Here is a 135863-nt window from a genome sequence, read left to right as displayed (position 1 = left end):
TTCGAAAATCTACAACTTTTTGAAAGACAGCGACCATCTTCGACGCATATAACATAACCAGTCGGCCGATAGCCCATGATGCTAGTGCTGCGTATTTTCTTAAGTTTGTATAATAATTGTATTATTATGTAAGCTTTTATAAAATAAAATAAAATAAAAAAAAAAAAATAAGACTTCACAACCCAATTTCCATAATATTTCTATAAATTAACAATTTTAAACTAAATATTAAATGTTATTTTGAAAATGTCCTTTATTTTTATAATATAACACAACCGTCTTAACTCGCTCTTCTAATTTTCATATTACCGAAATTAAAATGCCGTCGGCATATGTGGAAATGGAATATGTTGCCTCTTCGAAATTTTCATATAAATGAAAACTGCGCTGTTAAACTGCTGAAGATACAGCTTCTAGCTTACGATATATGGCAAACTATGTAGTATTCTATATCTAGTAAACAATGAGCAATGTGGAGTCTGCACAGGCAGAGATGCCCCGTTATTATTGTTCAAAATTGAACATGTTCGTTGCTGCCAAAGGACGGGCAACAACATTATATTTAAAAACGTTTATATATTATTAAATCTTACTATTGATACAGTTCACTATTATTAGATATCTATGTTCAAATATATTGAACATACATGCACATAAACATAAACACATACTAAAAATGCATTGTCATGCAAAACAATAGCATTCAACAGACAATAACACAAACATTACAAATAATAAGATGTTTACATATGATAACCCATGGGTTCTTAGAATACATTGTAGCAACTGTCTGTAAATGTACTCACATTAAAACAAATCCAAGGTCACACAACATGTGCACTTGAAAACAATACCATACCATGTAGCATAAACAATATGCTACATATAGTACATATGAACATACACATATACACATATATTAAGATAGTTCTTAAAATTGTATATAAATAAGTGAAAATTCTAAATAAAATCAGAATGAAATATTTCTCAGCTCAGTGAAGGTCTTTTCATTTCCCCCCACCAGTGGTAAGGTTTGATAAAATCTTCATTGAGTTTTTAAAGTTTGATCTTACAAATCAAACAGTTTGATTTTATAATTCAAACATTTGGTCCTTCGAGCCGGATAAGTAGCTCGAGCCAAAATTGTAAGACCTGTATGAATAAAATACAGGCAATATATGTAAAAGTCCTATTATATATGTATGTATAGGCAATATAAAAGCCCTGTTATTTACACAGGCAAATAAATAAAGAAATTGTAAGACGGGTCCATATTCCCGCGTATTTATAAAATCACATAAGCCGTTTTAGTACGAAACTAAACGCTGTGTATAAACTGTTATTTAAAATAATATTCTGCGGCTGTGAATCGAGGCACAGCAAGGTCAACCAGGCGACCAAAACAATTACCTCCAACGATTTTTTTAAAGAATAAAAACAGTTCATTAAAAAAATAGTTGAAATGTCGAACACTGCGGACATGTTACAAAGGAAAGGCGTTCTACGCGTAGAAGGTATCACTTTTGAGAAGCTGCGCGTAGAAGATATTAGATTTGAGAAAATAAATCTAGATTATATATGGAGGAGAGCTGAAGATAATAGGAAGCAAATCCAGGAGCTCGAAAAGGAAATAATTTCCAAAGAGATGGCCATAAAGGCTGGAAGAAATAGCCCAACTGATAAAATGATAGACCTCATAGAGCAGGCAATTGAAAAAAGATCGGAAAGAATTCGATCTACAATTGCAGAGGCAAAAATAAATATAAATGCTGGAGACGAAACTGAAATCGAATTTTACGAAGACCGTCTCAAGAATTTATGGAGCTACATGGAGAAAAATATCGACGAATTGACGATGAAGTGCAACAAGCCATGTAATATTTTAGAATTAGAAGATCTTTCCTTTGAAGTCACCGATACTTTGCGGGTATTAAAAAAACAAAAGGAAATGAACTTGGAAATCAACTTAAAAAAATGGATCTGGAACCGCCTGATGAAAGGCAAAATGTAGAAATGGCAATTAAAGACGCTGACGATAGAAGTATGACAGTGGAAGATGCAGTACTAAATCCAAAGGCCAAGAAGAAGAAACCGATGGCATGTTTACCAATCAAACACATAGAACAATTACCGAAAGAGAAATGCAGTGAAGAGGAGAATACCAAGGTACAAAAAAAGGAGCGACACACAAAGGTAAATCGTCGTCCACTGGAAAGCTGACAACATCTTCACGTAATCTTTGGGTATCCGGGTTATCTTCATTAACGAGAGCCAGTGATCTGAAAGGTATATTTTCTAAATATGGAAAAGTTATCGGAACCAAGGTGGTCACCAACACCCGAACTCCGGGTACACGTTGTTATAGCTACGTAACAATGTCATCATCATCGGATGCCAGTCGAAGTGTCGCCAAAAGACGTGTGGATACAACAAAAAATATGAAGACAAGAAGATACGATACACAACTTCTAAGACGAGAGACGACAAATCTAAAACTATTGATACAAAAGACGATGCATCAAAGAAACCTGAAGTGGAGAAGGATAAGCAACGCGATAAAGAAAAGTCAGCAGGATACTGTTGTAACGAAGTTGCAGAAATAGTGATGAGCAAATTAATTCAACATAGAAAGGAGCATAGTCATCGTGAACGTCACTTAGTTGGCGAACATGACACGATCACAAACTGAAAGTTACTTTTGCCGCCCGGGAGAATGTTCAAAATTGAACATGTTCGTTGCTGCCAAAGGACGGACAACAACATTATATTTAAAAACGTTTATATATTATTAAATCTTACTATTGATACAGTCTACTATTATTAGATATCTATGTTCAAATATATTAAACATACATGCACATAAACATAAACACATACTAAAAATGCATTGTCATGCAAAACAATAGCATTCAACAGACAATAACACAAACATTACAAAGGATAATATGTTTACATATGATAACCCATGGGTTCTTAGAATACATTTTAGCAACTGTCTGTAAATGTACTCACATTAAAACAAATCCAAGGTCACACAACATGTGCACTTGAAAACAATACCATACCATGTAGCATAAACAATATGCTACATATAGTACATATGAACATACACATATACACATATATTAAGATAGTTCTTAAAATTGTATATAAATAAGTGAAAATTCTAAATAAAATCAGAATGAAAGATTTCTCACTCAACAAAACATTGTTTTGAATTCCCCCCACCAGAGGTAAGGTTTACAAAAAGGCTTTGTTGAGATTTAAATATTATAACAAAAGTATTTTTGAGAGTTGGTAACACTGTAAGGTTGGCACCATCAAACATGTCAACACATTAATTATATTTATATATTTTGAAATTGAAATTTAAATACACGATGTTATGAGCAAAGTTGATATTATGTTGTCGATTCAAAAGTCTTGTTTTAATGCGTTCTTCAATTCGAGTGGAACTGAGAGTACAAATACCGTCAAATGTTTGACAGCAAGTAAGTGGTCAACTTTTATATGGGAAAATGGAATTGTCGTTTTACTCTATCTTACTAGTAATTTTTCCTTAGTTGCTCACCGTTTAGACCTACCCTGGACTACGACAAACATTTTAAAACCAAAGTCAGCTCAATCGGCCCAGCCGTTCTCGAGTTTTAATCAGACTAACGAACAACAAGGATGGAGGATGGAGTCATGTGTAGGGAGGATGAAGTCATGTGTAGAGGTTCACGCAAGTGAGGAAAGTTCTCTGATCGCCATTCACTTGGGAGTGGCCAGAAACGATTCTTTTACACATGGCTCAAGCAGCTCACTACTTCCGGTCTTTGACCAAGTATCCTCTGGGTAGCTCTCCGTGTGAAGGAGAGCTAAAGAGAGAAGGCGAAAAATCCCCTACATAGGGTTGTGCGGTGGGTTTGGGATTCGCCACGACAAAAAACACCCCCAATGAAAACTAACAATCAGCCTCGGATGAGAGACCCCCCTCTTGATGACGACCATGGCAAACGAAATAAGGACTACGAATTGAGGGCATGCACCTGGAATGTCTGATCCCGCTGCCCAGCTGGTTGATGTCCTCGTGAAAATAAAGGCTGTCCTCACCGCCGTCCAAGAAATGCGATGAACGGGAGAAGGACTGAAACGATTAGGTCCTTTTGGCATTTACTACGGTGGCCATATAAAGGAGCGCAAATTTGGTGTGGGATTCGTGGAGGGAGAGGGACACCGTAGCCGAGTACTATCATTCACTCCGGTGGATGAACGTCTAGCCACAATCCGCATCAAAGCGAGGTTCTTCAACATATCGTTGATTTGCGCCCACGCCCCGACGGAAGAGAAGGACGATGTGACCAAAGACGCCTTCTATGAGCACTTGGAGCGCATCTATGAAGGCTGCCCCCGCCACGATATCAAAATCGTGCTTGGCGACTTTAACACCAGAGTGGGCAAAGAACGTATCTTTGGCAATACGGTCGGTAAATTCAGCCTCCACGACGAAACATTCTCACATGGGTTGAGGCTGATCGACTTCGCCGGGGCCCGAAATATGGTTATCTGTAGTACTAGATTCCAGCACAAGAAAATACATCAAGCTCCCTGGCTGTCTCTGGATCGAAAAGCCACCAACCAGATCGATCATGTTGTGACAGACGGAAGACACGTCTCTAGTGTTCTAGACGTGCGTACGCTCCGAGGTCCTAACATCGACTCGGACCACTATCCTGTTGCAGCCAAGACTCGCACCCGCCTCTGTGGAGCAGAAAACTCACGTCAACAATCACAAGGAAGGTTCGACGTCGAGAAGCTGCAATCGCAACAGACAGCCAAACGGTTTCAAAAAGATTCGGCGACTAACAGAAGGTTCCAGAAACGGAGCATACTCTTGTAGAACCCCCAAAGGTGATGCAGAGCATACTAAAATTATGGATGGAACACTTCTCCAGCCTGCTGAATGGCAACGAAAGTACAACACCAGGAGAAGGCGAACCCGATTCTCCAATCGAAGGCGATGGAGCAGTCGTTCCATTGCCCGAACATGAAGAAGTTCGAATAGCAATTACCCGTCTGGAAAACAACAAAGCGATATTCACATTGCGCCAAGTCCTGGAAAAGACCCGTGAAAGAAGAATCGACACACACCACCTCTTCGACGATTTCAAAGCTGTCTTCGACAGCACGAAAAGGAGCTACCTATATGCCGCGATGTCTGAATTTGGTATTCCCGCAAACGAATACGGTTGTGTAAACTGACGTTGAGCAATACCAAAAGCTCCTTCAGGATCGGGATGGATCTCTCTCTAAGCCGTTCGATACCAAACGAGGTTTCAGACAAGCCGTCTCCCTATCGTGGGACTTCTTCAATCTGCTGCTGGAGAAAATAATTCGAGCTGCAGAACTTAATAGAGAAGGTACCATCTTTTATAAGAGTGTACAGCTGCTGGAGTATGCCGATGATATTGATATCATCGGCCTTAATACCCGCGCCGTTAGTTCTGCCTTCTCCAGACTGGACAAGGAAGCAAAGCAAATGGGTCTGGCAGTGAACGAGGGCAAGACGAAATCTCTCCTGTCATCAAACAAACAGTCGTCGCACTCGCGACCTGGCTGTCACGCCACTGTTGACAGTCATAACTTTGAAGTTGTAGATAATCTCGTCTCTTTAGAAACCAGTAAAAACACCACCAACAATGTCAGCCTGGAAATCCAACGCAGGATTACTCTTGCCAACAGGTTCTACTTCGGACTGAGTAGGCAATTGAGAAGTAAAGTCCTCTCTCGGCGAACAAAAATCAAACTCTATAAATTACTCATAATTAAGGTCCTGCTATATGATGCAGAGGCTTGGACGATGACAACATGATGAGTTGACGTTGCGAGTTTTCGAGAGAAATATTTATGGTTCTTTACGAGTAGGCCACGGCGAATATCGCGTTCGATGGAACGATGAGCTGTATGAGATATATGACGACATTGACATAGTTCAGCAAATTAAAAGACAGCGGCTACGCTGGCTACGTCATGTTGTCCGAATGGACGAAAACACTCCAGCTCTGAAAGTATTCGACGCAGTACACGCCGGGGGAAGCAGAGGAAGACCTCCACTCCTTTGGAAGGACCAGGTGGAGAAGGACTTGGCTTCGCTTGGAATATCCAATTGGCGCACGTAGCGAAAAGAAGAAATGACTGGCGTTAACTCGGCTATAATCGCGTAAGCGGTGTCTACGCCAGTAAAGGAGAAGAAGAAGAATAAACAAGTATTATTTCTTTTTATCATACAAAATGCATAATTTAACTCTTTTTTACAAAATTGGACTGAATAGAATTTATTTACGCATTTTATTATTTCATATTCCATTAGTAATTTACCATCCTTTTGTGAAACGGGTATTGCTTTAAATAACTTACAAATATTTTGTATTTTTGGATATTTAATATATGCTATTACTAGCTGACCCCGCAGCCTTGTCCTGCGCGAAATTATGTGTTTTGAATTGAAAAGACAAAAATTCATATTGCGTTGATTATCATTTATTTGAGATTTTTCTATATTTTCACAATCATATTGCGAAACATAATAACGACAGATCCAACTTTGAGACGCAAATGATGCGGTGGCATACCAAGCCTCTCCAAAGAATTTATTTAGCAATTTCACTGGATAATTCACGGTGTTGTCTTCATTGTCAAGACGATCGATCGATTTGTATGACCGCAAGTCTCCCGGAATTTGACATTGAATCTTCCAGTTTAAGTCAACAACATCGGTATTTTTGCCAGCTAACATTGCGCATGCATTTAAGGAATCGTACTAACGATAATTTATCCAATGTTCGTATAAACATTCCTGATGAGTCCATCTTTCGTGAATTGATAAATGGCATATGGAATTGATATCAAACCACCGGAAGTATCAACCGGTATTTACCCATTTCCAATTCTTAGCGTATACGATGTAAAATGTCTTCGGCAATGTAATTTTTGGTCGTATCCCATAACTGACGCGAATTTGAAGGCTGATCATCGCCAAAAGTGTGCGAACTTCATTCCAGTGATTATCATGTTCCAGCAGTTGTAATTGTATGTATAATATCAAGGTATTTCCGAATAGAGCAAGTTCTCGCAAACGGTTCACTGACGAAAGTTGAGAAAAAACTCGTAAATGTTAATTTTGTTGCTGGAGGTGTTTCCCCTGTCTGAACTGTATTCTCTGGGTTGAAATACACTCTTTGGCCATTCTCCAAAAGAACTGCGAAACGCACAACAGTCGGAAAACGTTCATGAATTACAAAAACAAATATCCTACAAAGCGCTTTATTGCAGTTCACGTATCGACCGTATCGTTCAAGACCAGTAACCGCCATGTTGCTTCCTTTGGTGACGTATTTACAAACATATTTTATCGATTACACCAAACTGCAATACGCAACATTGACATGACTTTTGAATGTGAATTAGACAACAGTGGCGAATATGGTACGATCCATATGTTGTCGACTTCGATGTGTTGTTAACTTCTATATTCACGCCTCTAAATTGGTGAGCGACGCTCATACATTGGATATCCATCATTTCTAGTTTGTGTTTCCGAAAGAAAAGCACGTGGATAGTGTTTCGTGCATGGATTGTGGTGTCCGCAAGTTCCATGTACCATATTGGTTTTCATCACTTCTTATAATACTGAATCTTTCTCTGCGTCAAGAATTTCAGCAGAAATGATTTCTTCAATTTGATCTGGTGCAACCACCATCCGCCATCCAATGACGAATGTGTACGCGCGACAAACCTCTCTGTTGTCACTCAACATAGTACATCTAGCATCTAACAGCACCACATATACCTACATTACTCCAAGATAAAGTCCATGAAACATCGTAACTGTTGTTTGAAAAGTCGTGCTGTGATATCGTGACGATCGCTTGCTGAATAACCGCGATCCATAATTCCGCACGTATGTCATCGCATTTTGGGAGTACTTCTTGTCTTGCCTTTCTTGGGCTGCCATACGTAGATTGCAAAAAGAACGCCGACCGATATTACGGCGACCTCTTCGTGGCTTCGTATCAAATTTCAATCTGCAATCGACCTCTTTGTGAGAAATACACGTAAAGTTTTCACTGAATAATTTTCAATAATTTTTCTTTTGAATAGCCGGAATTTAAAAGTAAGCGACCGAAATTGAACAATTCAAATAATTTACAAATAAAAATATTGAAAAACAAAACAAACAAAAATTAAAAAAAAATTCGTATGGAAAAAAGTATATATCAGAAGATTAAGTATTCATTACACATATCGAGTTTTCATTGTTTTTAATATGCATTCTGCTATTCGGGGCGGAGACAAATCCGACGAATCAATAACCATGAAAATTGGTTCAGCAGATCTCGAGTTATAAGTTGTCGAACAAACCCGTCTTTGTTTTATATACATACATATGTACATACATATATAGATTATCAAAGATAAGAAAAATTTAAAAAGTAGCTTTTACTTGGACATTAACTACAAATATTACCATGAAAATAGCATAATTTAATAATAATGTTATCAATTTTGCATGAATTCACAAAAATTCGCAAAATGATATTCATATGAATTGATATGATAGCATGTAACGTATAAAAATATAAGCCAAAAGGCCAACTTGCGTCTGCAAAAGCAATGTATATTTCTGAGCATAATTTTCATTGAATTCTCAGCTCTGTTCACTCATTTCTGTTAAAATTTCTCCTGCCGAGAAATCCACTAATAGAAAATTCATGGCTCTTGACAGTTTACACGCTTGTCCGTAGTTGAACCTTCTCTATATTATACGTTCTCTGGTAAAAGGCATTTGACAGGACTGCCAATCTTGCGGCAAAACATTATTTCACGAGAATTTGTATAGGCGGGATGTATTATTATTTTTTTTTTTTTTTTGCAAAACGTGCAATGATACACACACTAAATTTCTTATGTGCACCCTCCAAACAGACCCCAATCACCACTGAAAATTTCATTTAAATCGGGCAAGCCGTTTAGGAGGAGTATGCGAACAGGAAGTTTTGCCACTTAATTTTATATATATACTAGATTAGATTATTTTTTTGTGCAATTTTAAATTCCGAAACATCAATAAGACCTGATATTGTTACGTTAAATCTTTCCGCGCTTATTATTTCTTTGATTTCTGCCATATCTAAAATTAAGGTATTCAAAATTCTCAGTTTAGATAATGTAATAGTCTGTATTGTATTTTCAAGTTCAGTAATTATTAGTTTGTTTCTTTGTCTTAAAATAGTCTTTTCGTTCGAGCAGCCTTGTAATTGTTTTATTATTTGTGTTAATTCTGTGATTGTTTTAAATATTTGTGAGTTAGTTGTAAATTGTTTATTATTATATTATTTTCTATTAAATCATTTACTTTGTTTGTAATTTCGTTAAAATCATTATGGTAGGTGTACCGGAAATCCATTTCCATACCGTACTTAATTCATTAACGCCTCTTTTTTGTCTGTTGTTGTCGATTTTTAATTGTCTTAATAATATTTTTATTATTTGTATTTCAAAGTCTATACTTGAACAGTCAGTTAGTATTATTTATTCGTTGGTTTTATATTTTTCTATTATATTTTCAAATAATGATAAATTTTTTAATTGGTATATTGTTCCGTAATTTTCAAAAAGTGCTGCATCTTCTTCCTCTACAAGTATGTAATTTTCTCTTGTGTAGTCAATTATGTCTGATATGTTGTTGTTGCTACTGCTGCTGTTGTTACTGTTGCTGTTGCTATTGTTGCTGTTAGTTCTTGCCTTTACTGCTACTGCTATTGCCCTTGTTGCCTTTGCTGCTGCTGTTGTTTTGGAAACCAGTTGCCTTTTTCCTTTATGCTTGGTCGCTGCTTTATTGCTTTTAATGCGGAGTTTTCACTGGCACACTGTTTATTTTGTTGTTTTTAAGGAACTCAGAATTCTAAATCTTTTGCTTCGTTGCTTCTGTCAGGATCGCCAATTATTTTTTGCGCGAACGCGGGGGCGATGTGTCAATAACATATTTGACAGATTCGTTTAATAATGAATTTATATGAATATTGTTTACTTTAAGAAAAAGTGCCCTTAGCTATTGGTGGAGTTAACTTTATTGTTTATTTTAGGCACAAGTGCCGCTAGCTATTGGAGGCGTTAACTTACATGTGTATGTATTTATTTTTGCGTATTATATTGGGCTGCGCAGTTCAATTTCAAACAATACACACTTATTTTCACATACTTACTTAACAATTTATATTTGCTGCTTTTGATGATTTTGCTGCTGCTGATATTTCCAATTCAGTTCTGATTTCCAAAGAATTCTTAAAAAAAATCACATACAATTCACTCACTTACCTTCTTGTTGTACGAGCACGAATGACATGCATCTTTCAATCGTTTTTTATTACCCTTTTTGGGATTTTCTTTTAGCATTATTGATAATTATGTTTTCTCATTCGCACTCATTCAAATAAATCAAGAATGAAATAAACTTTTTTTCATCGAATCTAGGTAAATAAAAAAATAACCCGAACATGTGCTTTGATGTTAGTGCATAGAGAAAAAATGTGTAATTGTATTGAAATATTTGGGAAAAGTGGTTGGCCGTGGCTGGCAGAGAATATGTAGCATTTCGCCTGTATAGGACGGTATTACTTTTGCAATTTTGGGAAAGTAGTAGTTACAAAGTCTCTGTTTGACGTTTTCTTGAGCAGCTCTGTGGGCGCGATTATGTTCGGCAATAAATACATATTTCTCTTTGCTCATTTCTGTATACAATATATGGCAACATATTTTTACAGGCCAGCACCTAATCGATGGAAAACATCTGACTAGTTCGTGTTGAAGGCTGGCTAACACTGGTAATTCGCAATATATTTCATCTACTACATTCGAGTTCATAGTAAGTTTTATCTCGTCAATAAGAGCTTATGAGTTTTTTAGCCCAAAAATATAAACATTCGTTTTCGTGAGCATTGAGCCTCCTCTAAAGCGATTTGATTCCGAAAGCAATTGAGTAGTTTTTCGCTTGCTTCGATTGTATAAGTTAATGACGCTTCCCTGTCAAAGCCATAAATATTTTGGCGTGACAAAGCGTCAGCAACGTATTTTTTTGCCGGAATTTTAAAATATTTTGGCTTTTCAGCGCTTTATTTTGACATATGAATTTTTATCTGAAGCCACAAACGTTAATGTAAATGCGACTTTTCGATTTTTCACACAATAGAACTAATTTCTTAGACTTTTTAGAGCCCAAACTATGGCCAACAATTTTCGTTCATTAGTTGCGAAATCAATTTGCCTGTTCTTTAAAGATCTGGAAATCATAAAAATTTTTTTTCTACCTTGAGAGAGGACTGTTCCTAGACCCAATGAAGAAGCATTCGTCGTAAGATCGAACGGCTTCATGAAGTAAGGATGACGCACTGGCGATGTTTTCGATATCAGGACTTCTGTCAATTTATTAAAATCGTTTAATTGTTTCTCATTGAATTGTATTGTTATCTTTTTTGATTTAAAAAGGCTAACCTTACCGTTATCGACCTTCAAAATGTCGCTATTGGAGCAAAGTCTTTAATATGGAGGTGGTGTCAATTGCATCTGAAGAAATCGAGGTGCAGACTTCATTGAATTTGAGTTAATGTTGGTCATATTTACTTAATTTCATCATATATACCGACTCAATCGGACTTATCTGTATATATGCTGCTTTTCTCTATGGCTAATAATACTGATTGCATGATTGTTTTGGGAGATTTCAATTTACCGTGTGTTACATGGAAATCTCTCTTTTACCGAGTTCTTAGATGAAATGTCGGAGTTGGGTCTTAACAAAATTAATTTAATTTTAAACAAGTTTTTAGATCTGGTGTACGTTGATAACGCTTCAATATTCTCTGTTGTCCGATGTGATTCTTTGGTTTTGCCAGAGAACTAGAAATCAATACCGAAATCATTGCCATCTTACTTCATATTAATAAACAAGATCTTTGTTCTCGGTTAATTTTAAGAATATTAATTGCGAATTTTCTAAAGGCCAGATTACATTCTCCCATTTTAATTTTTTTTATTGTTTTATTTGCAATCTATTAAAAAAAAATAATAAGCAAATGAGATAACAAAATCATAATCCCATTTTAATGAAACTATTTTTACTTTATTTGAAATATATGTTCCGAAATGTGTTGTTGATAACTCAAAGAATAAGTTCTAATTTGTTGTTTACGATAGAGGTATTTAAAAATATAAAATATTGTGCTTTTAAACTTAAAAAAAAACTGGTTGAGTTGTTGACTAAAAGTCAAAATATTAGATGAAATATAAGTCTACTTTGTCCAGTGACAATCACACAATTTCTAATATGTTTGCTGAAACCTTTAGGTCCAAGTACTCCTCAAACTCTCCTAAAAATGTTCCGTATCAGCACAAGTTATATCCGATTTTTGTAATTAATGTACCTTCCATTTACGATGTAGACGTCTTATTTCAGTTTAATATATTAAAACAATCATTTAATTATATACCAAACATATTTACCAACTCTTAACAAAAATATTTAATACGGATGGTGAATATCTGGTCGGTTGTTGATTTGCCAGGCCTAAAGCCACACTGCTAAAGTCCAATCAGTTTGTTGACGGTGGGCTTTAATCTTTCACACAAACCTCGATAGAACCTTATATGCGATGTTTGTGGGTTGGGCAGAGCACACTTAAATTCGTTAGGCATGCTTTCGTCCGACAATATTTTACAAAGAAGCTGATGCATGCTCCTTATCAGTTCTTCGCCGTCGTGTTTGAATAGCTCGGTCGGCAATCCATCGGCCCCCGCCGATTTGTTTTACTTTAGGCGGGTAATTGACCGTCCACTCCATCATCATCGATTGGGGAATCGGGTTCATCTTCTCCTCGTGTTATGCTTTCACTGCCATTCAGCAGGTTGGAGAAATATTACCTCCATAATTTTAGTAAGTCACCTTGTAAGTCGCCGCATATTTGCGTAGCAATTTTTCGACATTACCCCTGTCAGCCAGCTTGTCAAGCTCTTCGCAATCATGCATTTCTGCCTCGACCGGGGGAAAGTTAAGAATTAATAAAACCGTATAGTTTTCATAAGGAAAAGTCGGAAAATTGGACAATCCTAAAAAGTACCTAACTATTTTCATATTTTTTTTGTTTTGTTTTTAAAAAAAGTTATTCAGTGAAAACTTTATGTGTGTTTCACACAAAGTGATCAATTACAAATTGAAATTTGTTACGAAGCCACGAAGAGGTCGCGCTAATATCGGTCGGTGTTCTTTTTGCCATCAACGTATGACAGCCCAAGACACATGAACGATGATGCGATGAAATACGTGTGGAATTATGGTTCGCGATCAATCAGCAAGCGATCGTCACGATGTCACAGCACAACTTTCCAAGCAACAGCTACGATATTTGATGGATTTTATCTTTGCTTTAGGTTTGCCGCACGCACCCATTCCTCTTTGGATGGTGGATGGTGGTTACACCAGATCAAATTGATAAAGTCATTTCTGCGGAAATTCCTGATGCAGAGGAAGATCCAGTATTGTAAGAAGTGATGAAAATCAATATGGTTCATAGAGCTTGCGAACACCGCAATCGTACTTCGGTTGGTATGTCTGACAATAAATGCACGAAACACTATCCACGTGCTTTTCTTTCAGAAACGCAAACTGGAAATGATGGATATCCACTCTATCGGCGTAGCTCACCAGACGACAATAGCAGAACATTTAGCATTCAACTTAGAGGAGTGAATACTGAAGTCAACGCATGGATCGTACCATATTCGCCATTATTGTTTAATTCACATTCAAAACTTAAGTCAATGTTGAATATTGCAGTTTGGTGAAATCAATCAAATGTTTGCAAACACGTTATCAAAGCAACATGACGGTTTTTGGCCTTGAACGAGATGAGATCAGCAAGTATCAAATGGGTCGATACGTGAACTGCAATAAGGGGTAATTTATAGGATATTTACTTTTGCAATTCATAAACGTTTCCGACTGTTGTGCGTTTCGCAGTTCATTTGGAGAATGGCTAAATAGAGTATTTCAACCCAGGGCCATTACAGCCAGTGAAAACACCGCCAGCAACAAAATTGATGTTGTTCTCAACTAATGCCTTAGGACGAATTTACACAATCCACTCGAAAAATAGCGATACCTTTGGTTGCTATCGATAAATATACGTGGTTCAATTTCATTTGAGTCATTGCGCACTTTGACTAGTACGGTGTGTACAACTTTTGGAGAAGCATGCTAACAATTACAATTGCTGGAACATGATAATCAATAGAGCGATGGACGACTCGATAGTTACTTCAAATTATCTTAAGGGGGGAGCCTGCTTTAGAAGCTTTAATCTCTTTAAAAATTATCTAAGAATATGTCCCCAAAGTTATAGATGGGAATTGAGAAATATTGTCGAAGCTAGAAGGGAAATAGTGACCGAGCAACCGAGCGTCTAGCAGATATATGAGCGCTTGGGCAAAAAGTGAAAACTTTGAAGCGCGATTTCTCGGTTTTTAATTTTTACGATTTTTCTTAATTGGCGGGCAGGACAGAAAAAAAACTAACCGTCGTATGGAATTGGGGCAAAGTTTATTATCTTTGGCATTAAATTATCTTCTATTTAAACTAAAAAAAGTCAAATTTGAACATGTTTTTAAACAACATAAAGTAAAATTTTTTTGGTTATAAACCACTTTTTTTAAATTTTTAAAAAATTTGTAAAATTTTAACATTTTCTTTATAATTAGTTAGTCTTAGTTTAAATAGAAGAAAAATTATTAAACAATTTTTTGTTTCCGATAGGATGGAGTCATGTGTAGAAGTTCACGCAAGTGAGGAAAGTTCTCTGATCGCCATTTTACACATATCTCAAACAGCTCACAACTTCCGCTCTTTGACCAAGTATCCTCTGGGTAGCCTAAGAACATCCGTTCGAAGGCGAGCTAAAGTGAGAAGGCGAAACAACCCCTACATAGGGTTGCACGCTGGGTTTGGGACCTGCCACGTAAAAAAACACCCCCAATGAAAAGGAACAACAAGCCTCGGATGAGAGACCCTCCTTTTGATGACGACCATGGCAAACGAAATAAGGACTACGAATTCACTGCGCAAGTTTACGAAATGAGGGCATGCACCTGGAATTTCCGGACCCTTAACCCTATTCGTACCACGTGCTTGTGCGGACGAAGAGTACCACGTAGTGACTTAGAGTCACTCGTATAAATAAAGCGGCTTAAGTATTATTCAATTGGTTTTATTTCAATGGTTAAAGTAATTCATTACAACAAATATAAAATGCAAAGATATTTAGGCCAATTTCACTCTCTCTAATGGAGCATTAAGTTGTAATGGAGAGTGAATAAATTGGCCCTTACATATATAAAAGAAACGAATTCATAATTAATATTAAACTACTAATTATTTTGCACACAACTCACGCATATTATAGCCTTTTGCGAGTGTTCATTGCAAACATTTTTGGTGCAAATTTGGCAACATTGCATAGAAACCCTGCATTTTTTGTAGGGGCATAAGTGACATCGGCGGCGAACTGTTTTGGATGGAGGCGGTAAACACTTATTGGGGGATAATGATGTTGATATAGTGTCAGTGATAACTGCTTTATTAGCATTTGGCAATCGGCTTAAACTTCTTCTTTCGATGTTTGGCATAATTAATTCCCGGGACAAATCTTTGAAAAATAATTTGCGGCGAGTGCCTTTTTTTGAATCATTCCATTTTGGATATAAGGACAACCAAATTACTTTGGTTGCTATACAAGCGGCGTCTATCAAATTGTAAAAATGAGCTACAGGCCATCTGCGAGTTTTTCTTTTGCTTGTAAAAGCATGGCACATTTGATCAAACGTATCTACGCCGCCTTTTGTGGCATTTTAATATAAATTTATTTCCGATTTTTTGTCTCTGCGTCAATATCGGCAGTGTGGTCATCGACGAGAACAAGAGAACAGCTTTATTTGTTTTTTTTGGGACAAATATTACTAGAGTCATGGTCTTTCGAAAGCCAAAAAGGTTGCTTCCTGCTTCTCGTTGCCGGGAAGGCAGAAAATTTAAAGGAATACATGTTTTGTTCTTTCGAAGAGTTCCAACACATGTAAGACGCTTTGATAAAAGATCGAGCAATAAATTAAAACTGGTAAAGAAATTTTCAAAAGTAATGTTTCGATTTGTACCCTCATAGAATTCACAAAGCTGTTTGACAACATTCTGCGCCAAATTTGTCTGTCTATTAGCGCCTTCCTTACCCAAATAAGGTATTCCATGCAATAGATAACTCGTCTCACTGTCGCATATCCACCAAATTTTCATTCCATACTTGTCTGGCTTTGCAGGCATATATTGTCGAAATGAAACACGACCTCGAAAGGGAACGAGCTGTTCATCGATTGTCAAATTAAAACCAGGCATATAATATTTTCTGAAGGTTTTATTATGATGTCCCAAATATCTCGTATAGCAGCAAATTTATCTCCCGCTCTACGAGAATTTCTTGTTGCTTTTTCATCAAATCGTAAGTAGCGCGATAAGTCAGAGATCCCAAAACTCTTTGTAGTCACTTATTCCATTTTTTCGGATTCCTGCATCAGTCAGTAAGTGTAGGCGCGCATCTCAATTTCATCAGTTTGCTTCCATTTTTGTTGCAGCTGTTCAGTAGCATTTATATTTGTGCAAACAACAATAATTTTCAGAACGTCATTGTTAAAAAATAAGGAAAATCCATCCGATGGAGACTGAATGTGTTTGCCTGGCGGCAACATTACTTTGTTTACGCTTCCTGTCACTATGTTGTGAGAAGATGTCTTCCCGGTAATATTTGGAAGTTCACTCCACTCAGTCCCGTCTTTACCAACAAAAACATTTACAAGAGATTCCACTTCTTGAGTATCTGATACACACACTTCATCATCCACTTCAGAAACAGTTTCACAGCAGTCCTCTTCGCTATCAGAAGACACTACATCTTCCAAATCATCAACAATTACTGCACATTCTGTCTTATTATCACTATTCTCATCCTCACTATTTGATATAGCTACGCGAATTTCCATTTCTGCCAATCCTCTCCTCTTTGCCATTTTTCTAAATATTTCAATAATTTTATAGTTAAACTACAGACTATAAGTTTGCAACACACACCTTTAGTAATTAAAAATTTCAAGTATGTAACATATAACTATACCAAATTTTCTTTACATAAACATAAACTGCGCTAAATAATACAACCTGCTGCTACAAAAGACTGATTTTTTCTCTGTTGTGAAAGATACAAGAAGAAATGAAATAAATATGTAGTAAAAACACCAGCTTTGCAAATTATGAAGAACTCAACTTTTGCACATGTTGATCCGATATCTATATCAAAACAATGTTTTCATACAGTGACTGTAAATCACTACGTGGTACTGTGCGCAGCTATAAACATAAATTTATTTTAACAAATATCTAAAAAAACAATTTTATTATGAATTATAAATTTTTTCAAAGGTGAATTATGATTGAACGAATACATTAAATCTTGCCCAAGATTAAAAAATATTACAAAAAGTACATCAGTTTAAATTTAAAAAGTGACTCAAAGTCTCTACGTGGTACGAATAGGGTTAATTGGGAAGGTGCCGCAGCCCAGCTGGTTGATGTCCTCACGAAAATAAAGGCTGACATCACCGCCGTCCAAGAAATGCGATGGACGGGACAAGGACTGAAACAATTAGGTCCTTGTGGCATTTAAGACGGTGGCCATATAAAGGAGCGCAAGTTTGGTGTTGGATTCGTGGTGGGAGAGAGACTCCGTCGCCGAGTACTATCATTCACTCCGGTGAATGCATGTCTAGCCACAATCCGCATCAAAGCGAGTGTTGCGCCAAGCGACATCCTTTGTAAATCTAAATCTAAATTAGAAAAATGAAATATAAAATTATTATTAGAACTTATGAAATTGAACTTATAAATAATGAATTGTACAAAATAGCATACTTACCTTAATAATACATTTATATTACCTTCTTTTATTACTTATCTTAATTCTATTCCAATATTTAACGAAAGATAATTACTTACCCCTTGTATTTACATTACCACTAGCTTAAGCCGTTAGTTTTTAAGATTTAGGCTAACCAATTCCAAGAACGGAATAAATGAAGCATTGTAATTAAACCGTGAAATCGAACGGACGTGTCTTTTTCATTTGTCGGAATCTTTTTCTCGTGACAGGCAATTAGGCTTTTAATTATTCGCGCATTCCCAGTTATATTTTTTCGCATCTCAAAAACGCTTGAGATTTTTCATGGCGCCCGAGCAGGGACTAAGTGCGTGAGCTTAGCATATATTTCATAACTTTCGTTTTCGTTTCTTAACTAATTGCCTGTCAATTCGTTTCGTTTTCGGTCCTTCGTGAAAGTGAAGTGGACATAAATTAAACATAAAAAAAAAACAACACCTAAAACAAATATACAAGTACGAGTATCATATAAAGAAATAAAAAAGATACCAAAAGAAAAATACACATACATATAATTGGTACATATACTAAAAGTGGTTAAGTGCAGTGATACCTGAAACACAAAAGAGGAAAAATAATTATAAAACATAAAACACATAACTAAAGTGATACCAAAAAGAAAAAGAGGCGTGAAAAGTATTAAATACTTATATACATACATACACCAAAAAAGGCTAAGTGACAAGCATAATATACATACATACATCTATACGTAAAGTGGAGTGTGAAAAAATTAGAAAAAATCGGTACTCTACTTACATACATACATATATACGCGTATACGTGACGTGAAGAAGGTGCGGTACAGTGTGTTTCACGTTAATAACACCAAGTGGTTCGAAATAGTCTCGGCTAAAAGTAAAAAAAAAATTATAAAATTAATTATATACATACATTGTGTAAAAGTGCCGTCTGAAAAAAAAAAAAAAAAAAAAAAAAAATTAAATTACAAGTTAACCGTGAAGTGCCGTTAAACACTACCGCAACAAAATACCGCTTTTTAAGCCGTAAGAGTGAAGGACCGCTATTAAATACTTACCGCTTCCAGTGCCGCTACCAAACCTCGTAAATATATAGTGTCGCCAAGTGTCCAATTTTGCTACGTCAACTCCATCACATCGCTGCCATCAATCGCTGCTGCCATCACATCACATCGCTGCCATCAGTCGCTGCTGCCATCAGTCGCTGCTATCATCACTCGCCGCTGCCATTATTCGCTGCTGCCATCAAGCCGCTGCTGCCATCAAGCCGCTGCTGCCATCAATCCGCTGCTGCCGCTGCCGTCGTGGGAATGAGCTGCCGCTGCATCCTGTGCCAAAGGGACGTAAGCGCCGGCAAACAGCCGACGCACCAGGTAACGAGTGCGAATTACTGAAAGCAGTGCAAAAACAAAAAAAAAAAGCAAACTACAACAAAACAAGTGCACTTTCAGTTGTTGGCTCTCCCTTTTCACTTTACATACATACAGAGATTATATTGATTTTATTGTATTGCTTTGTATTTAATATACAACCATACATATATACATACATATATTAATACATGCTCCGACATATACACATATTCAAGTGAATAAGGGATTTTGGGATTTTGCGGTAGCCCTTTATTTTGAAATAAAGGTGAAAAAATTATTAATTGCAAAATTAAATTTTCTCGTTTTTCGCAATTTTTCCGATCCGCGTTTGCAATTATCGGTCGTTTTTTCGCAATTTTTGTCGATTTTCGTTCGGACATTTTCCGATCAAATTACTTTATTGTGCTATTGCTCATTTTGCGCATTTATTGGTTTGGCTTTCGTATACTTGGGAATCGATATTGTTTTTTTTCGTTTTCGTAACCGATTTCAAATATATTTGTTGCCAACTTTTATTGCATATTAGTTTGGCTTTCGTATATTTGAGAATCGATATACATACATATATATATTTTTTCGTTTTCGTTGTCGATTCTTAATATATTTGTTGCCAAACTTTATAGCCTTTTTTTCGGAAATTTATTTTAAACAAGCAAAATGAGCAAGCCAAAGCCAACTCTCGCAAACCTGTCTCCAAGTAAGGAGTTGACGGACTTAAAATCGTTAAGACGCCAAAGAACGGTTGCGAAAAGTAGTATTTTGCGCATTAAAACGGGCCTTCTCGAAAAGACTATGTCTTTAGATCCAATCGAATTGGAATGTCGTCTCGATATATTAAATTCACATAGTGAAAAATTAATGAAGTGCCAATCAAAGATTGAAGAAATTGATGAAGACGACATGGCCCGGGGGGAGTTAGAGGACATCATCGTTGAAACGAAGTCCATAATAAAGTCAATTTTAGCAAAAAATAAAAATTCACTTGCCGAAACATCTTTCGTAGCTTCTCACAGCTCAAGGCTCCCTAAAATGAATTTGCCGAAATTCAAGGGAGAATATTCAGAGTTCAAAAATTTTATGAGTTTGTTCGAGAGCTTGGTTCATAACGATCCAAATATCCCAGATATTGAAAAATTTAACCATTTGGTTAATTGTCTGTCTGGAGAGGCTTTGGGAACAGTTAAAGCGTTTCAGATGTCGGATGAAAATTATCCGAAGGCGTTGGCAAGTCTCAAAAAAGTTTACGATAACAAATGTCTGATATTTTTCAATACAGTATCTAAACTTTTTGAGCTGCCAACAATCCCAAAGCCTTCTGCGCCTTCCCTGCGTTCATTGATAGACGAAGTGTCAGCGGTATATGATTCATTGCTATCGCTGGGCGATGAAAAACAAATAACGAACGCAATAATCATACACATTGTAATGACAAAGGTTGACCCTGCCACCCGATCCAAATGGGAAGAAGCGCTGGACTACGACAAACTGCCACTGTGGAGGGACTGTGAAGCTACCCCAAAAACTACCAGCAACTATCAGCGGAAGGAGCACCACACTCAGGGACGAAGCCCATACCAACAGGCAGTACGAGTCATGGGAAGCAACAACAATGGATAAGACCAAATCGGCGCTAGTTGCAGCAAATACGAGGCAGCCTCTTTGCCAACAATGCAAATCGAGGGATCACCATCTAACTGCCTGCCCTACTTTTAAGGCTCTTCCTGTGCAGCAGAGGTTCGAGTTCGTCAAATCGGTACCCTTATGCATAAATTGCTTGCGTAAGGGACATACCGTTTCCAAATGCAGAGCGGATCGTTGCCGCATATGCAATCGATCCCATCACTCGCTGTTGCACCAGTATCCAGTGTCCTTCCCCGCTGCACCTCATCCGCAACCATCAACCACACATGCCATGCATACAGCCAGTATGCCGGATCGGGTCATGTTGGCAACAGCAGTAATTCTAGTGAGGACCAGCTGTGGAGATTACCTGCCTGCGAGAGCCTTGCTGGACTCAGGCTCCCAGGTCAACTTTATGACGGAGGACTTGGCACAGAAGTTGCGTATTCGACGTCAGCACAAAACATTAAGCGTGATAGGAATTGGCAATTCCAATACAAAAGTGGGGTCAAAACTAACCGCATTTGTCAAGTCGCGGTTAAATAATTTTGAATTTTCGGCGGAATTCTGGGTAATGCGATGCATTTCGGCAAATCATCCAGACCATAACATCAATGTTAGTGGCTGGAAAATTCCGCACAATATTGAATTGGCGGACCCAGAATTCCACAAATCTAAAAAAGTGGATATCCTATTGGGTGCTGAAACATTTTTCGAGCTTTTAGCTGTTGGCCAAATTAAAAATGGTCCCAACCAACCAACTCTTCAGAAAACCCTTTTAGGATGGATTGTATCTGGCAAATACGCCAGTAATATAAGTTCTCCTCCCAGATTACATAGCACATTATGCCAAGCTGAAGAAGACTTCACGTCAATAGATTCAGTAGTCCAAAAATTTTGGGCTCTAGAAGAATTACCTTCAGAATCAAATGGCATTAAATTCACACCAGAGCAACAAGAGTGTGAAAATTTTTTCGTAAATACAACTCAAGTATTGCCTTCAGGACGGCTTCAAGTAAGAATGCCTTTTAAAGCTGACCGTAAGTTACTCGGTCACTCCTATGAAACCGCAGTTCGGCGGTTTCAGGCCCTGGAGAGAAGGACATTAAAAGATCCAGAACTTCGTAAAATGTATCTGGACTTTATGAATGAATATAGAGCATTGGGTCACATGAGCCCAACGAACAATAAGATCCCGAGTGAGCCACACTACTTCATTCCGCATCAATGCGTCTTAAGGCCCGAGAGCACAACAACCAAATTACGTGTTGTATTTGATGCCTCGAGTCGATCTTCAACTCAAATAGCGTTGAATGAACTTTTGATGGTAGGTCCAACCATCCAAGAATAGTTATACTCAACTCTTCTTCGTTTCGCTTACATAAGTATGCACTAACAGCGGACATTACTAAAATGTACCGTCAAATAATTATGCATGAAGAAGACAGAAATTGTCAACTTATTGTGTGGAGAGAGCATCCTTCTGAGCAAATTCAAATTTTTCGTCTTAACACCGTAACATACGGCACTGCGCCTGCTCCATTTCTCGCAACACGGTGTTTGCAAATGCTCAGTGATGCCAATACAATGAAATATCCACTCGGTTCATTGGCCATCAAAAGAGACTTTTATGTTGATGATTTATTAACAGGGTCCGAAAATTTTGAGTCTCTAGATCTTTTGAGAAGTGAGGTAAATAAAATATTAAACTCGGCAGGATTCACCTTAACGAAGTGGTTTTCGAACCACCCTAAATTTTTCGACAGTGATTGCACTGAAAAGTCATTAAGCTTCAATGACAAAAGTTCCACTAAAACGTTAGGAATCCATTGGTTGCCGAAAGAGGATTTGTTTCGCTTTGTTTTAGATGACAATTTTAATGATCTGCGAGCTACTAAAAGAAATATATTGTCAGTTTCTGCTCGCCTTTTTGATCCTCTTGGATTACTAGCCCCACTAGTTACCAAAGCGAAAATCTTATTGCAAGAGCTTTGGATCCAAAAACTAGATTGGGATGAGTCGATTCCATTGCGCCTTGACACTAGCTGGCAGAACTTTAAAGCCAACCTAATGCAGCTCTCATCGATAAGCATTCCTCGTTACGTAAACGTTGAGTCGAGTGCCATCTGCCAAATACATGGCTTCTCCGACGCCTCAATAAGGGCGTACGGATGCTGCATATACATACGAAGCCAATCTGCTAGTGGTATTAAATGCATGCTGCTTACTGCAAAGTCTAGAGTGGCTCCGCTGAAGACCAAATCTCTTCCGCGTCTTGAGCTCTCGGCAGCACATCTTCTTTCGAAATTATGGTCAAGAGTAGCGCCTATGTTGAGTCGACATTTCGAAAATATTACATTTTGGACAGACTCTGAAATCGTTTTACATTGGATTAAAACACATCCATCTTCATTACAAACCTTCGTCGCAAACAGAGTGTCCGAAATTCAAGAGTTGACTGACAAAGTACATTGGCGACATGTGCCAACGAAACAAAATCCTGCGGATCAAGTGTCTCGGGGTTGTAACGTGGACGAATTGAATAATTCGATATGGTTTGGCGGTCCACAGTTCCTCCTAGAAGACCCTGCATTATGGCCAATTAATAACCACTTCCAGCTCTCACCAGAAGACGAAGCATTAGAGAAGAAGAAAAATACGTTTACACTAATTTCAACTACTGAGAAAAATTCAATATTGGACCTTATTGAAAAATTTTCTTCTCATAAAAATTGCTTCGTGTGGTCGCATACATATTACGATGGATAAGACGACCACCAAAATCCTCCATGGGACAGGATCTGACTTCAGAAGAGCTAAACTTGAGTTTTCTAAAAATTGCACAGGTGGTCCAACGTTCAGAATTTTCGGATGTTATTCAAAAATTGCATAAAGGTACCACCCTACCCGCAAACTTGCAAAAACTCAACCCGTTTTTGCATGAGTACTCGGATGCGTCGCTGTCATTCGAATTAATCCGAGTAGGAGGTCGCCTATTAAATGCACCTCTCCCATACGATGCCAAATTTCCGCTTTTATTAAATAAAAGTTCGCACTTCGTTATAACGTATTTACGGTTCCTGCATATTCGAAATCACCACGCTGGGGCTAAAGCGTTGGTTGCGCTTCTTCGAGAACGCATATGGCTAATTAATGCCCGAGAAGCTTGCAGTAGAACCGTAAGAAACTGTATACATTGTTTTCATTACAAGCCGAAGTTGCAAAACCAAATAATGGGAAATTTGCCAGTCGAAAGACTTCGAGCACTACGGCCCTTTCTTATATGTGGCGTAGATTTTTGTGGTCCGATATACACAACTTTAAAAATACGCGGTCGACCACCCGTAAAAACATATATTGCAGTTTTCGTTTGCTTTACTTCCAAAGCAGTTCATTTAGAATTAGTTTCAGACCTGTCAACTAATTCATTTATTTTCGCCCTAAAAAGGTTCATTGGTCGCCGAGGAATGCCCCAGAAGATGTTCAGCGACAACGCAACCAACTTCGTCGGCGCCGATCGCAAGCTGCGCGAGCTGAAAGAGGCGTTTCTGGCCCAGGCAACGGAATTGAAGGAATTCGCCGCAGACGAAGGGTTCAGCTTCACCTTTATACCACCGCGGGCGCCGCACTTCGGCGGATTATGGGAGGCCGCGGTGAAGTCCGCCAAACATCTAATCGTTCGCGCAATCGGCAACGTGCTCCTCACGGTAGAGGAGCTATCAACATTGCTGGCCGAAGTGGAAGCAATCCTCAATTCTCGGCCCCTAACACCTCTGAACCAGGACCCCAACGACGGCGAAGCGTTAACTCCGGCGCATCTCTTAATAGGGTGCTCCCTGCGATCACTCCCACCAGCACAGGTAGCAATGGACCCAATTCATTGCTGCGAGAGATGGCAACTTGTTTGCTGTCTCAAGCAACAGTTTGGCGACAGTGGTCCAAAACATACCTGACGGGTCTTCAGGAGCGCACCAAATGGTTACACCCGAAACGGAATCTGCAGCCCGGCGACCTCGTCCTCGTACACGAAGACAACACACCACCGCAGCAGTGGGTACTAGGGCGCGTCGTCGCAACCGCCGAAGGGCAAGACGGCAAGGTGCGAGTCGCAGACGTGGCGACTAAGGCGGGCACAATTAAGCGTCCTATCCACAAGCTGGCCTTGCTTCCACTGGAAATTGAAGGAATCTGATCCTGTCAAGGTGGCCGGTGTTGCGCCAAGCGACATCCTTTGTAAATCTAAATCTAAATTAGAAAAATGAAATATAAAATTATTATTAGAACTTATGAAATTGAACTTATAAATAATGAATTGTACAAAATAGCATACTTACCTTAATAATACATTTATATTACCTTCTTTTATTACTTACCTTAATTCTATTACAATATTTAACGAAAGATAATTACTTACCCCTTGTATTTACATTACCACTAGCTTAAGCCGTTAGTTTTTAAGATTTAGGCTAACCAATTCCAAGAACGGAATAAATGAAGCATTGTAATTAAACCGTGAAATCGAACGGACGTGTCTTTTTCATTTGTCGGAATCTTTTTCTCGTGACAGGCAATTAGGCTTTTAATTATTCGCGCATTCCCAGTTATATTTTTTCGCATCTCAAAAACGCTTGAGATTTTTCAGCGAGGTTCTTCAACATAGCGCTGATTTGCGCCCACGCCCCGACGGAAGAGAAGGACGATGTGACCAAAGATGCCTTCTATGAGCGCTTGGACCACGCGTATGAGAGCTGCCCCCGCCACGATGTCAAAATCGTGCTTGGCGACTTTAACGCCGGGGTGGGCAAAGAAGGTATCTACGGTCGGTAAATTCAGCCTCCACGACGAAACATTCTCACATGGGTTGAGGCTGACCGCCTCCCTGGGGACCGAAATATGGTTATCTGTAGTACTAGATTCCAGCACAAGAAGATACATCAAGCTACCTGCTCGGCTCGCACATCTGCTCTCTGAGAGTACTCGTCAATAACTCGGTATAAGGGAACTGTGGGACGGCATTTCAAACTCCTTACGTACAGCTGCTACCGAAACCATTGGTTTTCGGAAAGTGCAAAAGAACAGCTGGTACGACGAGGAGTGCCGTGTCGCAGCGGAGAGAAAACAGGCTGCCTACCTCGCAACGTTACGATCGACCACTACACGTGCGGAATGGGATAGATACCGAGAGTTGATAAGAGAAGCGAGACGCATTTGCAGACAGAAAAAGAAAGAGGCCAAAATGCGTGAGTATGAAGAGCTTGATAAGCTGGCTGACAGGGGTAATGCTCGAAAATTCTACGAAAAAATGCGGCGGCTTACAGAAGGTTTCAAGACCCGAGCATACTTTTGTATAACCCCCAAAGGTGATCTAGTCACCGATGCCCAGAGCATACTTAAATTATGGAGGGAAGACTTCTCCAGCCTGCTGAATGGCAATGAACGCACAACGCCAGGAGAAGGCGAACCCGATTCCCCAATCGATGACGATGGAGCAGACGTTCCATTGCCCGACCATGAAGAAGTTCGAACAGCAATTGCCCGCCTGAAGAACAACAAAGTGGCGGGGGCCGATGGATTGCCGGCTGAGCTACTCAAACGCTACGGCGGCGAAGAGCTGATAAGGAGCATGTATCAGCTTCTTTGTAAAATATGGTCGGACGAAAGCATGCCCAACGATTGGAATTTAAGTGTGCTTTGCCCAATCCATGAAAAAGGAGACCCCACAATCTGCGCCAACTACCGTGGGATAACCCTCCTCAACATCGCATGTAAGGTTCTATCGAGCGTATTGTGTGAAAGATTAAAGCCCCCCGTCAACAAACAGATTGGACCTTATCAGTGTGGCTTTAGACCTGGAAAATCAACAACCGACCAGATATTCACCATGCGCCATATCTTGGAAAAGACCCGTGAAATGAGAATCGACACACATCACCTCTTCGTCGATTTCAGAGCTGCTTTCGACAGCACGAAAAGGAGCTGTCTTTATGCCGCGATGTCTGAATTTGGTATCCCCGCAAAACTAATACGGCTGAGTAAACTGACGTTGAGCAACACGAAAAGCTTTGTCAGGATCGGGAAGGACCTCTCCGAGCCGTTCGATACCAAACGAGGTTTCAGACAATGAGACTCCCTATCGTACGACTTCTTCAATCTGCTGCTGGAGAAAATAGTTCGAGCTGTAGAACTTAATCGAGCAGGTACAATCTTTTATAAGAGTGTACAGCTGCTGGCGTATGCCGATGATATTGATATCATCGGCCTCAACACCCGCGCCGTTAGTTCTTCTTTCTCCAGACTGAATGAGGTAGCGAAGCAAATGGGTCTGTTAGTGAACGAGGGTAAGACGAAATATCTCCTGTCATCAAACAAACAGTCGTCGCTCTCTCGCGTCAATGTTGACAGTCATAACTTTGAAGTTGTAGATAGTTTCGTATATTTGGGAACCAGCATAAACACCACCAATAATGTCAGCCTGGAAATTCAACGCAGGATAACTCTTGCCAACAGGTGCTACTTCGGACTGAGTAGGCAATTGAAAAGTAAAGTCCTCTCTCGACGAACAAAAACCAAACTCTATAAGTCGCTCATAATTCCCGTCCTGCTATATGGTGCAGAGGCTTGAACGATGACAACAACTGATGAGTCGACGTTGCGAGTTTTCGAGAGATAAGTTCTGCGAAAGATTTATGGTCCTTTTCGCGTTGGCCACGGCGAATATCGCATTCGATGGAACGATGAGCTGTATGAGATATATGACGACATTGACATAGTTCAGCGAATTAAAAGACAGCGGCTACACTGGCTAGGTCATGTTGTCCGGATGGATGAAAACACTCCAGTTCTGAAAGTATTCGACGCAGTACCCGTCGGGAGAGGAAGACTTCCACTCCGTTGGAAGGGACAAGTGGAGAAGGACCTGGCTTCGCTTGGAATATCCAATTGGCGCCACGTAGCGAAAAAAAAAACGACTGGCGCGCTGTTGTTAACTCGGCTATAATCGCTACCTGCATCCTGCCCGCTATCCGAAAAATGCACATGCGAGATGCATCGGGCAATTGCTTCCCAAAGGCAGAATATCACAGATTTCGTATCCAAAAAATTTGTTAAAGATATTTAAATATATAACTATAAACCCTACAAATTTCGCTTGAATCAATTATTTCTTTCCCTCCCAAAAAAATCGATTTTTTGAAGCCTCTAAAGCAGGATCCCTCTTCACTAAGATTGCTTACTGACTTAAACTGGAAGATTCAAAGTCAAATTCCGGGAGGCTTGCGCTCATACAAATCGATCGATTGTCTTGACAGTGAAAACGAAATCGTGAATTATCCAGTGAAATTTCTAAATTCGTTGGAGAGGCTTGGTATGCCGCAGCGTTATTTGCGTCTCAAAGTGCGGTCTGTCATTATTATGTTTTGCTATCTTCATGCGCCGAAACTGTGTAATGGAACCCGACTGATTGTGCCGCAGCTATCAAATACAAGGGGCAGAATGATTGATTCTACGAATTGAGTTCTAACGATTTGCCATTTCAGTTAGAACGATAGGCGTTAGAATATGGTGGCGGATGATTGTTTACGCAACTATGTACCTTTGTTGGTGGTTATTAGTGTGCCAGTCAATGGTTGTTGTTGCGTTGTCTAAGCAACATCAAACTGTGTTAATTTGTACATAAAACTTATTAGGAGGCGGAAAAACGCTATCTTTTTAATAGCATTTTCAAACTGCAGATACTCCTCCATACTTCGATAAAGTCTACTAAATTACATTTTGTTATCGAAAATTGTTAGTTTTAACCGTTTATACTATGTTCGGACCGACATTGAAAACATTTTGAAAACACATTTGTATGTTGTGGAGTCTAAGTCGTTCGGACCGACAATGTGTGTTTTCGATGAGTTTTCACGGACAACTATCAATAGCGGCATTCTCTTGCTCTTGCAAGATTGCACGATGACACAAAATGCAAAAATCCTATACCGAAATATGTAAGGCCAAGAGTGCACCCATTGCAGAATCTAGTGATATATGACGGCACGAAAATAAACGTGGGTTTTGGTCTGACATATTTATAGCCATTGCAAATAATTTTCTGCGTTGTTGTGCCGTTGCACCAAGAGGAAAATTCTGCAATTTCTGCACCGTGCGAGGTTTTGCAAGAGCAAGAGAATTCCCCTAATATGAGAATATCAAGCGACAGCTGTTTTTGTTTATGGAAAGTAAACAAATATCAAGTGACAATTTAGGGCCGGCAAAATATGTCTTCCAAAAACATCGATTAAACTAGAGCAGGCACCGATTATAATGAGTGGAATGTAAGTTTTCAAGTAGTTTTCAGCGAAAACTCTTTTCGTTTGACAGATTTTACATGGACGAAAACACAAGTTTTCGTGCGAAAACCAGTTTTTCCCACGAAAACATGTTTTCGTTGTCGGTCCGAACATAGTATTATAGTAATATATATGCATATATATATAGCTTAACCCCACTGTGGTAATTTATATATACATACATATGTTTAAAATTACCGTTAGGTGAACAAAATTATTATTCTCTGCTACAATATGCTTTATTATTAGACAAAAATAAGGTTTCTGGACAACTCTTTATCAATCACTCTTTTAATGAACCTTTGATTAGGTTAGAGTCGGTCATAGCGGTGATCATAGCTTTAATAGACCCTTAACGATGGCTAGATTTATTCTACTTAACGAAATTCTCCCCAACAACTTTTCAGTGACATTCCACTTAAGTTTTTGATCTATTGATCAAAACAGGAATAGAGTCAATTAACGGTCCCTTAAAGTGGAGGTTAAATTATATTTATGTAAATTCTGCTACTTTAAATATTTCTTAAGACAAACATTTTAATTTTCTCTCTTATTCACCATTCCTCACCACACCCATTTCGCACTTCACACTATACGATATACGATGTGGGTTTGTCATTGTCATATATATTACACTTTGTAACATGTTTTTCTTAAACTTAAATACAATATATTTATTTATTTTTTGAAAACTTGAGTAACTGAAATTAATTTTTATATCTCAGGTTCACAAATAATTCATTTTTTACTACAATCGCACCAGCGCAGCTCCAACAGGCTGTCATCCAATTATGTGAGCTGCATAAGACTCTGATATATTCCTAGGGCCTGGCCGGTGGGGTACAATAAAGCCATACGCAATAAAGCCATAAGGCAATAAAGCCATAAGGCAATAAAGCCATATTTTTGGTAATAAAGCAAAAGGCTTTATTTCCAATGGGAAAGAGAAATAAAGCCAAAAAAAAATTTACAAATGAGAAATAAAGCCATATCTTGTAATAATATGTTGTACTAAAAGAACATGTCTGGCAATGCTGCTTGTATATTCGCAGTAGATTTTGTCAATGAAATTCAAACATCCGATGATGACAGTGATGATGATGATGATGAGGGGAAGGAGTAAAGCTGCGAAAACGAAAATAGTGAACAAAGCAATTCCTTATGTGTTTTATGCTGCGACAAAGAACGTGAAGTTTTGTTTTTGCCATGCAAGCATTGCAAAGTTTGTGGTGACTGCTTCGGCTGAATGAATGAACAGTCTCAAAAGTATGGAGTTAAACCATTGTGTCCAATTTGCCGAGCAATTATCAATGATTCCATGTAAAGTTACATTCATATTTTTGTTTTTATTTTATATTGTTCATTCTGTGAAAGGGAGAATTTTTGTTAATAATGAAATACAAATGTGTTCTTACGTTAACAAGGCGAATTTATTTTCGAGAATATAATTTTCATTTAATTTATGGCTTAAATACATATATATGATATATAAGTGATATATTAGGAACATAATTTTGAAAATGCGTAATGCCGCTGCGGGCCGCGTTCTCGCGCTAGCACGCGTCGCGCGGCGCGCCGTCGCGGGCCACGTTCTCGCATCATCGACTCCGCGCGGCGCCGCGCCCCGCTGGCCTCATCATCGCGCTAATGCAGATATATTTATTTCCTGTATACTTACGTGTGCATTAATTGCCTAATATTAATTATTAGGAGTTGTTTGTATCCACATTGCGGAAAAATACTGAAAGTAGCGTCCATCAAATAGGGCTGGTAATTTTCGTCTCACCAGCAACGCTAAACTTTAACTGAAACCCCTAAGCTAAGAAAGAAACAAATTTGAAAGCGAAATAAAGCCATATGGCTTAATTACCAATTGCAATTGGAGACAAAGCCATATAGGATTTATGGCTTTATTACCAATATGGCTTTATTGCGTATGGCCTTATTGCACCCCACCGCTTCAACACCTCATTTCTAGTCTTCTCTGCGACAGAGTGATTTTACGGAGTTCTAGTGATGCATATGCTCGGCGAAATATGGTTATGGGCACCATATAAGTTGGATTTCTCCCTCCTTTTTTATAGAAAAGGTCTTCAATGAAAAAATTAATGTTCATGGCTGCTGGGTGAACCCGGACTGTTACGTCAAGCCGCATCCCTAAAATATAAATACTAACTTAATTTAAATGAATTTAATTATTAGAAATTTTAAATAAAATTATAAAGTTAGTTAACATAAGATACTTACCCTAATAATACTATTTAAAATACTTACCTTAATCTTTTATTATAATTTAACGAAATGAATTCTACAAGGTGCGTTCCAAAGAAAAAGGGACTTGAACAAAAAATAGAAAAAATGTTTTTTCGACAAAATCAATTTATTTTATTCAAAATAGTCTCTTTCTGCTTCAATACAGCTTTTTGCACGGTCCAAAAGCATGTCGAACGAGTGTTTTAGCTCACTGGCCGGTATGTCCACCAATATGCCGGTGCAAGCCTTTGAATGGCCTCTACGTCTGCATAACGCTTTCCTTTCATGGGCAAATGCATTTTTCCGAAAAGGAAAAAGTCGCACGGTGCCATATCAGGTGAATACGGGGAGTGGTTAATGGTGCACACACCTTTAACACCGTAAGCCCAAATGTTCGGTCAAAATGCAATAAATCAATGTTTTGGAGATGTTCAATTCCATTTCCATGAATTCACGCACAATTTCGATGGAATTTCCAGTGATCACGGATTTTGATTGGCCCACATGTTGATCGTCATTTATGTCCTCACGACCACTATCAAAACGTTGAAACCCCTCGTGCACTCTGCTACGGGATAGGCAATCATCGCCATAAACCTGTTTCATCAATTGAAACGTTTCGGTAAAAGATTTACCAATTTTAAAACAAAATGTAATGTTGGTTCTTTGTTCGAAGCTCATTTTCGCACCGATAACGCAAACATACTGAGACCTAAAACGCAATAACTTGACTTCCAATCAATGAAATGTCATGAAATTCTCACTGGACAATCGATAAAGATAGCAGATTCTAACGCACCAGTCGACATATAGATAGTGCTATCAGGGACGCACCTTGTACTTGTTATAGATCGTTAGATATTTGTTTTTTTTTTCACGTGAAGTCGCGCATACCACTAACTTGAATTTAAAAGCCGTCATCGAACCTAACCTAACCCTATAACCGCACCATTAATATTAAAAACAATAGTCCTTAACCTATGAATTTTATAAGCAGAATAAAAAAAAATAACAATCAAAGAAATATACATATTTACGATTATAAAATACTTAATTTTGAAGTTCAGATTTTCGAGGACACTTTAAGCGCGTATGACCCTCCTGACGACACAAGCCGCATTTGCGTTTTTGAGCAAAATCTATAATTAGACGTTTTACTTATAGGTAATTATTAAAAAGAAAAAAAAAATAAAATTACCTTTCGTAGTTCTGTAACCTGAGCACTGAACACCTTGACTGCTTTCGTCCATAGCGCCTAAGGTATTTTTAAATTAAAAATAAAAGATGATCAATTGATAGTATAGTTTAATTGTTTTTTTCATAGTAAGTGTTTAATACCAATAAGCCAATTATATAACAGTAATTTATCAACATTTCAATTTTACTTTTCAAAAAATGTGTAAGTATGAATATCTTAGTGACAGTACAGTAATGTAAATAAAACAACAGCACACTTATGGAGGATGGAGTCATGTGTAGAAGTTCACACAAGTGAGGAAAGTTCTCTGAGCGCCATTTGCTTTGTTCTTTTACAAATGGCTCAAGCAACTCACGACTTCCGGTCTTTTACCAAGTATCCTCTGGGTAGCCTAAGAACATCCGTAGCTAAACTGAGAAGGCGGAAAATCCCCTACATAGGGTTGTGCGGTGGGTTTGGGACCCGCCACATAAAAAAAAAAAAACAACCCTATGAAAAGTAACAACCAGCCTCAGATGAGAGACCCCCCTTTTGATGACGACCATGGCAAACGAAATAAGGACTACGAATTGAGGGCATGCACCTTAATTGGGAAGGTGCCGCTGCCCCGCTGGTTGATGTCCTCATGAAAATAAACGCTGACATCACCGCCGTCCTAGAAATGCGATGGACGGGACAAGGACAGAGACGAGTAGGTCCTTGTAGCATTTACTACAGTGGCCATATAAAAGAGCGCAAGTTTGGTGTGGGATTCGTGGTGGGAGATAGATTCCGTCGCCGCATACCATCATTCACTCCGGTGAATGAACGTCTAACCACAATCCGCATCAAAGCGAGGTTCTTCAACATATCGCCGATGTGATCGTTTGGTTTGGCCAGAGGACTCGTATCATCCTGCTTTGGAAATTAGCATCGAAATCATAGCCAACTCTGCTCAAAATAATACACGAGACCTTTGTTTTCGGTTCAACTTTGCGAAAGCTAATTTTAAGAAGATTAATCACGAACTTTCTAAAGTAACTTGGCCAGATTCTTCTTCTTCTTACGCGATTATAGCCGAGTTAACAACAGCGCGCCAGTCGTTTCTTCTTTTCGCTAAGTGGCGGCAATTGGATATTCCAAGCGAAGCCAGGTCCTTCTCCACTTGGTCCTTCCAACGGAGTGGAGGTCTTCCTCTTCCTCTGCTTCCCCCGGCGGGTACTGCGTCAAATACTTTCAGAGCTGGAGTGTTTTCGTTCCTTCGGACAACATGACCTAGCCAGCGTAGCCGCTGTCTTTTAATTCGCTGAACTATGTCAATGTCGTCGTATATCTCGTACAGCTCATCGTTCCATCGAATGCGATATTCGGCGTGGCCAAAACGCAAAGGACCATAAATCTTTCGCAGAATTTTTCTCTCGAAAACTCGTAACGTCGACTCATCGGTTGTTGTCATCGCCCAAGCCTCTGCACCATATAGCAGGACGGGAATTATGAGCGACTTATCGAGTTTGGTTTTTGTTCGTCGAGAGAGGACTTTGCTTCTCAATTCCCTACTCAGTCCGAAGTAGCACCTGTTGGCAAGAGTTATCCTGCGTTGGATTTCTAGGCTGACATTGTTGGTGGTGTTTACGCTGGTTCTAAGATAGACGAAATTATCTACGACTTCAAAGTTATGACTGTCAACAGTGACGTGAGAGCCTAGTCGCGAGTGCGACGACTGTTTGTTTGATGACAGGAGATATTTCGTTTTGCCCTCGTTCACTGCCAGACCCATTTTCTGTGCTTCTTAGTCCAGCCTGGAGAAAGAAGAACTAACGGCGCGGGTGTTGAGGCCGATGATATCGATATCATCGGCATACGCCAACAGCTGTACACTCTTATAGAAGATGGTACCTGCTCTATTTAGTTCTGCAGCTCGAACTATTTTCTCCAGAAGCAGGTTGAAGAAGTTGCACGATAGGGAGTCGCCTTGTCTGAAACCTCGTTTGGTATCGAACGGCTCGGAGAGGTCCTTCCCGAACCTGACGGAGCTTTTCGTGTTGCTCAGCGTCAGTTTACACAGCCGTATTAGTTTTGCGGGGATACCAAATTCAGACATCGCGGCATAAAGGCAGCTGTCGAAGTCGAAAGCAGCTTTGAAACCGACGAAGAGGTGGTGTGTGTCGATTCTTCTTTCACGGGTCTTTTCCAAGGTTTGGCGCATGGTGCCACACTGACAAGGTCCAATCAGTTTGTTGACGGTGGGCTTTAATCTTTCACACAATACGCTCGATAGAACCTTATATGCGATGTTAAAGAGGATAGTCCCGCGGTAGTTGGCGCAGATTGTGGGGTCTCCTTTTTTATGGATTGGGCATAGCATATTTAAATTCCAATCGTTGGGCATGCTTTCGTCCGACCATATTTTACAAAGAAGCTGATGCATGCTCCTTATCAGTTCTTCGCCGCCCTGTTTGAATAGCTCGGCCGGCAATCCGTCGGCCCCTGCCGCTTTGTTGTTCTTCAGGCGGGCAATTGCTATTCGAACTTCTTCATGGTCGGGCAATGGAACGTCTGCTCAATCGTCATCGATTGGGGAATCGGGTTCGCCTTCTCCTGGCGTTGTGCGTTCATTGTCATTTAGCAGGCTGGAGAAGTGTTCCTTCCATAATTTAAGTATGCTCTGGGCATCGGTCACTAGATCACCTTTGGGGATTCTACAAGAGTATGCTCCGGTCTTGAAACCTTCTGTAAGCCTCCGCATTTTTTCGTAGAATTTTCGAGCATTACCCCTGTCGGCCAGCTTATCAAGCTCTTCGTACTCACGAATTTCAGCCTCTTTCTTTTTCTGTCTACAAATGCGTCTCGCTTTCCTTTTCAACCCTCGGTATCTATCCCATCCCGCACGTGTTGTGGTCGATCGTAACGTTGCGTCGTCGTACCAGCTGTTCTTTTGCACTTTCCGAAAACCAATGGTTTCGGTTGCAGCTGTACGTAAGGAATTTGAAATGCCGTCCCACAGTTCCCTTATACCGAGTTGTTGACGAGTGCTCTCAGAGAGTAGGAGTGCAAGCCGAGTAGAAAATCGTTCGGCTGTTTTGTGATTGCAGCTTCTCGACGTCGAACCTTCCTTGTGTTTATTGGCGTGCGTTTTTTGCTGCACAGAGGCGGGTGCGAATCTTTGCTGCAACAAATAGTGGTCCAAGTCGATGTTAGGACCTCAGAGCGTACGCACATCTAAAACACTGGAGACGTGTCTTCCGTCTATCACAACATGATCGATCTGGTTGGTAGTTTTTCGATCCGGAGACAGCCAGGTAGCTTGATGAATCTTCTTATGCTGGAATCTAGTACTACAGATAACCATATTTCGGGACCCGGCGAAGTCAATCAGTCTCAACCCATTTGGGGAAGTTTCGTCGTGGAGTCTGAATTTACCGACCGTAGTGCCAAATATACCTTCTTTGCCCACCCTGGCGTTAAAGTCGCCAAGCACGATTTTGACATCGTGGCGGGGGCAGCTCTCATAAGCGCACTCCAAGCGCTCATAGAAGGCATCTTTGGTCACCTCGTCCTTCTCTTCCGCCGGGGCGTGGGCGCAAATCAGCGATATGTTGAAGAACCTCGCTTTGATGCGGATTGTGGCTAGACGTGCATTTACCGGAGTGAATGATAGTACTCGGCGAGGGAGTCTCTCTCCCACCACGAATCCAACACCAAACTTGCGCTCCTTTATATGGCCACTGTAGTAAATGTCACAAGGACCTACTCGTCTCTGTCCTTATCGCGTCCATCGCATTTCTTGGACGGCGGTGATGTCAGCCTTTATTTTCACGAGGACATCCACCAGCTGGGCAGCGGCACCTTCCCAATTAAGGGTCCGGACATTCCAGGTGCATGCCCTCAAATCGTAGTCCTTATTTCGTTTGCCATGGTGGTCATCATCAAATTCTTTTGAATAAACTTGATCTTCTTGGTTTTCAACCAATATTTCTAAAATGGGTTGCTTTTTATCTTAGTAATAGAATTCAACAAGTCATATTTAACGATACTTTTTCTGACATAATCAATGTTCCTTCAGGCGTTACTCAAGGTAGCCATCTTGGTCCAATTCTGTTCTTGTTATTAATTAACGACATATCATCTGTTGTTAAGTTTTTAAAAGTTTTATTATTTGCTGACGATGTAAAACTTTTTAAAACGTATACTTCAAACAGCGAAAGATGTCAGTTGCAAACAGACTTAAACAACCTAGTTTCTTGGTGTGATAGAAATGACATGCCATAGGAGCAAGTATGCAGTTTTGTTGATCTGGGAGTAACTATGGACCCCAAACCCAATTTTAATCTTCACGCATCTTCCACGGTTTTTAAAGCTAAAGGAGCTCCTTGCTTTGTTAAACATTGGTCTAAAAAATTTAGAGATCCGTTTACCACAAAAATTCTTTTTACATCTCTGGTGAGGCCTATATTGGAGGAGTGTGGTTTGGAACCCTAGTTACCAAGTCCATTCGGATAAGTTAGAGTCCTTTCAAAAACAATTTTTACTTTTTGCCTTAAACCATTTGCATTGGGATTGCAGTTTAAATCTTCCCCCTTACACTAACCGTTTAAAACTTATAAATCTTTCGACACTCGCTAGTCGTAGGGAGATGCTTGGTATAATATTTTTTGTAAAACTCATGAATGGGTCAGTCTGTAGCACATCTCTCTTATCTGATATTAATTTTAATATTCCCGCTCGCTCTACTAGGCAGATTAGACCCTTACTTTTAAAATTTTCTAGAACAAATTTTGAGTTAAACAAACCATTCCGTATATGTCATGATTTCAATTCTCATTCCAGCACATTTGATCTAACAGACTCACTCTTTACCATTAAAAAAATTATTCTTAAAACTCTCTTTTTTATGACTCGGCTAATACCGCTCGTTCGGTTGGGCGGGAGGAGGGTAGTCGTTGGGTATTATTATTATTATTATTTGCGCCCACGCCCCGACGGAAGATGATATAACCAAAGATGCCTTCTATGAGTGCTTGGAGTGCACTTATGAGAGCTGCCCCCGCCACGATATCAACATCGTGCTTGGCGACAGACTGCCTACCTCGCAACGTTACGATCGACCACAAACGTGCGGGATGGGATAGATACCGATAGTTGAAGAGGGAAGCGAGACTCATTTGCAGGCAGAAAAAGAAGGAGGCCGAAATGCGTGAGTACGAAGAGCTTGATAAGCTGGCCGACAGGGGTAATGCTTGAAAATTCTACGAAAAAATGCGGTGGCTTACAGAAGGTTTCAAGACCGGAGCATACTCTTGTAGAACCCCCAAAGGTGATCTAGTCACCGATGCCCAAAGCATACTAAAATTATGGATGGAACACTTTGGTATCCCCGCAAACTAATACGGTTGTGTAAACTGACGTTGAGCAACACCAAAAGCTCCATCAGGATCGGGAAGGGCCTCTCCGAGCCGTTCGGTACAAAACGAGGTTTCAGACAAGGCGACTCCCTATCGTGCGACTTCTTCAATCTGCTGCTGGAGAAAATAATACGAGCTGCAGAACTTAATCGACAAGGTACAATCTTTTATAGTGTACAGCTGCTGGCGTATGCCGATGATATTGATATCATGGAGAAGGAAGCAAAGCAAATGGGTCTGACAGTGAACGAGGGCAAGACGAAATATCTCCTGTCATCAAACAAACAGTCGTCGCACTCGCGACTTGGCTCTCACGCCACTATTGACAGTCATAACTTTGAAGTTATAAATAATTTCGTCTCTTTAGAAACCAGTAAAAACACCACCAACAATATCAGCCTGGAAATCCAACGCAGGATTACTCTTGCCAACAGGTGCTACTTCGGACTGAGTAGGCAATTGAGAAGTAAAGTCCTCTCTCGACGAACCAAAACCAAACTCTATAAGTCGCTCATAATTTAAGTCCCGCTATATGGTGCAGAGGCTTGGACGATGACAACAACTGATGAGTCGATGTTGCGAGTTTTCGAGAGATAAGTTCTGCGAAAGATTTATGGTCCTTTGCGCGTTGGCCACGGCGAATATCGCATTCGATGGAACGATGAGCTGTACGAGATATACGACGACATTGACATAGTTCAGCGAATTAAAAGACAGCGGCTACGCTGGCTAGGTCATGTTGTCCGAATGAACGAAAACACTCCAGCTCTGAAAGTATTTGACGCAGTACCCGCCGGGGGAAGCAGAGGAAGAGGAAGACCTCCACTCCGTTGGAAGGACCACGTGGAGAAGGACCTGGCTTCCTTGGAATATCCACGTAGCGAAAAGAAGAAACGACTGGCGTGCTGGTCTTAATTCGGCTATAATCGCATAAGCGGTGTCTGCGTCAGCAAAGAAGAAAGAAAATACGCACCCACCTCTGTGCACCAAAAAACGCACGTCAACAAGCTGAAATCACAACAGACAACAGAACAGAATTCCTGCTCTCTGAAAGCACTCGTCAGCAACTCGGTATAAGGGAACTGTCGGACGGCACTTCAAGCTGCTTACGTACATCTGCAACCGAAACCATTGGTTTTCTGAAAATGCAAAAGAACAGCTGGTACGATGAGGGGTGCCGTGTCGCAGTGGAGGGAAAACAGACTGCCAGGGGTAATACTCGAAAATTCTAGGAAGAGAAGCAGAAACAGAAGGTTTCAAGAACGGAACATACTCTTGTAGAACCTCCAGAGGTGATCTGGTGAGTGATGCCCAGAGCGTACTGAAATTGTGAAGGGAAAATTTCACCAACCTGCTGAATGACAGTGAAAGCATAACACAAGATGAACCCTATTCCCCAATCGATGATGATGGAGAGGACGTTCCATTGCCCGACCATGAAGAAGTTCGAACAGCAACTACCCGCATGAAGAACAGCGAATAAATATTATTATAATAAATATTTTAACTGAATTTTGTTGTTGTAGAGTTGGTACTGATGCAAATTCTGCTCTCCTTCTATCCCTATCTTGCCCTAAAAACAATATTTATAATTATATTTAAAAAATACTAATATTCCAAAAATTTAACATTAATAATAAAAAATTATTACTATTATTAGTACAAAAATAAAAAGTTATTTATTTATATTTTTTTGTGCCTTTAATGTCTTATTGTTAACAGTTTGTGCCATTTCATTTTCAATTGATTGTTGCCAAACCTGTCAGTCTTTCTTGACACATTCTAGAATTTAATTTTAAAATCATCTTCCCCCTCATCATTGAAATGAAACTGGTATCAAAGTAATACAAATATTGGGTATTTTCGTATTTTGTCAATAGATGTCGTTGAAGTCCTATATCTCCAATCCTACCAATCACATTGTGTCATATCATTTAGTGTTGGAAAGATGCGAAGGACGCACACGCACAGGTATTCATTACAAACCAAAGAGAACATATAACATAAAAACTACCGGTAGAGCTACAGTGTTGAGAAAAAGATCAATCGTAATTTGAAATGGGTGTATAATATCATTGATCTCAACGTATTCAAGATATTATGCCAGTCTCAACTTTCACGTGGACGGAGTTAAGGTCAGTACTACATAAATATGTGATATTTTGTGTGCAAATCGACGGAATGCCCGAAATCAACACATAGCAACTTACACCATACAACAACAAACACTGGGTGCTACTATTAAAATGATAATACTTCCGCTGTTTATAATTTTTATTAAAATACGATTATGAAACTTATTTTGTATATTATATAAATAAATAAAATAATTAACAAAATCCCAAATTGCCGTGAAAATTTACAAAATTATTTTATTTAGATAATAAAAAAAAGTAATAATAAATAAAATATGTAAAGCTAGCTAAAATGCCGCCCTATAATTCGTGCGTCCTAGACAATTGCCTAACTCCCCTTTATCGACGGATCTGTCCTGCTTGGCACCCAAAGTAATTTAGTACGGAGTACCAAAGTAAAGAAAGACGTTGGTGGTTTCAACATTTTTTTTTCTTTTTCGATAGCTTATATTTCCATAAATATCCGGTGAAATCGGGTAGGTCGTATCTTGAATAGTTTTTGGATGGAAGCGTTCTAAAGAGCGACCGCTCGGAGGTGCAAACATATACAAGTGAAACTTTAAACGCGTTTTTCTCGAAACGACATTTTTCAAAATTGCTGGCGTCATAACTCAACGAGAAATTAACCGATTGACTTCAAATTAAAGCTGCGTATTTTTTATTCATTTACTATACAATGACCTACGATCTTTTTGATTGGTTGAAAATTGGCATTAAAAAAACGACAATTTTTTACCTAAAAAAACGATTTTTTTTCAAAATGACGCCATTTTTGTAATTTTTGATATTTTTCAAAGATCGTAGGTCATTGTATAGGAAATATTTTTAAGTTTAATAAGCTTCTCAAATTTTTTTGTTTCAGCTACTCATTCGGCCGCAATCATGCCAGCAGCTGGGGCACTTTTTTTCGAAGAGAGCCGTTATTTTTCAACATTTTTGTAAAAAAAAAAAATTTTAAGTAAAGCTGAAAATATACCTTATTACGTTCAAAGAAGTTTGAAATATTCAATATCTTAAAAAAATTCACGAAAATCGCCTAATTTTTCATGCGTCACACTGGTATCCCCTTAAAGTACTTATCACACAAAACCAGTAGGTACAGTATATAAATCAAGCATCAATGAAGATTTTGGAATAAAACTTTGAAAAAATGGGTCAAAATCTTTTCTATGCTGGTATGACTGTCAGTGACATCTGGGCCAATTGTGACATCAAAATAATAATTTAGTACACGGTTGTCTTTCTGAAATACATAAAATGCATTCGACGATTTTTACGATAAGTGAAATTATTTAACAAAGAATTTCCACTAAATTTTGTGTGCGGAATCAAATTTCTTGTTCGGAAACGTTCAGAATGTTGGAAAAGGCGTTCGGTAATAATTGTTTGTTGCGAGCAAGTGTTTTTGATTGGTACAAATTACTTATAGAAAGTCGAGAACGTGTTGACGACAAACCACGTCCAGGATGGCCATCAACATCAACTGATGATCAACAAGCCGATAAAATTGATGAACGACGATTTACAGTAAGAGATCTTACTGGCATCGTTGGAATATCGGAAGGATCAGTGAAAACCATTATGAAAGATAATTTGGGCTTAAAAAAGTGAAAGCACGATTCGTTCCAAAATCACTCTCGCGTTAACGTATGTGAAACAATGATTTTCGACTACCAGGATGTCATAAAACGTATTATTATTAGCGATGAGTCTTGAATTTATGCTTATGACCCAGAAACAGACGATCAATTGGCCGAATATCGTTGCAAAGATGAGCTGAAGCCGAAAAAAACCACGCCAAAGAAAGTCAAAAATCAAGGTTATGTTGACAATTTTCTTCGACGCATTTAAGGCTATTCAAGAAATAGACTTTAAAACTTTTAACTACTTAACCGATTCAATTGAAATTTTATTTTAAAAAGTGTCTGTTATTCATCTCTTCATTGCGCTTGCTCGGATTTTGGATAATTTTAAATTTTTTTAGAAGTATTAAAAAAATCAAAAAAAGGGAATACAATTTTCTTGTTAAGTCGATGCCATTTTGTGAATTTTCTACCTTTGGCAATGTCTATCCAATAGCGACCTCTTTGCTAATTAAGAATTTTTAATATATTTGTTTTTCTTTTTTTTGTTAGTTTGAAAAATACCTAAAATTTAGTCTTTAGATTAGTCTAGACTTGAATACCCCCTAAAATTGAATAAATAGTTCCACTGGCTCCCATATACTCATCAATTTGTGAGTTATTTTAATGCTATGTAATATTTGCATTCTATTAATGCGTCTAGTACGTAAATTGCCTTTTATATTTAGGAATTTGGCAACCCTAGTTTGCAATCTCACATCTATATAGTAAAATTTGAAATTTTTTAGTATGTTCTCAGAACGTTTCGCATCGAGCGTTATTTGTGTTGTTTACAGTTACTTGAAATATTCATCTCTGCCAAAAAATGGAATTAAATCGTGAACATTTTCGCGCGAGTATTTTGTACAGCTTTCGACGTGGATTGTCTTAGTAATAGTGCATCGATGATCTTAATTTAACTTTTGGCGTTGAAGCTCCATCAAGAACCAGTGTTTATCGATAGTATGGTGAATTGAGGTAGTTGAACACTCTAAGACGAATGGGGATGTCTCCTAAAATCAGTTCTTGTTGCGTGGAACTAACATACATTCAATGTTGCATTTGCATTTGATTGTAGAAAAAATAAAAAAACACTTATCGCAACCATACTACAAGAACAGTAAATTCTGAGTGGTACGTAACCATTTGTTTCTCAGTTGCTTTTCAAGAAATCAGGAAAACCAAACATCGAAGACGGATTACTCCTCATCACCACAACGCGAACTTTGACACATCGACTGAAATAACTACATTTTTGAGCACTTAAAACATCGATTTGATGAGTAATCCAACGTAGTCTTGACTTGGCACCGAATGACTTCTTTTTATTCCCGTAAGAAAAAAAAAATAAACTAAGAGGTGAACATTTTTCGATACTTAAAGAGGCGGTTGGTCAATACATCAATATAAGAGATACATCAATCAGAGTGACAGAGGTGCTTTGAGAATTGGTTCAAACGCATGGAAAAATGTATACATCTTAATGGAGAATGTTTTGAAAAATAATAAAGCAATTTAGATGATTAAATTTTGTTTTGGTTTTCTAATCCTCCAACCAACGTAATCGAGGTCTGAATTCAACAACTTCGTAGTTTACTTAATTCGTTACTTTTGTTTGTCTACGATGTTAATTTTTTAGCTAAGCAAAACACAATCTCACACAAATATCACAAAATTGACAATAAACGAGTGTACATACCTTGCCTTAAAGCTTCGTCTTTCCATTTGAAAAATCCACACGAAGCATCTCGCTTAGAGCATGTATAAAATTCGCGAGACTTGTTGGGACCCTCTTTGCGCACGATTAACCTAGCAGTAGTTATTACAATGATAAAAAAACAAATAAATATATTTTCACTAATTTATCGAACACTTAGAATTATGTTTTACAATATCGAGCCATTACCGCCAAAATAATGTATCCCACACCATAATCGATTTTTGTTTTGTTATCGAATTCGATAGTTCAGCATCATTTGCATCATCTGTCAAAATTTCATGGCTGTAGATTAAACCGTTATGATTTTATAGCAAAAACAATTTTAATGTAAATGCATATGGTGACTTGTTTACATTTTCTTTGAACGCTTGTGTGGGATACAATTAAATTCTCTTTTAAAATAAATGAAACACAAGGGGAAAAAACACAATTTTTTGAGACTTTAATTAAAATTAAAGATAAAGCTTTAGAACAATATGTCGAAGGTATGAATTTGTTTTTTTTTTTGCAAAATATGTTTTTGTTTTCAATTATTGGATATTTTTACAGCCCTCCCTCGTACCATATAGCGATTCAGATGAATCTTTCGTTGATTTAAATGGTTTGGAAAGTTTAAAAGAAGTCGAGGAGGAAACGTGTGTTGGGAAAAGGGGCTACAGAAAGCAAAAGAGAATACCTAAAAGGCTGCAAAATGTTAAGAAAAAAAATACGAGTGTTTTGCCCAACCCGTGCTTAAAGAAAAAATGTCCAAATTCGTGTCATGATAAAATTTCTGAAGATGAAAGAGTAAGAATAAATGAACATTTTTGGGGATTTGGCAACAAAATTAGACAGAAAGATTGGCTGTCTTCTTGTGTTAAACAAGCCGATATTAAAAGGCGATATGGAGAAAGTGACAGAAAAAAGTGCAGCTTTAATTATTTTATCAATATCAATAATAGCAGTTTTAAAGTTTGTCAAAATTTTTTACTGAAAACGTTGAACATTTCACAAACGATTTTAATATCCGTAAAGTTCGTATAAAACTTGCCTTGAAAATATGAAAAAGCCAACTGCACACAACAAATCTGAGGAAGCAAGCATATCGCTAGTAAAATCCTTTATAGAAGAATTACCAGCGGTTCCTTCACATTATTGCAGGAACAAAAGTACAAAATTATATCTACCTCAAGAATTTCGAAACATAAAAACTGTATATCAGCATTATGTAGAACATTTGAAAACTCTTAATAAAGTAAATAGTCAGTTATCGTTAAGAGTATTCCGTAATATTTTTAAAAACAGTTTCAATTTAGGCTTTCATTTACCTAAAAAAGATAAATGTATCTTATGCGAGAATTACAATAATTTAGACACAGAATCCAAAAAGCAATTGCATTCATCAGAAGAGTATCAAATTCATCTAAAGGACAAAGAGAAATGTAAACAAATATTTTTGGAGGACCAAAAGCTATGCAAAGAGCATCCGGCTTTTTTATGTACAAGTTTCGACTTGCAAAAAGTCTTAAATACTCCCTATGGAAAAAGTGTTACTTTGTTCTATTCTAGAAAATATTCATTCTACAATGAAAGTTTTTATGAGAGTGGTACAAGAGATGGGTTTTGTTTTTAATGGAGAGAAAAGGATGGTAAACGAGGATGTAATGAAATTTGCACAACTGTTTTCCAATACCTTAAATTAGTCGATGAAAGAAAAACCCAGTCGATAGTCCATCTTTATTGTGATAGCTGCGCAGGACAGAACAAAAACAGAGCTATGCTTGCGACATTAACCTATTTTGTTGAAAATTCTAATTTTGTAACTAATATAAAAATCACATACTTGTTGCCTGGACACACCATGATGCCTGTTGAATCGATACATAGTACAATTGAATCGTTTATTCGGAATAGGACTATTTGGGCTCCAAGTGAGTGGTACACCATAATATCAAATGCAAGAACTAACCCAAGAAAATATAATTGTATTGAATTAACTAACAGTGATTTTAAAGACTGGAAGACATTTTCACAGACGTTACTTCCAAATTCTGTGAAAATTCAATTTACAAAATTATGCTCTGTTACATTGGAAAAAAAAATTCAAATATTACTCTTAAATATGGCTACTTTGATGAATCTGAAACCATAAATTATGATCTAGATTCAATTCCACGATCCAGACGAAACTCCCAAATAGTTTGTGAGGGACCTACTCAATTATATGATCATATATTAAACATTTCTTCTGCTAAATATAAGGATTTGAAAACGCTTTGCGATAAAAAAACTATACCCGTAAAATTCCATCACGAGTATTTAAATTTAAAATGGGATGGATCTGTTAAAGATTTGCTACCTGAAACCGACCAAGAAGATAGTATTTAGCGTTCTTTATATATTTTTATCTATCGTGATTCAAGTTTACGAGATTTTAATATGAATAACATTACTTTGTTAACAGAAAACTTTAAATATATGATTTACATTACTTTATTTTTGTTTTATCGAATATACTAAGAAATGTATGCATTTATTTTTTTTTTAATCAAATGTTATTTAATTTTAAGGACTGAGTAAAAAAATTAAATAAAAAAAAAAACGGGAAGTCACTTCCTTAAACTTCATATTAAAAAGTTTTGCAAAAGAATTCAACATTCATTATTTGACGAAATCGTGATTGTAATTCGAGTTTGGTATTTTATTAAGGCCCCTATTATGTTTTCAATCCATCTTCACTCAGGCTGGAGTTTTGACAATCGGGTTTATGGTTTTCAACTCATCCTAGCAAAAAAAAACTCGGTTGAATTGTGGACAAACTTAAACTTTGTATTAAAGTTTTTAACTCTGTGTCAGTGGGGTTGACTATGTAGAGCATCATAAATTTTCAACTGCTAACAAGAAAAATATTAATCGACAAGTAAGCAAAGGCTAAGTAAGGATGTAACCGAACATTTTATAGGCTTGCAACTTGCAGGAGTCAAAGCCAGGGAAACAAATTAAGGTGTAAAATGTCAACCGAAAGATCGGTCTCCAAGCAATTGTATATAGATATACTATATATAACTCATACACTGACCGCCATATTCGGAATTAGGTTTGTTAGAAAAACGAAAATCAATGCGTAGTATATGGGAGTTGGGGTAGTATCGATCAGAGTTTGTCTATAACTATTATTATGCCACATACTAAAAAAATGTTCCCTGGCACCTTACATTCAATCAAAAATCCCATGGAGTAAAGTCAGCCACGTGTTCACGCGCACTGTTTGTCTTCAAATCAGCGATAGAGAACAACTTTGAATCACTAGCGATCAGCTTATACCTGATTTGTTTATGAACGTTCGTATCAGCAGAAAATACCCAAAGTGATGCAAACTCATGCTTCAATGATTGAAATGATCGACAGAGTTTGGTTTGTATATCATCCCCTAAACACTGATTTACTAGTGCACTTTTGTTCTATTTCAAATACATATGTTTGCATATACATGTATGTATGTATATATGTACATATGTTATATGTAGAATGGAAATTCCATCGAGTACATACATACAACAAATGTATGTATATATGTATGTACATTATCGATGGAATTTCCATTGTTTACGCTTCGAAAATTTGTAACATGCGCACATTTTCAAAGCTGATACATTTTTTGTCACACATGATTCAAATCATTCCAACAGAAAATTGTTGTTGTTTGCTATATTCATAGATTTACCCATAGATTTACTCGCAGATTTACTTATAGTTTACCCAAAGTTTCACTTCAATTCAAATAATCGTCGCAACGCTATGAACTGACATGATACGATTGCAACCGAAGCCAGGCATACCGCTTACACGATTGTGATTGCCGAAGAACAGATTGTTCGTGTTGCATCAGATCAGTTGACGCTGGCGGCTACTCGAATTGATTAACAATGTTGTCTATGCTGAACTGAATTGATTTGATTGTGTTTTTGGCACGACTGTTTGTTCTGATTTTATTATACTCGTTGCAGCTCTCTGATACACATACTAATCATAAAACTTTTTTGCAAGTGTAGTCGGGCCTCTTTCTGTAAAATGACGGCATGGACAATCACTTCTTTTTGGCAACGACAATTTTGAAAAAGAAACAAGCTTAACTAATTTGAAATAAAACTCATTTAATTTTTCGATATTAAACAAATTGTTTTTCTTTTCGATTCTGAAGAATCTGTGTAATATTAAAAAGTAACTTGCGAGTCGGTAAGTAATACATTACTTTTATAAATAATTTTTATAAAATTTAAATAAAATTTATCCGATATCGACCAACGTTAGTTGATTACAATATCGCATTATTCGTGCCCATTCGATGTTATTGTTTAATTCCAGAGCGTATAATTTATTGAATTAACACAATTTTTTTTAATAACACTTATGTAAGTAATATGCGCGATAAGCGACAGACGTTTTCCTGTCCTGGCCGTTGAGTTTACTCAATTTCTTTATTTTGTCAAGCGCCGTTCTTAATTTTTACCCTACCTCAAAATAGAATATAAGCGGAACCCTTATAAGATAACTTTGTTCGTCTGTCCATCCGTCTGCCTGTCAGCCTGTGTCTGTATGTGCTAGCCGTTTACGTGTGATGATGCCGTGTCCATTTTTCGTCAATTTTTATATGTACATACATATATTCAAGGTACATTACATAAGTGATGTAAAACCTCTTATTTTTTTAGGGACAAGAACATTCCATTTATATTAAAACACTTTTTCAAAGACATTAGGAATGATTCTGGAAGTGACGTAAATATATCTGGAACTTACAATCTAAGGGAAGTTTAAATTCAACAACCAACTTTTTGAACCATTTAAGAGTAAGTAAAACTAAAAATTTTAATTGTATTTTATTTTGTTAAACAAATAATTTCGAATTCAAAACTCATTAGCTAGCTAACAAAAAGGATTTTATTTGATATTAAATAATATAATTTCAAATTTCTATGCTTTAAACTATTAATTAAACTTTTGCAGAAAAGAGGACATGCTGATATATGTACATATATATTAGCAGAGTATGAGAAACTCAAAATTCAACATAACAGGAAGAGAAAAGATGTTGGTGATGCTGGCGGGGAATACAGTTCATTTAAAATATTGAAACAATCTACTCTTCCAGCCATCTTACCAAAATCAGTTAATTTCGACAAGTTACTTGTGGATTTTTTAGTGGATACCATGTCACCCATATCAATTGTAGAAAATGAATCCTTTAAGACTCTAATTGAAGGTACACAGCAATTAAGTGTTCCACCGAAAATAATGTGTAAACAAACATGTTATAAAAAAATTGCAGAACAATATGTGGAATATATAGAAAATACAAAAGAACAATTAAGAAAGGTTGATTTTATATGCACCGTAGCTGATATAAGATCATCATCTAAAAGAAGTTATTTAGGCGTAACTGCTCATTGAATTGATTGTGATAAATTTAACCAAAAAGGTGTAACTTTGGTTTGTAGAAGATTTAAGGGAACACATAGTTACGATAAAGTAGCTTTGGTGATTGCAGAGATTAATTCTGAATTTGATTTGAAACTGTTAAAAATAATAAAGACTATTACGGACAATGGATCAAATATGGTCAAAGCTTTTAGAATATATGGGCAAGATTCAGATATACAAAGTATAGGAATAAGTGAAAGAACAAACTCTTACTCAAAATATTGATATAATGTATAATAATATTGACGATGGAGATTAAGACAATTTCCGCAGTCATTTGAAGAATTTGAAGAGTTGCAACTGCCTAATCATGAAAGGTATGCCACACACAAATTATATTTAATAGCTTCACAAGATATGGATAAAGTTAGATTCAAAAAAAAAAATCATTCAAAAAAATTTATGTTACAGCTATGGCAAAATGTCAAGCAGCTTGAATCTCTGTGCGAGGTCTCATAAAGCCTGTGAAATATATCTAGAATTCAAACAATAATTGCATTCAAGATCTATTGGCAGTAAAGGGTACCCTAAATGAATCTTTAAAGAAACTAGGATTGGACATTGGCCATATATGAGCTGTTCAAAGCCTATTGCTGATGGCATCAGAAGTTTAGAAGGGACAAAGATACTTACTATGGATGTCTTATACCTGACGTGATGAGAATGCAAAGAAATGCAAAAGATGGCATAATAGCATCAGGATCTTATCCCTTTTTCAAAATGAAATGAGTGCCAAAAGCCAACAGAGAATACATCAAAGAAGTATTTGTTTCAGAAATGAGAAAGTCCAAGTCCAACATACTGACTCTGATAAAAAGAAGGAAAGAAAAGAATCTTATTATATGTTTGTTGAGGACTGTGATTTTTCAGCATCCAGTGATAATGTTAATACTACTACAATAGATCTGAAAACACTACTATATTCAAAAGATGAAGACACTACCTTAGGATCCTTGAACATTAGGGTGCTTCAAAAAAAATTTTGAATTTTTTTTCAACTCTTACCCCCTCAAATGTTAGTGATTGACAAACAAAAAATCCTCCTTCAAGCCAGGCGCTGTAGCTTAACTCTAAGGGGTTGCTATTCTATATTTAGGTTCCCATACATTTTACATTGGAATTTTCGTTTTTTCATTCAAACTAAAATTTCACCAACTAATTTTCGTTTCTCAAAAATAACCATCACATAATGGGTTGTCAAAAAATGCTTGCGGTATTTTTATTGATTTTTTTTATTTATTGAAATTGAAATGAATTTTTGATGACTCATGCCCAGCTCTTGACCGATGCTACGGCTGCTACTATGCCGGTCTCTTTCGACCAATTCAGCGATTTTATCGCAATTTTCAACAACAGGCCGTCCGGACCGTGGCGCATCTTCGACCACCTCTACACCAGAACGAAACGTTGATTTTGCTCCAAGTTTGCGACGCTATAACTCATGAACGACTTAAAAGAAACGACAATCAATCAAACAGCGCGTGAAATGGGCTTTCCAAAAAGGTATAGCATGACCCGATGTGACGAATAAAACTAGAACTACGCGCTTTCAGCGCCAACTAGCGAAAATACCGCAAGACTTTTTTGACAACTTAATATTCAGAAAGTTCATTTTTCAAATTTTACTAGTACTCGTATTAAAATCAGTTAAATAAATATAAGTGCTTATGCTTAAGAAGGTATTTTATTTTCAAAACCTATTTTAAAAATACGTGTTTTGCATTTTGGACCCTAAGATTTTTGCCATCGTAATATAAATCAAAACCAATGTCCATTATAATAATTATTGATATTTTTGTGAGGAATAACTAAATTAAAATGATTTGATTTTTCGTTAAAAATGTAAAGCTATTAATTATCTGTAAAATCCAATCAAACTTCGACTGAAAATAGTTTAAAATCGTAAAACCTAAAAAGGGTTGGGTTGATCTGAAGTTGAATTGCTCTATCTTCAATTCAATGGTGTTGAAACCGTAATAGGAGGAAAAGTAATATTACTCCAATATAAGCAAAAAATAGTAAGACTTATTAATTATTTAAAAATTCTTAAATAATTGTTCAAATACTATGTCATTCCCCTTAAAGTAATCCCCCTTGGCCCCAATATAGTACTTGTACCAACGTTTTTTCCAATCCTCGAAACAGTTTAACAACTGTTAAAGTTAATTTTCGGAATACAGTTCAATGCGCGTAACGATTCACGTTTCGAATAACCATTACTACAAATTATTAACAGAAACAGGCGTAAAATTAACCGGATCCTTGAATTAATAATGTGGGGACTATTTCATGTTTTGCAGATATGCACCGTCACCGTATAAAGTCAGCCGGAAGTTCGAAAATTATTATATTCGGTATATAGGGACTAAGGGAAAAGTTGAACCGATGCAACCCATTTTTGACATACATACATATAATTATCAGGAAAGGATTATCTCCTAATTTTTTTATAAATCTCACACATTGACCGATATATTTTTCAGAAAGTCAGCCTTAGGCTTCGAAGTCCATATTTCCAATTTTTAGGGGCTTATATAGTTTTCGTTCCGATTTGGACAATCGCACTATTTTATTCGAATATATTGATTGGTTCTTGATTTGAACAGAGGAAAGTGAAATAATCGGATGAGATTTAAAATTGTTTTATATGGGAATTATCCGATTTCGCCCATTTTCGCTGTATAACATCGGAATGTCAAAATGTCCTATGTTCAATGTCAAATGTCCTATTGGTCGAGCGGGTTTGGATATACACTTGCTTTTGGCTTATTAGTAATTTTACTACTCTGAAAAAATATAAAGTAACAGAAATAGTTATAATCCAAAAATTCGCCATTTTATTTCAAATATAAAATTAAAGACTGTCTCCATTTTTAAATATAATAAATAATACTAAGATACCACCGAAGTTGCAAAGTGTAGCAACGTATGCAGATTAAAGTGCTAAATATGCTGCATTCAGCTCCACCTGTTCGATTGATACATTCTCTGCGGTTTATCCTCCAAGTTTTCCAACATAGAAAAATTAGTAACTAGCAGCCGTGTGCAAATTTCAATTTATAATTGGGATATTTTGCCTATGTGATATTCTTTCTCTAACTCATTCACTTAGCGTGATTCTTCAGAAAAAATCGATCGATGTGAAAAAGGCATCAAATATGATAGATACGCTGCCTGTAACGTTCCGAAATCGAAGACAAAAAGTTGAGAAACCTTTTCGATCCATTTATTCAGAAACGAAAAAAATGGCGGCAGAATTGAAAGTTGACGAAATGAAACCAAGAATTCACGGCCGGCAAACAACACGCAAAAGTTGCGAAGAATACTACAGGCTGGCAGTCTACATCCCTCTGTTGGATACAATCGGCGAAGATTTGAAGACACACTTTTCTGAAGAAATATTGGATGGATTTCAACAGAGTTTGCTGCTTCCAGAAGAAGTATGTGCTTTGAAAAACAAAGAAATGGAAAATCTTATTGACTGATTGATATATAGATAACGTTTGAAGCTCAAATGTGAACTTGATCACTGGCAGTGCCATTGGGGGCACAGACAAAAAGACAATAAATGCCGTCTACTGCAATATTGAAGAAATGCGAATGGGAGCTCTAAACCCTTTTTTCGACACTTCGCCGCGTGAAAACGTGGCTGAAGATGAACATGCTTCAAGATAGATTGATCGGTCAGACGTTGCTGCACATGCTTCATAACATTGAAGTCACACAGAAGAAATTCCAGAAAGATTATCAAAACTTGGCCCATAACGTTTTATTTTGTGAAATTTTTCTATTCAATACACGAACTGACTACAGTATTATACATTGCAATGAAATATATTACCCGCACGTTTACGATTTATATTGTGTTTTTTAATTGAATGGGATTTGATATTAGAAGTTCGATTTAAAATTTTTCGACCATAATATTAAATGTATAAAGACTTCTATTTGTAATACAATAATTTTCACGTTTCAAGTAAATTTTTATAACAAAAAAATCTATACCTAGACAAAATTCATTCAGAGCCTTCAACAAAGCTAAGCGATGTGCTAGCGACAAATATTAGAGTATGTTCACCCCAAAAATTATAACGAAAGACTTTTAGAATGCTTTTAGATATAAAAATCATTCATTAGACAACTAATGGTATTCCGTAAACTTGACCCATTTGCTTTGTTCACCTCGACCAATGAATTAATACTCCTACACCAGTGCTTTAATATCATCTGTTGGAGGAACACAATTAACAGTCCTTCTTTAATTCGATTATTGCACTCGCGAACTGTCAATATATAATTGTTAAAAAATGAACTGGAGAGATTTAGAACACCACTGATTTAGAACAGTCATTGCACCTAATGTGTGGTACGACTCCAAAGGTACATTGCCTTAACACTAGTGTTATCCGTCCTATAGTAAGATATAGTAGAAAGCACTAATGAAAAGAAAAAGGAAAGAAAAGGGGTGTTACGAAACCCAACTTAACGAATGCTTTGAAGGGCATCTTTGATACCTGACTTTACACATTAAAGTAAAGTAATATGCATGGCTTACGGCCAGCCGGCTCAAGGTTTTATATCATTGCACTCAGGCTCATCGTCACCATGAGCATGTAATCATACTCGACCTTACTACAAAACTTAAGTTAGGTTGGCAATGTGATCGGAATGCTGTTCCCGATTTATGTTCTATGGTGAAATAAACACCAATGATACGGCGAAATCCTTGTATTCATCGATGGATCACAAGGTGAAACAGAAACAGGAGCATGCTTTTTGTATACCATCGGCAGTGTCAAAGGATAGTTTCACTGCGCAAGTTTACGAAATGAGGGCATGCACCTGGAATATCCGGTCCCTTAATTGGGAAGGTGCCGCTGCCCAGCTGGTTGATGTCCTCGCGAAAATAAAGGCTGACATCACCGCCGTCCAAGAAATGCGATGGACGGGACAAAGACTGAGACAAGTAGGTCCTTGTGACATTTACTGCAGTGGTCATATAAAGGAGCGCAAGTTTGGTGTGGGATTCGTGGTGGGAGAGGGACACCGTCGCCGAGTACTATCATTCACTCCGGTGAATGAACGTCTAGCCACAATCCGCATCAAAGCGAGGTTCTTCAACATATCGTTGATTTGCGCCCACGCCCCGACGGAAGAGAAGGACGATGTGACCAAAGATGCCTTCTATGAGCGCTTGGAACGCGTTTATGAGAGCTGCCCTCGCCACGATGTCAAAATCGTGCTTGGCGACTTTAACGCCAGGGTGGGCAAAGGACGTATCTTTGGCACTACGGTCGGTAAATTCAGCCTCCACGACGAAACATTCTCACATGGGTTGAGGCTGATCGACTTCGCCGGGGCCCGAAATATGGTTATCTGTAGTACTAGATTCCAGCACAAGAAAATACATCAAGCTACCTGGCTGTCTCCGGATCGAAAAGCCACCAACCAGATCGATCATGTTGTGATAGACGAAGGACACGTCTCGAGAGTTCTAGACGTGCGTACGCTCCGAGGTCCTAACAAGATTCGCACCTGCCTCTGTGCAACAAAAAGCGCACGTCAACAAACACAAGGAAGGTTCGACGTCGAGAAGCTGCAATCACAACAGACAGCCGAACGATTTTCTACTCGGCTTGCACATCTGCTCTCTGAGAGCACTCGTCAACAACTCGGTATAAGGGAACTGTGGGACGGCATTTCAAACTCCTTACGTACAGCTGCAACCGAAACCATTGGTTTTCGGAAAGTGCAAAAGAACAACTGGTGCGACAAGAGGCCGAATGCGTGAGAGCTTGATAAGCTGGCCGATAGGGGTAATGCTCGAAAATTCTACGAAAAAATGCGGCGACTTACAGAAGGTTTCAAGGCCGGAGCATACTCTTGTAGAACCCTCAAAGGTGATCTAGTCACCGATGCCCAGAGCATACTTAAGTTATGGAGGGAATACTTCTCCACCCTGCTGAATGGCAGTGAGCGCACAACGCCAGGAGAAGGCGAACCCGATTCCCCAATCAATGACGATGAGGCAAACGTTCCATTGCCCGACCATGAAGAAGTTCGAATAGCAATTACCCGCCTGAAGAACAACAAAGCGGCGGGAGCCGATGAATTGCCGGCCGAGCTACTCAAACACGGCGGCGAAGAACTGATAAGGAGCATCCATCAGCTTCTTTGTAAAATATGGTAGGACGAAAGCATGCCCAACGATTGGAATTTAAGTGTGCACTGCCCAATCCATAAAAAAGGAAACCCCACAATCTGCGCCAACTGCCGTGGGATAAGCCTCCTTAACATCGCAGATAAGGTTCCATCGAGCGTATTGTGTGAAAGATTAAAGCCCACCGTCACTGATTAGACCTTTCAGTGTGGCTTTAGACTTGGCAAATGAACAACCGACCAGATATTCACACTGCGCCAAATCTTGGAAAAGAGCCGTGAAAGGAGAATCGACACACACCACCTCTTCGTCGATTTCAAAGCTGCCTTTATGCCGCGATGTCTGAATTTGGTATCCCCGAAAAACTAATATGGCTGTGTAAACTGACGTTGAGCGACACCGAAAGCTCCGTCAGGATCGGGAAGGATCTCTCCGAGCCGTTCGATACCAAACGAGGTTTCAGACAAGGTGACTCCCTATCTTGCGACTTCTTCAACCTTCTGCTGGAGAAAATAATTCCAGCTGCAGAACCTAATAACGCTGTTAGTTCTGCGTTCTCCAGACTGTACAAGGAAGCAAAACAAATGGGTCTGGCAGTGAACGAGGGCAAGACGAAATATCTCCTGTCATCAAACAAACAGTCGTCGCACTCGCGACTTGGCTCTCACGCCACTGTTGACAGTCAACACCACCAACAATGTCAGCCTGGAAATCCAACGCAGGATAACTCTTGCTAACAGGTGCTACTTCGGACTGAGTAGGCAATTGAGAAGCAAAGTCCTCTCTCGACGAACAAAAACCAAACTCTATAAGCCACTCATAATTACCGTCCTGCTATATGGTGCAGAGGCTTGGACGATGACAACAACTGATGAGTCGACGTTGCGAGTTTTCGAGAGAAAAGTTCTGCGAAAGATTTATGGTCCTTTTCGCGTTGGCCACGGCGAATATCGCATTCGATGGAACAATGAGATGTATGAGATATATGACGACATTGACATAGTTCAGCGAATTAAAAGATAGCGGCTACGCTGGCTAGGTCATGTTGTCCGAATGGACGAAAACACTCCAGCTCTGAAAGTATTCGACGCAGTACCCGCCGGGGGAAGCAGAGGAAGAGGAAGACCTCCACTCCGTTGGAAGGACCAAGTGGAGAAGGACCTGGCTTCGCTTGGAATATCCAATTGGCGCCACTTAACGAAAAGTAGAAACGACTGGCGCGCTGTTGTTAACTCGCCTATAATCGCGTAAGCGGTGTCTACGCCAGTAAAGTACTTATGTAAGAAGCCAATTAGTATGTTTTCTTTTCTCACAAAAATGTTACATTTATCCTGCCCTATGCTCGGGCTGTCAAATGTAAGTGTTATTTTTTATACCCTTGTAACATTGTTACAAAGTACAATAGGTTGTTTATCTAACGGTTGTTTGTATCACCTAAAAATTGTGGAATTAGATATTGGGTTACATCTATTGAAATGATCAGGATGACGAGACGAGTTGAAATCCGAGTGACTGTCTGTACGTCCGTCTGCCTGACTGGCTGTGTAAGCAGTAACTTGAGTAAGATAACTTGAGATATCTAAATGAAATATGGTAAACGTGTTCCTTGGCAAAAACAGAGTGAGGACGAGTAATCGGTAAGCGGACCACTGTCACGCCCACTTAGCGCCATTAATGAAAACCTATTAAATATCTTAACTACGAAATAAAACTGTAATTTGGTACAGAAAACAACAGTAGCAAAGGACAGTGCTGGGCTAAAATTTTTTAAAAAATTTTACTTCCTTCGAGAGTAAATGTACATATCTTCTAATCCAGTTCAGGTACTATAACTAAATACGCTTAGAACAAATACTTTAAGAACCCGTACCGACAGTGTTGAAATTGATTAAATAGAATTAAATCGACGCGAGTGAACACGTTTTCTTAAAAATTATAAGATTACATTAATATCCCTATAATGAACTCCGATTCCCTGGTTGACGTTTTTCACATCAACTCAAAATTAATTTTCATCGAACAATGAAGTGAACTATTTCGCTACATTTTTTAATATTGCCAACATATGTATAAAGGTATTTCTCTGGCTTTGATCCTTGCAAGTGTGCGGTTACACTCAAACTTAGCCCTTCCTTACTTATTTTATTTTTGTCCTTTTCTCAGAACGTGTCCTTCTCAAAAAGTAAGAGTGGGAGTTGCCCAGCGGATGTTTATTTATTGTTTTATAGTTATTTCTTTGAATTAAGTTTTTCTATTAATTAAAATGAATCGGTCAATTTTGTTCAATAATACATATAAATTGCAAGTGAGTTCGCAAGCAGATTTTATTGTTCTTTTACAAGGTATGCTGCTTCTTAAGCTGCCCTGGATCGTTCAGCTCCCACAAGGTATACCAAAATAGTTCTTTAGAGTAATGGTCGATAGTGAACAGAAAATTCTAGTTATAGGAAAAAACGTTTAAAGACTTGGCAAAGAGATAATCAGGGGTGTTGTGGAATCTGATAGTTGTCGGAATCAGAATTGAAACCCATCAAAAAAAAATAGTAGGTGCCATGAATTCAGATATTATTGGTTTGATATTCGAAACAGAATTTGTATCGGTTTTGGGTCTCGGAAACCAATTTTATCGGTTTTGCTATCAGAAACAAAGCAAGAATATAGTCGCTCACAGATTTGAAATGTAAGTTAAGAAATCAAGTTTTTTTATTATTTCGAATTAATTTATCTTTATTTCTATAGGGGAAAACATAAGTATAAAACACGAAATGTCTTACTTATTGAGTTTTTGAGGAAAAAATCCAATATTCAAAGATATTAGATTTACAAAACTTAATAAACATAATTTAACACCCAAATGCGTCTTTATTCATTCGATAAATGTTATCTCTTAAAATCTTCCTTTAATTCGGAACTTATTAAAAACTTTAATAGGATTGCTTCCAAATGTATTCATTTGCAAGTTTTGTCACTTTAGTAAACAGCTGATTCGAATATTGGTTTTGCGAATGTTCGAAAAGCCGAAAATCCAATCAGATTCTGTGACACCATTGATAATCAGAATTGGTTTGCAATTCTGTCAGCTAAGCAATTTTGTCTTGGATTCCACAACACCCCTGATTATTCTAGTTGACTTTACACCATATCGGTTAAGGTGTTAATTATTAATAATAGCAAAAGTAAACGACATCACATCAGTTCAGGCTTACTGCTAGAAAAAAATCGATTCAGATATTTGCTTGGCGTTCATATATCTAATACACAAATTATTAAAATAGTAAAATTAAACAGTAAGAAATGGAAAACATTAACGTTGACTATTTTATTTTTAATTATTTTTAAACAAGTAAGGAAAGGCTAAGTTCGGCTGCAACCGAACATTTTATACTCTTGCAACTTGCAAGAATCAAAGCCAGGGAAATACCTTAAGGTGTAAAACCAATAATATAGAGTAAAGTCAGCCGGATGTTCGAAAAATCTGATATTAGTTATTTATGGCCTATCGCCAAGTTTTCCTTCAATTTTATCTATTTTAGCACAAAGTACTACACTTATGAATAAAACACGCTCTCTTACGGGGCATCCCGAAAGGCAAAAATTTCTTGTATACGAAGTGCTTTGCTGTATGTATTGCCTCTGGAGGCGAGTATTAAGACGGTTGTGTTAAATAATAAAAATAAAGTACGAAATAAAAAGTACATTTTCTAAATATTTTAATATATTTTTCTATAAAATTAATATTTGGTTTATTATTTTAAATTTGCAGAAAAATTATACAAAATGGTCATTGTAAAGTAAATATATTTAAGAATACTAGTTTCAATTTGAAGTCGATCGGTCAATTACTCCTTGAGTTATGATGTCAGCAATTTTGAAAAATTTCGTTTCGAGAAAAACGCGTTTAAAGTTTCAACTATCCTATTTATACATGCGAGCAGTCGCTCTTTAGAACGCTGACATTCAAAAACCATTCAAGATACGACCTTGTCGATTTCACAGGATATTTTTGAAAATATAAACTGTCGATAAAGCGAAAAAAATCGATTTTTTGAAATTGTCACACTGGTATAGCCCATTTAATTTAATAAACTTGAATTCAGGCATAAATTAAAATATCAAGAAATACATTTGTAGAGTAAAAGTATATAAAAGTATTTAAAAATTTAAACGGTTCAGGAGCTCAAAACATGCGCTATATCAGCTCGAATCTACCTACCTGACGCCATTTCGTCCCCTCATACAGATTTGGCAGTGACAATAGATTTGACTGTTTGCCGAGATGCGGGGTTATTTTCCTTGGGATAACTCACATATTGGCCGATATTAGCGGTACAAAGTCATCCGGAAGTTCGAAAATCTTTATATTAAGTATATGGTCCGATTCAACCCATTTTTGACATAAGGACATACTATTAGAAGAGATGGATTATAAGTTAATTTCAGTTATATATATACATATATCACACATTAACCGACATTTTCGACCAAAAGTCAATTATAGGTGCAGGCAGTGCCGGTTTTAACACTACCAGCGCCCTAGGCGAGATTTCTACGGCGCCCTCCAACTGCAATTCAAACCCATTCGAAGAAAGGGAAAACATTTAATGAAATAACCGTTTATTAAAAGAAATAATTATTTATTATAAAAAATAACTATTTATTACAAAAACACTAATAAAATTTTACTTTTCTGGCCTTTCTATCAGCGAACTCTTTTGTAAGGTTGTCAAAGTCGATGTTTTCGTTTTCAATTGACAAAGTTGCTAAGTTTGTCAATCTAGATTGAGAAATTGTTGATCGAAGATAGGTTTTTATCAGCTTCAGCTTTGAAAAGCTCCGCTCCCCACTAGCAACCGTTACAGGTATAGTTAATAATATTTGCAATGCTATCCATACATTTGGATACCCTTCTTGTAAGTTGCAATCTTTGATGAAATTTAAAACAAAAATGGGAGTAACCACATTTTGATCAGGCAAAAAGGAAGGAAAAGGATTCATCACACAACATACAACCATCTATGTCTGATTTAGAGTCTACAGCTAATTTTAATTGGAGATCACTACAGAGCTTGACAAGGTCGAGTTTTTCTGGAATCTGCTTAACATTGTACAAAAAAGACCAAGATTCCGAGTACTCATATAACTGTTCGAACCTTTCATTGACTGAAACTAATGTAGTGTCCAAAAGACAGTTGAAAAATTCAACCTCAAATTTTTTTTCTGGAGAAGTTATAAGGTTATCGCATGCAATTTCACTAGCTTGACGCTTAACACGTCGAATTCTTGTTGTAGCTCGAAATACAGGTTCAATTTCTATTTCTTCGGCCAATTCCTTCGCAGTTAAAAAAGCGCTTTTAGCCTGTATTTCTGTTGTCTTCCAAGAAATTGCAGCATTTTTTCAACATTTCTGTACATTTACCAAGATCCATATCTGTTGACTGTAGAGATTTGCTTACAATATTTATTTGATAAAGTATGTCATACCAAACAACCAATGAAACTATGAAGCTGAAATCTTTTAGCTGTTCGACCAGAGTAGTAGCCTCATGAGACACTTGAACATCAGTTTTCTGAGTTTCAAGAGCCAAAGTAATCAAAGCATTTTGGATAGTACTAATTTGATAAGGGAACGCTTTAACACTACTTATTCTGGCTTCCCAACGTGTGTCACTGAGCTTTTTTATAGTACTATATAGTCCCAAGTGATCGGTTAGAATTTCCATCGATGAACAAAAGCTGAAAACAATGTGTACAACCTCTGAAGTACCCCAAACAAAGTGACTGATCCTACGGATGACTTAGCGGCATCGCATAGTAATAGATTGTAGCTATGACAGCCACACGGCACATAAACAGCTAAGATGCCTATGTCGAGAATTCTCCTTTGAACCCCAATATTTTTTCCTTTCATATTAACCCTGACCCCTGCAATCGTTCAATTCTAGTCCGTATTTATTTAAAACATTAATAATAACTTCAGTCAGTCTTTCACCAGTTGACTCATTGACAGGTATAAATTCCAAGAAATGCTCTTTTGCTGATATTTTTTCATTATCGTCTGATAAATCAACAAATCGTAATGTCAGCGAAAGTTGTTCTACATGACTAATGTCAGGAGTACAGTCAGCTATAATAGAATAATATATCATTGTTTGCAAGATTTTTTGTAAAATGGGAATTAGAGAAATGTCGGCCTGTATCATTCTTCGGATAATTATCAATTTGAGTTTGCACTGGGCCACTAGTAATTATATGATCAATGATTTTGCCATTTCGAGTGACTGGCCAAGTGGCAGGATCCGATATATTGGCGACAACAGTACTAACGTCATCGAGAATTTGTATTGGTTGTACATCACCAATGGAGTCATCCGGAGCAGCATTTGTAATTGTACCACAGCTTATCATCTCAAGTTGGGAAACTTTGTCCACAATCTCTTTAACACAATCTTCAGTTATCTGATTTGACTTGTCAGATAGAGGCTCCGCTACCGATACATTAATTTGTATTCCAGATGTAGATGGCATATTCAGGTCTTCATTTTTTGTTGTGATATATTTGGGATGTTCGAGCAAGCAAATAACCGCGGCAATATTGCAACCCTGATGTTTTTTTTGCAGATACTCAGCTGATACTTAAACAAACATTTTGCAAATATTTTGCGCAGCGTGCATTGGAGAATTGAAGTTTAAGAAGTCTTAAAAATGAATTTTTAATTAATTTAACAGTGGATAACTTGGTGGATAGTGAGTGTAGTTCACATCTCAAATACAAAAAAGCAAGGAAACAAAGTTTTGCGTAAAAAAGTGGCTTATGACCGAAATTTTAAAGAAAAGGGCAATAGTAAAATCGCAAAACTTTAAAACAATTCGATTTTATCCTCCAGATATATATTTATCACATTTTTGAATGTCTCGTGAAACGCAATTAATGATAATAATTAGTTATAGACAAAAATAAAGAGCGATTTCGCTTGCCTCATTTTTTCCATCAAAAATTTTGTTGATGCCGATTTGGTCACTTTTGCGCGCAAGAAATGTCAAAATTTGAGTTGCTCGAATGTTTGACATTTGCAAAAGTCGCTACATTTTTGCGTCGAACATGATGCTTTGCAATATTGCCGCAGTGATTGAGACTCGAACATCCCCTTTATCTATATTCATCAACTTTTTTGTTCTCTGAAATTCCTTCTCTTTTTCTGCTTTCCGTTTTCAGACATTTTGTGCTAATCAATTTTTGTAAATCAATAAAATCTGCAACAAATTAAACCTTTGGGTCCAATAATTTCTAAAAATTGATAAATACAATAAAATTTACAAATCAAACAACTTTAAACAGATTTAAATCGTATATTAGGTTTTTTATGCAAAAATAATTGAGTTATTATTCGTTTTTTTTTCAAAAGACTTCGAACTTTTTTGTATGGACCTTGGCATAGGCTAAAATTTTAAGTACCTAAAATGTCGTATTTTGATGTACACATAGGTGTACGTAAAACGTACGCCAGTCGACAAATAATATGCATAATTACAAACAACAAATATTTTTTGACAAGATGTCGTAAATGATATATTTTCTGAGATATTTCAGTTTGAAAATGTAAAATAAAATAATGTATTTTCTACAAAAAAATTATAGGTATTGCAATTATAATAATATGTATAAAAAATATTACATTTTTTAGAAGCCACTTATTTCTCCGCCACCCCACGCCAAACATTTAAACAAACAAATGTTACCTCTTTATTATAATAATTATAGATAGATATAAGTACTTACCTAATTAAATAATCCGACAAAAAACAAATACAGTAGAGGCCCGCTAATCCGGATCAATTAAAACCGGCCCCTATCCGGGATATAAGGAAATCCGGATTACCAAAGACATATCAGAACTATGTATCCCTTTCCGACCGTGTACGCACAATTGTGCGTGTGCGTTTAAATTTTATTATCTCCTTCAATATCTGCCCTATTATAATGAGACCTGAATAGCACAATTGTGTGAGCTGTTTGCTTAATAAAAAACATTACGGACCGTTTTCGGGGTCCGTTAGTTTTGGTGAATTTTGCTATTTTAATATTGCATTTCAATCATTTGCAAAAATGAGTCGGAGGAGTAAGTATGATAGATTATTTGACTTGTTTAAAAAGTGAAAATCATTATCAAAAATGTGTAATCTCAATCAAAACAGAACAAGTTTTAATTAAAAAGTGGCATTCAGTATTTATTTTGTAACTTCAAGTGTTTTTTAGACTGTTTTGTTTCAAGTGATACAATTGTGCGTGTCAGGACTAATTTAACGAAATATGAATATGATCTTTTTTTCATTTAGAGCAATTCACTGAAGACGAAATACTTAGTGCACTATTGGAGTCGGATTTAGAGGATTTTAGTAGCGATGACGAGCTTGTGGATGCGACTTGGGAACTACCTTCTGTGGGAGATGAAACTTTAGACGATCAAAGTGACGAAGATGATCACTGAAACCGCCAATCGCCGTGATATTTGGAGGAAAAGACCTTTTGATATACAATTGGAAGAGAGTGTTGCTCAATCTGCGGAAATTAACGTAACTTTGAAATCTCCTAAACATTATTTCTCTGCTTATTTCAATGACGATTTTTTAAAAAGAGTAGTGGAGTACACAAACAGGTACCATATGCTTACGAAAGGAAAACCACTGGCGGCTACAATCGGAGAAATAAAGAATTTCTTTGGTATAATTGTTGCAATCAGTTGCATACGTTACCCAAGATTGCGCATGTACTGGGAAAAAAACCAAGACTTCCTATTGTAGCTGATACAATGAGTGGCGATCGTTTCCTTCTTTTGTCTTCATGTGGTGGACGCCAATGAAGTAACAGAAGAAGAGAAACAATCCAATGTCTTTTGGAAAATAAAACCTTTGATTGAAGTTATTAGATCAGCTTGTCGAAGCCTTCCCAGAAAGCCAGGCGATAATTGTTCTATAGACGAACAAATGATCCCATTCACTGGCCGTTGTCCTGTTCGACAAAGTCTCCCTTACAAACCAAGAGGAGTGGGATTGAAGAATGAAGTCTTAACAACATCTGAAGGTCTGGTGCTTGATTTTGAAATCTATCAAGGAATACGAACTTGGGTCTAGGACCAGCCTTCGTTTTGCGTTTGGTTGAAACACTGCCAGAACGTTCAAATGTTTTTTGATCGCTGCTTTACGACAATACCGCTTCTTCAGACGCTTTTAAGTCGTGGTATTTATGCCACTGGGACAATAATGAGAAACAGAATAAAAAATATCCACCTCACCAATGAAAAACAAATGAAAAGGGGCGATATGGAAGAATTTTGACATAGCGAAGACAATATTGTCGTGGTGCAGTGGAAAGATTCTAAAGCGGTAATCCTGGCATCATCAGCTTATGGTTGTGGACCGGTTTCCAATGTTAAACGCTGGGAAAAAAAGAAAAAAGGTATGTTGAAGTTCCAGCCCCAAGGATAGTAAGAGAATACAACAAATAGATGGGAGGCGTGGATATTTGTGATCAGTTAATGGAGGCATATCCCTCATTTTTCAAGACGCGGAAATGGACTTTGAAAGTTTTCATACACTTCATTGATCTTGTTTGCTGTAACGCTTGGCTACATTATAGAGATCATAGCAAAATAAAATCGAAATCTCGGGCAGATTCTCATGACCTGCTAAGTTTTAAATTAGCTTTAGCTGAACAACTGATCGCTATTGAGAAAAGGACACATGCTGAGTATGAATCCGACACCGAGGAAGAAAAAACTCAAGGTTTTGCAAAAAGATATCGTCCATCTTCCCAGCCATGCAACGATAAGAGGCTTGATCGGTTCAACCACTGGCCAATTGAGCATGATTTGTCATCCGCAAGATGCTGTAGGCTTGTTGGTTGTAGATCTCGGACACGCACATTTTGTTCCAAATGTCAAATTCATTTATGTTTAAATAAAAGAGAAAATTGTTTTATGAAATATAATACAGAAAAATAATAAATATAATAAAAATAAAATTGAATTAAAGAACATTTCGAGTTATGTATGCACATTTTTTTATTTGAAATCAGACCGAAACGCAACAATTGTGCGTATCCTAGAAATAAAGGATAAACTGAAAATTTCAAAAAACAAACGTATTGGTTACTATCTACAATGGCCAAAGTAATAGGACCTAAAAGAGAAACAAATGTTATTAAGTAGATTTGCTATAGGACGGAAAGGGGTATTATGAAAAAATATTTATAAATTTCTGTTTGTTTATTATAACAAATAATACACATGTTTCAAAAAAACAAAAAAAAACTTAAACCAATAAAGCATAAAAGCGAATGTAGTGAATAATAAGCATGTGATCCGGATTAGAGAATACGGATATAAAACGTCGGTCCGGATTACAAGGGACATAATAGAAACTTTGAGTTTTTTAACGCTGTCCGGATTACAGTGGAATCCGGATTAGGCCATGTCCGGATTAGCGGGCCTCTACTGTAAGTATATTTTTTTACACCATACAACTTTTTAGATAAAACTAATGTCACTCGATAGTAGAAAAGGATAGTGACGAACATAGCATCGCAATGGAACACGGACCGTCTGGTTACTACTTCGCGTCTGTTTGTTTTAAAATAATTGTTTTGTATGTGCACCGATTTTATGAATGCGAATGAGCTGAGTTTGTTACGCTTCGCTAAAATAACGCTAGCTCTTTTTAACCAAAAAGTTAAAAGTGTTTTTCTATGATTGGGGATTCCCCGTAAAATGAACTCCGATTTAACAGATTGAATAATGCGTTCCATTCAAGAGTTGCTAACATAAAAAAATCCGCTTAATTTAGGGAATTTAAGCAAACTAAGCAGACCTCGAACTATGAGCATGAGCTGGGGGGCGCCTGCGACGCCCTTTTTGACCGGCGTTCTACCCTAACACCGCTACTGGGTGCAGGGGTCTAAATATTCGGTACCTAGGGGCTTGATCCGTTTTTACTGGACTTAAACAATTTGTTTGTCATAAGGAGGCACACACTAAAGCCATTATTCGTGCAAAGTTTTATCCCGTTATATTAATTGCATCTTGATTTGTGTACTGGAAACTGAACGTAACAAGTGGAATTTAAAATTGTGCTGTATGGGAAGTAGACGTGGTTGTTATCCGATTTCGTCCATTTTCACAATATGGCATAAGAATATTAGAAGAATGCCACGCACTAAATCGGTTGGTCGGGTCTTGAGACATGGGATTTCACAAAAAGTGGGCGGTGCCACGCCCTTCGTCTAATTTTTACACCAGCTGCCATAAAGCTCTCTTATACCATCTCGGTGGTAATATTTAATGTCTCTGGCGTATGTAGTTATTGATTCATCGCGCTTTTAATAGTTTTTAACAATACCGTTATATGAGGAGTGAGCGGGGTTATCCTCCTGGTTGCAAGAGTATTAAAAGTTATATTGTACTTTGATAAAATTTAGTCAATGTCTATATTCGTCGTAAACTTGAGTAACGTTGATTTATGCCTCTATTACGGTTTTCAATTTCACTTAGCTTAACTGAAGATAATTAAGAATAATCAAACTATTTTTTGCTATTACGAACTTCAACGATTTCCAGTGGTAGTTTCATAGGTGTTACCTAAGATGTGAAGATTTGAAGTAATTATATAAATTCAATGCACTGTTCCTAGGATTTTTCGAATAAAATTAAATTTCCTCAGCCATTTGTGTTTTAATCCACCGCGTACAAACACAGTATTGATAATATTTTTATGTATAGTTATTACAAATATAAATTTTATTTTAATCATATTAATGCATCAATGAGTTATGTAAAATCGTAAAAAATATTTCATAACAAAAAAGTGTCAAAATGAAGTCTTATTGGCCCTCGGAAAATTTTTAATGTTTAGAGCAAAAATGGAATTGTACCACAAACTTAGTTTTTTTGCAATAAGCTGACAAAAAAACTAATATTTATACAATTTAATATTCAAAATGCTTCAACCAATGGAAATTTTTAATAGCTCACCCGTAGGTGGTTAGTCAAAGCCATCAAGATAAAGATTACATCAATTTTGAGAAAAGGTTAACAGGTCAGATTAGATAAAAATATAATTAAAAATAAAACACAGTAAGCTAAAACAGTCGCATAATTTTCTTTATAAATGTACAAAGATTTTTTAAATTTGACTGAATCAAAACAAAAACATATACGACAGAATGCTATAGTTCGCAATACCATAATCGAATTCCGAACAAAAGTTTTCATTCGAGATACAAATTTTTCGTTCGCGTGAATCATGACATGGACTGATTTATTCACACGAAGGCTGAATACTTCAAAAATGCATAGTCTTTAATGAGCAACGCTGTTTTAAATCTACATTTTGGTAACTTATTCAGTTAAAAACGTTTGAAAAAAAAAGAATTTGTTATTTAAAGATATTTAATGTTTTTCTTAAAGTGTAAAGTTGCAAAATACGGTAGACAACTTCTCTTGAGCAGTTCCCCGATTCCAACAATTTTACCTACTATAAGGTCGGCAAAAATTCCTCCGCGCGGATGTACACTAGGGCATAAGGGGATGCATTTCTCCATTCATCCCCTTAGGGTGAACTGTTTTATATGCAAACTCACAAGGAAGTGAACGAGCCATTGCTAATGTGGTACCTGCCGGTAGGTATGAAACGCTAGAGAGAAAAGAAACGGCGGTCGCGATATGTAGCCGATTCTTGAGTTGCCTTGGCAAGAGGAAGTGAAAAACGGCCGGACACAATTCGCCACAAACAATTGATGCAGTGTTTCGGATCCAGCGTTTGCAAATCGTATAGAGGAGTTCAAAGCTGAAAAGAGGCAGTGTTTGACAGAGATCGACCCGAGGGCACTCTTGCAAAGGAGAAAGTTCAGTGATGTAGCCGAGAAGCTGTACGTGAAGCACCCGGCCGACAAAGAGACTACGTCTAAAGCAGCGAGTTTTCGGAACGACATCTGGCGCTCATCGACCGCAGTAACTCGCTAGATCAATTAGTCGCAGAAGGAGGTGAAAAATAGTGGAGATGAAGCTTTTGGAAGCCCTCTTCTCAATAAAGTAGACATACTATACAATCCATCCATGCCTAAGACGAAGGTAATCATACCTCGCGTGGTAGACCAGGAACCAAGGTTACTGCAACGTTAGAATATTCAAATAAAGATGGATGCTAAAGCTAAGACGTGGCTTTAGTCCAGGAACGATGGATAACGTGGTCGCTGGGCTACGGTCACAAAACCACATTACATATTCCCCCCAGCGCGATTGATAAGGTAAGAACGGTGATATTGGTGAACAAAAATCTATATTCCCAAATTGACCTAAGTCTTTTCACAGACGTCTTGAAGCAGTAAAGGGTGTCAGGAATGAGCCAATGATACTTGCGCTACGCTGGTCGCTGATACCAAGCCCATCATACGATTTAGATATCAATCACAGAGGTGAATATCAACTTTACTTTATCTTTATCCCCAGTATAGATGCAGTGGTAGAGAACTAGAGGGTGCTAAGCATACCCTCATTTTCTGACTATAGATACATCTATTTCTACAGACAGATAATATTAGACAAAGACTTACACCTTGTGCGTAAAATTCACATGACAAACCTCATATCTTGCAGACACAGAGTTCGGTAAAATTTAACGAGGCCAAGCTAGTGGGAAGCGAGGACTGTTGGAACGAGTATAAAGATCTCTTAAGGGAATACAAAAACTAGATACGCAGAACGAAACGGCAGTTCTGGAAGAATATTTGTAGCAGCTTTGAAAAAGCCAACAGTGGTGCGGCTCAGAAAACTATTATAAAAAAATCCTCCCCTCGCCCCGTCGAATTCGCAATAGTTGCAGGGATTGCACGAACAACTGAGGTCGCATTAGAAGACGTAGTCTGTGTGCAGCCAAGCTGTATGGACGCGGTTATTAGGGATTGGTGCTGTAAACTTCCCCGAATATATCATTACGGAGAATAAAATAAAATAAGCAATCTGCTCATTCGACCCATTCAAATCTCTCGGGCAGGTAGAAACAACCCAATTTACTCGAAAGAGTTTAGGCCTAAAGCTTAAATTTCTTCCTTTTGAAAACATTGTACTGCAGACTGAGGGCTTTCTCCCTCTCTCAGGAACTAGTGCAACACAGCGATTGTAAGGCCAATTCTGCTGTACAGTGCAGTAGTGTAGTGAACAGGCTTCCAGAAATATCTCTAAAGGTGGACTACTACTACTAGGACTACTGGTGGCAGGAATATTTACATATAGAATCTTCGGGCATAGCTCGATAGGTATTGGCGGTTTCGGAAGTACCAACTAATTAATCCCACTTTTCATTTGGAAAGAAAGTTCAGAGTAAACATAGAAAAAGATGATTGGGAGGACGGAGTGGTGCAGGGATATACTGTCCATAGTTAGGGATTCGTTAGTTGACTGTCGACGCGAATAGACGTGCGTGCCGTTGCGATTTTTTCAATGTATTTTTTCTGCGATTTTTCGGTATTTTGTTTTTTACGGTCATTTGTTTCCGGGATTTAGCTGGCACCTTTATTGCCTGGCGCGTGTGCGTAGCAGTCGGTGAATTGTTTGTGCGGTCGTTGGGTGCGAAGGTTAGTGACCTCGAGTGTTTTTGTAGTGGTACACATTTTTGTACAGTACGTTAAGTAATTTTATTATTACTACATAATATACGGGCAACGTGGTCATCCACGTTGTTGTTATTGGCGGAAGCTTCGCACGGTTCCAGTGCAGCACCGTATTGTTAGCATTCTGTGCTGAGCATCTGGCGTTCAGTTGACTCAGTTTCAGGAGGATCTGGACAGGATTGCCCAAAGGGGTATATGTCCAGCGTTGGGGACTGCGACTCATGTGAGGACCAGCGAACCGTTTAGACCACGGTGCGATTCGGTACAGCGCCACATCGGTCGACTTAGGACCGTTACGGGGACCTTGTCCGGCCGGCGGCCAATAGAGTGGCCTTAGTCCGACCACTGGTTGGCTGTGCCCCAGCGAGCACGCAATAATCGACCGATTGGGATCAGTCCGACTGAGGAGTCGGAAAGCGAGATGCCACCTAGACGGAAAAGGAGGACTAAGACCCTCGCTGGAGGCGGGGAATCCGCCACTTCCACGGAGGAGGATGATTCTACGTCGGGTGGCGAGGGGGAAGTGACGAGACCTCCGTTAAGGTCCCTACCGCGGCGTTAGGCGCGTATGGGGTCGCCGCGTAAAGAGGGCGAAACTGAGGGAGGGAGCGGGAGTTGTGGTGAGAGTGTCTATGTGGCCACTACTGAGAAAGTGGTTGCGCGTACGGGGTCGCCGCATAATGTGTCCGGAAACGAGGGACGGGGCGGAAGTTGTGGTGGGAGTGCCAGGGTTGCCACCGCTGAGAAAGCGGTTGCCCAACCGTCAAGGCTCCGTCGGCACCGATGCCTGCGCCTCCAGCACCTGTGCTTTAAGCAGTCACACCGGTGACGCCGAAACCTGTAGAGACCTGGTCGATCGTGGTCAAGAGTAAGGGACCAGCAACTTCCTCTAAAGAAGTGATCAAGAAGCTGAAGGGAGGTGGGGCGGTTATTCGCACTCCCTCTGTTTTAGAGAGGGAAATAGTAGCGAATAACAAGAAATTCGAGGAGGTGGGGTTGGACCTCTCTGTCAACCGGAAGTTAGGTCGTCGGGTTGTGGTTCAGGGGGTCCATACGGAGATCCCCATGAGAAATTTATGGAGGAGTTACTCCGGCTGAACCTCCGGGACTTCAGCCCGGCGTCGTAAGGATGACGTTAGGATGGTCAGTGGTCCCTGGAAGGTGATCGCTGATGGTAGCACCAATGTGGTCCTTGAGGGTACGGACAAGTTAATGTCCGCTCTCTTGAAGGCAGATAGGTGCTACATCAAGTGGTATACCTTCCGGGTGCGAGCGGAATGCACCCCATTGTCGCAACTGTGCATTTAAGGGTAGGCCAGCTGGGCACCTTATGATGTCAGCTGTATGTCCGATTTACTGTGGTATTGTTGAGCTCACCAGACACTGTTGGGAGGGATCATCTAGCTTAACTGTCATGGCTCTTATGCCGTAATATGCGAATTGGGGGTTGCATGGTTGAGGGTGGGTGTGGTATTGCCCTACTCTAGGAGCCCTACGCCACCATCTGAGTAGTTCGGGGTCTTCCTGGGGGTTTTAAGGTCTTCACGGACTTTAGAGCTAACGCTGCAGTAGTTGTGAATAATCCAAGCTACGAGTGCGTCTCAAAAACTACGATTGCGTAGTTGTGGATTCTTCACAGCTGGGTGTATGTGTCGCGATAGAAGGGGAATTGGGTAGGGTGATTGTCGCTAGTTTATACTGTAAATATAGCGAGCCCCTAGAGCCCTACCTGAGCTACGTGGGTAAGCTACTACTACTTGCGAGTAGTAGCCCATTTATCCTAGGGCTGAATGCGAATGACTCGTCCTCGATGTGGTGTGGTAAGGTATCCCGGCATTCGTCTGGATACCAAAGCCACAGTCTAGGCGAGGCATTAAGCGAATGGGTGGTGGCTAATAGCCTCCACATTTTGAATGAGCCTCGCGAATGGTATACCTTCGATGGGCCGGGGGGCGTGAGCGACATTTACGTGACGCTCATGAATCATGCAGCAAGTAGGGCTTTCAGCGTTAGATGGGTGGTTAAGGGAGGGTGGGGATCATAATTTGATTCAAATTATGGTTACCCCTTAATCCCCTCCATCGCCTAATGAGAGTCCATTGCGGCGATGGCGTACCATTGGTATTGACTGAAACCAATATAGACTCTCGGTTAGGGAAGCGGTATCTAGTATACAGCTTATAGAGTTGGGAGTGGACGAGCAAATTACTCGTCTGTATGGGGTAGTGTGGGGGATAAACGATAAGGTACTTAGGAGGTGTGATTGTTATATGGCTAGGAAAATTAAATGGTGGACGCGTGAGTTAACCTTGAAGAGGAGAACTGTTAGGCGATTCAGGCGAAAGTTTCAACGCGCCTGATGGTCTAATTCTGATAGTCCCAGCTTAGGTATGAATTTAGTTGTGCGGATAGGGAATACACCCAACTCTTTTTTTTACACGGTAACTATACAATTTTAAATATGCATACAAATTATATGTTCATATGGCATTTTATTGAGCATTAAAACTTAAAATACATAATTCATACAGGTGAAAAATTGGTAGATTACGCAAAAAAGAAAAGAATTCTGTTAATCCAGAATTAAGAACAAAAAGATTAGAATAGAAATAAGGAAAAAATATTTACATAGCTACATAATTATTCGTCGCTACTTGATAACAAGCGCAATTGTTTGCGAGGAACTGGACTAAAGTCGGTATCATCGCTGGAGATATCCATTTCGGCAATGTAAATATCATGCGAACAAAATGTGTAGGTAAGAGTTATCGAATAATTGGATTTCCCTTTTACTACTATGTATGTTCATTTCAGCAATGGTGCTAAGTGTGGTAAAAACAAACATAATTACAAGACAGTAATTTTGAAACCGTACTATGTAGATTAAAAGTTTTTTTTTCAACCGTGTAACTTCAAATCCGTTAAAAAAAAAGAGTTGGGTGTACAAAGAAATGGTAGTGAAGATTAAAGAGGAAGAAAATAGGAACGACCACTGGGGTCAGGTCTATAGGATCTGCCGGGGTCGTAGGAGGGAGGATGTCCCCTCTCTTCGCGTCGGTCACACTCTGCTTTCGTCGTGGAGATAGTGTGCGGGGGTTCTGTTGGTTGCGTTCTTTCCAAGGTCAGAGGTGCAGGTACCTCAAGCACAAGAGGTGCCTGTACCTCCATACTTCTTCTTCCTTATTAGCTGCACCGCTTACGCGATTATAGACGAGTTAACAACAGGGCGCCAGTCGTTTCTTCTTTTCGCTACGTGGCGCCAATTGGATATTCCAAGCGTAGCCGGGTCCTTCTCCACCTGGTCCTTCCAACGGAGTGGAGGTCTTCCTCTTCCTCTGCTTCCCCCGGCGGGTACCGCGTCGAATACTTTCAGAGCTGGAGTGTTTTCGTCCATTCGGACAACATGGCCCAGCCAGCGGAGCCGCTGTCTTTTAATCACTGAATTATGTCAATGCCGTCGTATATCTCGTACAGCTCATCGTTCCATAGAATGCGATATTCGGCGTGGCGCGCAAAGGACCATAAATCTTTCGCAGAACTTTTCTCTCGAAAACTCGCAACGTCGACTCATCAGTTGTCGTCATCGTCCAGGTCTCTGCACCATACAGCAGGACGGGAATTATGGGTGACTTATAGAGTTTGGTTTTTGTTCGTCGAGAGAGGACTTTGCTTCTCAATTGCCTACTCAGTCCGAAGTAGCAGCTGTTGGCAAGAGTTATCCTGCTTTGGATTTCCAGGCTGATATTGTTGGTGGTGTTTACGCTGGTTCCTATATAGACGAAATTATCTACGACTTCAAAGTTATGACTGTCAACAGTGACGTGGGAGCCAAGTCGCGAGTGCGACGACTGTTTTGTTTGATGACAGGAGATATTTCGTCTTGCCCTCGTTCACTGCCAGACCCATTTGCTGTACCTCCATTAGATGACGGGAAATTAGGGTACGCCTTTGGTCAGGTCAGGTCTAAACGGTCCCCAGGATACAATAAGTGCATCTGGGAGGGATATTTTTAGATTCAGGTTTTGAACGGAGAGATGTGTAAAAGCTTGTGGAAGTTCATTCCGGAATACCTGGACGCCATTTATAATAAGTGCGTCTGGGAGGGACATTTTCCATGTGAGTAGAAAAAAGCTAAGGTTGTTCCTCTCCTGAATTCCCCTGATAAGATCAGGAGCGATCCTCGTTCTTATTGGGGCATCAGTCTCCTTCCAGTACTTGAGGAGTCATGGTGGAACGGCTTCAGGAGCTAACGCGGGGTATGTGGTCAGATAGGCAGTATGGGTTCAGGAAAGGACTCAGTATAGAGGATGGTTTTACGTTTAGAATGTAGTTGGAGAATGTCAACAAATAATCCTTGGCATGTTTGGTGACTTCAAGGAGACGTTTGATTACCTAAGCTGGGATCGAGTGGTGCAATGGCTGGAGGAGCTTGGCTGTCCGGATATTACTCTTTGGCAGAGTTATTTTTCGGACAGAAAGGCCTCTCTTGTCGGCATGAATGGGAGTGTGGAGATTGGAGTTGTTCGTGGCTGCCCGCCACGGTGTTAGCTAGAGCGGGCGAGAGGAGATCTCCTCGATATCGTGAATGCTTGGGGTGTAGGTGTGGGGGTTGACATATCGAGGAGAAAACGGTGGCAATGCTGCTTAAGAGCAGATTGTCACCGGTTCGTCCACCGTTTGTCCGTGTAAATGCGGTCAGCATCAGATATGTGACGTAAGTCAAATATCTGGAGTTGACCATGAGCGAAAGGATGTGTTTTATTTCACACTTGGCGAAGGAGCGACTACAGGCAACCGTAGGCAAAATACGCCGCATTTTGAAAAGTGACTGTGGTCTCGGACGTCGTGCTGTCCGCACCATATATCGTGGCTTGTTTGTGGCCTGTGCCATATATGGAGCCGCTGTATGGTGGGAGGCAGCCAAGACTGTCTTGGAGTCTCAAAAACTCCTCTCAATCCAGTGTTGTATGATGCTTACTTGTTTGCCTGTGTGTCGCACCGTCTCAACGGATACTATGCAGGGTTTGTTAGGTGCACCCCCTCATGACCTGATTGTGATACAGCGTGCTCTTGCATTTAGGTTAAGAAGGGGCTTGAATGTGTCATTGCTGCGGAATAACTGGATTTCCGACGATGATGTGGAGAGGGAAGGATATCTAGGGAGCAAGAGGCTTCTAGATGATAGGGTTAGGTGTAGGTGGCAAGAGTGTTGGTACATTTGGGACGCTGGGTTCGTTGAGTATAACCCAGACTTCAGATTTTGTCTGAGTCTGGCTTTTCTGCTTACAGGGCATGGGCCTCTGAATGCATTTTTGCATCAGAGGAACCTATCGGATAGGTCGGGTTGTTTTCGTGGGGCGGGGGTAGAAGATTGGGCGTATTTAATAGCAGAATGCCCGATGTACTCGGACATTATGGTATAATCCCGACTAGCCGGAATACCGAACAGTTAGGGTCGTTTTCGCGTGAATTGTTTAAGGAATTAGGGTTAGATTTTGTATGAGTGGTGCGTATATATGATATGCGTATGGGGTCCAACCCCTGGCCACCAGTCCAAGGCCGTATGGAAGCTCAACTGGTAGTATCTTCGGGTACGAGGTCTGACCGGAGACTTAATTCTAGTACCACGGGGAGCAGGAGCCCTTGGAGTTTACTCCAACCTGCTCATGCGGACTGGCCCTCGGGGAGTATCGTGGTGATTGTGGTTAAAACCCAAATGCGGGAAGAACTGACTTTATCAGTTGAATGTGGAGTTGCATTGCAAACGGGTGCCGGACCCAAAGCACGGCAGAGGTTTTCGATGGCCCTCGAACCCGACCAAGGTGGTTAGTGTGTCCATTCCACACTGCCAATTGGTACTGAAAATGCCTAGCATTCTCAGGACGCTGATCAACGCATTGATTTGATCCGCTGTGCTCTTGAGCGCCGTGGGATAAGGCTAACGTTAGCAGGTATGGACATTGTCCATAGTTACGCTTATGGCAGCCTTTTAAGCAATCGCTCCAAGCAGAGGTCTTTGCTATCGAGAAAACCGCAGGGCAAGCCTCTAATGCATCAGTACATAACTACAGACTCAACATAAACTTGGACAGCCAAGCAGCTATCAGGCTTTAACTTCGTTTCGCATGGCGGCAGGAAGTATCTTGAAAAGCAGGGCAGCAGTGGAAAGTGCCACCAGAGGTAAGTGCCTTCACTTCTACTTCTGACAAGTCATCGACGGCAATGAGATAGTGGATATTGCCAAGAGTGGTGTACGTCCTACACCCGTAAACGTGTCAACAAAAGAAAACCGATGCATTGTATATTCGATCTGGAAAGATACATGGTAAGGAAAATAAAAATGCAATGGAACGTTCCACCTGGGTATAAAACTGCAAAAGTCATGTGTCAAATGGTAGATCGGAAATATATAAAATTCTTATTAGCACTGCCTAGAAGGAACTAGAGGAACATGATCGAAGTACTCACTGGTCACTGTATGGTGGCGGTACACGCCTGCAGAATGGTATTGACAGAAAAAATAAGAGCAAGGCATAAGGGAAACAATGTAGCATATCTCGCTTTAAATATTTACGAACCCCACGATATGAGGCACAGGAAGAGGTATCGATAGTGAGGACACATGTCTATTGAAATTCGCGTCAAGCGTAGGCATCCACTTGGATGAACACTCCATATATGGACCTCGTAACTGAACTCCATCTGGTATCGCAACGGACCAAAACTAGTCTATGCGTGGCTCAGTTGCCCACCAGACTAACCTATAAAAAGGGTTGATAGTATTAGATCAAAGGTGGTTACTCAATTACCTGCAGTAGGTACAATTTTACTCGTAAAATATAATTTTGTACTTTTGTGTGGAAAGGCAGCTGTACTCTTGCTTCGTCGTCTGCGTTTCACTACATCCAGGCGACCATCTCTTTGTCTCTTTATCTTTTTCCCATGAGCTGCCCTCTAGCAACTTCATGATTTCGTTGCGGCTCTGTACTTGGGCAGTTATCAGCACAGGCTGTCGAATGTAAACCCAAAATATTAGGGATGTTGACATTCTGACAATCGACTGTGGTGTTAAGATCCAGTCTGTGCTTCTTCGACGAGTTCACGAATATAGTCGCTGTGGCTTTAGTAGGGGTGACACTCTCCCTTCTAACAAAAAAGAAGCGAGAGAAGTCAGAGAGTTAGCCGTTAAGTTTTGAACGATTTCATTGCCTGATTTCAATATCGTGTCTGCAAATGAGGTGATGGAAATTTCCTCTGGTGGTTGAGAAAGTTTCAAAATATAGAAATTAACTAGTAGCGCGAAAGGGACACGACTCTGAGGAACCCCTTGTTTAATGCTTCATAATTTAGAATTTTGATCTCGAAAAAGTACGGACGAGTGCCCATCACTCAGTCAGTTCATGGTCCACCTATTCAGCCCAGAAGGGCTGAGTTAATGGTTATACACTTGTCTTTATTTCTAATTCCAACATAACGCTTTATTACTCATTCTCTTATTAATTTTACTTACATATATCTCAATTGCTCTTTACACGGGAGTAGTAAACCGTGTATGACTACACAATCTGGCAGCCCTTATATACTAGATTGTTACCAAAATTTCGCCACTCGAACAATCTAGCAACCACGAATATAACTGTCTAGTTAATTGTGGCAATTTATCGTCGATTCTATTTTGTTTTCGTATCCGCACACATGTAAATATTCTGAGTTTTAAACTTGTTTGGTACTTCCGAGTCGGATGTATATCTCAGATAAAAATTGCAGGCAAACAAAAAACCTACTATTCGTAGAGGCGATATATAAAAATCCTGTTATTAATATAAAAAAATTTAAAAAGGAGAGACGGTTTTATACGAGTATTCACGCTTTTATGCATGCATTATTGGACTTTGTGGATAATTATGGTGTTTCAACAGACAATATCTTATTTGATAATTGTTTAAATGGCGAATAATGCTTTTAACCCTGGACGTGCTTTGTTAGTCGACAATCATCGTGATTTGCAAACAGCAGCAAAATAACGATGCCCGTCCAAGGTTTAATACAACAAAGGTAAACTTTCTGATTTGTATTTTATTTTTTATAACTAAAACGTTTATTATTGCAGATTAAAAAGCCGAGAGACTAGTAAATGTGAGCATTAATGATTTTTCCGCAGTTTGCACCGATGCCTGGAACAAAAATCCGTGCTAAATTTTGTGAAGATATTTTGTCAAGTAAAAAGGTTTTCCATACAATAACTTGATTTTGATGAGTTGCCGATTAACTTGTTATGCCTTCTATAAATTGTATTTACTTTATTTACTAAGTGCTTCTATTATTGGTGTTGCAAAACAAAACTTTTACATGACCTTCAAACTTTGGTATATCGGCTTTGGTATCGAGGTGGTACAGTGCGAAATACTCACCAATTCTTTTCAACAAACAAATTTAACTAATATAATATTTTTTTCTTTTCTACAGTTACCCAATGGTAATGTGATAAAGGTTTCGAGGCCCTTTTCTAACCAAGTTAGTGTTTAACATGATAGAAGCGGCCAATATCGATATGCGCCCGAAATTGTACTAGTATATCGTGCTGTCTGGTGGTTCAGCCAAGTATCCAGTACTTCCCAGTTTATTGGAACTTGAAATTAATCACTTGTATTTGGAACATGTGCTCAAGAATGATGTGGATAAATTAGCGGTACATAATTGCAAATGAAACAAGTAAGGAAGGGCTAGCAACTTCCTTTTGCCTTGATAATACTCTCTAAGGGCCTGGCTCAATGCTGGCTGGCTTTACTTGCTTTGCTGTGAGAACTCTCAAAACTGAGTAGAACTACACTAGAGCATATGAAACGAGACCAAATATACTCTTGCTTCAAGCACTTGAAGTTTCAAAAAGCTATATGTTCTATGTGTAAGCGCTTTTGACAATAGATTTAGTAACTATGGTTGCATTTTTTTTTTCTACTAAATATTGGGACACAACATTTTATCGCATAACCATTTATTATAATTTGAAATATTTAATATATATAGTATATATATAATAAAATAACGTTTGGCAAAAAACTAGTTAAAATTAAATTTTAAAAAATACTTAAGCCATTACTGATGTTTTGGTTTGATCCACAAAATATTAAGTAAGTGGCAACCGTTCTTGTAACATCTCAAAGCGCGTATTTGGTCATACAAGCATTTAAAGTACGAAAAGTCAACGAAAGCAAGTAAAGCATTGGGCCTGGACCTTAACTCTTCAACTCTTATGGCGATTATTTTGTGACGAAAAAATAAAAATTGAAAGCAATGGATATGCTTTTTACTGCTAATGGGCAACAAATACGCAAACATGTTTGTATGTTAGAGCTAACAAACAGCTAACAAAAACAATAAACCTTAGGGTGACTGATATTGATTTTATGAATAACACATAGATAACCCATTCCCTAACACATGTAAATAGCAGGGATAACCCATAAAAAATAGTTGAGGTTTTGCGCTGCGACCTATGGTGTATTGTGCTCCTATTTCAAATATGATTACAAACGACAGCACACTGAAAAATTCCAGGAGCTTGCTGGGCGCGATGGAGGTGGTGTGATCCCTGTCCATAGATAAATTCTAGGCCCTTGAGTCTGCTTCAACAAATTGCTGAGACATCTAGAGGTAACTCATAGCTAACATATTCCGTAACAATGACATATGACACATTGTAAACAGATTCGGTAAACAAAATATGTCCCACTGCTAAGCAAAACAAAACCAATAGTGGACATAGAAAGACAACCTGCCATAATTATAATTTAATAGAGCTGGAAAGAGACATTGAACATCCAAGGAGCAATGGGTTACTTTTTTCCCATTTACTGAACAAAAGTAACAGATTTTTAACTTAAAATGGGTATGTACGGATTGTGGAGGATCTCCAGACTAAGAATATATGTACTGAAAATCACAAAAGTATTTGGCATGTGAAAATGATTAATTAAAACTCGTGTTTCTTTGCCTTTAAATAATTTTTAATTTAATTTTCAATCGCGTTAATAAAATAAATAGTTTATACTTCAATAATTCATTATAACTTTAAAACTCTCGGGGTTCCACTTTTAAAACTCTTTTGAGCACACTTGTTGATGAAATTTGGTGATTACGTACTTTATTTTCTAGATAGGCCCAAAGATTTTCAATTGGATTATTGTCGGGGCTTTGTGGCGGTGTTGACCAATGTTTTGTGTTGAAGAGAATCCACATTTTAACGTCGTGGACTGTATATTTCGTGTTGAAATAAAAACTCATTTTTTGACATGCCCATTTTTTCAGCACTGGAATGTAAATTGAGAATGAATAAACAAGGATGCTTATCCGTTGTCTTGTCTATAAAAATGAGATTCCCGATTCTCTGAGCTGACATGCAACCCCATACCATGACGGAATCATCGCCGTGCATAACAGTTGCTTTGATGTTTTAGATATTTAATTCTTCATTTGGTTTCGGCCAGACCATACGAAGATCATCCGATCAAAAATGGTTATATTTACTTTCGTCTCTAAATATTCAGAGGTGTTGTGGAATCCAAGACAGAATTGCTTAGCCGTCAGAATTGCAAACCAATTCTGATTATCAATGGTGTCACAGAATCTGATTGGATTTTCGTCTTTTCGAACATACGCAAAACCAATATTCGAACCAGCTGTTTACTAATGTGACAAAACTTGCAAATGATTACATTTGGAAGCAATCCTATTAAAGTTTTTAATGAGTTCCGAATTAAAGAAAGATTTTAAGAGATAACATATATAGAATGAATAAAGATGCATTTGGGTGTTAAGTTACGTTTATTACGTTTTCTGAATCTTCTTTAAGGGAGGAAACTGCTTTAGAATCTCTTTAAAATGTATGGGCAGAAAGCGAAGACTTTGACGCGCGATTTCTCGATTTTTCAATTTTACGATTTTTGGGGCAAAGTTTATTATCTTTGGCATTAAATTATCTTCTATTTAAACTATTTTTAAACAATGTTTAAACAACATAAAGTAAAATTTTTTTGGCCTCTTTTTTTCTAATTTTTAAAATTTTTTGAACATAAGTTATCAACAAATTTGAATCCTTTTGAATTTTTTGTTTCCGATAGAAATTGCAACCTGCATACTGCCCGCCGTCCGAAAAATGCACATGCGAGATGCATCGAGCAATTGTTTAAATATATAACTATAAACCCTAGCAATTTCGTTTTAATCAATTATTTCTTTCCCTCGCAAAAAAACATCAAAAAAATCTATTTTTTAAGCCTCTAAAGCAGGCTCCCCCCTTAAATATCCGCATTTTTTTTTCAAAACTCAATAATTAAAACTTTACGTGTTTTATTCTTATGTTTTCTCCTATAGAAATAAAGATAAATTAATTCGTAACAATAAAATAACTTGATTTTATTTTGATTTTTGATTTTATAGGTATTCGCGAACGATAAAGTCTTTTGTTTATTTATTACCGATAAAAGTGTTTTTTTTCTTACAGCACGGCCGTGTAAATTGCTAACATTCATCATTGAACATGCTTACTTATCAGCAAAGCCGAAATACTATTAAAAATATATGTATATCTATTTTTATACATACATACATACATATGTATGTACATACATAAAAATAACAAGTAAGGAAGGGCTAAGTTCGGGTGTCACCGAACATTTTATACTCTCGTATGATAAAGTGATAATCGAGATTTCATTATCCGTCATTTACATATTTTTCAAATACCGTATTTGTGTAAAGTTTTATTCCGCTATCATCATTGGTTCCTAATGTATATATTATACAGAGAAGGCATCAGATGGAATTCAAAATAGCGTTATATTGGAAGAAGGCGTGGTTGTGAACCGATTTCACCCATATTTTGTACATGTCATCAGGGTGTTAAGAAAATATTATATACCGAATGTCATTGAAATCGGTAGAGTAGTTCCTGAGATATGGTTTTTGATCCATAAGTGGGCGACGCCACGCCCATTTTCAATTAAAAAAAAAGCCTGGGTGCAGCTTCCGTTTGCCATTTCTTCCGTAAAAATTAGTGTTTCTGACGTTTTTTGTTAGTCTGTTAACGCACTTTTAGTGATTTTCAACATAACCTTTGTATGGGAGATGGGCGTGGTTATTATCCGATTTCTTCCATTTTTGAACTGTATATGGAAATGCCTGAAGGAAACGACTCTATAGAGTTTGGTTGACATAGCTATAGTAGTTTCCGAGATATGTACAAAAAACTTAGTAGGGGGCGGGGCCACGTCCACTTTTCCAAAAAAATTACGTCCAAATATGCCCCTCCCTAATGCGATCCTTTGTGCCAAATTTCATTTTAATATCTTTATTTATGGCTAATTTATGACACTTTATAGGTTTTCGGTTTTCGCCATTTTGTGGGCGTGGCAGTGGGCCGATTTTGCCCATCTTCGAACTTAACCTTCTTATGGAGCCAAGAAAAACGTGCACCAAGTTTCATCATGATATCTCAATTCTTACTCAAGTTACAGCTTGCACGGACGGACGGACGGACAGACGGACAGACAGACATCCGGATTTCAACTCTACTCGTCACCCTGATCACTTTGGTATATATAACCCTATATCTGACTCTTTTAGTTTTAGGACTTACAAACAACCGTTATGTGAACAAAACTATAATACTCTCCTTAGCAACTTTGTTGCGAGAGTATAAAAATGCAAGGGGACACAAGTCATAAATTTACAGATAAGATAACATTAAACGGAATAATCCAGGAGAACGCCGAGTAGTTTTTGCGTCGGAGCTGATCCCTTTAGACGCGCACCAAGATTGATGCGATCACCGAAACAGGGGCTCACCGTGGAAAGGTCTGAAAGAGCGAGATCGTCGCCACCAGCGCTGCAAGACAGCACGCTTCGAGCGGAACCATCGCAACCAGAAGGGGACATTATGGCTGAATTGGGAGATATGATCAAGAGGCTAACGGAAGCAATGAAACTGCCTCAGCGATCGATCAACAATCAGATCCGGGATCTGCTAACTTCTGTCACAAAGCTCCATAAACGCGCCCAAAGCGAGTATAACAAAATTAAAGCTACCAGGCAAAATGTTCCTTTGAGGCACACAGGAGTGGATTCAACTCCAAAAAGGCCCCGTGAGGACGAGCTGCAGACGCGAAAGACCCCGCCAAAAAAGAAAGCCAGTCAAGAGGAAGTCCAAAAGAGGACCACTGCGTGGAAGAGGAATGAAGGAAACATTCCTACAAAAGAGCGGAAGGCAGAGGAACAGGGAAATGAATGGACACAGGTGAAACCAAAAAACACACAAAACAAGAATAAGAAGACGGTTTCTGCTCCACGTCCGAGGCCCGATGCAATTATCATTGCCCGCAATGGTAACATGTCGTACAGCGATATGCTTAGAGCCGTGAAAAAGGAAGATGCTCTGAAAGAACTTGGAGAAAACGTCTCGAGGATCCGGAAGACGGCAAAAGGCGATATACTTCTAGAAATGAAGAAGGCCCAGATGAACACAGGAGCATATGAAAAGGAGATATGCAAGGTTTTGGGCAACCAAGCACAAATAAGAGCCCTAACCCACGAAGTATCAGTGGAGATCCGAGACTTGGACGAAATAACCACTAAAGAAGACATAGCGGTGGCAATACGATCACAAATCAAAGAGCTAAATTTCTTTGACGAAAAAGCGATCAAAACCATGAGGCAGGCGTACGCGGGCACTCAAACGGCAGTCATCAGCCTTCCCGCAGCGGACTCAAAACGGCTGCTTGACGCCCATAAGATCAAGATTGGATGGACGGTATGCAGAATAAGGGAAAAGCCGAACCTCAGAAAGTGTTTCAGGTGTCTGGAATATGGCCATCTGGCGAGAGCATGCACGAGCGAGGATGATCGAAGCAAATGCTGTGCTAAGTGTGGTGAAAAGGGGCATTTCGCAAAGGAATGTGATAAAAGCCCGTCGTGTGCAGCATGCAAAAGCAGTGGGAAAAAGGAGACAGGTCACCGGATAGGAAGTTGGAAGTGTCCTCTATATCAAGCGGCGTGCAAAGAGATAAAACGAAAGTTGTCCAAATTAATCTAAATCATTGTGAAGCTGCTCAAGATCTACTGAAGCAAACAATCTTTGAGGAAAAGGTAGAGGTGGCGATAGTGTGTGAGCAGTACAAAAACATAAACACTGCCACATGGATCTCCGACAAGGAAAACAAAGCTGCCATATGGGCCTGTGGAGGCAACGCCTTCCAAGATAAGCCGCTCGTGGGCAAATCTTACTATACGCGAGCGAAAATAGGTGGCATTTATTTTTACAGCTGCTATATCCCTCCGAGTGTGCTGCTGGGAGATTACGAAAGAATTCTAGACGAACTTGTCCGAGACGCCCTCACTACTACACCAAACGTGATAGCAGGCGATTTTAACGCATGGGCAATTGAATAGGGTAGTAGCTACACAAACAGGCAGGGTAATGCCTACTCAAAGCGTTTTCTATGTTAGACGCAGTGCTACTCAATACCGGTGATAGAAATACTTTTGAAAAGAATGGACGCGGATCGGTAATAGATATTACTTTCGCCAGCAGCACGCTAGTACGATCAGCAAATTGGAAAGTGTGCGACTTTTACACACATAGCGATCACCTGGCCATCATGCTGGAAATCCGCAAGCAATCACAAACTCGATCCAGCGTTAAAAAATTGCAGAAAAAAGGATGGAAGGTTGAAACGCTAGATGAAGAAATTTTCAAACTAATGTTGGATGGGAACTTAGATGATGCGATCAGTGTAGACCGACAGGCTGAAAAACTAGTGAAGCACATAAGTAAAGCCTGTGATGCTGCTATGGGTAGAAAAAAGCACAACATAACCCAAAGGCCCGCATACTGGTGGAACGAGGAAATCAGCACACTAAGAAGCGAATGCCATAAAGCGAGACGCCTATGCCAAAGAAGCCAAAGTACGCCACACCATGCAAGACTGCGAGAAACTTTCAAAAAAAAAAACGCAAGGAACTCAAGAAAGCCATCAAAAGAAGTAAGTCCTCAAGTTTTAAAGAACTATGTGAAAAGGTGGACGAGAATCCGTGGGGTGACGCGTACAAAATAGTGATGGAGAAAATCAGAGGGAGTAAAAGTCAAGCACCAACATGTCCGACCCTCCTAGAAAAGGTGGTGAAAACGCTTTTCCCAACGCAAGAACCCCAATCGAGTATAACAGTACCAACCGTGATGGAATCTCCAATTGCCGACGAGAAGGAGGTAATGGATGTGGCGGAGAGATTTGGCAACTCAAAGGCACCAGGACTTGATGGCATCCCGAACAAGGTACTGAAAAATGCAATCAACCATTGCAGGAGGGCCTTCGCCGAACTCTACTCACGATGCCTAAAAGAAGGAGTTTTCCCAAAAATTTGGAAAAAACAGCGGTTGGTTCTTCTTCAGAAGCCAAACAAACCAGCGGGAGAGCCGAGTCAGTCTGGAAAGACTGATTTGCACACATCTAGAACGTCACCTAGAAGAAGAGTCTCCAGGTTTATCTGAAAACCAATTTGGATTCAGAAGACATCGGTCCACTCTGGACGTAGTTGGAAAAGTGACGGACATTGCTGCCAAGGCCATAGAGGGCACCAGATGGATGCATGGAGATAAAAAAATACTGCGCTGTGGTCACGCTTGACGTGAAGAACGCTTTCAACTCTGTATCCTGGCCACATATACTGAGGGCATTAGAGGCAAGAAACACCCCGGGGTATCTTCTGAGGACAATTAGCAGCTATCTGTCTGACAGACTACTGCTGTATGATACCGATACAGGTCCAAAAACCTACATGGTGACAGGAGGAGTACCACAAGGCTCCGTACTAGGCCCACTATTATGGAATGTGCTGTACGACGGGGTGTTACGATTACCGCTGCGCTGCCAAAAGAAGCACAGATAATTGGCTATGCGGACGACATTGCCGTAACGATCGTTGCTAAAGAGCTCTTCCAGATACAAAACATATGCAATGAGACCGTGTCGAAAATCAAAGACTGGCTTACGAGTACTAAGCTTCAGCTGGCAGGAGAAAAAACAGAGGCAGTGCTCATCACGAGCAGAAAAAGGCTAGAAACAGTCACACTGAACATTGATGGATTTAACGTTGTAACGCAAAATTCACTGAGGTACCTTGGCGTTATGATCGATACGAGGCTCAATTTCAAGGCGCACATTGAAAAGGCCTGTGGAAAGGCGGCTAAAGTGACTGCGGTCATTTCGAGAATTATGGCAAACATTGGTGGCCCAAGTCAAAGGAGGAGAGCTTTGCTGGCTAAAGTTAGCCAATCAATGCTTATGTACGCAGCTCCGATATGGGGGACAGCCCTTCGTCAAAAAACCTGTGTCAATATGGCCAAATCTGTGTCCAGGCTATGCGCCCTTAGAGTTGCCTGTGCGTTTAGAACGGTGTCGCACGAGGCGAGCGCTATCATATCTGGTCTTATGCCACCGGATATAATGGCCTCTGAGTTAAGTAGAGTCTACTGTAAAACAAAAGCCATGAATACGCGCCTAACGGCTGACGAGCGCAAAAAGGAGAGGAAGACAAGTCTCGAGGAGTGGCAAAAGCAATGGGACGCGGCAGACAAAGGAAGATAGACATACAGGCTTATTAAGAATGTGCCGGCCTGGATTGACAGACAACACGGGGAGACAGATTTCTACTTAACGCAGTTCTTATCGCGCCATGGCTGTTTCAGGGAATACCTGCACAGATTTGGCCATGATGACGAAACACACTGTTCGTTCTGTGGAAATGCCGCAGAAAACGTAGAGCACATCTTTTTCTTCTGCACGAGGTTTGCAGTGGAGAGAGAGACCACAGAAAACTTAACAAATTAAAGGATGACGCCCGACAACATAGTTAGTCACATGCTGCGATCACAACTGGTGTGGGTTAAAATGAAAGAGTGGACTGCAATAGCGCTCCAAGAACTCAGAATAAAAGAAAAGCAGCGCAGAAGCATAAGACCACATGAATAACCCTGGAGATAGGTATTGAAGAGGCAGTTATCGCCCAGCTTGGTCCTGCGAAGTAGTGCTTAACGGCGGTCCCGCAGGTCCGAATACAAGCTACAGCAGCCGGAGTTAAGAGTTTAGTACGTAGGCATACTGTTTCGCAAGTCCAACATAGTGATTTAACACTGTCTGGGCGTGGTCCCGAAAGAGGTGTACTCTAACGAACAATATGAATCGTGCATGCTACCAGTCTCACCCTGGCAGTATCTTCAGAAGATTCCCCCTCCGAAAACAAAAAAAAAAAAAAAAAAACGTTGAGAGTACCCCAACTATTAAAAATAAATATCTACTTTTATATATATGTACATAAACAGCCACGTGCATTTACATGCAATGCGCATCCAATAAAAATAAAAATGCCAGGGGACATAATATTGAGTTATAACAGAAAGCAATTGACATAACGGACTAAAACTTTGCACTAATAATTCGGCCTCTAGGTACCGAATATGTGGACCCCAGTATCTATACAATTGAAATTCACACAGAAATCTTTAGCGATAATAGTATTTCTGTTTGTCAAAAATTTGTTGAATCGGATCAATACTATCCTGAGCCCCCATATACCTAATATAAAGATTTTCGAACTTCCAGGTGACTATGCTCGATATATCGGCCAATATTTGAGTTATCTCAATGAAAATTACAGAACATGTTTTACTTAAAACTGTATATATTTGTGCCCAAAACAGATACAATTTGGCAAAAAAACATATAACAATTACCAGGATTTTCGAACATCCGGTTGACCTTACTCCATGTGATTAGTGATTGTTTGTGAGGTACCTTAATGAAGCACAGGGAACATTGTTTTAGTACGTGGCATGATAATAGTTACCAGATAAAATCGGATCGATACTACACCAACTCCCATAAGGGAGTACAAACTACGTACATATAATAATATAGTAGTATAAACTACGTATAATGATTTTCGTTTTTCGGACAAATCTTATGCCGAATTTGTCGGTAAGTGTATGAGTTATACGTATATATAAAGTTGGTTGGATTCCGATCCTCTGGGTGACATTTTACACCTTAATGTATTGCCCTTCCTTAACTACTTAATAAGATTTTTTACCAACATCTGAAGGTATTTCTCCGGCCTTGCAAGTTACGAGATTATAATATGTTCGGTTAAACCCGAACTTGCCAAGAAATAAATATTTAATTTTTCTACAAAGATATTGATATTTTAAAAGATACGTACGAGCTAACTGCAATTCCGCAACTGCATTTGATGCTTTCGATTTGCAAAGGACACTTCGGTAGTGAATCTATATGAAGGCAAGTATGTCTTGCAACGTCAACGTCGTCATCCCATTGAAAAAAATTGCATGGGTTTGCTTTGGCACATACGTAAAACAACTTGCCCTTATTTGGTCCTTCTTTTTTAACAGTACATCTAAAATAAAATAAATAAAAAATTAATTGTAATATTTAAAAACCATAGAATATGTACAATAGTTTATAGTATAGTTTTATAGTAGTGTAGAAAAATAAGTTTGGTCAGTAATTTATTAATTTTTTTTTTATCAAGGGAGGAGAAAGTAAATATGCAAACTTTGTTTGGTTTCCATCAATTGTTTTTTAATGAAGGCGCCATTTTATATTTTTGAAAATTAGCACGTGATTTATTTAAACTTTAAAATTATAACATTTTTGTTTTTTTTTTAATTGTAGAAAGTGGTGGCTGCACACTAACTTCTTCCGGGAAAGTCACAATGAGACGTCTCAATCTGATATCTTCAGTTCTATTGATCTGAAAAGGAATAAGGAATTTTTATTTATTTATTAATGTCATATTTTCCAGATGAACCAAAATAAGTGAAACAAATTTTCTTCCTTAAAATAAAATTATCCAAAAAAATGAGTTATTTATCGAATTTTTGGACTGTTTTTGCTCGGAGAAAGAATTTTTTAAACAAATTAAAAAAAAATGTTGGTTCACATGGAAAACAATACTTTAAGAAGATATGAGCAAAATGTCAGAACTTTTTGAGTTATCTGCCCCGATCTAAAAATATGGTTTAAAAAAACAACGCGTTTAAAGTTCAAATACGGGAAGATTGAATCATTATAGTGGCTTACTAATTAATCCGCGATTCCAATGCCGTATACTGACTGGTCCTTCTGTAGGTTCGTAGAAGTCATTTTTGTCAGCAAGTTGTTGTTGATGTGCTTCACGAGCTTCTTTAGTAGCTAATGAGCTTTGTCAATTTTTTCTCGTCACTCTATGCTCAATCATTCTATCGGCAAACGATTTGCATTGTTGGTCAACTATTACATCTTAAATTTTCATTACTTGCAAAATTTATGACACCATTTCAATTATTTTTCAACACGAATGTAGATATTTGGAGCGAGGCGCCCAACGGTCGAGTTGAAACTTCCATTTGACCATCAAATAATATTTCGAACAATTAATCTCCGAATAAATCTTCAAATATTAGCTTCACATACTTTTGGATCTCCGGATGTAGTGGTGCAGGGTGTTGAAAATCTTTTTACTCTTACATCAGCTGTCGAGACCAGACGGATAGTACTGATGGTGTGGATTATCATTTGCAGAACTCATATGACAGTAAGTGACCAGTACACCTTTTTCATCTCCTAGAGAATGTTAATATTCCTAACCTAACCCGTTGTATAAAGACATAATCACTACAAAAAATGTGTTACTATACGGATTTACATTGAGAATTTTTTAGATGTTCTTGAATCTCCAACCCCAATGTAATTGCCGTATTTCTCGCCAAAAAAAAATCTTCTAAAATCAAAACATTTCTTTAATTGATTCAACATCCATAGCCTCCGTAGAGCCTTGGTGACTGTTGCCATTCTGCCTGGTGCTTTCAATACCAGGTTATTTATTCTTCAGTACTTTGTCGATATTTCCAATAGCTACTTTTTATTATTAAATGAAATGTAAATGACTTTACTAGAGAATATCCAATGAGCGTTGTATGAAGATTTAAGGTTTTCATGTTTTTTTTCTTCCACAGCTTTTTAAAAGCACAATTGAAATACGAATATTGAATTCTCTAGAAGATGCATAACAAGCACAATTCTAAGGGCTAGGAACTTCCTTTTGCTTTGATAGTACCCTATAAGGGCCTGGCTCATTATGGTTGCTGTTTTTCTTTCTACTATATATTGGAACACAACATTTTATCGCATAACCATTTAAGATAATTTAAAATATTTAATATATACATATATGTATGTAGTATATATGTATATTATAAAAAACGTTTGGTAAAAACTAGTTCAAATTAAATTTTAAAAAATACTTAAACTTTACTGATGTTTTGTTTTGATCCACAAAATATTAAGTAAGTGGCAACCGTCCTTGTAACATCTCAAAGCGCGTATTTGGTCATACAAGCATTTAAAGTACGAAAAGTCAACGAAAGCAAGTATTTTGTGACGAAAAAATGAAACTCAAAATTTAAAGCAATGGATATGCTTTTTACTGCTAATGGGCAACAAATACGCAAGCATGTTTGTATGTTAGAGGTAACAAGCAGCTAACAAAAACAATAACCCTTAGGGTGACTGATATTGCTTTTATGAATAACACATACATAGGTAGTTAACGTATTCAGTAACAATGACAGTGTATGACAGACTGTAAACAGATTTGGTAAACAAAATATGTCATACTGCTAACCAAAACAAAACCAATAGTGGACATAGAAAGAGACAACCTGCCATAATTATAATTGGATAGAGCTGGAAAAAGACATTGAACATCCAAGGAGCAATGGGTTACTTCTTTCCCATTTAGTGAACAAAAGTAACAGATTTTTAACTTAAAAAGGGTATGTACGGATTGAGGAGGATCTCCAGATTAAGAATAAATATATACTTATATATTTGAATAGAATATATGTACTGAGAATCACAAAAGTATTTGGCATGTGAAAATTATTAATTAAAACTCGTGTTTCTTTGCCTTTAAATAATGTTTAATATACTTTTCAATCGCGTTAATAAAATAAATAGTTTATACTTCAATAATTCATTATAAAAACTTTAAAACCATTTTTCATTAAAAACCTCACAAAACCTGAAAGTATTCAGAGTTTTTAACTCACAAAAGTATTTTGTTTTTCAGTAGTAGTCGTATAGGAACATAGGAAAAAATTATTTAGTATTTCGTATGAAAGCCAATATTTTTACAGACAGCTTCCAAACGTCTTAGCATTAATTCTATCAATTTTTGGCAAAAGTCGGTGTTCCTCTTTTAAGACTCTTTTGAGCACACTTTTTGATGATATATTTTCTAGATAGGCTCAAAGATTTCCAATTGGATTAATGTCGGGGCTTTGTGGCGGTGTTGACCGATGTTTTGTGAAGAGAATCCACATTTTAACGTCGTGGGCTGTATATTTCGTGTAGAAATAAAAACTCATTTTTTTGACATGCCCATTTTTTCAGCACTGGAATGTAAATTGAGAATGGATAAATAAGAATGTTTATCCGTTGTCTCGTCTATAAAAACGAGATTCCCGACTCCCTGAGCTGACATGCAACCCCATACCATGACGGCCGTGCATAACAGTTGCTTTGATGTTTTAGATATTTAATTCGTCATTTGGTTTCGGTCAGACCATACGAAGATCATCCGATCAAAAATGGTTATATTTGCTTTCGCAAACAATAATCTCTTTTGTTTATTTATAACCGATAAAAGTGGTTTGTTTCTTGCAGCACGGCCGTGTAATCATCATTGAACATGCTTTCTTATCAGCAAAGCCGAAATACTATTAAAAATATATGTATATCTATTTTCATACATATGTATGTACATACATACATAAAAAGCCGCATGCATTTTCATGTTTTTTTTCTTCCACAGCTTTTTAACAGCACAATTGAAATACGAATATTGAATTCTCTAAAAGACTCATAACAAGCACAATTCTAAGATTTATTTCAAATGTATTTATTATTAATACTAAATGGCCCTGAGTATATACCTCCACGACCACATCGACATAACAACACTTTCTCGAGCTTCTTTAAGATACGCACTATTTTTTTGTTTTTAATTTATCGATATCGTTCCGTACAGAATGAGCTCCAAAACTAGATCGAATAAAATTCACATCGACATCGGATCCCTCATAGTTAAACCGGCTTTCTCCTCAACAAATATTTTTTATAACAAATATAAGAGATTTTAACAGTCATGCTTCATTTAGTCACCGACGTGCCGCTCTTTCGTAGTTTTCACTACAAAGGTGACTAAATAGAGTATTCCTATATCTGTGTCAGCGATCAACCGAACGAATAAAATTCACATCGACATCGGATCCCTCATAGTTAAACCGGATTTTAACAGTCATGCTTCATTTAGTCACCGACGTGCCGCTCTTTCGTAGTTTTCACTACAAAGGTGACTAAATAGAGTATTCCTATATCTGTGTCAGCGATCAAACCCAAAAAATAAATACTGGAAATTACATTCCAAAATTTTTGTGACATATTCTTAACGGATCATACTAACATTTTATAAAAAAATATGATTTTTCAAAATTTTACAAGTATTTTCTCCCTTAAATTATATTTATTGATTATATAACACGATACTCACTCTTTGGCTTTTTGATTACATCCTGAGCATTTGTTCATTGTGCTTCGTTTATATTCGCCCGTTCCCCATGGAAAATCTTGTAAATCAGGGATATTGTTGTCAAAATTTAAATCAATGTTATTTCCATAACGTGTTGCAGTCGCATAGTTTTCTGTGAAAACATAATCTTCTTTTTCGGTAAACAAGCTATCAATGCGCGCAGCCTGCATATTAGCTCTATTTTCGTTTTGAATATCAACTTTAGATATAATTTCATCGAAATCATCATCACTGCCAAAAAACTCATCCAAAACCGCATCACTAACAGCTGCATTATCAAGTCGTTCAAGTCTTTTTGAGTGTTCATTATTTAATGCTGGAAAATAAAATGAGCAAATTATTAAAAGTTCAATCATTATTATAGTTTATATTTACCGGATGTAAAAAACGTACGAATGTTTTTATGTGTACTTTGTATGTTCGTGTTTTTATTTTTAGAGTCTTTTTTAGTTCCAGATACTACTTTTGGTTTACTCATATTTCTCTTCTTCAGAATATTTACTGAACTTTCTGATGCTCTATTGATATTTAGATTTCTAGGAGAGACCAGTGGTAGTACACCCGCAGGTGTTATAGCATCATCAATAATTCCAACAATGCCACCAGTACTCTTTACTTGTTCTAGATTAATATTAAACAAATCACGGAGATGTTGGTCACAACGCAAACATGAAGTATACCAACCAGTAGGTGCATTAAATATATTTTTATAGTATAAAGAATTAAATTTAAATTTAATCAGTTTTACATTTGGTCCACAATGCTGACAACTTTCTGGCAAAATTTTTGGTTCTACACATTCTTCTGGCAACCAAATAGCATTCTTACAATCAGGAAAGTTCATACAGCCAATGAAATGTCCCTTATTACTTTTCTTCTGCCGCAAAGTCAACGGAGCCATGGAACATTTCGGACATTGAAACAATTCTGTTATGGAATTATTCGTAATATATTGATTTTTCACGTTGTTATCCTTCCGATTGTCATTTGTTGTAGGATTTTCATTTATTCTTTAAAGAAATACAATTGAATTTATATAATGAAATATTGGCCAAGACTTTCATAAAATTACCGCAAAGCAATTTTATTGTCCATAGAAGTAACTTTTTCTGTTATTTGTGTGTATGCTTCGAGATATTTTTGAATTTGTTCATCTAAGACCACCTTAGGATCCTTTTTTCCTGTGCAAACATCTTTTAAGTCTGACTCAAACTCTGCTCTTAACATGGGTTTAGCTAATGTTAAATTCATGGCATCATATCCTTCATATAAACCCATTCCTATTACGCCGGGAACAAGACAACCTTTGTCTACCACACCAATGTATCCTAAATGTACATATAAATATTCATGCACAAAAGAAATAAAATACATAAAAATTTAATGTACCGAACTTTATTTGGTCTTGGTACCTCTTTCTTTGATTGTATTTATATGTTCAGCATGAGTGGCATCGGTTCCAATGCCATGTTTTTCCATTAAAGCAATTAAATCAGCCTCCGTTAATAGTGGAGGAGCAGTAGTGGCTCCTTCTTGCATTGATATTTCAGTGGGTTCAAATAATTGTCCTGTGTTGAAAGTTATCAAATTAATATGTCACCTTATCTAAAAAAGTTACCTCGTTCATATTTGTGTATTTGTTTTGCATTCCATTTTTCGTAAATATATATGTCTAAATAGTTTCGTTCGTGAATGCAGAGACCAGTCGCAGTAAACATTTCACCGGCTACACTGATATTAACGACAGTTTCCGAACCAACTGCATCTTTACTAACACAAGCCAGAAAATGTCGACATATTAACTCATATATTCGTGCATCATTACCGTGCAGATCTGGAAAAAAAAGTTGAACATTTTATACTTTGTATTTATAATTGTACATTGTATCTTTATAGGTTAGCATAATACATATTTATGGCTTACATTTTATTGCTGACAAATTAGAGAAAATATATGAATTAAACCATGTGTAATACTTCGAGACAACTTACATTTATAAAACTTAATTTCGACTCTATAAGTATTTAACAGATCTTATTAAATTACCTTATAAACTGCTGTGGTATAATTTAAAAATAATTATAGTTTGCTGGTATCATATTTCATAATATCCAAAATGACATTAGTAAAGTAAGAATAATGGGATTTGCGCCTAATAAATTTAACACTTTTAAATTTAGATAAATTTTTTTTGTAGGTTGTTATTTTTAAATATTGGAAACATTTGATTCTAATGCATATTCAAGAAACTAACCTGTTACCAGCTTTGTAGGATGAATCGGTGGATGAGCCTGATCACTCTTGTTACCATTTCGTGGATTAGGCCCCCATTCGTTTACACGTTGTGCAAAAGTTCCCCAGTCTGGGTGTGCAGTAAATTGTTCTATCAAAGAACTACAAAAAATATGGACACATATAGGCATAGGAAGAAAATTTTAATACATACCGTAAATCTATATCCTTCGAAAATTGATTAGTTTCAGTGCGTGGATAACTGATTATACCCTTGGAATACAATTTTTCTGCTATAGTCATTGTTTCTTTAGCTGAAATTTTAAGTTTACGCGAACTCAGTTTTTCCATCTCTACAGTATCTAATGGAGTCGGTCGCCATTTATGTTTAATTTTAGTTATTACATCTATAACTTTCGCTTTCGGATCAGCTAAACAAAGTAAGAGGTAATCTTCGCAAGCAACTTTATCAAACAATCTATTTCGCGCCCAAAGGAAGTCTACTGTGAGGTCCCCGATCGTATGTAAAACTATTTAAAAAAAGTTTTGTTTGTTATTTTTTATACCAACTAATAAAATTATTATTCAAAAGATCCATTTGTCAATTTGGTTACAGTTTTTATAACACGTAAATATTATAAATATTACCATTTATCTTATATCTTATATTTGCATTTACCTCTTAATTTCCAAAATGGTTCTGAAACGAAGGCTTCTATTTCCTTATATCTCTCCGCGACAAAACCTAACGTAGGTATCTGACAACTTCCATAAGAGATTAGCTTATCAGCAATTTTTTCTGGGAATAAACGTTGTAATCTCATAGTCTGAAATCTTGTTATTGCTGCCCCTGTTCTAAGGTCAAGTTCCGTTCTTACATCCACAGCGTCGCTTAATCTCTTATTAGGTTCTTTTAATTCGTTAAGAGCACGGCGAACGGAAGCTTTGGTAATCTCTGAGAAAACTGCTCTATATACTTTGATGCATGGTTTCACCTTGCGACAAACGCCTATTATTTCATATCCTATATTTTCTCCTTCCCTATCACAATCTGTCCAAATTATGAGTCCATTACAGCCCCGGACTTCTCTTTCTAATGTCCTTAGAATTGGTTGGAAATTTTCTTGGCATGTTTTTTGTACTGGTGCTGTAAATAACATTTGGGGATCTACTTCCTTCCATCGACGATATATTCCAACAAATTCTAATTGCAATAGATGGCCAGAAACCGAGGTCATTACCATTTTACTTTTTCGCCCACTTACTTCCGTTTCGAAATCATATATTTTGTTATAAACAGAATACCCTTCCCGCTAGAAATCATAACATTACCTATTTTTGCATTAGTGTCATATTTCAATCTGCTTACTCTAGTGGAGGTTCCATTCGACAAAAGGCCGGCGATTGTTTTTGCTGCATCGTTTTTCTCGGCTACATTTAAGTACTTCATATTAACATTTATTTGTTGACTATACTTACGGTAAATGTTAGTATACGCCCAACATTTAGTAAACCTTAGCATTAAAAATAACCCAACTTAAACACTCATAACAAATTCACTTCATTTGAGACATGGTACAAGGGAGTAGAGTATACTTGTCGAAAAAATATCGATACATCGATATATCGAAATAATTTTTTCAATTAATTGATATTTTTGAGCGATATTTATTGTTTCGATATATCGAGGTATCGATACAATATTACAAGTATTCAAAAGGTATAAAAATCGATATTTTTATGATCAAAATATTCTAAATCCTTTTTTATACTAACATTTTTTAACTTTTTTTTGTTTATGGTCGACTCGATTTCCTGCTTTTTAATTTGGTACTATAGTTGGCTCTTAAGTTGGCAACTTTGTCTGTCAAGTGTAGTCAGTTCTCAAACAATGTAACTAAGCAATTCAATCATTAATCAATTCACGTATGTAAACAAAATAATTCGAGCATTCCAGTCGTGTCTAGTGTTGTATGGAACTTTTTCAAAACAATAGACCGACAAAACCTTTCATGAAAGTGTATAGAAAAACATATAAAACCAGTGGCAATACGACGAATTTATCTACACATCTAAAATAAGCATCACCATGCGTTGATTGTCGTTATTTTACCCCAGTCCTTTCCGACATAGCTCTAAAGATTAAATTATATTTAAGCATTTTATAACCCTACAGCGTTCTCACTGCCGTTAGAAAGATCAAAAAACATCTGTTATTGTCATTCAAGAATTCACATCGCTTAATATTTATCACAAGAAAAGATTGTCATACTATATTTGAAATAAAAAGACGGCTTTTTTTATTACTTTCCATATAATAGAAATTATGGATGCATTTTTTTCATTTGTTAAGTCGATTTTCAGATGAAATTAGATTCATTGCTTTAAAAAAAATTTGTTTAATTACATTTTTTTCCCTTTGCAGTGTCTAAATAAGCTGTCATAATGTAACAGATTTCCAGTGCTGACAAGTAGGTTACGCAAAATCAGAGTCGCACAGAGAGATTTAGCGTGGATCAGTTTCAAATCATTTCAATGAAGTGATTTGGAATTGTCATTTTTGTATGGCGAAATCTTGATAAATTTTTAAGATTAGTGGGATAATCCATTCAACAGCCGAAATCGTGTGATTAGGTGTCGGTCTGAACATGGTATAAGATGATTAAAGTAGATTAGGCCAAATATTTTTTTTTTTCATATCATACCGATATATCGATATTTTTATATAAAAATATCAATATCGATATCAATATAATCAAAAATTACCGATACAATATTCGGATATATCGATACTTTTTCCATTTCCGACATCACTAGAGCAGAGAAAGTGACCATTCACAGTACTTCATCTATACCCCAAGCATAGAAATGCCACAAATGTACGTTTACAATAAAAACATCATTGCCACTTCTGGTCAATAAGGGTAGCGAGAGGTCAAAACGGGTTGCCCAAAACGAAAATGCTTTAATAATTATTTGTATGTATTTTATAAAATTTATAAATACTATTTTCAAATTTCTTGTGCTAGTATAAAGCTCTAAAGAAATCTAGTACTGATTTTTAATACATTTTTTCAATAAAATGCGAATATGGCAAACCTGGTTTTGCGAAGAGACATGAAATCGACAATTGTTTTTTGAAAGAAATTCAAAGTAATCGTTAAATTCTGTCAGCGAATTCCATTTATTTTTTATGATACATTGGTTTGTATATGAGGTGACGATATATATATAGATTAGATTAGATTTATTTATGAGGAATGCACCGCGACCTTTGGTCTATTGTGCCCTCTCCTAGATCACATGGACTCACTTAGCCCCAGCACGTCGATGAATTCAAAAATTTTACTGGGTGCTAATGAGTCGATGCAATTCCTGTCCGGAAACATGGATCCGAGGGCCTTAATCCTGCGTCTGCAGACTGCTGTGCAGTCGATCAGCAGGTGTTCCGGTGTTTCAGGCTCCATGTCGCAGAACCGGCAGTCAGTGCAAGAAGATAGGCCCATGTTATATAAATGCCTATTTAACTTGCAGTGGCCAGTATAAATGCGACCAAGAGCCTAAGCTTATTCCTGGGGAGGTTGATTACAACTTTGAACCTACTCATGTTGTACCCTCCCATTAGCAACCTGGCATGCCGCATGCCATGAGTTTGTTGCCAATACTTCTCTCTGCACACTCTTTCTTCTTTGCGAAGTAGCTCCTTTATAGTATGGGGACCCACCCCTGTAAAGGGTTCAGGACCTACCATTTTGGTGGAGGCTGCGGAGCGAGCGAGCTCGTCTGCCAGTTCGTTACCGGCTATTCCTTTGTGACCTGGCACCCAAATTAGGTGCACCTGGTTTCTTTCCGCAAGGCTGTTCAGCCTTTCTCTTGCACTCCTGCACTAGCAGCGACTTGATCTCGTAGGAGGAGATCGCTTTTTAGTGCCGCTTGACTATCGCTAAGTATGGCTATCCGCTCATTGCGATAGTTGCGATGGAGGTTTATATCTATGCACCGACTTATGGCAAAGACTTCCGCCTGGAAAATGCTCGGAAACTCCCCATAGGTATAGAGAGCTTGGTGCGTGGACCCGCGATCCCTGCACCAATTCCTCCGACATTTTTGAGCCGTCGGTGTACCACCTCAAAGTGCTGTTCCTCAGAAGCAGTTCAAGGGTGGAGTTGTTCCACTCATCCTTGCTTCCGAGGGTGACCTTAAACTTCTTAGTGAAGTTAACAGTTTTGGTAGTGCTGTCCTTCGGGAGGAGGGCGATTGGTATATTACCGCTAATCTTTTCCATCCTCTGGGACGATATTACCTTTCCTTTGCCAAACCCTTCTGACGTTATTTGCAGAAGCGTGCTCTTGGCTACTTGGCCGATAACCAAGTGCAGCGGTGTGAGTTCAAGCAGGGCCTCCATAGCTGCCGTTGGGCAGGTGCGCATTGCACCCGTCATGCAGACACAGGCTAGCCGCTGCAGTTCGATAATTTAATTCCTACCGAGGTCTGCGACGCTACTGAGGCCCAGGTTACCGCCCCGTACGTGATTATCGGACGCACTATCATGGTGTACAACCACCTAACAATCCTTGGCTTACAGCCCCAGGACTTACCAGCCAGCCGATTGCACACCATTAATGCCTTTGTTGCTTTGACCAAGGTCAGGTCCACGTGTTGCTTCCACCGCAAAGTGGAGTCTAGCGTGAGACCAAGGTATTTGACCTTATTGGTCATCTCTATCACTCTCCCTCCTAATGTGAGGTTCCTGAAACCGGGCAGGGACCTGCGTCTCGTGAACGGGACAATGGGCGTCTTGGAGGGGTTGATGTTCAATTCTCCCCCCCTGCACCACCCCTTTGCCAGGTTTAGACCTCTTTGTATCAGGTCGCAGAGAGTGTCCTCATATTTGCCTTTGGCTATAATAACAATATCATCCGCATACCCTTGGCAGCGGATCCCATTGTCCGTTAGCATTGCTAACAGGTCGTCTACGACAAGACTCCACAGCAGGGTGATAACACACCCCCTGTGGACAGCCTCTTGTTGTGCCGAGACGAATACTCTTATCTCCCACTGTGGTCTCAGCAATTCTGGTGCGCAGTACGGCTTCTATCCATCTACGCACCGGTGCTTGCCACATTTCTTTTCTCCAGTGCTCTGGCCACACTCCTGTGAGAAGTGTTGTCAAAGGCACCTTCGATGTCCAAGAACGCGCAAAGCATCACCTCCCCGTTCTCCAGAGAACTCTCTATCTCAGAGGTCAGCTGGTACAGAGCAGTACTGGTAGATCTGCCCGCTCTGTACGCATGCTGAGCCGCATGCAGAGGTGCCCTCTTCAGCGCTTTTTACCTTATGTCATGGTCCACGATCTTCTCCATGGTTTTTAGTAGGAAAGAAGTCAGACTGATTGGCCTGAACGATTTCGCCAGTGAGTAATCTTTCCTTCTCACTTTGGGTATGAAGATCACCTTCGCTGTCCTCCATATTACAGGGATATACGCCATTGCGAGGCTCTCCCGCAGCAGCCGAACCAGGTGTGGCAGTAAAAGCTGCTCCCCCTGCTGTAACAGCGCTGGAAAGATGCCATCCAGTCCCGGAGACTTGAATCTCTCGAACGAGGCCATTGCCCACTTGATTGAGTCCGCCGTATACAGCTGCTTGGCTATCCTCCAATCCTCGCGGGATGGCCTGTGTTCGATCACGGGTAGACACTGGTCTACCCGAATAGTCTCCGGGAAGTGCGCCCGCAGAAGCTCCGTAGCTCTGTAGAAGGAGTACTACGCGATAGTATTTCAGTCACTCCGGGTATTCGCTCGGACAGAGTTATTTTTTTAGAGCGCGGCCAAAGGCCGCCAACGCAGAAAGGAGTACTTCGCGAAAGTACTTCAGTCACATAAATTACGTATTACACATATACATATGTAGAAAGTATTTTTTAATGGTTAATATAGAAAAAAGAATCACGCGATAAAACAAACAAAGAAAAATTGTTAAAAATCCTACATATTTACTGTTTAAGATGTGGCAAGGCTCGTTTTCCTCATAATTGTAAACAATCTAACCTTTTCAACGATGAGTGTGCTAAGTGATTTTTAAATTAATAAATTTAGGTAAAATATAGCAAAGTAAAAGTGAAATGTAAGCTTATTTCAAAGCTTAGAGTGTGTATTTAAATATACAAAGTAAAAAATGTGAAAAAATTTTGTGAAACATAGAGAAATAACATGTTTTCTAGTGCAAATTTTTGAACTTTTAATCGTGAATTTTTTAAAAATATTAGCAATTTTTACATTATTTTTGGATATTCCTCCTCTGGAGAAACTCCCCTATCCGTGCATACCCCATTTATACGGAAATTCGGTTTTTTTTGCCCCTCAGCCAAAGTAATCGGAATCGTGCCCTAAATTAGATAAAATCATTATTATGCAGTATATTTCATTTTGAAATGTTGTAATAAACTTACCAATCATCAACAACATTCCTTAAATCGCAATGAAAATATTTATGTTGCTACGCACATACCATACATACACATATATTACGCTCAAAGTTTATTTTCTTTGTTTATGTTCCTGCTCTTCTAATGTGGATCATTCACAACCAGCTGTCAAAACTACTTGAGGAAATAATAGGCGTATTCGCTTGCTCTTGTAAGATTGCAGATTGCAAAAATACTATACCGAAATATAAAAGGTTACGAGAGCACCCATTGCAGAATCTAGTGATATATGAACGGCTGATTCGGTCAATTTATTGTGAATGACTATTATGCACGGCTATTGTGAATTGGCGCACCTTCTGCATACATTTTTAACGAAAAAAACTGTAATAAATCTTAATAATTTAATTAGAAATCACAAAATCTATTTAAAATTTACCTTCCTCAACAATTTAACGTCAAAATATGACTTTATGTAAAATTACAGCTAAAACAGGGTTGCAATTATATTTCTGCGTGACATTGCACGAAAATAAACATGGGTTTTGGTCTGACATATTTTACAGCCCTTGCAAATATTTTTCTGCGTGTGTTTGTTGTTGTGCCGTTGTATTAGGTGGAAATTCTTGCCCGGTGCAAGGGTTTTACAAGAGCAAGAGAATACCCCTATTGTGTCATCTCGTGATTCGTGTGTTTAAGAATGATGTTGATAAATTAGAGGAAAGTTGTTGCATATAAAAAATGTAACAGAGAAAAAATATTCTAATTTGCAGATAATTGACATTCGTCTTGAAGATTCGCTACGACTTTTTTGGCTGAGATGGCAAAGGATCGCGGTGGTTTTTGGATGTGTGCATGAAGTGAGATATTTAAGAAAAGTATTACAGAAATTTCCAAAGATCCCACAGTACCCTACAAGACAGGTAAAAGTTAGGTAACTGGTCACCGATAGGTTATCAGCAATTAATAGACTTGACAGACAAGCAAAATTAATGCGCATTAACATTTGCGTATTAAAATTTTATGGTGACAGACGGCAGAATTGTGCATTTAGCCAGCTGATTGTTAAATTTATTTATAAAAAAAGTGAAGTAAATATGGATAAGAGGAAATTATTAATGGCAATTTTGGTATTTTTGGAAAATCAGAATAAATTTAACGAAAAAATTCGTTTATTATTAAACACGTTAAAAGATAATAAAGTGCAATTGAAAGCAATACGCACCTACGTAATATTTGGAAAATCGTTAGTAAGTAAGTATTTTAATTTGGGATTGACATCAAAAACTGATGCTGTAAACACAAAGGAGGCGGCAGACTTTAAGCGACATCTGTAAGCAATAGCAAAAATCGGTCATTTTCGGGCAGTGGTGCCTTCTCTAAATTGGTAAATTCAGCTGAATGCACGACATTTTTGTGCATTACTAATTCGCATTAAAATGGATCAAATGCGCAAGTTTATGCAAATTAATCCCGCTAATGCAAATAAGGGCTGTCGTCTGCTAAGACTAAAATGCATTCATTATCCGACAGGTTACTTATAGCCCTGACAGTCGAACAAATTAATGCGCCTTAAGCAATGCTAATGCGCGTTGCAATTTTATGGTGACAGACGGCAGACTTGGGCATTTAGACAGCTTATAGTGAAATTTGTTTATTTATTAAAAAAAAGCGAAATAAAAATGAATAATAGCCCTGACAGACGAGCAAAATTAATACGCATTAAGCAACGCTAATGCGCATTGCAATTTTATGGTGACAGACGGCACACCTGTACATTTATACAGCTGAAAGCGAAATTTGTTTATTTATAAAAAAAAAAGTGAAACAAAAATGTCGTCCCTGACAGACGAGCAAAATTAATACGCATTAAGCAACACTAATGCGCATTGCAATTTTATGGTGACAGACGATAGACTTGTGAATTTAGACAGCTGATTGTGCACTTTTTTTATTTATTTAAAAAAAAAAGTTAAATAAAAATAAATAGGAGAAATTATTAATAAAAATTTTGGTATTTTTGGAAAATCTAATATAAATTTCACGAAAAAATCGTTTATTATTAACTGCGTTCAAAGATAATAGAGTGAAAATAAAAGCAATACTTGTTTGTAATGCGAAAAAGTAAGAATGTCGGAAAAATGGATAGCACTCTGTGTATTGTTTATTTTCTGCCACCTAAAAATATTAAAATTTGATTTTTGTTAACATACTTGCACATATTTAATTAGGAATATACATAAAACTGCTTACCTTTGATGCTGTAAACGCAAAGGAGGCAGCAGACTTCAAGCGATATCTGTCAAAAGATAGCGAAAATCTGCCATTTTTGAGCAGTGTTGCCTACTCAAATTTGGTAAATTCAGCTACATTCACGAAATTCTTGTGCATTACAAATTTGCATTAACATGGGTCAAATACGCAAGTAAATGTAAATTAACCCCGCTAATGACTATTAGCTGTCTAAATGCACAGTATAAATCTGAGTGGACGAAACTAAAGCACCCCCTAATATTTGTTAGGAAAAATAGTACCACGCTATTGTAAAAGTACTTTTTTCGTGAAGACGTTAGCAATAAACCGTTACAAATATTATTGAGATATTTTTTAAAGAGATTTTTGACGTCGTAACAGTTCAGTTGCGATTTAGAATTTAAGTGGTGCCCCCGATTGTTAAATAAACTCCAGCAAACTGGCAATGAACTTTCTCGGCACAGTTGAGGAAGACAGCGAAAAACTATATAAAAAAATCGATTCGATCAAAAAGGTCGCCCCAATTTATCCCACAGTCTTTTCCAATCAAATACAGAAACACTTTTGTTTACCAGTTAATGTACGAACAATTAGAAGACGAGCCGTTGAGGCCGGATTGTTCTGCTGGCGTCCAGCTACAAAGTACTTTACTTCAGCAAAAAATTTAAAGGCCAAACTCATATTTGCGACAACTCATCTCGATTGGAGCATTCAGAAATTGAATACCATTTTATCCTCAGACGAATCGAAATATAATATTAAAGATTCGGTTGGCATAAGATATGTGAGAAGGCCGAAAAGATATGGACTCAAACCTGAGCATTATGTTGCGACCATTAAATATGGCCGTGGTAATGTTATGGTCTGGAGCTCTTTTTCTGTGCACGGGACTGGACCTATTCATATAATAAATGGAATAAAGGACCGGTTTGTTTACACCGACATTTTTAAACGGGATGCTACCCCTATGCTGAAAAGGATATGTCACTATAATGGTGGTTCCAGCAGGACAATGATCTTATGCATAACTTTAGGCATTGCAAAACATGGTTGTGAAGTTACAGAGTTGATGTTTTAGATTTGCAGACGTATGTTAATCACTTATTTTTATTGTATGAAAACAGCTAAGTTCGAGCAGAACCATAGTAGGTTGTGCTTCAATTTTGTCCAATACTGTATATTTCTTTGCTCTAATTTTCAAACTATTTTGGAAAACTACATATGTATGTTACTCTTCAGCTAACAGCGTCCGTTTATTTGGCTATTTGTTTGGTTATAGCCCTGACAGACGACAGTGCAATAGAGAGATGTCAAATCAGAGGTAAGCGGTTTTTATATTGCTAATTATGTGCAAGTATATTAACAAAAATAAATTTGAATATTTTTAGATAGCAGAAAATAAACAACGCACAGTTTGCTAACCATTGAGTTACAATCAAGTATTGCTTTTAATTGCACTTTATTATCTTTTAACGTACTTAATAATAAACGATTTTTTTTCGTTAAATTTATATTGATTTTCAAAAAATACTAAAATTGTCCTTAATAATTTTCTCTTATCCATTTTTATTTCACTTTTTCTTTAATAAATAAACAAATTTCACAATCAGCTGTCTAAATGCACAAATCTGCCGCCTGTCACCATAAAATTTCAATGCGTATTAGCGAGTCTTAATGCGCATTAATTTTGTTTGTCTGTCAGGGCTATTAGCTATCTTTTACTGAAAATAGTTTCTTTCGTTATTGTTATGGTCACCTACGGATAAAAAAAAAAGTTTGATAGGTTATTTGTTTCGTTATTCATTGGTCACAGAAAACTGGTGCAATGGTCATCGCGCCACCAGCTATGGGTTATTTGTTTTGTTATTCATTTGTTAATACTGCAAATCGTATCGTCATTTTTCTTTAAATAAAACTATAGAAATTTTTATTATATTTCTTCTTATTTACTTTTTCTTTTTGAAGTTTACATGTTAATACTTAACAGTTATATTTTTACTTTCTATTTTTTACAAATTTTCAGTAATTATTGAAATTAGCTTATAAATATATACATTGTAAACTGATTTTTCCTTCTTGCAATCTTTTCTACAAATTTTTAGTAATTTTAGATTAGCTTTTAAATATTAACATTTGTATATCTATATATGTATATGAAAGAAAGTTGTTGTTAGTTACACCATTTATAACTCAAGAAGGCTGAACCGAGTTGGCTGAAAATTGGTGAAGAGGTAGCTTAGAACCAGGGTAAGGACATAAGACAGAGAACATAAAAACATAGAGAAGGTGCAGGTTCGACAGCGAACATTTGTTAGATTTAAAGTAAGGAATTCACCTCACAGCTATAGAAGTCACGCTGTAAAATGTTAACATTTTTAACAGTTCTACACATATTCAACAAAGAATATGAAGAGAAATAAATGGCATATATGCCCAAGCAGAGAAGATTAATAGAGATAAATATATGTATGGCCACGACGAATTTCGTTTTGCTTGTTTATATTTAATTCCACTTTTAACAGCGAATAATTTGTACAAAACACACTCTCATACAAACATACATATGCGTACACGTGTGAATATGTCACCAACATAAAATTGAAGGTTTGTTCTACAAAAACAACAATTGTCTAAATGGCAAAAGCATCACAAGTCAATATGGCATTCAAATTGGCGAAGCTCAAATGTAGCAAATTTTACAGCAAAAACGATTTCATTCATAAACGCAGGCGCAAATTCCCCAAGCGACCTCGCTTCATTCATAAAAACAGACGCCGTAACATCTCCCATGCCTTTACCTACAAGCGTCTTTTCGCGACGATGGCAAAAGCTAAAAATCATAAATTGAACAACTTTCTGATGCTTCTTCACAGAAAGAAGTGGCAAAAGTGGCAACATAGCCGTTGTCGATTTACAATAATTGTCTAAAATATTTTTCCGTGACTCGCAAAAACCTGCGTCGACATGTATTCACGCTCATACATATGCATAAATATTTACGCTGGCTTGTAGGCGAAGCTGTACAGCGGCAAGGGAAGCGGTGACAATTGGCGGCCATTCGTTTATTTTTTTCGGCACAGCTTGGATTTTCTATCATAACACAAGTGCTGAACACAATGAACGCGACAGACTGCAAGCGACATTTGTCAAATATTAGAATACACGCGTTCTTAGGGACACATTTATTGAGGCAGCTTCACAACTGTATAACTGTGTCCATAAGAACGTGTGTATTCGCGCTCAATGTGTTCAGCACTTGACTCTTTGACAAAACGCAAGTTTCGGCCATTGGTTGACCGTGACAACGGAGATGTGAAAGAAGCGTGCGACACTTGTTATTATGAATGTATGTACATATGTATGTGGCTCGCATTTGCTTTCGTAAACATACAGACAAATGTGCCAAAGAAATAATATATGTATGTATGTATATGCCATAGAAATTCTATTGATACAAACATGGAAATGATAACGAAATAATGCGAAAATGCATATTTCATGAAGGTCATTAATTTTTTTTTAAAAATGGAAGGAATGAATGGATGTGTTTATATGAGCACATTTAAGTTCATTTTATAATATTCGAAATTAATATCATTTTTGAAATAATAATTTATTGAAAATTATTTTTTGTTAAATTTTATAACATAAAATGAGAGAATGTTTACAAAGCAGCTCTCTTTATTTATTCTCGCATGTATTTAGTAATTTTATATATATTTCTGCCATTGCACATGCTCAATTCTGCTAAATAGCAGCGTGAATGGGGAATTCCTTACTTTGATTCTATCAGCTCTGTTAGCCGCGCAATCGAACCGTCATACAGAATTCAATTTGCACCTTCTCTATGTATTTATGTTCTCTGGACGCATGTCATTCGTGATCGTACCATCGTAAAGGAGGCTCGTACAACAAGAATGTAAGTGAATGATTTTTATGTGAGTTTGTTTTTAATAAGTTGCAAATTATTACTTCATTTGTTCTTATAGCATTGGAAATCAGAACTAAATTGTAAATAGCAGCAGCAGCAATATCATCAGAAGCAGCAAATATAAATTGTTAAGTAAGTATGTGAGAAAAAGTGTGTGTTGTTTGAAATAATTACATATGTACATAAGTATCTATTTTATTGTTTAAGGCGGCCTGCACAATCCAATATAATATGTGAAAACAAATGTTTGCTTTATATTTTAAATAATCAAATAATATTATTATTTTATTTCAGATATTATTATGATTTTTATTTAATTAATCTTTGCTTTCAGAGTAAATTCTATTCGCATGTAATATACTATATTTTATTTTTCAGACGTTAAATATTTTTTGAAATTAAATATATTTTTATTTATATAAACTGTAATGCAATTTTTGTAAATATATAAAAAATAAAATAAAATAAAATTTTAAAAATTAAAAAGTTTGGTTCTAAATTTTAAAAGTTTCGGCCCGTTGTTATCTTCGTAATTTCTTAACACGGAAAAATATGCAGCAATATATGAATGACAGTATCGATATAGAAAATGTTACCATAGCATAAAGTCAAAACGAATCTCAGCAAAGTACCTATGAACTTTCAAAATTAAGATCGCTTCAAAGGTCAAATGCAGCAAAATGTGTATGTAATACTTGTAAATATGTATATACAAATAGTATTTCAACACAGTTAGATTAATTCCATGACAAAATATCCAACAAAATATTATATACAGGGGTGTGGTGGAATCTGACAGTTTTCGGAATCAGAATTGAAACCGATCAAAAAAAGTGTCATGAATTCAGACATTATTGGTTTGATAATCGAAACAGAATTTATATCGGTTTTGGGTGTCACAGAAACCAATTTTATCGGTTTTGCTGTCAGAAACAAAGCAAGAAGATAGTCGCACAGAGATTTGAAATGTTAGTTAAGAAATCGAGTTATTTTATTGTTACGAATTAATTTATATTTATTTCTATAGGAGAAAACATAAGAATAAAGTACGAAATGTCTTAATTATTTAGTTTTGGAAAAAAATGCCGGTATTTAAGGCTCCCCACCGGTTTAGAGGCTTGATGTTTTATTTTTTGGGAGGGAAAGAAATAATTGATTAAAGCGAAATTTCTAGGGTTTATAGTTATATATTTAAACATCACCCGAAAATTTTAAAGTGAAAACTTCTTATGGCGCGTTGGGCACTTTTGTGGGTGAGCATTTTCAGCCATTCTCGCGACAGATGAGATTTTACACAGATATACTCCGCGTGTATTCTTATAATATATGTATACTCTACGCGCTCTTTGCATGGGCATTCGTTCGTGCTCTCGCGACAGACGAGATTACATACTTACATATATGTATACTCAGACAGAGAACATAAAGACATAGAGAAGGTGCAAATTGAATTCTGTATGATGTTCGATTGGACGGCTAACAGAACTTATAAGATTGCGATGCAGAATTTCACCATTCTCGCTGCTATTTAGCAGAAATGAGCACGTTCTCTGGCAGAAATATATGTAAAACGACTGAATTCATGCGAGAATGAATAAAGAGAAATGCTTTGAAGAAAAATATACAAAGTCACACAAAGAATGTAAAGAAGCATTCTCTGAGTCACATATGCGTGAATTATCTTGTATCATATGAACAATTTTTTTCAGAAAAATGATAAAAATTTTAATTTTTTTACAAAACCGTCAAAAATTAGGTAAAAAATAATTTAATTATATTTTTTAATTATTTCAAAAAAGTTATATTTATATATAATTTCTTCAAAGAAAATTGATGACCTTCATGAAATATGCATATTCGCATTATTTCGTTATCATTTCCATATTTGCACCAATATAATTTCTATGGCATATACATAAGTATGTACATACATATATTATTTCTTTGGCACATTTGTATGTATGTTTACGAATGCAAACGCGAGCCACATACATACATATGTACATGCATTCATAATAACAAGTGTCGCACGCAACTTTCGCATCTCCGTTGTCGGTCAACCAATGGCCGAAACTGGCGTTTTGTCAAAGAGTCAAGTGCTGAACACATTGAGCGCGACAGACTGCAAGCGACATCTGTCAAATATTAAAATACACACGTTCTTATGGACACAGTTATGTAGTTGTGCAGCTGCCTCAATAACTGTGTCTCTAAGAACATCTGTATTCTGTATTGCAGCCTGTCGCGCTCATTGTGTTCAGCACTTGTGTGATGATAGAAAATCCAAGCTGTGCCGATAAAATAAACGAATGGCCGCCGATTGTCAACGCTTCCCTTGCCGCTGTAACAGTTTTGCCTACAAACGTGCGTAAATATATATGTATGTATACGTATGAGCGTGAATACATATTGACGCAGATTTTTGCGAGTCACGGAAAAATATTTTAGAATGGATAGATATGGATTGCCACTTTTCTCACTTCTTTCTGTGAAGAAGCATCAGAAAGTTGTTCAATTTATGATTTTTAGCGTTTGCCATCGTCGCGAAAAGACGCTTGTTAGCAAAGGCATGCTCGGGGAGATGTTACGGCGTCTGTTTTTATGAATGAAGCGAGGTCGCTTGTGGAATTTGCGCCTGCGTTTATGAATGAAATCGTTTTTATTGTAAAATTTACTACATTTGTCCTTCGCCAATTTGGCTGCCATATTGACTTGTGATGCTTCTGTTATTTGAGACAATTGTTTTTGTGAAACAATGTTTCAATTTTTTGTTGGTGACATATTCACATGTGTACGCATATGTATGTTTGTATGCTTGTGCATTATTTGTTCGGAAGTGTATACAAATATATGTACATATAAGTATAAATGAATGTATATGAACATGCAGATCAATCCGCGCACATGTAATATATTGATAAGTGATAAAATCATGATTTGAATTTTTGAATGCGCACATGCGTATACATGCAATCATAAGAGCAGATAATAAGATTAATATGATAGACGATATATTTATATATTGTTGTGATAAATTCAATTTCTATTACTAAGAAACATAATACAAAAATATTTATTAGTATAGTATATTATGTAAAAATCAAATAAAATGATTAAATATGCAAGTCCAAATTGGCTATAAATATTACTATTCACGCATTCATACAAAATTGTAATCATTATCATAATTATGCTTGCATGCCAATATGGAAATGCCGACTGCAAACGCAAAAGTATACATATCTGCATACATTGCGATTGCCTGGTTCAAAGCAAAAATTGAAGCATAAAAATATCACAAAACTGTGGTTGGGAGTATCATCATGGGCATGCATACATATATTTATGTCTTCATATTCTTGGGTATGTGAGACAGAGAACACAATAAAAATATAAGTTCAAGTTTTCACTTCTGCCTGCACTCCCGAAGTGCAACCCCTCTCGGGTTTGGATAGGAATTCTTTGATATTCCGCCACAGGGAAGCGATTGCCCGATGCATCTCGCATGTGCATTTGTCGGACGGCGGAAAATATGCAGGTCGCAATTTCTGTCTTAAACAAAAAATTTAAAGAGATTCATATTTGTTAATAACTTATTATATGTTCAAGATATACTAGGAAAATTTCAAAAAATAAAAGTTCTAAATTTTTTTAAAAAGTGGTCTTTGACCAAAACTTAACACTTAAACATATATTCGAACTTAAATTTTCCTAATTTTTTTAGTTTAAATAAAAGATAATAAACTTTGTCCCAATTCCATACGTTTAGTTTTTTTCAATCCTGCCCGCCAATTAAGAAAAATCGTAAAAATGAAAAACCAAGTCAAGTTTTTCGCTTTCTGCCCAAGCGCTCATATATCGCTCGGTCACTCAGGGGTGTTGTGGAATCCGATAGTTGTCGGAATCAGAATTGAAACCGATCAATAAAGGCAGTAGGTGTCATGAATTCAGACATTATTGGTTTGATATTCGAAACAGAATTTGTATCGGTTTTGCGTGTCACGGAAACCAATTTTATCGCTTTTGCTGTCAGAAACAAAGCAAGAAGATAATCGCACACAGATTTGAAATGCAAGTTAAGAAATCAAGTTATTTTATTGTTACGAATTAATTTATCTTTATTTTTATAGGAGAAAACATAAGAATAAAACACGTAATGTTTTAATTATTGAGTTTTGAAAAACAAAAAAATGCGGATATTTAAGAAGGGGGCCCGCTTTAGAGGCTTAAAAAATCGATTTTTTTGAGTTTTTTTTTGGGAGGGAAAGAACTAATTTATTAAAGCGAAATTTCTAGGGTTCATAGTTATATATTTAAACATCATCCGAAAATTTTTTGGATACGAATTCTTTGATATTCTGCCTAGGGAAGCAATTGCTCGATGCGTCTCGCATGTGCATTTGTCGGACGGCGGGTAGGATGCATTTCGCAATTTCTATCGAAAACAAAAAATTCAAAAAGATTCAAATTTGTTAATAACTTATGTTCAAGTTAAACTAGGAAAATTTCAAAAAATTTTAAAATTTGAAACAAAAGTGGCCAAAGCATATGTTCAAACTTAACTTTTCTTAGTTTTTTTTAGTTTAAATAGAAGATAATTTAATGCCAAAGATAATAAACTTTGTCCCAAAAATCGTAAAAATGAAAAACTGAGAAATCGCGCGTCAAAGTCTTCGCTTCTGCCCATACCTTTTAAAGAGATTTAAGCAAAAAAAATTAAATTTTTTTGAAGATTCTCCTCCCTTAAATAATATTTAATAAACGTAATAAACGCAATTTAACACCCAAATGCGTCTTTATTCATTCGATATACATATGTACATATGTTATCTTTTAAAATCTTTCTTTAATTCGGAACTCATTAAAAACTTTAATAGGATTGCTTCCAAATGTATTAATTTGCAAGTTTTGTCACATTAGTAAACAGCTGGTTCGAATATTGGTTTTGCATATGTTCGAAAAGATGAAAATCCAATCAGATTCAGTGACACCATTGATAATCAGAATTGGTTTGCAATTCTGACAGCTAAGCAATTCTGTCTTGCATTCCACAGCACCCATGATAATAAATATATTCTAAATAATAAACATTACTCACCACGTTTTCAACATCATCTTCACAGCCAGCACCAGATCTAGTGTTTTTTTTTTTATTTTGGAGAGCTCACGTGAATAGAAATTCTTCATGCCATTAATACGATTTTTCACAACGTCTATCGTAGCACTCGAATCAAATTCTTTGTACTTTGTTAAAAGAATTTCCCACCTTTGCATTTATTTTAATTTATTTTGGTATTTGTCATTTATCTTCTTCTACAACAGCGCGCCAGTTGTTTCTTCTTTTTGAAACGTGGCTCCAATTGGAAATTCCAAGGGAAGACAGGTCCTTCTCCACCTGTTCTTTCCAACGGAGTGGAGGTCTTCCTCTGTTTCCCCCGGCGAGTATTGCGTCGAATACTTTCAGAGCTGGAGTGTTTTCGTCCATACGGTCGACACGATCTAGCCAGCACAGCCGCTGTCTCTTAAATTCGCTGAAATATGTCAATGTCGTCGTACATTTCATCATTCCATCGAATGCGATTGAATATGTCGCACCATAGGGATTCGCCTTGTCTGAAGTCTCGTTTGATTTCAAATGGCTCGGACAGGTCCTTTCCGATCCTGACGGAGCTTTTGGTATTGCTTAACGTCAATTTACACAACCGTATTAGTTTTGCGGGGACACTAAATTCAGACATCGCGGCATAAAGGCAGTACCTTTTCGCGCTGTCATAAGCAGCTTTGAAATCGACGGAGAGGTGGTGGTTGTCGATTATCTTTTCCCGGTTCTTTTTCAAGATTTAGCGCATGGTGATTGTTGATTTTCCAGGTCTAAAGCCACACTGATAAGGTTCAATCAGTTTGTTTACGGAGGACTTTAATCTTTCACGCAATACGCTCGATAGAACCCTATATGCGATATTTAGGAGACTTATGTTGGATAATGATATGTTAGTTGGCGCAGATTGTAAGGTCTCCCTTTTTGTGGGTTGGGCAGAGTTCACTTAAATTCCAACCATTGGGCATGCTTTCGTCCGACCATATTTTACAAAGAAGCTGACGAATGCTCATCAGTTCTTCGCCGCCGTGTTTGAATAGCTCGTCGACTTTTTCGACTACCCAATATTTTGTTATGATTATATAATAAATATGTGCACCTGATTTGTATCTTCATTATAATGAATTTAATAAAAAGATTTAAGATACCATTTTTATTATTTATAGATATTTATATTAAAAGGATTTTGTACACTTTTTTAATTTAATATTTTATTTTCAGACGTTTTTTAATTCAACATAAGAATCTTAACTAATTTCATAAGAGATAGTAAATTACAAGAAATCTAGTAACAGTAAAGTTTAGTTGGTACATTTGCGGTATATATGCGAATCTCACTTAAAAAAATACACAAATATTATAGATCTTTTTATTCTATCACTACCGCATTTTCTTTTTATTTAACTTTAATAAGTATTACAAGATTTCTAGTAATATGATAGTTAAATGTTAAAGCAGCACTTGTATATATAAACTTTTTTATACATATGCCCATTGCTAATTTTTTGCTTCGTTCATATTATTCAATGCTGATGATTAGTGAAGACAAAATATAACACTAATGGCACTTCAGTGTATTACATATTTTTTCTTCACTACACCAGGATGCATGTTACAAAATAAATATATCAGTAGTTACCATAATTCATGCAAACAAATTATGCACTAAATTTTCTAGTTACTATTATGTGCTATGACACATGCCCATAATTTTAACCAAAATAAACACTAAACCAACATCGTACTATAGACTTCGCACTGTTTTGCGATCAGCGTCGCCATGATCTATCTTCAGATTCCTCATCTTCCTCTTCATCCTCAAGCCGCAATTCCGGCAATGTTTCTCCCCCGACTTCAGAATCATTACTCTGTTTATCATTACTAATTTGAGATGCGGCTGATTTTATTGAATCATGACTACTTAACTTTTCATCTGGTTTGTACATCTTATCAGTTGTCAAAACTCCCGTAGTTACCGATGATGTTGATATGACCGGTGCCCAGGTTATCTAAATGTTAAAAACATTTATGTTTAATAAGCATTCATACATATATCTCAATAGGAGCGTGATATTTAAATAACGAGTCATTATTAGATAAAAAAAAATCAACACTTCGGTTTTAACTTCAGTTGCGTCCATCCTATAATACTCTGCACAAATACAAAAGTTTCAATACAAGAACTTGTTTTTGAGCGGTCAGTTTATTGGAAGCTTTATGCTACGGTGGTCCGTTGTAAAAAACTTTTCAATTCAACAAGGTTTAGGTAATGGTACATTCTGCAAAAAAATTGCTGAGATCGGGGCAGTTATTGTATGGATTTTGATCGATCGGTTTATATGACAGCTATACGCTGTAGTGGCCCCATTTGAACAATTTTTCGCAGATTGTACCATGACCTTAATCTAAATGCTAAATCTCGTGAAGATATCTCGTAAAAAAATCCATACCAGGGTATCATTCTCATTGTTCAGTTTGTATGACAGCTATGTATATGCCATAGTGATTCTGACAAAAAACGGCTTCTTTGTGAGAACAAGACGTGTAAAATTTCTTATCAAATGTGGAACTAGTTCGCATACTGCTATAAGCAAAAAATAGTAATACTTTGTTCATAATTTGAAATTGTTTTTTTATTCTTTAAAATCTATAACGTTCCCAATACACTTGTGCCAACGTTTTTTCTAATTTTCAAAACAGTCAATTTCCGATATAGCCTTCAATTCGCGTAGCGTAACGTTTAATGTCTTCAATCGACTCAAAACGGTTTCAGAAATCACACGGAGATAAATCAAGCGAATACGATGGTTGCGGGATGATAGTATGCCTTGTTGACGGTTTGGCCGATCGGAATTAATTCGTAGTGCACCACACCTCGATAATTGAAGAAAACGGTCAACACAACTTAGATTTTTGACCTGCTATGACGTGGTTTTTTCGGCTTCTTCACTTTTTCCACGATATTCTTCAATAAATCATCTGTTTCCAGGTCGTAAGCATATATCCAAGACTCTTCGCCACTTATATACGTTTCATGACATCCTGGTCGTCAGAAAATATTATTTCACGGTCTTAACGCGACGCTGTTTTCCGAAAAAAAATTTAGTGTTTTTGGAACCAACCGCACTTTCACTTTTCTTACGCTCAAACGATCTTTGAAAATAGTTTTCACTGAATCCGATATTCCATGGGTTTTCGCGCGAAAACAAAATTAAAAGTCTTACTATTTTTTGCTCCCAGTAGTACATACATACAGACAGACATGGTTGCACGGTACCACCACAACACTTAGCGTCATAAACGTTCAGATAGTTCGTGGCCTTAACCAGAAACCACCCTGTGAGAGAACGATCCTCGCAGCGTTAGACTTGTCAAACAACGCTATTGCATAGAACAAACTACGCTCCGTCCAGGAGAAAGTTCTAAACTGAGAAGAATTAAACAAGGGGTTCCGCAAGGTGGTGTCCTCTCCTCGCTATTGTTTAACTTCTATATCTCGAAACTCCCACAGCCACCAGAGGGAGTTTCCATAACTTCGTACGCTGATAACACTGTGGAACATTTTTGGGATTATTGTCTGGGGGGTGAGAAATTCCAAGTCAGGGTGATGGTACTAGGTCAGTATAGTAAAACCCTCAAAGGGTTTGGCGTTCGTATGTCTCAGTTTTTTTTTATGACCTTTTAAATTTTTTCCTTATCTTGATGTTTTTCGCTTAGTTGTAACATTTTAGCAAAAACGATATTGATGTAGGGAAATGGAATCGATGGCATGTGTTCAAAGGTAAACGGCTATCTCTCCGACCTTCTCTGCATGGAGTTTAAGGGGGTATTCTGGTTTAGAAGCCCGAATTTTAGGTATTTTCTTTGGTGCGATAAAAAAAATTAAAAATTATTTTGACTATCCATTTTTTTACATGCTTTTTATTGGTATTCTAAGAATACAAAACATAAAAATATAAAAAAAAAAAATAAATTTAAAAAAACTGCAGGTTGGCGAAGTAAAGACTGATGAAACAATGGCTTGTCCTGGTGTGCAGGATATAAATTCTTTCCGTGACCTAAAATGAAAATTTATGCGAAATCCGTGAAAAGTAAAAGTATAGTTAAGGCACTACGAAACGTTTTTGAAAAAAAAATTTATTAAATGGTGGAGATTTGAAAAAAAAAGTTTCGTATTTTCCGTTTTTTGTGGTTCGGAATTTTTTAAAAATAAAAAAAAAATCTTTCGAAAGCTCTTCATAGTGCGATACTATAAACTTGAGATATGATGCACACCGTTTCTAGAAAAGTAGTTATGAGAAAAACGAGTTTAAAGTTGTCACCGGCTGCGAAACGGTTTTGTCGGCGCGTCACAAAATGAGCTGTAACTCGGTAACCGACCAGTATGCTTTATGACACCAGAATCTGGTGATTGTGGGACCTATGGAGTTATTTTTATACCCTGAACAGGATATATTAAGTTTGTCACATATATATAAATGATCAGAATGTTGAACTGAGTCGATTTAGCCATGTCCGTCTGTCTGTCTGTCCGTCCGTCTGTCTGTCTGTATATATACGAACTAGTCCCTCAGTTTTTAAGATATCGTTTTAAAATTTTATAAACGTCATTTTTTCTTCAAGAAGCTGCTCATTTGTCGGAACTGCCGATATCGGACCACTATAACATATATGTAGCTGTCATACAAACTGATCTATCGGAATCAAGCTCTTGTCGGGAAAACTTTTGCATTTGACGTGGTATCTTCACGAAATTTGGTATGAGTTATTGTTCATAGAAATAATGTAATATCGGAAAAAATTGTTCAGATCGGATTACTATAGCATATAGCTGCCATACAAACTAAATGATCGGAATCAAGGGCTTGTATGGAAAACTTTCGCATTTGATGAGGTATCTTCACGAAATTTGATTTGAGTTATTGTTCATAAAAATAATGTAATATCGGAAAAAATTGTTCAAATCGGATTACTATAGCATTTAACTTCCAAATAAACTGGACACATAGTTACTAAAAGAAATGTACCTGTGAAGGGTATATTAGCTTCGGTGCAACAAGTAAACAATTTTTCTTGTTTTTAATTCCATAACAACCATTCATGTACAAAATAAGACATGTGTTTTAAGCCGTTATCGTGTTGTAAATAGAAGTGGCTGCTATTAACAGCTGATTTAAGCACGCTTAAAATTAACTTTTTTTTTCTTAAAATGTTCAGATAGCTATGCTTATCCACTTTTGAAATGTATACAAAAAAAATAAATCCCCAAACAGTAAGTAATGTGTTGAATAATGCTGGTTTTCATATACTAATCGCACGTTCTAAGCCATAGATAAGTAAGGTTAATAAAAAGAAAAGACCAACTTTTGCTTAAACAAACCGTATTGATTTTTGGAAAATATTGTGTTCACCAACGAATCAAAATTTAACATATTTGGTCCGAATGGATCGCGAAAAGTGTGGAGAAACATCAATGAAGAGTCGCAAGAAAAAAATGTATTTCTAACGGTAAAGCACGGTAGGGGTAATGTTATGGTTTGGGATTATATAGTTGCATCTGGAGTTGGACAGTTGGACATTTGGACATTATTAGTAAAAAATGAATAAATTCATGTATCTGAACATTTTAACAAAATAATTCAAATTCTAAGTGTGCTTAAATCAGTTGTTAATAGCAGCCACTTCTATTTACATCAGGATAACAACTTAAAACACATGTCTTATCTTGTACGTGAATGGTTGTTATGGAATTAAAAATAACTCCATAGGTCCCGCAATCACCAGATTCTGGTGTCATAAAGCGTACTGGTCGGTTATCAACAGTTGATAAGCGGACCAAGAGATCACTTAGCAATTAGCGAAGGCATGAGTTGTAGGAAAATGAAAGTATAATTAGGCCTACCAATCATTAGATAGCGTGTTCAGCAAATTATGAAGCATGAAATGGGCCTTAAGTTTGAATCAAAACTAGCTCCGCCGTGAGATACACGACATCCAAGAGAGACTTGCTATAAAAAACCATGGTGGGGGATCTTTAATGGTATGGATGGGCTGCCTTTAGCTCTAAAGGCAAATCTCATATGTTTTTTTTACCGACTAAAGCAAACTCCGAAGTATACATTGATCTACTGGATAGTGAGCTCATTTCTTTTGCTGAGAATTTTCATAACGAATTCTTTTGCTGAGAATTTTCATAACGAAAGCTGGATATTTTAGCAAAACAACACCCCCATTAATGTGTCTCACGCTACAAAAGAATTTTTTCAGTCCCGGAATATCCAATAATTGGATTGCCCAGCTTTGAGTAACCCCATAAATGACCTTTGGGGTACAGTGGGGAGCAAAGGTGATTCCACGCTCAACATTTTCGTGTTTGAACGCTCATAAAACCTTAACGCATGAAGTAAATGAAAAAAAACTTTTTTTTCCAAGAAGATGTATTTAGTTTACAACAAATATGCGTTTCTAATGAAATAAGCAGAGAAGAAATGTATTAGTGAAGAACCAAAAACAAAAACATAACGCATGTACTCAGTTTTGCACCCTTTATGAAAAAAGAGAAAATTGATATATTATTAATATTTTGCCCAAAGGCCCTTATTATCTATAACATTTTTTATGCGATTTGGCATACTCTCAACCAGATTCCGTACCATTTCTTTTGGAATTTGATTCCACTCTACTTCAACTCGCTTCCAAAGTTCGTCAAGATTGAATAGAGCAAATTGGTACTGCCCGAGCAGTCGTTTCACAGTTGACCATAAGTTCTCAATTGGATTGAGGTCGAGGCTTTGAGCTGGCCACTTCATCAACTTAAATGTCTGGTCCCAGCCATTCGCGAACAAATTTTCGCAGTGTGCTTGGAGTCCCCATCTTGTTGAAAAGTTATTTCCTTTCCGGGGTAATACTATTTTCCAAAAAATTGGGAAGATAGGTTTGCAAAATATGTAAATAGTTTTCTTTTTGCATTATGCCATCAATCTTAAGCAATGGTCCAAAGTGCCACCACATAAAGCACCCCCAAACCATTATATTTCCTCCTCCATGCTTCACGGTTTGTTTTACATGATGTCTTTGAAGTTTCCCGCCGGGCCTGCGCCAACAATATTGCTTTCCATCCGACTGAAAACGGTTAAACTTAGATTCGTCCGACCAGATAACACGTTTCCTGTCACCTACAGTCCAGTTTTTATGTTCCCTTGCAAATTTCAACCGAGCCTTACTATTTTTCTCCGATAGAGCTGGTTTAATTTTTTTCACAGATGCGACATTTCCGATTCTTCCAAGTGCTCTTCTAGCTGTCCACCGACTAACATTTTTAATAATTTCCATAGAAGCCTCTTTTGGTGTTAAAAGCTTATATTTCCTCATTTTCGATATCATAAGTCTAGCGTCAGAGTCTTTTAAGATGCGATGGCGCCCATTCAACAAGTTTTTGAATTATACATTTTGTCTTTTTTGCACCTTGACCACCACTGACTGACTAACATGCTGTTTTTTCGCAGTACATGAGTACATGCGTTATGTTTTCTTTTTTTGGTTTTTAACTAATTCATTTCTTCTCTGCTTATTTCATTAGAAATGCATATTTGTTGTAAACTAAAATAATATTGGATATGAATTTTAAGAAGTTTTCTATTTTGCACATATAATTATTTTCTATGGAATTTAAGTAATATATAATTGGGATTTTGTTTTTGATTACTACATCATATAAAGCCAGTTTTATTTAAGCCATCGAAATATATTTTCTTTTTGATACTTTAAATTCAGGTTGATGTATTTCACATATAATTCTTTTACGAAGGTATTTGTGTTGTATTGTATTTTCGCCTTTTCATTTTATATTAACATATTCCATTGACTCAAAGCGTATTTTCTTATTTTCTTACATATTTCTGCATTATTTTGAAACCAAAACAAATAATTTCAAAGTTTAGGGAGAAATTAAGAATTTGGTAGTTACAAAGTTATGTTACAACTCTTACCTGCAGTCGTTTATCTTTGAAAACTTTTCCACGTAATACAGCCTGCTCCGCATTTATTCGTGTAGCATAGGATAATATTAGTTGGGGTATTTCTTTATCCACATCGTGTTTAGTTATTTCTCCAAAATGCTAAAATGTTAACAGTAATTTCTTACTTTACTTCCAAAAGGTTCAGTTTCATTATATAGTTAACATTAAAAACTACTACTTGTTCTTAAGGGGTTATATGCACTTGTGTGGGTTGGAAAAATCGATATTTATTATTGCATTTTCTTAAAGTAAAGCATTTAAAGATATATCCAATGTTACAGCTGTAAACAGCGAGCTTTTCCCATGTGCCCCCTATCGCGATTATCTCAAAATGATGCTTTTTAAAAAGTACCGTTGCGGTGAGCAAGGTTTCTCATAAATCATATGACTTATCGATCTAATTTTTATTGGCTACTTGAAAACTACAAAATCTCATACTTAAACGAAGGATTTATTATTTGAAATAAGTTTTTTTTGGAATGAAAAAACAATTTTTAGACCCACAAAAATCGATCTTTTCAGTAAAATCATCACTACTTGCGTCCTTCGTTCAAGTACAGTGATATGATATAAACTAAATAAAACTGTTTTTTTTTTATTTTTTTTATCAAAATCATGCTCACCGCAAAGGTTGTAAGACAAAAAGTGTATCGGCACAATAGCTGTAGTGCTAACAAACGGGTTCTTTTTTCACTGATGAATTAAATTTCAGAACTTTAATCATATATAAAAGTATCAACAGTGTAATATAAAACAAAAAAAAAATGTTATTTATTTAATTTTTTCAGAATATAACTTTATAAAACACCTTAAGTGAAAATCTGGAATTTTTTAAATTACCTTAAAGTGGCCTAACACGAAATCCGCCTCCTCACTAGTAAAACCAGTAACCACTATCGTTTTTGGTCTGCGGTCAACGCGCGTAGATCCCTCAGGAAATGATGGACGAGATCGGGGATTTGTTCTTCCAGAGGGGAAGTGAGGAACTTTGCTCCCTATTGGTAACGGGTGAGAGGATACAACACCAACGGCTGCACTACCAGGAACGACCCCAAGACTGCGCTGCAGTTCTTCAATGCGCTTTTGTATGGCGGTAGTATCATTTCCCTCCTGTTGTTGAGCTATTAGTTCCAATTCTATATCCAGCAATTCTTTCTTTTGTTGCTCTTTCGTTTTTTTTGGTGGAATTGGGTGCTGGTTTTGAATTTGTGCTTGGATTTGTTCTTGTTCTGTGGCAATCTCCTTACGTAATTTATCAATAGTTTCTTGCAAGACTTTTATAGTGTCAAGGGTTTTAGTTCGTTGGGGGTCATTTGGTTCGCAACGTTCTACTATTTCCAAAGCAGATTTCATCTGTTTTACATAACTTTGTAATAGTTCCTGTTTCCTTTTCCGTAGTCCATTGGCGAGTTGTACAACAGCTTTAGCTTGCTCTTCTTGTTTCTTACGTATTATGGCATTTGTTGAACCAGAGTTGTGACTACGTGATACGTTATTTTTTAATCGCAAAGATGTTGCCGGTACATGAGCGGCAGCTAGAGGAGTGTTAACGTTTGTTGCGTTCGATGTATCACATGCAGGTATGCTTCCCGACGAAGTAATACTCGGATTTGCAATATTTTCATTCGGTGTTTTAGCTGAATCAGCTGCCGGAGTTGGAACAGCTGGGACGTTATTTAAATGATATTGACTATTTTTTCGTGTATTACCCATTGTCATAGGGGCCATATCATTTATTAATGTATTTGTATCTTGACTGTGCCAAAATACTTTTATAAAGCGATTGTTAAGCACAGCTTCTGTACTACGGTATGCAACATTTGCTTCGGCATGTGTTGAAAACGTTACAATAGCTGCTTCGGGATCACCATCATAAGAAATTTGTATATTTACAATTTTGCCAAATTTAGCAAAGTGATTATTAAGATGTGCGATTGTATTCATGCCGCGTGGAATCTTTCGTAACTCCAGAGAACAGTTACTTTGTATACTTGGTAAACGCGGACCAAGACGACTGTTAAGTGGAAGCTTACGTTTGACGGGCCCTTCAGCAATAGCCACCGAGTCTTCTAAATCAAAACGACGCTTACACTGTGCCATTTGACTTATATCTCCACCCGATCCAGGATTGCCTGCATCAACAACAGGAATTGGAATTAATTCTCGTTGCAGTGGAGCTGAAACGGCTGAAGAATTGAAAGGGAAAGAAAGCATCGGGGTAGCAACCCTAAAACCGGAGCCAGCGTTGGTATTTCCAGTGTAGTCTGCCGCAATTGAACCAGGGTTGTTTTGTTTATCCGCAATAGTTCCAAGTGGAGGAAACCCAACGGCTGCTACAACTCCAGAAACCGGCATTATTCCTCCTGACCTCGCTACACCAGTGAAAGGATTAATACCTGAGGTATTAACAGTACCACTTACTGTGGATCCACCTGTCAATAGCGGGTTAGAAGAAACCATTGACTCAGAAGATCTCATCCATAAATCAGGTGCATCTGGGTTATATTCCGGAAGGGACATTCCAATTAAGCCGGCATTATTAATATCTTCAAATACAACGGGATTAATCCCATGGTCCCAAGGGCATGTTTCTCCCCGAACGCAGTAACCTTTTTCATCAAAATCACGGCATCGTTGCCGCTTTTCTGATTCATGTTGTAAATGTGTATGATTAGCATGACGATCAGGTGACCCGCGAACGATTCGTGATACATTCGGTGATCCCTTATTTCTGCCTCCACGTTCAAGAGAAGGTGAACGGCTGCGTGAATTTGACCGGTTCAGTCGGTTTTTACGACCAACACCCTCTCCACCGTTTCCTATAAAACGGGGTGATCTTTCGTCTGAACCTGTCATGTTGCTACTGTTACCAATACGTCTACGTTCCGTTCCACTACCGCCAGCACCTCGCCTACGCTCATGAGATCCTACATGCCGTAAGTCTATTGTTGGTGGAGATTTATTGCGAAATTGACGTTGCATTTTTTCACGCTCATTTATTCGGCGATCACGAGAACGACTTCGGCGCGAATGTCTTTCATTAGATCGTGATCGAGAACGTGATCGCGAACGGGATCGAAGGGAAGCACGACGACGACGGCTCTCTCGCGGTTGATTCTCTTTGTCAGCAATAGTCCTCGGAGGAGGACTTGCACTGCGAACGTGATGACTGTTAGATCCAGCTTGAGAATAGTGTGTAGGAATAGATGGTGGCGTTTCACTTTTAATTGCAGTAGGGTAATGAACAATTTGGCTCATTGTATCAGATTTTAAATTAGCAGATACGGTACTACTGCCGAGTAATTCTTTTTCTTTATTCTATAAAAAAACAAAAAGGATTTGTGAAAAATGCAAATAATATTCTTCGCAAATTTCGAACTTACGTCATCTATTGGTGGAGTTTGAACTTTCTCGGCACAAACGGTATTCGGCAGGTTATCAATTTTCAATGGAGGTTCTGTAATGTTTGCTCCTTCAATAGATACTTTTCTGGTATCATTAATATCGGGAGCGACTTCTTCCCGAACAAAATTTCCACTACTTAATTTCGGTGAGGGCAGCAAGATATCAGTAAAATAATCCTCAGTGTTAATGGCACTAAATAGCCTCTCTACAAAAGGTTGTGTTTCCTCACCAAGGAAAACATCAAGTTGTTCTATCATTAATTTTTTTAATTCTTTTTCTGGTTTATCTTTCTTAAGCAACGCCAACACATAGCGGGCAAGGGCAGAAGAATCCGCATCACATCTATAATAAAAAAGTAACAATATAAGAACGGTTTTCTCTGTAATAAGTACTCATACTTACAAAGGTTCCAATACGACAACAAGCCAGCTTTTCAGAGCTTCCTGATTTTTTACGATCATCTTAATAATATTTCTCAGTGTTTTTCATAAATTAATAACTTTGCCTTGTTTTGATGTGATTTTTAAAATACACTACATATACAATTCGGCTATAAACTTTTATATTATATATTCTCTTCAAGATTCCCAATCAGCTTTTTTCTAAAAACCAAAACAAATTCAACATTAGAACACTAGATATAATTGAACTTTGAAATGTTAATCCTTTGTAGGGTAGCAGTTTTATACGCATATGCGAATACTCGTCATATTATTAAGATCATAACTTTTGCGTGCACCAATCAACGAGTGAAAAATTTCTGGATTTTACTACTCGTTATTAAGTTACCATATGCGATAATACAGAAAATTCCACTCGTAGAACACAATTTCTGAAGATGTTTAATTTTCTGATTTCACAGCTTTCAGTTATAACCCTATACGTCCCGTTGTGAACAATTTTCAATATTTTAGCAAAAAAAATTTATACAAATTCCTTCCAAATATAGATACTCTCGTTGGACACTTACTAAGCGAACGAATATAGTCGATACATGAGCTGACAGCACTGATTCGATATTTAACGTTTAACACATAAACACACTGTTACACAATGTGTTTTACTTTGCGATTTCGTGTTTGCGAGATATTTGCATTTAAAGTTCAAAAATTCTATCATATATAATTTAAAAAACATAGATAGAGATACGTAATATAATTTTGTGATGAATTGGCCGCGCTTCAAATAAATAACTCTGGTTAGTCCAACACTGGGGTGTTCAGAGTTCTTTCATGTCGACTTCGGCCTCGCTTCAAAAAAAAAAACCCTGGACGGTCCAACACTGGGGTGTTCAGAGTTCTTTTGGGTCGAAATTCTTTCAGCACTAAATAATAATAAAGAATATAGACATATTTTTTTTTCTTTTTTCACTACACAAAATGTGCCAACACTAATATTTGTAATAAATGTAAAGTCACAAATCTATTGAAACTTTAGTTATTTAAAGTACATTTATTTTCTTTAAAAATGCACAATAAATGAAAAATTTAGATGTACTTCAATGTGCATGTATTTAAAAATATCTTATACTATGTTCGGACCGAGAATGAAAGCATGTTTTTGTTGGAAAAACTGATTTTCGCCCCAAAACTTGTGTTTTCGTCTATGTAAAATCTGTCAAACGAAAACACATTAGAGGGATTCTCTTGTTCTTGCAAGATTGCAGATTGCCAAAATCCTATATCGAAATATACAAGGGCACGAGAGCACCCATTGCAGAATACTGCGATATATGAACGGATGATCCGGTCAATTTATTGTAAATGACTATTGTGCATTCCTATTTTGAATTGGCACAACTTCTGCGTTCATTCTTAGCAAAAAACCTGTAAAAAATCTTTATAATTTAAATAGAAATCTATTTAAAATTTACCTTCCTCAATAATTTAACGTCAAAATATGTATTTAGGTAAAATGACAGCTAGCACAGGGTTGCAATTATTTTTTTACGTGTCACTGCACGAAAATAAACTTGGGTTTTGGTTCAAATATTTTTCTGCGTATGTTTGTTGTTGTGCCGTTGCATTAGGTGGAAAAATGTACAACTCGTGTATCGTGCAAGGGTTTTGCAAGAGCAAGCGAATTCCCCTATTGAAAACCAGTTTTCGCTAAAAAATACTTGAAGACTTACATTCCACTCATTATAATCGGTGCCTGCTCTAGTTTAATCGATTTTATTGGAAGGTATATCTTGCCGGCTCTAAATTGTCACTTGATATTTGTTTACATTCCATATACAAATACAGCTGCCACTATATTGTCATATTAGGGAGATTCTCTTGCTCTTGCAAAACCTTGCACGGTGCACGAATTGCAGAATTTTCCTCTTGGTGCAACGGCACAACAACAATCACACACAAATAAATATCACTATATCCTGCAATGGGTGCTCTCTTGGCCTTTTGCATTTTGTGTCATCGTGCAATCTTGCAAGAGCAAGAGAATCGCCCTATTGATAGCTGTCAGTCAAAACTTATTGAAAATACACATTGTCGGTCCGAACGACTTATAGCGGGATTCTGTAACCAGTCTCTAGTCTCTATTTGAGACATTTTGAGGCAAAGTCTCAATTTGAGACTAGTTACTATTCACTAAACAGTCTCTAGCGTTAGTCTCAAAATATTGAGACCTGGTAGTTAGCAGGTCACAAAACTAAAAAGAACTCTTGTCTGCCATTTTGAATATACTGAATAGAGATCATCATAGATATTAATCGATTGTCGTTTCTTCATATTTTGTAAGCAACTCAAACACGAAAAGGTTAAAAATAAATCAATTTTACATAAATTTCGTAAATATTATGAAACAAAGTCAACATATATTTTTATTTTCATTGATAATTATGTTTTTGACTATGTTATAGAAAATTTAATATTTGTTATCGACATATTTATTTTCATTCAAGTGTAAAACATCTCTGAATAATGAAATGTAATAGATTTTGTGACTGTCACTTACAGAATAGCAATATCATCTCAAGTCTCAAAAATTGTCTCTAACTTAAAATCTCAAATTTAGAGACTTGAGACTGTCTCAAATTACAGAATCGCACGGTTAGATTCAACAACCCACAAATGTGTTTTCAAAATGTTTTCAATGTCGGGCCGAACATAGTATAAAATTTTAAAATGTTTCGAAAATTCATATCGGCAATTGTTACAAGGTCTTATTTCTCTACCATTTCGAGTGTTTTTTTTTTCAAATTTACACATTGCTGTCCACTGCTTCTCTTTTTCCTAATAATGTTTGTTTTCCATTTTTCTGGTTGTTTCCTCCTATTCCCCTTTTCTTTGATAAGCATAATGACGTCGCAGTCCGCAGTTGGTGTCGTAAGTTAGGCATCATAAGAAACATTTGGCGTGAAAGATATTGGACCAGGAGAATCTGTGAAGTAACGTAAAAAATTCCAATTTCCCGTTTACATTATCTTCAACTGCGTATCATTTTGAGTTACTAAGGCTTGTTGTACATTATATGTTGCGATACAATTATCTTTATCGACAATAGCGTTTCAAAACAAAATATCATTGAACATGCTTATTATTGACAATATAGAGATAATGCAGAACTTACGTACACAAACAAACGTCCCTGAAAGACGGAGGTAACAGATTGCACAAACCCATTAAAACATTTCCAGCTGTTAACCAACACTGTTACAATTTCTGCAATTCTCAATTGAATAGGAGAAATCGTAAGTAAGAGAGGGAGAAACTATCGACAATCAAGCAATGTTAATATTTAAAAGAGAAGAATTAATTTTTTTTCAAGAAGAAGAATTAATTACAGAAATCAGGAAAAGCGCAATTGTTTTGTTAATTTAGCGTTTCAACAAGTAAGCTATATGAAACATATTTTAATGACAAATTTGCAAATATACCTATAGGCAGAAATTAAGGCGAATTATTGTAAATAAAATTTTTTTTAATGCAGATTAATTAAATACGAATTTACGAATAATTCTTTCAAATATACCTATAGATAGAAATAAAAGCGAAATTTTTTTAACTACAACATTGTTTATTTAACGACCCAATTTATTGGGGAATACAAACACCTGGTACCTCAGTACGCGCTTACACTCGCGCGAGTGTTTAAAAAAAAAAAAAAAAGATTGTATATTTAAAAGGTACAATTTATTCAAAGTTATCCGTTGTTTGCATTACAAAGTTTTGCGGTCGGCGCGGGTGGAACGATGAAACCGTTTTGGATGGGCGGCTTGTGTCGTACGAATGTTAGATAACGAATGAAGTTAGCGAATGTAAGCACGGATGCGTGGAACGATGTATAACATATGAATCTGCCATCCCGTTGTCCATCCTTTTTGTTGAGTGGGTTGTACAGGTGTGGTGAGTTGAGTTGGTGTTGTGTTATTGTGTCATCGGCTGTGGTGTATTGTACTGTAGCATTAGGATGCGCCAGTTTTACCGAGTAGAGGGGGTGGATGCTTAACTCATTTAAACATCCTGGGCCCCCTAGGCGAATATTTTGCCTAGTTTTATATACTATATATATGCTATTGCATGTATTTCGGCGTACTGCTAGTAGAGTTGCCGAGAGCGCAGAATACATCCTCTAAATCCTGAAAATGCCTTTGGTTTTAAACATAATATTTGTTATTTATTTACTTTTAGGTGCGTATGGTTCGGACCTATATTTTGCGAGTTTATCCGACTCATTGTTATAGTAAACATGTGTATGCGTTGTTTGCTTTTATTAGTTTTATTTGCAGTTATATACTATTTCTAATTTTATTGATTTGGTATACCGGTAATGTATTCTTTGCCTTTTCTGAAATGGTTTGAATTTTATTTATTCTTTGAAAGATAGTGTCTCCACGTCTGGCTCAGATATGACCAGAATGGGTACTCCTTAGCCCTGGAGTTAGGACTGTGACAATAGAGGGATCTTGCGAGGAGGTTGCCGTGAATGGAAAGTTCTTCGCAATTAATTTATTGCTTTGTATAGCTGATTCCCATAAATGTTGCGTCAGTAATCATAAGTGGCGAAGGCCACCCTGGGGGGTCGAAAAGTGACAGATATTTCAATTTTTATTATTATCAGATTGAATTCTGACTTTGGTTTTTCTACCTTTATGTGGGGTATTAGAAAATTGTGGCTCTATTGGTTGTCGTACGACATACCGGCCATTATTTGATCGAGTAGTTGTGGCTTTAGAGAAGTGCTCACAATACTGATCTTTTATAATTTTGTTTGTTGTTGGAAGTTTCCTTAACTTTTGCAATTTCCTTAATTTTGAATTAAGGTATTTGTCCTCAACTTGAGTTGGTATGGTGGAAACTGGTTCTGCAACTAGTCCACTTTGTATTTCGCTGTGCAGCGTTTGAATTTTTTGTGCCTTTGAGCAACATGGTGTCTCTTGGCAAGTTTTACAGTTTTGGGTTTCGGGATTTGCAATTAAATTTGCTTTTGCAATTTTTATATGTATGCGCATGTGACAGACAATTTGTGAAAAGTCTTTTTGACCTGACAAAATAATTTCGTTCGTTAACTTTTAAGCTTTTAAACCTCTCGCAAGATTTAAGTTTATGCTCTCTTTTACATAGTTCGCATGACGTATGTTTTCGTTGTTCAGATGTGAACGATTGCGTTTTGTGAAAGTTTTTGTTTAAATTTTTGTTGCTTCTAGATTGGGGCCTATTGAAGCTTCGGTTTTGGTCGTGTTTAATGTTCTTAGAATTAATTATATTCTCTTCTAACCTTTCCGCAATTTCATATTGGTTGGTGAGAAAATCTTTCATTTGTTGCCACGTTGGGCACTTTTTTCGTGATGAGAGCGATTGCTCCCATAGAAGTAATGACTTTTCTAGTAATGCGGCGGTGCAAATGTTTACCAGGATTGGGTCCCAGCTGTCTGTTGGAATATTTAGTGTCGATAGAATCGACATGCAATTTGAAACACTGAATTCTAGTTTGATGAATTCTACACTTGTTCCTTTCTTAACTTTTCGCAAGTTCATTAATGTCGTTACTTGCTTATCGACCAGTATTCTTTTATTTTCGTATCTAACTTTTAGAGCTTCCCAAGCCAAATTGAAATTGTCGTCACTTAATGCGAACTGTTTGACTATTTCGCCTCCTTGATCTTTTGTCTTGTATCGGAGGTGATACAATTTTTGTGCTTTTGATAGTTGTGGATGGTTGATGTAAACGGCTGTAAACATGTCCCAGAAGGACGGCCATTCTTCATAACCTCCATAAAATATTTCTGTGTCACATGCGGGCACCTCGAGGTGGATGCCTGAACTTGCCTTTTGACTGTCTATTTGTGGCAGCTCTACTCTACTGTGGAGAGTAGGTGCAATTGCTTTAATGAGCTTTAGTTGATCGGAGATCATAGCTTTTGTATCTTCATATTGGTCTAAGCAGTTTTCAAAAATAGCGTAAGCCGATGATTTAAAATTTTTGGGTAGATCAGAATCGTCAGAATCTACTATGTCGTCATGAGCCGCTTGGAGGCGAGTCCAAAAATTATCGAGATTTTCCTTTTTGATTTCTAATGCCGATTCAGAGTAGTCTTGAATCGGTGAAGAGGAAAATCTAGTGCAGTAACTTGTTAAACTGTCACTTTGTGAAATAAACTTAACAACCTGTTTTGAGCGGGTAGCTCCTACATTTGTATTTCGATTATTGTTGTTGTTAACCATTTTTGCAAAATAATGTTATTTATTTATATTTTAGTTCGAAAATATATTTGAATTGTTAATTGGTATTAAAAACCGCGCTTTTTATTAATTAAAATATTTGATGTCCGTATGATTTGTATTTAGGTACACCCTAATACTTGGACTTGTATGTGCTCATGTTTTGTGCAATTGAGAGCTCGTTGAAGCGATCAATGCTGTTTTAACATAAGTATGCACGAATTGTTAGTATGTATTTCTGATTATGCTTATGTTCTTAAGCAAATGAGAGCTCGTTAAAGAGATCGATTCGCTTTTGTAAGCAATCCTGCTTGTTCTTGTTTGCTAAAGAACAAGTAGTATTGCAGAATAGATGCCAATATGGACTTTGAATATGAGTTTGTAATAATGTGTGTTAATATGCAATATGTGAGATTTTGTTTAGTGTCAAGGCAGATTATAAATGTTATTATATATTTTTTTTGAAAAAGAGAGAGAGATATTGGAACACGGTATTGAAAAAGTTATTTTCTCTTATGTCCGTATATGTTCATATGTAAATAAATATGCACTTTTAAATAGTATCCATTAGTATATAGATTTTGCGCTTGGCAATTATACATACATATGTATAATGAAATATATAATGAATATATGTATGTTTCCACTAAGTAAATATATATGCATATATGTATGTAAATATAGGTATTTCAGTTTTTTTTTTTTTGCTTTTGCTTTCTTACTGTATGCAGTCGTGCTTATTGCTTTATTTAACATAAGGGACTGCCGGTAACCTTTCGCATGTGAATGCTTGAATATTGGCTGCTTTTTGTTTTTGTTAAGTGGTTGTGTTTGATTACACCAATGTAAGCTTAACATATAAGCATGTGAAAATTTGTTTATTTAGATAAATTAATATATTATACCCAACATTTATCGGGTTTTCACGCAAATTATGGTGATGTTTAACCGGATTTTGATTACCGATTTTATGATAGTATATAAATCAGTAGTTTGTTTTTTTTATACATATATGCATATGTATTACAAATTGAAAAATTGGATAGAATACGCTCACTTTGTTCCTTTAGGGGCTTTTTTTGGTATGCATTTATACTGCCTTCTGTGTTTGTCCCTCTTTCTGTGCTCCAGCTACCACCTTGCGCTGCTGTTTTGTTTGTATGCGCATTCGGGCGATGAGAGGGGGGAAATGAAGACTTGTCGATCCTTTTTTGGCAGGTATTTGTATATTTGTTATAATTGTTCGCGCCCGTTTGCTCCGTTTTGTGTATTTTTGTTGAATGTTATTGTTTTATTGTATTTTTGTTGTGTTTTATTGTATTAGGCATTTTTAAATTTCGCGCCCGATTTATGCTTCGCTTTTAGGTTTCGCGCCTGATATTCTCTCTGTTGTTTTTGTTTTTTTTTTTGTTTTGTTTGCTTTCGCGCCCGTTTGTTTCGATTTTATGTTTGTTTTATTATTTAGATGATTTTACATTTCGCGCCCGATTAATTAGTTAGTTTATGTCTTGTGTTTGGGTAGCGCGCATATGTTTGTTTCTGTTGTCTTTGTTGAAATTGCTTTTTGTTCGTTTTGTTGTTGTTGTCAATTCACTTTTTCTCTCCACTTTATGTATGTATGTACGACAGTTTGTAAATATTTTAAATATACTGCATTGCACCTTGATTATTAGTTCTGTTTCTTATACGAGTATGTACATATATAAATATACGTGTATGTTTTTTTTTGTAGTTTTGTTCAGATTGGGTCACTGCACTGTTTTCACTGCACACCGTTTTTTTTGTTTTGTTCACCGCACAGGTATATTTATATCTTTATTGTGGTTTTTGTTTCTCCACTAGTGCCTTTCTGTGAGGCTCGAAGGACCATGTTTATTTAACGACCCAATTTATTGGGGAATACAAACACCTGGTACCTCAGTACGCGCTTACACTCGCGCGAGTGTTTAAAATAAAAAAAAGAGTTGTATATTTAAAAGGTACAATTTATTCAAAGTTATCCGTTGTTTGCATTACAAAGTTTTGCGGTCGGCGCGGGTGGAACGATGAAACGTTTTGGATGGGCGGCTTGTGTCGTACGAATGTTAGATAACGAATGAAGTTAGCGAATGTAAGCACGGATGCGTGTAACGATGTATAACATATGAATCTGCCATCCCGTTGTCCATCCTTTTTGTTGAGTGGGTTGTACTGGTGTGGTGAGTTGAGTTGGTGTTGTGTTATTGTGTCATCGGCTGTGGTGTATTGTACTGTAGCATTAGGATGCGCGAGTTTTACCGAGTAGAGGGGGTGGATGCTTAACTCATTTAAACAAACATATTTTTATTGCATATTAACAAGCTGAGTAAGACCCGTAAATGTGTACATTGATAATTACTTCGGGGATTGCACCGTTGCCTGCGAATATAATCCGTTCTTAATTTTTTGAAGATATCTTGTAAAATAAACAAGTTTATAATAATTTACTAAATACTTCTACATATTATTGGTGCCACACAACACAACTTTTACAGAACCTTATGGTGGATGATCAAACCTCACAGCTACGCTCGCCCTTATAGGATTTCTATTCAATGGAGAATGGTGTGATAAAGAACACCAAAATTCTGCTAACAGAACATCCCACGAATCTACTGAAGAATCGAGAAAGAATTATTGAAGAAGGTTTACTAAAAACGACTGGACATTGCTGGCCGTAATATCACACCATATCTGCTTAAGGTTAGTCGCGCTTAGAATACACATTAGTATAATAATGAAGTGCGAATTTCGGGGAAAAATCAGGTTAAGAGCCCCGTTCTATCTCGCCAGTGTGAGTTTAGACATTGAGTGTTCAATTCGGAGAAATATGTGTCTAAAGTCAAAGCGACGACATAAAATGCCTCGGAGCTATAAAAATTTAAAGATAAAATATCACGATTGTTGTGTATTTTCTTTGGAAAATTTTTACATGCCTTGGTCAAGTCCTTAATGTTAATATTAAGGGCTCAACTTTTCAGGGAATTTTTTTTAGGGTATTTCCAAGGAAATTTTATGAGAGGATTGAAAAAAGTGAATAGTTCAAAATAACAAACACCCTAATATATATATGGTATACATATGTAAGTACTGGATTATATGTTATTTATAAACATTTCCTGATTTGTTGCTAATTGCAGACAGAAATTCTGATGTTCGCAGTTATATAAAATGTCGCTGGGCCAATAACAATGCTTTGGTAGTATTTTTGCCAGAGTACGATCCAACAACACCATGGCTGCAACATTCAGGGGTGTTGTGGAATCCAAGACAGAATTGCTTAGCTGTCAGAATTGCAAACCAATTCTGATTTTCAATGGTGTCACAGAATCTGATTGGATTTTCGTCTTTTCGAACATACGCAAAACCAATATTCGAATCAGCTGTTTACTAATGTGACAAAACTACCAAATGAATACATTTGGAAGCAATCCTATTAAAGTTTTTAAAAGAAAGATTTTAAGAGACAACATTTATCGCATTTGGGTGTTAAGTTACGTTTAATACGTTTTGTAAATCTTCTTTAAGGGAGGAATTTTTTTTGCTTAAATCTCTTTAAAAATTATCTAAGAATATACCCCCAATGTTATATATGGGAATTTGAAATATTGTCGAAGCTAGAAGGGAAATAGTGACCGAGCACTGGTAGATATGTACATATATACATACATATGTATATGAGCGCTTGGGCAGAAAGCGAAAACTTTGACGCGCGATTTCTCGGTTTTCATTCTTACGATTTTTCTTAATTGGCGGACAGGATAGAAAAAACTAAACGTATGGAATTGGGGCAAAGTTTATTATCTTTCGCATTAAATTATCTTATATTTAAACAAAAAAAAGCTAAGATAAGTTAAGTTTGAACATACATACATACGTAAAATGTTTTTGGTCAAAAACCACTTCTTTCTTCAAATTTTAAAATTTTTTAGAATTTAACACTTATTTTTTTAATTTTCGTAGTTTAACTTGAACAAAGTTATTAACAAATATGAATCTCTTTTGAATTTTTTGTTTCCGATAGAAATTGCGACATGCATCCTACCCGCCGTCCGACAAATGCACATGCGAGACGCATCGAGCAATTGGTTCCCTAAGGCAGAATATCAAAGAATTCGTATCCAAAAAATTTTCGGATGATGTTTAAATATATAACTATGAACCCTAGAAATTACGCTTTAATAAATTAGTTCTTTCCCTCCCAAAAAAACTCAAAAAAATCGATTTTTTAAGCCTCTAAAGCAGGCTCCCCTCTTAAATATCCGCATTTTTTTGTTTTTCAAAACTCAATAATTAAAACATTACGTGTTTTATTCTTATGTTTTCTCCTATAAAAATAAAGATAAATTAATTCGTAACAATAAAATAACTTGATTTCTTAACTTGCATTTCAAATCTGTGTGCGATTATCTTCTTGCTTTGTTTCTGACAGCAAAACCGATAAGATTGGTTTCCGTGACACGCAAAACCGATACAAATTCTGTTTCGAATATCAAACCAATAATGTCTGAATTCATGACACCTACTGCCTGTTTTGATCGGTTTCAATTCTGATTCCGACAACTATCGGCTTCCACAACACCCCTGAGTGACCGAGCGATATATGAGCGCTTGGGCAGAAAGCGAAAAACTTGACTCAGTTTTTCATTTTTACGATTTTTCTTAATTGGCGGACAGGATAGAAAAAACTAAACGTATGGAATTGGGGCAAAGTTTATTATCTTTCGCATTAAATTATCTTATATTTAAACAAAAAAAAGCTAAGATAAGTTAAGTTTGAACATACATACATACGTAAAATTTTTTTGGTCAAAAACCACTTCTTTCCTCAAATTTTAAATTTTTTTAGAATTTAACACTTATTTTTTTAATTTTCGTAGTTTAACTTGAACAAAGATATTAACAAATATGAATCTCTTTTGAATTTTTTGTTTCCGATAGAAATTGCGACATGCATACTGCCCGCCGTCCGATAAATGCACATGCGAGATGCATCGGGCAACTGCTTCCCTAAGGCAGAATATCAAAGAATTCGTATCCCAAAAATTTTTTATAAACCCTAGAAATTTCGCTTGAATCAATTATATCTTTCCCTCCCAAAAAAAAAAAATAGATTTTTTAAGCCTATAAAGCAGGCTCCTCCTTAAATATCCGCATTTTTTT

General features: G+C 37.3%; 2 protein-coding genes and 2 long non-coding RNA genes across 7 annotated transcripts; 1 reads left to right on the top strand and 3 right to left on the bottom strand.

Annotated features, from left to right (window-relative positions):
- Positions 1 to 17843: 17843 nt before the first annotated feature.
- On the bottom strand, positions 17844 to 19277 carry LOC120781697. The gene is made up of 3 exons (XR_005706136.1): positions 19102 to 19277; positions 18822 to 18914; positions 17844 to 17952 (listed from the first exon to the last, which is right to left on the bottom strand). It is a non-coding gene; the product is annotated as an uncharacterized LOC120781697 (long non-coding RNA).
- Positions 19278 to 32589: 13312 nt separating this feature from the next.
- On the bottom strand, positions 32590 to 96489 carry LOC120781400 (DNA topoisomerase 3-alpha). 3 transcript variants are annotated; one of them, XM_040113610.1, is made up of 13 exons: positions 96258 to 96489; positions 95568 to 96201; positions 95103 to 95418; positions 94911 to 95050; positions 94274 to 94489; positions 94068 to 94223; positions 93728 to 93983; positions 93031 to 93665; positions 92617 to 92971; positions 88225 to 88419; positions 43655 to 43764; positions 32818 to 32874; positions 32590 to 32758 (listed from the first exon to the last, which is right to left on the bottom strand). In XM_040113610.1, exons 1-13 carry the CDS (start codon positions 96408 to 96410, stop codon positions 32670 to 32672), a joined length of 3312 nt encoding a protein of 1103 aa, XP_039969544.1. In that variant the 5' UTR covers positions 96411 to 96489; the 3' UTR covers positions 32590 to 32669. The 3 variants fall into 3 exon arrangements, with proteins under 3 accessions (XP_039969544.1, XP_039969545.1, XP_039969546.1); XM_040113611.1 differs by lacking the exons at positions 32590 to 32758; positions 32818 to 32874; positions 43655 to 43764 and adding an exon at positions 59827 to 59857; XM_040113612.1 differs by lacking the exons at positions 32590 to 32758; positions 32818 to 32874; positions 43655 to 43764; positions 88225 to 88419 and adding an exon at positions 88626 to 88776.
- On the top strand, positions 77676 to 78935 carry LOC120781401. Its single transcript, XR_005706056.1, has 3 exons — positions 77676 to 78009; positions 78065 to 78345; positions 78421 to 78935. It is a non-coding gene; the product is annotated as an uncharacterized LOC120781401 (long non-coding RNA).
- Positions 96490 to 114060: 17571 nt separating the features above from the next.
- LOC120781403 (zinc finger protein swm) lies at positions 114061 to 124977 on the bottom strand. 2 transcript variants are annotated; one of them, XM_040113615.1, is made up of 6 exons: positions 124807 to 124977; positions 124420 to 124619; positions 123996 to 124359; positions 121453 to 123930; positions 120583 to 120711; positions 114061 to 114603 (listed from the first exon to the last, which is right to left on the bottom strand). In XM_040113615.1, the coding sequence occupies exons 2-6, from the start codon at positions 124476 to 124478 to the stop codon at positions 114364 to 114366; spliced, it is 3270 nt and encodes a 1089-aa protein (XP_039969549.1). In that variant the 5' UTR covers positions 124479 to 124619; positions 124807 to 124977; the 3' UTR covers positions 114061 to 114363. The 2 variants fall into 2 exon arrangements, with proteins under 2 accessions (XP_039969549.1, XP_039969550.1); XM_040113616.1 differs by having other exon boundaries at positions 124420 to 124977.
- Between the last annotated feature and the right edge of the window lie 10886 nt (positions 124978 to 135863).

Source organism: Bactrocera tryoni, unplaced genomic scaffold, assembly GCF_016617805.1.
Source record: "Bactrocera tryoni isolate S06 unplaced genomic scaffold, CSIRO_BtryS06_freeze2 scaffold_7, whole genome shotgun sequence".
Lineage (NCBI taxonomy): Eukaryota > Metazoa > Arthropoda > Insecta > Diptera > Tephritidae > Bactrocera > Bactrocera tryoni.
The sequence above is the reverse complement of the archived record's forward strand: the minus strand, read 5'-3'. Positions and strand labels throughout refer to the sequence as shown.

Coding starts and splice junctions, on each gene's coding strand:
- LOC120781400 (XM_040113610.1), bottom strand. CDS start 96,410: ATGCTAAGGTTTACTAAATGTTGGGCGTATACTAACATTTACCGTAAG. Junction 94,224..94,273: donor AATACACAAATATGAACGAG/GTAACTTTTTTA, acceptor CTTTCAACACAG/GACAATTATTTGAACCCACT. Junction 32,875..43,654: donor AGACGAAGCTTTAAGGCAAG/GTATGTACACTC, acceptor AAAATACCTTAG/GCGCTATGGACGAAAGCAGT.
- LOC120781403 (XM_040113616.1), bottom strand. CDS start 124,478: ATGATCGTAAAAAATCAGGAAGCTCTGAAAAGCTGGCTTGTTGTCGTA. Junction 123,931..123,995: donor AAACTCCACCAATAGATGAC/GTAAGTTCGAAA, acceptor GTTTTTTTATAG/AATAAAGAAAAAGAATTACT. Junction 114,604..120,582: donor TCAAAGATAAACGACTGCAG/GTAAGAGTTGTA, acceptor TTTAACATTTAG/ATAACCTGGGCACCGGTCAT.